The sequence below is a fragment of the Hemibagrus wyckioides genome, linkage group LG06 (genome assembly GCF_019097595.1).
Source record: "Hemibagrus wyckioides isolate EC202008001 linkage group LG06, SWU_Hwy_1.0, whole genome shotgun sequence".
NCBI classification, from domain to species: Eukaryota; Metazoa; Chordata; class Actinopteri; order Siluriformes; family Bagridae; genus Hemibagrus; species Hemibagrus wyckioides.
This window is the reverse complement of record NC_080715.1, coordinates 36,509,728-36,653,906: the sequence shown is the minus strand read 5'-3', so window position 1 is coordinate 36,653,906 and position 144,179 is coordinate 36,509,728. Positions and strand designations below refer to the sequence as shown.

General features: G+C 40.5%; 2 protein-coding genes across 3 annotated transcripts; both read right to left on the bottom strand.

The window, feature by feature from the left end:
* Positions 1 to 4,502: 4,502 nt before the first annotated feature.
* cnr1 (cannabinoid receptor 1) lies at positions 4,503 to 9,560 on the bottom strand. The gene is made up of 2 exons (XM_058393387.1): positions 9,238 to 9,560; positions 4,503 to 8,038 (listed from the first exon to the last, which is right to left on the bottom strand). The coding sequence occupies exon 2, from the start codon at positions 7,988 to 7,990 to the stop codon at positions 6,572 to 6,574; it is 1,419 nt and encodes a 472-aa protein (XP_058249370.1). The 5' UTR covers positions 7,991 to 8,038; positions 9,238 to 9,560; the 3' UTR covers positions 4,503 to 6,571.
* A 28,901-nt stretch (positions 9,561 to 38,461) lies between these two features.
* Positions 38,462 to 143,279, bottom strand: rngtt (RNA guanylyltransferase and 5'-phosphatase). Of its 2 annotated transcripts, XM_058392657.1 has the most exons (16): positions 142,888 to 143,278; positions 141,002 to 141,111; positions 139,228 to 139,331; positions 138,765 to 138,853; positions 132,372 to 132,447; positions 130,883 to 131,132; positions 127,807 to 127,916; positions 125,213 to 125,314; positions 107,501 to 107,636; positions 104,968 to 105,039; positions 90,020 to 90,184; positions 69,775 to 69,843; positions 51,789 to 51,889; positions 46,250 to 46,316; positions 40,408 to 40,531; positions 38,462 to 39,258 (listed from the first exon to the last, which is right to left on the bottom strand). In XM_058392657.1, the coding sequence occupies exons 1-16, from the start codon at positions 142,949 to 142,951 to the stop codon at positions 39,107 to 39,109; spliced, it is 1,791 nt and encodes a 596-aa protein (XP_058248640.1). In that variant the 5' UTR covers positions 142,952 to 143,278; the 3' UTR covers positions 38,462 to 39,106. The 2 variants fall into 2 exon arrangements, with proteins under 2 accessions (XP_058248640.1, XP_058248641.1); XM_058392658.1 differs by lacking the exon at positions 125,213 to 125,314 and having other exon boundaries at positions 142,888 to 143,279.
* Positions 143,280 to 144,179: the final 900 nt, after the last annotated feature.

The window sequence follows — 144,179 nt, the reverse complement described above, 5'->3', positions numbered from 1 at the left end:
TTTCACGGGAACTAAGGGGCCGAGCCCAACCACTAAATTCAATGATTTGGAGGAGTGTCCCAAAACTTTTGGCAATAGTGTATAAAGGTACAAACACAAGGTGTGATGCAGGCACGCGCACACACACCAAGGAGAAGAGTCACCAATCCAGTATGTTTTGGGGCAGATTTAACTCTACAAAAATAAGGTTGTGTGGCTTTCACACACTTACTATCAGTCTATAAAGGTTGTTACTATGGAAACACATTAACACTGCACCCAGCGCTGCTCTCTGAGTCTGATTATGTGCGTGTTAACTACAAACCAACATGCATATTCTGAGCATTACAAAATTGCTCTTATATATTAATTTTTAATTTATTAACTATATCGCTGTATAATAAATAAAACTTATAAAAGTTATTCACCGACATATAGCGATCACACGGAAGGACTCTTATTTTAAAAAAATGTAACCATGGCTGCATCTTTTCCGCCATTATCGGCTTCACCTGATACATAAACAAATACTTTGTTGGAATTAAACAGTATGAAATTATAATCTACGAACTCAGTGCTTCAAATGCATCTTAAGGCATTTCTGGTGTTTTTAGGACATGAGGTAAATTAATCGGTTAATTAAACTTTCCAATTCTAATATGACTGATATGGTGTGACGTCACGAGAAGGGGGTGTGGTCAACGTCAAGACCCCGTTTTGAACCCAAAATTCTGAGTATTTATGAGATTGTAAAAAAATAAACAAATAAATAAATAAATAATAACAATAATAATAGCAACAACAACAACAGTAAATAATAATAACAGAAGTAATAATAATAATAATAATAATAATATTTATAATGTAAATATATTTATAACTTACCATTTTAGTTATTGCTTACTGACCTGCTACTGAATATATTCATACAGAGCTGTATACTTCCCTGTGTTGCTACTGCAAGACAGAAATGATAAAATTGCCAGACTTTATCTTTCAGTGGTGTATTGTTTTAATGTGTTCTTGATTTAATCTAAATATATTGAGGGGAATTCTGTTATACGAATAGCACCATGTTATTGTTGTTATTGCTGTGAGAAATTATAGAATGTTCATTAAAAAAAAAAAGAGATCTTTGCTTTACAGACTTTCAGAAGTACCACAGAGATAGATAGATAGATAGATAGATAGATAGATAGATAGATAGATAGATAGAAGCAGGAAAAATGGACAAGAGTAAGGATTTGAGAGTGTTTGATGAGGGCCAAATTGTGATGGCTAGACCACTGGATCAGAGCATCTCCAAAACTGCAGCTCTTGTGGGGTGTTCCCGGTCTGCAGTGGTCAGTATCTATCAAAAGTGGTCCAGGGAAGGAACAGTGGTGAACCGGAGACAGGGTCATGGGCGGCCAAGGCTCATTTGATGCACGTGGGGAGTGAAGGCTGGCCCGTGTGATTCGATCTAACAGACGAGCTACTGTTGCTCAGATTGCTAAAGAAGTTAATGCTGGTACTGAATACACAGTGCATGATGGGTCAGGGCTGTTTTGGCAGGAAAAGGGGGACCAACACAAATATTAGGCAGATGGTCATAATGTTATGTGTGGTCGGTGTATACATTTTAAAACATAGAGTTTTATGGATGAAGTTCAGTTTTTGTCCACTAGATGGGAGTATAACGCTGTCTATTCGACTTGGATTTCTCGAGCCACGTAGTTTATTAGACTTCTCGTTGTTCTGTGTCAGTAATTTACTTTATTCGATATTTTTATTAGCATAATAAACAACCTTTTTTATTAGTTGTTTAGTCAAAGCGCAATTTATTAGAATTTTTAATTAAACTCTATTAGAATAGAAGATGTTTATTTTCTACATCAAGTCACAAAAACAATTAAGAACTACATCGTATTAGCATTATATTACATGCAGTTTTTAAAAGGGACAATTATATGTAGGGAAAGAGGTTACGTAACATATATATCACCCATGTGAAAAGGTAATTGCCCCCTTAAACCCTGCTTGATGTCTTTCACATCACTGTAGAGGAACATATGGACCACTCTGATTTGCAGAATTTTTTTTCATTCAGTCTTCCCAAAAGTTTCACTTTCAACTTCCACAGAATATTATCCCCAGAAACTTGTTGGTTTTTCAGCGTGTATTGAGTCAGCAGGGGTTTTTTTTTCCCACCTCACAATTCGAGCCAGTCTCTTTTTAAAGGTGGAATCATGAACACTGACCTTATCTGAGACGAGCAAGGTCTGCAGTTTCACAGATGTTCACAGACTTCCTGGTGACTCATCGATGCTCATGGAGGTATTTTCATAGACCAGACACTTCTGTGAGGATTCACCACCATTTCGGGCTGGAAATAATAGCTCTCACTGGGGTTCCCCAGAGTCTCAATGCCTTAGAAATAATTTTGTAAACCTTACCACTTACTCCTGATATAACTAACTTCCTAATCTCTTCCTGAACTTCTTTTGGTTGCTGCTAAACTTTTAGACTAATTCACATCGATTCGATTTAAATAACTGGTTGAACTAAGGGAGAGATTACTTTTTCACACAGCATCATTAAGTGTTGTTAACATGGTTTCCTTTCATGAATATAATAAATATTTAATGTCTTTGACACTGATTATCTCCTCATCATGGCACCTGTTGGTGGGTGGGATATATTAGGCAGCAAGTGAACATGATGTCCTTAGAGCAGGAAAAATGGACAAGTGTAAGGATTTGAGCGAGTTTGATGAAGGGCCAGACTGTGATGGCTAGACCACTGGATCAGAGCATCTCCAAAACTGCAGCTCTTGTGGGGTGTTCCCGGTCTGCAGTGGTCAGTATCTATTAAAAGTATCTGCTGCTAACGTCTTGGTGCCAGATACCACAGCACACCTTCTAGTGGAGTCCATGCCTCGATGGGTCAAGGCTGCGAAAGGGGGACCAACACAATATTAGGCAGGTGGTCATAATGTTATGTCTGATCAGTGTATATAAATTTTGTTTAAAGATCTGAAACAATGTATATGAAGATAGAAAAAAAAGAAGAGGAAATCATGAGGGGGCAAATACTTTTTAATGGCTTGTTGCTATTTTGTGAGTCTGATATTTTCCGATAAATCACGATAAATGTTTATCTGCCACTAAATTTCTGCTGATTCAATACTACAAGCTTTGGCACAACCAAAAGCGAAGCTGCATTTGTAACGCTGCTGATTCATTATGACCGTTTAAATGTTTTCATTTGGATTAAATAGAAGGATTTTGTGTGGGTTTAGCAGACAATTTGATCTGGATCATAATTTCTTTTGACTAGGTGGGCGAAATATGTTTTTTTTTTTTTCCCTAATTGTGCATCCATCCATGTGCATCTGGTCATGTTTCATTAGCACAATATTGAAAAAATAATTGATTGTAGGATATAAATGAATGTTCTTTTCATTGTAAACAGCAGATTTTACACAAATGACTCTTGGATTTCATCCAAACAGGGTCAAATATTTTCCTGAAATAGTTTTTCTTCCTTCCTGTTTTGAAGAATATTTTAAGGAAAACAAATTATTGACATGAACTGGTGGCCTCTTCACTGACAATGGTGTCAAGTTCAATATATTTCATTTTCATTCTCATACGCTGTGTTCGTGGATTGATTTCATTGATATTTTTCCTTCTTTTTTTGCTTTATAACATCTGTATCAGCTCAAGATAACAAAAAACCTCCAAAAGCAGTTGCTTAGTTTAGGCTTAAAGGTTCATATTAGAACACTGAACAGTCCCAAATCCTGGGAATCCATTAACTTCAGAACCAATATATCTGGTTAAACTTAACTTAGTTAGTTTAATTGATCTATTTTGATTAAATAAGTTACTTGCCAAGTTTGATATCCTAAGTCACGAGTAAAAATGGACAGAGAAGCAAAAATGGGCAGAGATTTCACCACTGATTATCTTTATGCAGTGTTTTGATCTATCCAGATGCTCTACCCCTGGTCTCATGGCTTGGTGGTGCTCACTGCTGGGGATGGAGCTGTGTGGACAGCCTGTGACCAGGAGACAGCTATGGACACTTGGAGACTATCACACAGTCACGGATCTGTCAGCTTGCGACAGCAAGAAATTAGTGTCTATAATGAACTCAGAAACTTCACTGACCTAATAGTTCCTCATGACCCCTTGGGAGCTGTTGTAGAAAGGACATTATTTAATTACAGTTACATTATTTACTGTCCAGTGTCACACAGATGAGGATGAGGTTCCCTTCTGAGCCTGGTTCCTCTTAAGGTTTCATCTCAGGGAGTTTTTCCTCACCACCGTCGCCTCAGGCTCACTCATTAGAGATAAAATAGTTATTTAACTTTAAACTGTTTACATGTTTTTCCCTTCTCTGTTTCTATACTTCTGTGAAGCTGCTTTGAATCAACGTCTATTGTTATATACAAATAAAGTGAATTGCAAAAATGTGGGAGAACTGGGTAAAAAGCAGGAATACACCCAGGAGAGTTCTGATGGTCAGTTGCGACTTTATTGAAAATCGTAAAACAGACCACATGGCAAAGCATTAATTACATGTCGTCACAGCGTCAATATTTTCAGATGTACAGGTTTATGTGCCACTTTGGAAACAGAAGCCACTTGAAGGTTTTGTGGTGTTTAATCTCCACTGCACACACAAGGATGGCAGAAAAAAAAAAGCAGAGAGTCAGCAAGGAGGTTAAGGATCATGGTAGACGTCAGCCTTTCAGTTAATAGTAACTGTCAAAAAACGCCACTGAAGTCCTTCGTAAGGTTAATAAAACACGTCCGGATTCAGGTGGCCGGTTCTGAGCCACAGATTTCAAGTGTGGCGCTGCGATTGAGCCTGACGCAGGGCATACATCTGTGCAAATTTAACTGGGGAACGTTTGCTATTCATTAACAAGAGTTTGTGACTAGAATTAATCTACAGGACCTCAGTCTGATCCTAGGAACGCAATTCATCATGCTTCAGGTCATCGATTTCTTAAAACGAAGAAAAAATATGTATATAGTGGAATGCTTAGGTAAAAATAGGTTGGATGTAATTATTATGTATACTTCAGGACTCACGTTTGTCTGAGGTGTAGCCAGCACACCACAATGTTAACCCAACCTTGCAAATGTTTTTTTTAAGAATAAAACGCTATACATAACAGTTTCGGATTGATCTCTTCACTATTATTATTATAATTATTATTAGTAATATTATTATTATCACAATACACGAAACATGGTACAGCTGGATTGTTTTTTGTTTTTTTGTTTTTTTTTTAGTTTTCAGTCTCTGGCTGATGTTTTATTCTTTTACATCTCCACAAGATCTGTATTGGTATTGCCGTTTAAACCTATCAACATCCGAAACGTCCTAAACGCAATCATTAATCCAGAGACTTCTTAATGTTCTGCAGAAAAAGACATAACAGGAACTGGCCTGTTTTTGGCCACATCAGTAACAGAAACCACAAGAAAAACACCACATTACAGGTTAATATTATTACTGAATAGCAAGATTTACACCTTTTTTTTTCTCTTTTTTTTTTTTTGTAACTAGAAGATGTCCAACTAGAAGTCTTTACTTTGCTCCTATTGTTCAGTGTAACCCATGTGGTTGGTTAACCAGATAAAGAAAGTATTCCTTGGTCTGGCTGGGAAATGGTGGTTCGCCATTATCTTCCTCTCGGACTAGTCCTGGGTCCAAAAAAGCAGTACATCATGCACTAAAATGACCATTTTTTGTTAACTAAACAGTCAATCCACCAAAAAAATAAATAAAAAACCCAAACAAACAGAAACAAGAAAAAAAAAAACATCTCTGTCTCAGGAACAGTCAGGATAACGTGAGGAGATCCAAAACCAACAATGGGATAGGAGTCCTAAAGAGCTCAGAACAACACCACATAAATTAAGACTTAACACAATAATGAACAATATTCAAGTCAATATTCACACACTTTTCATGATATTTGTTCTGGAGTCCGCGATCTGTCATTGTTTACAGGGTTTTTTTTTTCTTTTTTGAGCACAATTATACTGAACGGATTATACATATAGTACAGTGTATTACCAGATATTTACAGTATCTACATACAGTACATCTTAAACATTTTCATACTAAAAAGATCAATAGCCCCTTGTCCCAATGAGAGAAGATAGAATTGTTCAAGAACCTGATTTTTCAAAGTATAAAAATATAGTAAGCCTTCATGAGAACATTCACGACATCATCCGCACACAATTGATATGATCGATAAGAATGGCACAACCAAACACAGTAAGAATCCCAATACAAGAACTGATGCCATGATTGAGAATGGTGCTCTCACTTTGGAGAACGATTTTGGCACTTCAATACTAAGATGCCACAGTGGCACACATCATCCAACAATGGAAATGAATGAGCCCCGTTTGTGCTGCATTTGAACCCTTTTGTCTGTTATTGTCTTCAGTTAAATATTGAATTGTCTTGTTTGACAAGCAGTTGAACTTGAAATGGACACACTCTCATGCCAATATTTAGCACATGGCTTTTATCATTCCTTCCCCTTATTCATGCCCCAAGAACTGCCTCTGCCGAGTTAGACGGCTTCCGCCGAGGTTTCGGTAGAGACGGACATGGTCACTTTGGCTATTTTCACAGTGGTCTTGACACAGCTCTCGGCCGCTCGGTTGGCGTGGATCTGCAGGTTACGGTTCTGGCAGTCCGACTCCAAGCTGTTGTCCAACTGCTGCGTGATGCTGCTGCTGCTCCTGCAACCTTGGCAAGTGGCCAGAAAGGCCCGGCGCAGGTCTTTACTCCTCAGTGCGTAAATGATGGGGTTCACGGTGGAGTTAAGCAAGCAGAGCATGCTGCAGAAAGCAAACACTGTCTTGATGTCATCATTCATCTTCCAGAAAAGGTCATACACCATGATGGCCAGCAAGGGGCCCCAGCAGATCACCAGGACCACCAGGATGAGAACAAGCGTCTTGGCAAGGCGAATGTCCATCCGGGCTTGCTCAGGTCGAGTGGTCTGAACCTTGGTGCCATCCGTGTTGTAAACCACCAGGCTTTTCTGCGAGGTCCGGCTAAGCATTCGCACGGCGTGGTGGTGGGCCTTCCACAGGATGTACATGTATGCGTAGATGATGAAAATCAAAAGGATGCTGGTCACGCCAATCCAGAACATCAGGTAGTTTTCATCGATGAGTGGGAAGATGTCCGAACACACCGAGTTTAAGCGAATGCAGTTCCATCCGAGAAGCGGAAGCACTGCGATGATGATGGAAATGGCCCACATCATGCAGAAAGCAATCACTGCCTTGGTTCGTGTCACGATGCGTCGGTAGGCCAGCGGGCGATGGATCGAGATATATCGATCAATGGCTGTGAGAAAGAGACTCCCTACAGAGGCGGTAAAGGACGCTGTGACACCTCCAAGCTTAAACAGAAATATGTTGGGACTATCTTTACGGTGAAAGATGTGGAAGTCCAAGAAACTGTACACAAAAATGACACTGCCCAGCAAATCTGCAATGGCCAGGCTACCAATGAAGTGATAAGAAGGTCTGCAGCGCAGTGTGCGCGAGTGCAAGATCACACACAAGACCACTAGGTTCTCCAGAACCGTGAAGGTTCCCAGAGTCAGAGACATGACTGCCACTGCCAACTGCTGGCTTGGAGTCAGGATCATGAAGCACTCCATGTCCATGAAGTTCTCCCCACACTGCACACTGGCCCCATCGTCCCCCAGACTCTGGTTCCCGAACAGATCTGTGCCATTGGTGGGATAAAAGGGAAGCCCTTTAACAATTAGTTCCTCATCCGGCCCAACCTTATCCGGGAAGGAGCTGCTGCGGAATGCAGATGGTGGCTTCTGAAAGGAGTAGCTGCCTTTGACAAAATCAGCGTCGATAATGGGGTCATCGTAGCTGGCGTCATTGGACCCGAGGTACTGGAGGCCGGAGGTGATGGTCCTGAAGGTGGTGTCTGCCACGCCATCCAGAACAGACTTCATGTCTGCCGCTGAGAAGGGAACGCTGTGGCCAAGGACGTGTCACGAAATCTATTATATGCGGTGGAGAAAATATTGTGGACAATGAATTAGAATTTTTTCAAATCTTATCTCCTACGCACACACACACTGAGCATAACCATAAAATCTCTGGAGAGTTAAATGAAAGTGCTGAAGCATCACCGAGTTCATAACGGAGCCTTGAATGCTTTCAAGGAAAATGCTACCCTAAAGCTTTTAGTAGCTACTTTTTTTTTTACGTTCGAGACGATTAAACCTCAAGTTGCCCTTTTTTTTTTAATTTTAAGGCAACAGTTCTCATCCGAGGGGACCTCTGAGGGGTCTACACACTGGGGAATCACCGTCAACCAGCTGCTACTCAAAGAAATGAGATGCAGTTAGTGTGAATAATGAATCTCTAAGACACAGCAGACAGACGATTCGACTCCTTACTCTGACCGCTCTGATTTATCACCACATCCTTCAATCACTTTAACTGCTGTATTATTACATCAAGAACAACGCGAATCATTTTAGCTGATTGCCTCCCGTTAATTCAAGCGCGTTAACTGTTGATGGACGGCGTTGTTTATTGGGATTTAAGGCCAGATCGTCATGTTTTGGACAACCACTGGAGGGCGCAGTCTGGGCAGATCAAAAAGAGTTGTTTTTCTCACAATTTTGAGGATTTTTTTAAAATTACTATTTATTTATTTATTTATTTATTTATTTATTTATTTATACATACTCGGTGTCTAGAGATTTTGAAGGTTATCACAGTTTATATTTTTATTAAAAAAATACACAACCTGAGATGCTTTGATATACACTGGTGTTAAGACAAGTAAATAAAAATGTAAAAAACAAAAAAAAAGAAAAGAAAAAGAAACTACTACTATTGCTACTACTACTGCTAATAATAACTAACAATTATTATTATTATTATTATTATTATTATTATTATTATTATTATTATTATTATTATAAATGGACATAATATTATTCTATTATTAAATAATAATAATAATAATAATAATAATAATAATAATAATAATAATAATAATAATTATTATTATTATTATTATTATTATTATTAGGAAGCAAAATAAAAATTCAATAATTTAATTAGAACAAATATTTGGCAAGAAAACAAGTAAAAAAATACTTCAAACCTGAAAAAGTGCATTAAATAAACTATGATTTATCCACAAATTACACAATCTATACAGAAAAAAAGTGTTTTTGTGTACCTTCACATAGTTCCCGCAGATTTCAGGTTCTCCGGTTTCTCCGCTCGTCTCCAAAGATTAATCCAATCACATAAAAACACAAAAGCCGAGCAAAAGAAAAGAAAAGAGAAAGTGCACGCTTTACATGGTACGCATCAGCTGAAGGTGTTATAAGACTCTGGCTCTAATGAGACCGCACTCTTTAACGCACCGAGAGCGGAGAGCGCGCGCCTCTGCGTGTGCGGCTCCGGGGCTGTGTATCGCGTGCGCTCTCTGCATATTTATGACGCCTCTTCGGAGCGCAGCGCGGTCACGTGCTCTCCGCGCGGCAACAAGTGCAGGAGTGAGAGGGGATCTGCAGCTGCGCACCAAAGCATCTCGTCTTTCTCTCTCTCTCCATCTCTCTCTCTTTTTTCTCCGTATGTATGGCCTTACACGCTCATGCCTGTTCTCAGTCACATCAATCATATAACGGCGTTAATGTCTTTGCCACTAATCCATCATCTTAATGCCCCCCTGGAAACACTGCTAACTATAAAGTACTACACTAATTCAGATGTCTTTGGAAAAAAAAAAAAAACAGTTTCCAACACTACACCCATCAGGCATAACATTATGATCAGTGAGAGGTGAAGTGAATAAGACTGATGATCTCCTCATCATGGCACCTGTTAGTGGGTGGGATATATTAGGCAGCAAGTGAACAATTTGTCCTCAAAGTTGATGTGTTAGAAGCAGGAAAAATGGACAAGAGTAAGGATTTGAGCGAGTTTGACAAGTTGAATTGTGATGGGTAGATGACTGGATCGGTGCATTTCCAAAACTGCAGCTCTTGTGGGGTGTTCCCGGTCTGCAGTGGTCAGTATCTATCAAAAGTGGTCCAAGGAAGGAACAGTGGTGAACCGGCGACAGGGTCATGGGCAGCCAAGGCTCATTATCCAAGGCTGACCCATGTGATCTGATCTAACAGACGAGCTACTGTTGCTCAGATTGCTGAAGAATTTAATGATGGAAAGGTGTCAGAATACACAGTGCATGATGAGTCAGGGCTGTTCTTGCGGCAAAAGGGGGACCAACACATTATTAGACAGGTAGTCATAATGTTATGCCTGTGTATATACCAACATATACCTCCATACTGTATGTATTCATTCCCCACACTGTCCTGCACAGATCCCTGACCTCATCCCCACTCAACACCTGAGGGATGAAGCAGCACCCCAGACCTCCTACCCATCATCAGTGCCTGATCTCCCTAATGCTCTTGTTCCTGAATGTTCACAGCCACGCTCCAAAATCTGTTGGAAAGCCTTCCCAGAAGAGTAGAGCTTATTACAACAGCAACAGGGGACTAAATCTGGAGTGAGATGTTGAACAAGCACATGACTGTGATGTTCAGGTCCAGAGAGTGCTTGTTTAGAACAGACAGTACCGACAAGGCAGTTTAAAAAAAAAAACAACAACAAAAAAACCACAATCACAAATCTCTAGTTAGATATTTTCTGTGTTGCTCACTGTCTGAACTGCTCATGGTATTCTGCACGAGTGAAAAATTGCATTAGAGGTGAACAGGAAGGGAGAAAGTGATAGTAAGAGGAAAGAGGAAAGGGCAGCACTCTGATCGTACAGGTGAACATTATCCACTGTCGAGCTTTCGAATCTGAATTCTGTGATCCATCTGTGTTTTATTAGCCAGAGAGGATTAATTGGCTGTGTGCATGCACGTGTGTGTGTGTGCGCGCGTACCATTCCAGTCCCTCCTCCTGTGTAAATGACGTTACAACAGTCTGTGGGCGGCTGCTCTTGGACCCACATTAAGCAGGGGTGTACAGATCTCTCTCTCTCTCTCTCTTCTCCTGCTGGATAGATATGAATGTCAATGATTCACACCGTACAGATTTTTGATGTCCCAAAGGCAAGATTAGAATAACAGCAAAAGCTGCAATATGCTTATCTGCCCCTGGGAACAATAGCAAGAAAGTGTGTGTTTAAATAGACAGGGAAACAAAATAAACGTTCATCGACCATGCTGGCAGTAAAAACTGAGGCAGTGCTACCCAAAGACAGTACAAGTCATGTGTGAGATGTAAAACCCAGTTGCTGCAGGCCACCCATTTGATCCAGGCAAGTCTGATACAAGCAGATGAGATGCAATCATAGTCAAGTGTGATTGTTTTGTGCGACCGCGTGGACGCGTTGCCAATCAGATGGCGTACCGTGACGCACACCCAGCCCCCTGCCATCTGGGCATCTCTGGTGGTACAGCTTGTTCTGCGGAGGATCCAAGTGCTCTGAGAATGACTCGTAGATTAGAAACATGAGACAAGGAGCTACTCACTATCACTCTGTCTGTCCTGAATAGCCAGACTGAAAAACATGTCCAGGTTCTGGAGACAAGACCAAGACTGGATTTGAATTCTAGAGAATCGTCCAGATTACATTATATTTTTTTATCAAGTCCTCTTTGAGGTTAATGCTAGATATCAGGAGTGCCAATGTTTTGTTTATTTTTTTTGTAATATTTGGTGAAATTCATCTCACATTATGGTAAAAGTCTAAGAGACTCTGATTTTTAGAATTCCAGAAAAAAATCCAAACTATATGGACAAGCAGCATCCAGCTGGACACTATAGGTCTATTGACCCGTCATTCATCTTGGCCATCAACTCAGAACACTCCACCTCTTGTTCCAGGATCCAATAATTTGAACAGAATCAGTTTGTGTGTTTGTGAATGTGTTTTCTTTCAAAATCACTGATGACTAATTTTTTTTTTAACTAGTTCCTTAAGGATACTCATGATGTTTAAGACATTTTACTTCGAACCATGTGAAACACTCAACGGTTAAGGTTTAAAAACACAATAACCCAAAGATCCACGACTACGTTCTCACCTGAGAAACTTCGTGGGTATGGTTCCTTGGATGGTCAACAGTTGAATTTTTCTACAGAGGTTAATCAGTAATAAGATGGCAGCCAACTGGCAGACACCATGCATGCAATTCATCATATCAGGTCCAATGCTGTTATGTGGTGGGTGGAAGCTGGAGAACCCAAAGCAAATCCACACAGACATGCAAATGCAGGACCAAACTGTAGACCTGTGGAGCCGTGAGGTTAGGAAACACAGCTGGAACAGGTCACCTGTGGGCAAAGATGGATAGCAACACATTACATTCATATCCATTCTCTACACCACATCCTACTGGGTTGCATGGGAACCTGGAGCCTCTCCCAGGAGACTTAGGAGCACACAGTAGATTACACTTTGGATGTCAGGATGAATCGCAGAGCAATCACACACACTCACACACCCATTCACACACTATGGACAATTCAGAGATACCAATACATGTCTTTAGACTGCAGGAGGAAGCTGGAATAGCAAGTAACACTGGGAGAAACTCTTGGCAGACGCAGGAATTGAACCCCTAACCCTGGAGATGTGAGGCAATGTGAGATGTGAGACATGTGACTATCTGAGATTTGGAAGGTGAGGATTAACATACAGTTAAACTACATGGTTACAGTTTGGCTCCGAAAAAAAAATTATAGACTTTAAACAATCCAATAGACAAAAACGGACGGTTAACTCACGAATATTAACCATCTCCAAGTTACCGAGGCTGCAGGAACATCTTCCCCGATCATTCGGGTTCACTCGGATGTTCCACTTTGTTTGTTCACTAAAGATATTGACAATATTTGGCTCTTGTTTGTCACAGGCTCACATACTGTACGTCTGAGATCATTTCACAAAAAGCCAGTGAATTACTGGTGCCAGCTAACTGAAAAAGTATTTCCTTGACAGCTCCACAATGTGCTGCAGAGAACGTTTCCTGAGAAAACGGATGAATAAACATGTTGGACAAAGCTGTCAGTGTGTCAGCGATCATGCTGAATTCTAACGTTCACCCAGTCGCCTAGTGATCAGGTGATGACGACGTCATACTTGATGATAACTTCCTGTTGCAGATAAGATGGCTTAAATGAATGAACAATAAGCCATCGTCCAGGAAACGTTTGGGTGCATCGGTATACATGTTGGAAATGCTGAAATAATAACAGTACCAGAGTGCACTTTTGAATTCGGTGTAAAGCGCAGAAAGCTGACGCACACAGACACTCTCTTGACTTTGAACACATTTAAAGGCACCAAGGAAGATGAAATATTATCAGACGACTAGTCAGTGCTTATTAATGGAGGCATGTCTCCATGATTTCCACTGTGCAGTGCCTGTAATGAGGCACTAAGCAGCCCATCAATTCCCCAGGCCTCCCGCCGGCATCTGATTTCAGATCCCTAATACAAAGCACTGCTAATATCCAGACCATGTTTCTCAACTACAGATGTGTCTTAAAAAACCCGTGCAGGATTGGAAACATCACTACAGACACAATTAACACCACACTCTGTGTTTGTGTTTAACAAAAAAACAAAACAAAAAAACGCATCATGCATCATCTAAACTTTAAAGCTGTGCTGGTCCTTAATTATCCATCATTTTGTAACAATTCTTAAAGAATAAAAATAATTATTATTATCTATCTAATAATACTCCACAGGTAATGTAAAAAATATATATTATGAGGTTTTACAGTTAATATTATATCAATTATAAAAGCTCATTGAGTAAAGAATATTATTATTTTATTGGTTATATTTTGTACCTTTAAATTCTAGTATTTAGTATTTTATCTTTATTTATTTATTACCTTATTACCTATGCTTGTGGATACTGCTGGAAGTTGTATTTCCCATTGGGATGAATAAAGTATCTATCTATCCTTCAAGACTTATCTGTTCCTATACTTTTGCTAGCCTAAAATTTGAATGGCTTTATGCAAGTGCTGTTGTTTAAAACAGGAAACAAACGCTGAAATCCTAATCTCTCGTCTCATATCCATCTTTTGATCGCAAACCCAAATGACTTGCACAAACAAATAAATTGGCCTTGTTCCAATAATTTCGGAGGGGACTGCGACTGTTTTGCTGTTTCTAAATAACAGAATGTATTTGATTAAGTTTATATTACATGGACAGTCCTTCATACACAAACTCCCTAGAACTCGAGTGAGCATATTAATAGAAAACTTTGCTTTGCTTTGTACCAGCATGACTTCTATAACACCTGCTGTTAAAAGAAAATGAAGCAGCACTTTCTGACCTATGAGATGCGAGATATTTACTACTTTGTGTCTAATTAGATCCTGCACTATAATTAAATCCTTGATGACTTATGAAGACAATTTATCACAGTGCCCTGTGGGTATAAATTATGGTGTTTAAATTATGACTGACATCTATTTTTCCTTCACTGATGTGAAAACTGAAAATCAGGTCAGTCTGGCTATCAGGTAAAGCTGATTATTTTCCTAGAACTGCACACACCCAAGTTTTTTATCCTTATTGTACGTCATTTTTGTTATTAATTAATGAACACAGCATTTTTTTATCAGCTGGTTTGCATTCATGTTGTGGAATATTAATGGAACAAGGTAGTTGTATGGTATTTATCAATTACATTAAAGCAACTACAGTGTAAACACTTGTTCTCTAACAAGCTTGTCATGTGGACGAGAAACAAAGTGCTCTATCCTGAAGACTTTCACATGATGGAAAAAACTACTGATGCTGATACTGGAGACTCCTTCCATAGATCCTCCATTCGATCCTAAGCTTGGGAGTTTCACATGTTCTCCTCATGTTCATAAGGCTTTCTTTTGGTGGACTGCTGCTATTAAAATGCCCCAAATAAATGAGATTAGTACAGTGTCTTGTCTATAGACAAGACATAACTTTACTCATTCATAATCTCATTCTGTGAATTGTCCACCCTCGATCCTGGAATAGGTTTCATATCCACCACGATCCTGACCAGGAAACATCAGTGATAAATAAAGAAATACACAGAAGACAGACAGAGAACTTCACCATATCAATGAATACTCCTGATTAAACTTGATTAAATTATGACCTTTTTTATTAAGCCTGATTATTTCTAGGCTTAGACTATTTGGAGCGTCCACCATACCAGTCCCGGTGAATGACAGAAACAGTAATGTATTAGAAAAAGCCTGTTGATATATGTCTACAGCACTGTGGTAAAAAATATTTCACTAGAGCTTTATGAGGCTTTATGAGCTTTATTACTAGAATAAGATATCACGCAAATCATGCAAATCTTTATAGGCTTAAATAAGTAATGATTTCTCAATCCGGCCTTCAAATAAAAATTTCTTCTTTATTATTTCTTTAATAAATTACAAAATCCGAAAGGTAAAGTAACATGAAACCTTAAAAATCTCTTGCAGCATTATTGATTCCTGTCACTAGCTGCAAATGGGCTCCACTTATTTGGAACGTTTATAGATTAGCACAATCATAGCAGAGTTTGATTAGCTGTCAAAAAGCCATAGTGCTATAGAGCTGGAGTAATTTCTCACTGTTAACTCTTTACAGGAGGTACGTTTTCCGAGGTAATGGAGCATGGATCGTGTGTATAAGCAGTCAGCATGACGTTGTCAGGGTTATTTGTGTAGCTCTTTAGCTTCCGGGAGCTAATTCTGCTCCTCGAAAAAAAAAAAAAATTACAACCTATCCTCTATTATTTATCACGTCTCTCGCTAAACTCACCCTGGACTGCAATTACTCAGCATGGCTATTCTTCTTACAGTAGATGCCACCACTAAGACAAAGCCATATTTAGATGCTTATTTATAGTCGCGTGAGAGACGTTGGGGTTTTTCCGGGTCATGGAGCTGATGATTTATTTGTCTGTGTGCATGTTTGGTTTGGTCTCTTTTTCATTTGGTAGACGTGTTTGTCCAAATTGACTTTAGATGATGTTTAGAAAGTGGGAGAACATCTGGTAAAAAGAAAAAAGAAAAAGAAAAAGCTAAGACAGCCACAGCAAAGACAAAAATAAAGCCTTAAACTAATTACAAGGATTAGTGAGAGGGCTAGTACTCTGGAGTGATCCTTTAAGAATCGTTAAAGAATAAATCATATAAAGTAATGAATAAACACGCATAATAATAAAAATAATCAACGATGGGCTGGAGATATCGTTATCACCATGAGGATGATTCATTTCTGCTCTTATTCTACAGCAATTTACCAACACTTGTCTGTTTTTATTAATAAAATAATGTTACGATAAAATGATTGTGGAATTTCCACTAACCAAGTTAGATCTTGTTACTACTAACATTATATCAGCTGGAAACAGTCACTGCCTCAACAGCCTCTCTTTATTCGACTCGGTTGAAGCCGGGGGAAAAAATGCAGCTTGTCAAGTTAACAATAAAATAGAAATAAAACTCCTGAAGTTTCCCAGACCTTTCTCTGGGTCTGGGACTCCTTCTGTGTTCACATAAAAGTGAAAACTTTGCCAGTTTAATGATTCACATAATACATTTATATAGTAGATTATTATTAGACTTCAACTACACTGTATGGTCAAAGGTTTTTGGACAATCACATCCATGTGTTTTTTTTAAACATCCTATTCCAGATTTAGTCTCACTTTCAGTCCTGGCTGTAAGGATTGCATTTATGGCATTTGGAAGACGGCCTTATCCAGAGTGACTTACATTTTATTCTTTATACACATCTGAGCAATTGAGGTTTAAGGGCCTTGCTCAGCCTGGTGGACCTGGGATTTACACTCTAAAGGTTTTCGAGCAGTAGTCCAACAACCACTAAGCTATCACATCCCTTTTGCTCATTCACCCACATAATTATTAGTGAGTTCAGATGCTGGTGTCAGATGAGGAGGTCTGGGGGGCAGTCGGCGTTCCAGTTTATCCCAAATGTGTTCAGTAGGGCTGAATCCGAGTCAGGGCTCTGTGGAGGACAGTCGAGAGTGACTGTCATGCTGGAAAAGGTTTGGGCCTCTTAGTTAAATCTTAATTCTACAGCATGTAGAGTCATGCTTCCAATTCTGTGCATGTCTCCACAAATTTTGGCCATATAGTGTATGTAGAATGTCTGATATACACCAATCAGGCATAACATTATAGTACCACCTACCTAAGCATTGTTGCAGACCATGTACACCCTTTCATGGAACGGTGTTCCCTGATGGCTGTGGTCTCTTTCAGCAGGATAATGCAATAAAGCAAAAATTGGTTCAGGAGTGGTTTGATGAACACAACAACGAGTTTGAGGTGTTGACTTGGCCTCAAAATTCCCCAGATCTCAATCCAATCGATCATCTGTGGGATGTCCTGGACAAACAAGTCGATCCATGGAGACCCCGCCTCGCAACTTACAGGACTTAAAGGATCCGCTACTTACATCTTGGTACCAGATACCACAGCACACCTTCAGGGATCTAGTGGAGTCCATGATTCATGGGTCAGAGCTGTTTTGGCAGCAACAGAGGGACACACAATATGGTCACACAGATGTTCATAATGTTATGCCTGATCTGTGTACATTCGAAACTAGAAGCAAATACAAAATTCTCAGTAGGAGGAAGCACACATCAATGAGCTAATATATATTTATTTGAACAGTTTAGTGAAAAAAGTTGTTTATGCCTAAAGGTTTTATGGCATCCATGCGTGGAAGTGTAGAAGACATAACTGCAAATTCTTCCCTCGGCAAAAAGTAGTTCCTGTCCTTGAAAGGATGTTTCAGAAAACAGTAGTTGAATAACTGCCCTTAGAAATCAATTAAATGTTCTCACCAAGAAATAAAATTCTTGTCCTTGATAATAACACAGTGAAGGTATAGTACTTGTTGACATGTAAATAGAATTCTTTATCTTGCCAGATGAATATAAACACGGCTGCCACGACTCGCCAAAAAATGATTTCTTATTGCATACCGTGATGCTGCTCTGCCTATGAGAAAGTAAAAAAGCTGCCATTTCATCAATCTATGAAATGTATTTAAAGATGTATCGTGTGGTAGCTTCATTTTAAACTTGTAAATCAATTTTTTTTTTCCAAAGACAGAAAAGAAAGCTTTTCCATCTCCAGAGCTGTATGCATTTCAGACATGATCGAGAGTAGAGTGAAGCTCAATCATTTTTACTCCACATGAATATATTGTACAACATCAATCACGCTTTCCAGGTTGTTCTGTCTGGTTGGTTCGAAAAAATAAAATAAAATAAAATAAAATAAAATAAAATAAAATAAAATAAAATAAAAAAAGGCTTTAAAATATTTTTGGCTGAAGCTGCTCTCAGGAATGTAAGACACCATTGCACTGTGGAAATGATTTAAATGTAAACAACTCATCGACAGTACAATAAATAAATACACTCACCACTCACACGCTTCAGGTAATGCTCACATCAGTCATCACAATGGAGGAAAATGTGATCTCAGTGACTTGTGAGCGTGGCACAGTTGATGGTCCCAGACAGGAACATTTTTTTCAGCTCTATTTTCAGTCTCTGGAGTTTACACTGAATGAGATGAGGAACAAAACAAATCATATTGTTGATGAGAGGTCAGAGGAGCATGGCCAGACTGGTTTGAGCTTTACAGGTAACTCAGATAAGCACTCTTTACAACCCTTTAGCAGAAAAGCATCTCAGAATACAGACCAGAGATGAGCAGATGAGCTGAAGGCTGAAGCCAACATCAGGAATCTGCGGCTAATTCAAACACAAAATGAAAACTAGACCTGACCGACATTGATTTCTGGAATGTTCTGTATTTTACATACCTACTTGGCCTGTAATAATATCAGACAGACATCCGAAGCCTTTCTTTTTTTTTTTTTGTGCACTTCCTCTTTCCATTTCTCCTCAAGAGAACCCCTGCTGCCATGATTCAATTACTTTATCAGCTCAACTCACTCAACAGCTATCCTAGAAAGGTCGAGGGATTGAGAAAACATCACTCTAGATTTTTTTTCCCTTCATTTCAGCCAAACTGCAAATAATAACTTGTTAAGAAAAAACGTTAAGAAAAAAATTCATCAGTGTTTAAAATCTACTTAGAGAAATTGTTTAGATCTAAATCAGTGACTCCTAATATTTTCTGCACTATATACACAACCTTCATTTGGTAATGTTACAAACTATAATCTAAGTATTTCTTTATTGCATTATTTAAACACAAAAAATCCTTTTAAGAGGAGCACAACATTTTAGTTATAGAGTTTTTTTTTTTTTTTAAATACTCCAGAAGCTGAAATAGTAGTATCTGTTTGTTTTGCTGTGGTTCAGAGGTGGAAGATCCTTCCTCTCCCAGTGGACACTGTGACCTAAAGGTGTCCGATGAGCTCATGCGCTTCTCCTGCATGCTTTTATTGCTGTAAGCATGGCTTCTTCATCTATCTGCATCTTGTCTCTGGTAGCAGCAAGGCATAATGTTGGCATGGCAACTAAACAACACGAAATCCTCCTGGGTGCGCTTCCTACCTATAGATGATGATGACAATAAGATGAGGCTCCCGTGAATGGAATGCTGAATGCATGCGTCGTGCTGTCTTTAGACATGAACAGTCCTGGTTGTTATCTTGCTATATTATAGAGGGATATTATTATAGCGCACACTCCAACACACACAGAGGGCATGGCGTATGTGAGAATACACGCGAATGAAGCTGATTTTGTTGGTTATATGAAATGTAATGGGTTAAACATAATACACACACGACCCTGACCTGACTCTGTACATGTCCAAGCATTAAGATGCTTCATTAACCCAAGATCCAGTCTTTAAAATCTCTTGATAAACACACAAACATACGACCTTGAGAACTGTGTGCCTCTATTGTTGTTGAACTCTCAATACCGTACAAACCCACTGTTCTCTTTAGATCCACACAAACACCCACTCAGTGTGTAAGAACATTAAGACACAAACACACTGCATGCTCTGCAGTCATAGCAACCAGGCTGCTGCAGATGAATTGTTGACACCCTTCCATCACTTTCCAAGATGTCCGCCTGCCAACAGCCGGGAGACCGGAGCACTTCTGCTCGTCAGCCCGTGAGAACGAACGTCTCACCATCTTATCGTGCTCCACAGGCACCTCAGAGAGACGCTTACTGCTCTGGCAAGCTCAGTTGGAGAAGGCTGCTTAGTATTCAGCGAGAGCGCCAGCTGTCTGGGTGACTGGACGAGAACACGAAGGCCGAGCGGCCGGCACTGCAAAGTGTACGGAACGAGGGATCAGATTGAAAAATACCTTGTATAGTTTTGCACTATTAAAAAAACCCCCACCCACTGCCCTGAAGACGAGTGTGAAATAGGTCTCTTTCAATCTCTACAACACAAGGCACAAAGCCTAGAGGTTTGGTCCTGAAGATAACGAGCCCATAATGTCCTGTTCTTTTTAAAAGCATCCATGGCTGCATTCCAATATTGTTTTTAACACCTGTCTCCCATTTCCGCTAACAGAATCCAAATCACTCAGATTTATGCATTAACCATTATGCATGCTTTTTCCCCTAAACTAAGGGCTGAACATAATCCAAGCCTCTGCTGTCTACTAGATCTTGTCAGACCTGTAAAAATAAACAAGTGACGTTTGTTTGATGACCTGTTGGAGGCCCAAGAGATAGTCCACATATAGGCTTTAGGATCAGAATATCAGACATTAAAGATGTTCAATTTGACACAGTTTGCTTGCATAAAATATTCCTTTAGCTGCTTTAAAATGTAATTAGCGTTTATATAAATATGCTTTTTTTTATTTGGTGGTTATTTTGGATCCTGGAATGTGTTCTGAAAGGGAAATTGCACAAGGAATTTTTAATAGTCTACTGAGAAAGACAAACCGAGGAACCCACAAACTTTCTAAACTCAATTTAAATTTATTTGTTCACAAGGAAGAATATGTCAGAGGAATCAGACTCCAAAGAAAAAAAAACATCCTTATCTAAATCTGTTCTTTAACCGTATGATATGGTCAAAAAGTGACCAGTGTATTCACGTGTATTCTCTGATATGGTCAAAAAGTGACCAGTGTATTCGCCTGTATTCTCTGATATGGTCAAAAAGTGACCAGTGTATTCACGTGTATTCTCTGATATGGTCAAAAAGTGACCAGTGTATTCACGTGTATTCTCTGATATGGTCAAAAAGTGAGCAGTGTATTCACGTGTATTCTCTGATATGGTCAAAAAGTGAGCAGTGTATTCACGTGTATTCTCTGATATGGTCAAAAAGTGACCAGTGTATTCACGTGTATTCTCTGATATGGTCAAAAAGTGAGCAGTGTATTCACGTGTATTCTCTGATATGGTCAAAAAGTGACCAGTGTATTCACATGTATTCTCTGATATGGTCAAAAAGTGACCAGTGTATTCACGTGTATTCTCTGATATGGTCAAAAAGTGAGCAGTGTATTCACGTATATTCTCTGATATGGTCAAAAAGTGAGCAGTGTATTCACGTGTATTCTCTGATATGGTCAAAAAGTGACCAGTGTATTCACGTGTATTCTCTGATATGGTCAAAAAGTGAGCAGTGACCACCAGAAAGAAGTGATATTCTTTCTAGCTATAAAATGGAGCCTGTTCACTGAAGAATTGACTACAAAGCCGATCATCACTGATCAATTTCAGTCCATCTTCATGGAAACTTTATTTCCATTTATAATGTCGCATTTAGTGTTTCCTTCACTGGAACTAAGAGACTCGAACCTCTTCCTGCATGACAATGCCATTCGGTGCAAACCAAGCTTCATGAAATCACGGCTTGTCAAAGATGGATCTCGGGTGTCCTGCACAGAGCCCTGACCTAAACCCCACTAAACTGAACATCTTTTGGATGAACTAGAGCTCCGAGTACGTCGATGCCTCGCCTGCAATAATATTCCAACTTCATATAAATATCCGTGGTTTTGGAACAGGGTCAGCAGTGTTCAACAAACACACAGATGGTCTGATGGTCAGGTGTTCACATACTTGTGATCATGCAGCGTATTTAGGAAGTTACTCTTACAGAAAAGTCACAGAAAGGTTCACCAGATTTATGCTGCATATTAAAGTGAAATATTTTTCACCAAAATACAGCGTTGTATATAGTGTATAACCGAGCGTATGGGAGCCTTCAGAAGATCCACTTTTTTTTTTAACAGTTGATTGTAATTCACACTCGGAACTGGAACACGTTGTACATCCGCCAAGGACACGAGGAAACTAATTCTCACTGATTAACACCGCTGATGTTTTTGCTCCCTTGTTGGTGTTCCATCCTCTATTAGCATTCTCCTTCCACGACTGCACAGAGATGAGAGCAGAGCATTTGTTTACATGGACCTTTCTAATGTTTTGTTCTTCCAGAAACTCTGAGCCAGTAGAAACCTTTAACAATTAATTATTAGAAGAAATATACTAAGGACAGAAATTCTCAGTGTTGGCAAACGGCATCCTGAAGGTTACTCAGCTTTCATTTACTAATAGAGATCAGGCCAGAAGGTTAGGGCTTAGAGCTTCAGTGTTAATCCAAGGTTTAAGGTCTTGATGGACACTTCTTTGAGGTTGCATGCTGATCAACCACTGAGTTTCAACTCTGTTAAAGATGTTTGCTTCAGAGCAGTTAAACCTCTCATCTGAAGCCAGTCACTGCACCACTTTCCGCCTTATTCGCTATAAAGGAACTCCCCTGATTTTTAGTATAGCGATGATTAGAACATTTTGTTTGAAACTAAGTAAAGTAAAGACAAATAAATATCAGTATAAGTAATCATTTCACTTAAACCCAACTGCTGTAAAGATCTAAAGACAACAGCTGGATGATTGTCACTTGATGTGCAGCAAAAACTCAACACTTCCATGAGACTTGAAAATATTAAAGCATTCCAGTACCATGCTCCTTTTCTAAAAATGGCAATAATTAGAGAAAATACTTCTGAACCTCCGAAAATTGATCTGTTCCAAAAGATTGGCAAGATATTTTTTTTCCACCAATCTGGATTTGGCCGACAGTTCTCTTGTTGCCAAGTTAGTATGATAGAAATGAGCTGAAATAAACCTGGATAAGTGAAAACATGCTCAACAATGGTACACATATTGAAGAAAACTTGTTTTGACACTCCCAGAAATCCCAGCCTTGGAATCACAGCCTATAAAGTTGTGGTCAGAGCACAGGGTCAGCCATGATGCTGGAGAAGAGAAGGTTAAGAGCTTTCCTCAAGGGCCCAACAGTGGTAGCTTGTCAGTGCTAGGGCTTGAACTCCTGACCTTCCGAGCATCAACTCAGAACCCTCACTGGGGACAAGCCTACAAGAAAATCCTCAATGAAATTTCTATTTATATACATTTATTTGATTTACACTAATAAGTCTGTGCAAGATCAAGCAGATAAAATAGCCTAGAGATTAGATTCTGTGCCATTCAGATATAACCCACTAACTGCCTGAAACTGCTAATATCTCATAACAGCCTCCACCTCAGCAGATCAATAGCAACAGGCTATTAAAGGTGTCCTATAGACAGCACTAAATCCACCCTCAACGCCTTGCACTTTAGAGCACAGGATGTAGACCATTAGACGGTTTACATTACAACAGTCCTCAGACTCACTGCCTCATCGCAGTATCCATGTTAGCTTTACGTTCGGTTCATTTGCTGAAATCCGAGCAATGATATTTTGTTCATATGTTAGAAAAACGTGGTTTCAATTTACAGGGAATCAATACGCCATTTCATAGCATGAGTGAAGTGAAAAGCGAAGTGTGTCAATAACCTCGGCCGAATAGAAGTGGATTTCAATTCACTTCTTGTTATTACAAATCGAGTAGAGCACTAGGTGACCCCACTAGCACTCTCGAGTAGAGCACTAGGACTTTGTTGTGGCTCTAAGATAGCAGATATGATCAGTTATGGCTGTGGCACGTGTGTTGTGGACGACACGTGCCACGTCACATAGCATACGGGTCAAATTCTACAGCTGACATTATTTCATGCCTGATGTATTTCTTCAACATCTGGATGGATGAGCTTTTCCAAGTAAGATAGTCAGTAGATTGAAAAGATTTCACCAGGTCCTGCATCAAGTTGTTCTTGCTATGGATTCAGTTGTGAATCGTGGGAATGTCGGGATGCATTAGATGAGATGGTATTCCAGCACAGGATGCCATTCATGCACAATTTAGCAAATCCAATCATGTTCTGAGGAGTTGTTCAGGAAAACCAGAAACAGGGAAACCTGTTCACACTCAAAGAATCTGGAAACTGTGAGACGGCAAATCTCTTGCTTAGCCAACATAACATTAAAAGTTTGAAGGAGTAAATGGCCGTCTGAAAGGCTACTTATCGCCAATCAGATGTATTCGAGAGATTATCATCCACTTTAGTGACAACAACATGAACATCTGTTTCAATTTCCAGTCAAAAGTGACCCCAAAAGTTCCATTCAACGTCTATATCATGACTGTGTTCTGGCAGCCAGATTCAGTTCATCATCATAATCCCACAGCAGTATGTGGGCCAGCACTGTAGAATCACCCATTTTTCATGCTTATCACCGGGGTTGTTTGTATTTGCGAATCTCTCATCTTCCTCTGAACTATGTTGCACATGTTTCTGGTCAGTTGGTGAAACCGTAGTCTTGACGCACTTGTAGCACTGCCAGTTCCTGCATCACTTCACTCGCAGTTGGGATAAAAGTGTCTGCCAAATTAATGTAACTCTCACTATGAGTAATGAGAGAAGGATAGAGAGAGAAAGATGAGTGAGGAAAACAGAAAAGAAAACTGAGATCAACATTTCCTTTATCTCTGTGGAGTCCAAAGTGGCAACATATATCTAATACATGATAAAGAAAGAAATCGGAAAATTGTTTACAATGAGGAAGCATTTTTTATTTTCTGGGAGCTTCTTCGTTACTTTCTCCCTCTGCGCCCGGCTAAAATCCCCCAAAGTCGGTCCCTCTGGCGCAGGAAAAAGCATGAACACACACTCGTTCTTTCATCTTCTTTCATCTAGGTTTGGTTCTGTTCAAACTGCACCAAGCCCCGAGGGTCAGTCAGACGTCCTTTTGAATATTAAATGACCCCCCCCCATGATACGGCTTTTGTTGGATAATGTGTTTTTCAGGGTACTGGACTAGAGCGTGCTGTTTGAAGTGGCTGTGGACTGTGCTGCATCTAATTCAAGGTCGCAAGCTTTATTGCGCACACATGAAGGAGGGAAGAAAAAAAAAACAGGCTGTATCTTGAGATACACAATTTAGAACCCTACAATGGCCCAAATAAAGACTCTTTCAGTCCATCACCCTCATAATCATCCTCTTCACCCCGGCAAACCCGGCTGGAAAGTTCCCCCCAGTGCAGGATCTGAATACTGTGTAATTGTGTTCATAATTGAGTCTGTCTGTGAAGCTGCTTTCAAAAGCACGCTACTGCTCTCTCCCATGTTTTCCAACGCGAAGGCAAAATTTGATTTCTTTCGGGAAAACGTATCATTACTTCAAAACAATGGCCCAGCCAAGGCCTGATTCGTGGGTGTTTAATAGAGACGGCAAGGAAAGAGAGGATAGGTAGGGAGTTTGATTTCAATTGCAACACTATTTGTGGCTCGGCAAATGAAAGCGTTAGGCAGCAGCATGCTGGTGGAGTGTAATTTATAAGCAGAGGAGAAGAAAGAAGAGAAGAGATGAGACGGTGTGAGGGATGAAATCAAGTGTAGGCAAGGCATGGGGAAGGGGGGATGAAAAATAATATAAGAAGGAAGGAGAAAAAGAAAGAAAGGGGGTAATAGACAACTGAAGATGGACAAAGAGGTGTGGTTTTTTAAGGAGGAAAAGTGGGGAAAAAATAAGAGAAATGGGGAGAAGAGAAGAGACGAGACAAAGAAGAGACAATGAAGGTAAGAGAAAAGAAAAAAGAGATGAGAAGAGACAATGAAGTGAAGAGAAGAGGCAATGAAGAGACAAGAAGAGAAGAAAAGAGATGAAGAGAAGAAAAGAGATGATGAAGAGATGAGAAGAGATGAAGAGATGAGAAGAGACAATGAAGAGAAGAGAGGAGAGGAGAAGAGAAGAGAAGAGAAGAGAAGAGAAGAGAAGAGAAGAGAAGAGAAGAGAAGAGAAGAGAAGGAGTGGGTTGGGGAGAGAAGACTTATGGAAAGTGGAATGAAATGACATGAAATGGGATGAAGAGAAAGACAGAAAAACGGAATTAAGGATAGGAAGAAGGATAAAGAGAAAGATGATTGATGAGAGGAAAAGCAACACTAAAGAAGAAAGGCAAGAGGAAAAATGAAAAAGTAGAAGAGATGAAGATAAAATCAATGACTGATAGAAGATACAAGTTGAAAAGGTAAAAAAAAAGTAGAAGAAGAGAAGGAGAAAGAGTAGGAAATGGTGGTGAAGATAAGAGAAAGAAGATGGTGTAAAAATGGAGAAGAGTAGAGAAGAGAGAAGACTATGAAGAGAAGAGACAAGAAAAGATGAGAAAAGACAAGAAGAGAAGAGAAGAGAAGAGAAGAGAAGAGAAGAGAAGAGAAGAGAAGAGAAGAGAAGAGAAGAGAAGAGAAGAGAAGAGAAGAGGAAAAGAAAAGAGAGGAACAAGAAGAGAAGAGAAATAAAGGAGAAGATTTCATAATGAAAGGAAGGCAAAGGAACAAAGAAAGAATATAGAAAATATTGAAAAGAAGGAAAGGTGAAGGATGAAGAGAAGTAAGAAAAGAATTTAACGGAGCAGAAAAGAGGGATGATAAAGGAAAAAACAAGAGGAAGAAGATTAATGAGCGTGAGAAAAGAAAAGGACAAACAGAAATGGGTAAAAAGAAGCGAGGAGAGGAAAGTGGAGTGAAGGGATGATGAAGGATAAACGTAGCCAATCATGTACAGCAAAATATCCCGTCAGTGTTTAAATAAGCTTTAGGAAAAGAGACGAGAAAGACAGGAAGGAGAGATCACGTGAGGACATTTCATCCAATCCAGACTGAGCTCCAGATAAAAGACACTTCATGTCCATGCCGGAGGAAAAGCCAGCATGAGGGACAGAGATATGTGTCAGTTTCAGAGATCAGATCAAAGCGGAGTGACGCGTCCGTGATTCACACATCAGATGCCTGGTCATGCACTCTGAGGAGGAGGAATGAGACGTGAGTGTGTTCTCAGGCATAACGTCTACAGACCAGGGGGGACAAACACACACTTGGAACCGTGCGCTCTCTTCTTTGGCAGTTGTGAGATTTTAAAAAGTTGTTTTTGTTTATCTTTTTCTTTCTGTAAGCTTCAGTGATGAATGCAACTTTAAAAGTAATTACTCTTTCTTTCAAAACAAGAAAGATGAATAGATGCAATTTTCTAACAGTTTCATTTCAAAGACTCCATTTAAGATGTCTGTCAAAAACTTCAGACACACAATAAAATCCAACCTGAACATTTATTTACCCATCCCTCCCTCCCTCCATCCGTCTCTCCCTCTCTTCATCCATTCATCACTCCCCTAATCACTTTCCTTTAATCCTATATCCATCCATCCGTCCCTCCCTTTATCCCTTCATCCATCCGTCCCTCCATCCATCCATCCATCCTTCACCATCCATCCACCCACCCACCCATCCATCCATCCCTCCCTCCCTCCCCTAATCACTTTCCTTTAATCCTATATCCATCCATCCGTCCCTCCCTTTATCCCTTCATCCATCCGTCCCTCCATCCATCCATCCATCCATCCATCCATCCATCCATCCATCCATCCTTCACCCATCCACCCCTTACCCATCCATCCACCCACCCACCCATCCATCCATCCCTCCCCTTATCCCTTCATCCATCCCTCCCTTAATCCCTTCATCCCTCCCTCCCTTCCTTCAATCATCCATCCTTTTATCCCTCCCTCGCTCCCTTTATCTATCCATTCTTCTCGGTGAATCCGGATCAGGAATACCTCCTGGATGGGCCACACACATTCACACACTCCTTCACACCTGGGGCAAAATTAGTGTCGCCAACTCACCTACCAACCTACATAAGAAATGAGAGGAAACCCAGACAGGCACTAGGAAAACGTGTGAAATTCCACTCAGATAGCAACCTGAGATCAGGATCAAACCCTGGAGCTGTGAGGTGTCAGTGTTACCTGATCACACCTGATGTTTTTAACTGTAGCTGTTTTTATCTCTCTTAGGCCAGTGGCAAAGTGATTCATTACTCATGTGAACTACTGTACAAAGTGTGTGTGTGTGAATATGTATTAAAGGGTCTTCTGGCTCATGAGAGTGGAATGAGCAAACCGCAGCCCGGATTTTGTGAACTATGATTCATAGCGACCACATTCAAGCAGAGTTCAGGGTCACCAAACGTTCCTAAATGTTTACCGAAGAATGTTGTTTAATAATCTATAATCAAATAAAAGTCCTGGGTCTGACAGTCTATGAAAGCGTTTTGTATTCCTTTGGCTTTGCACAGGAAGCGGGTCGATAAGTTGTGATTGCTTCATGATGTGTGTATTAGCCTTCGACCTTTAAATTGGTAGCTGTCATGAAATAGTGGGTGATTAGGTTAGCAGAAGAAAACCTCGATTAGTATCCAAGAGAAGAAAACCACCGTTATTTTCCTGACATCAAGAAATTAGTAAGTCATCGCACCTGCCATTCAGAGCCTGATACACACAAACACACCACACACACACGCGCTGCATATGATGAAGCTCCTATGGAAAACCTCCCACAAAAGCAACATGTCTCACAACACTCATGCTTTATTCATGTGGGGTTTTTCTTTGTTCCCTTTCTTGTATTTGATCACATTCTGCTTCAGATGCAGTACCTGTAGCTACAGTTCGATCGGGAGGATTTTTATCTTATACAGGAGTCGATTTATAGTGGAGGGGGAAATAAAAAAAAAAAATTATAAGTACAGAATTGTATCTCTGAAATGAGTTTACAGAAAATTATTTAATTTTGAATTTGTGCAAAATAGGTAACTCCAGATTCAGTGAGGAGAAGGATTAAGCCTAGAATGACCATCTGACCACAATGTGTGATGCTAAAATTTAAATACACTGGGGGAAAAAAATATAGAGCTACTATTGGAGACCAATATTAAATATGACATTATTGTTTAATTAAAAATCCACAGATTTATTAAAGGTCCACAGAGGACATCGGAAGCGACGCCATCTTAATCTGATTATGTGTAGGAATGAAATTTTCATGGATAAAATAATAAATAACTTTTAAAGTGAGCTGTAGCAGACCAGTGCTCGGCCAGCTTGTCCTTCAAACTGTGTATGCATCGCATTAACAAAATAAATATACAATAAATTTCCAAAAAATAAATAAATAATAAACAAATACATTTTTCCACACACAATAATGGTAATAATATATTATAAATTTTTCCACACACAATAATGGTAATAATATATTATAAAAATGATATAATATGCTATTTTATAAGCTGATAGTGTTAAAGTAAAACCTAAATCTGATTAATAATGAGATAATCACTGCTAGGAATTATTCATACAGTGAACCATTGGCTCAGTATACACACGTTCCTATTGAAAGTTTTACACACACGTGTCCGTAGAAAATCGTGACAAATATTTTGAACTCAAGTGGTTGACTCATACGTCAATAGAAGGTCAATAACAGCTAGTAAAATCTGGAGCAGAGCTTAAAATGGCTAAATGATGAGTAAAAAAAAAATACAATCTGTTCATATTTTTAATTTAAATAAACTTTAAAAAATATATCTAAATTCAAATCATTGTGTAATCAGTGTGTGTAGTGTGTATAATCATGTGACCAAAAAAAAATTAAATAAATTAAAATTACTAATGCTAATAAGATATTTTCATGGCTCCAACAAGGGAGAAAAATCTGTATAGAATAATCAAAGCAAAACATTGAAAGTGTTTTTTACTTTTCAAGTTCAGGCTAACAACACAAGCTAATCGAATTCAATCCGGAAATGTGATGCAAATGTGTGCACAATGATAAGACTCTCAGCTACACTGAAACTAATCCTTTACTTTTATTTTTTATGCACATACAGAGGTCCACTATCCATCTGCCTGGTCATGTGGGATTCGGAGAAAAAAAAACCCCCCAAAAAAAACATGGACCAGCTTCCAAAATCTGACAAAAAATATGTTCAAGATTTAGATTTACTGTATATTAAACTCCAAGTATAATTTTTAGATTTCAATTTAGTGTGGAAGGACACACACTACCTCTGCAGTGCGTCTTTTCTGACCGCTACATGACAAAGACAAAGCATACAGTAATTTTTCTTCCCATTTTTCTACCATGTTTAACATAAAGCCGTGTGATTACATCCCCGAGTGCCGGAGTCCATCTTAAGCAGGTGGCGAGAAAAAGAAACCGGATCAATACATACGTAAGGACTGAGAACCACCTCGTCTAAATTCCCAGAGTAGACACGAGATGAATAAGGGATGATGCTGTGGGACATATAGCTGTGATGTTTTATTCACTTTTTCTACCACCCCCTTCTGTTTATTCCTTAAATCCCTTCACCAGTACTATTTCTTTTCTTAGGCTATAGAAAGATGCCAGGAGATGCCTTTCAAATATTTACTATGGAGTTTAGTGTAAAACAAATGCAGGCGCTTATAGAATATTATTAAACTGTTAATTAGTTAAGCGTACAACGATCTGGCCAATTTAATAGGAACACCGGCACATCTGTTTATTATCTAATCAGCCAATCATGACCTCTTGACCTGTTTGTGGCTGATTGCACTGCTCACACTTGAGTGGTTGATTGGATAACTGCACACACAAATAAACGGCTGTACAGGTGTTCCTAATAAACTGGTCATTCTGTGTTTTGGTTTAATGTTGCGTGTGACCTCACACATTAAGCATGTCTAATTGAATAATGTTAAGTAGCCTTTATTTGTCACATCTACATTACTGCACAGTGAAATTCTTTCTTCGCATATCCCATCATTGGAGGATTTGGGTCAGAACGCACGGTCAGCCATGCTGCAGTCCCCCTGGAGGAGGGGGGGGGGGTTGTGGAGGTGGGGGGCTGTTTTTTTTAGGGTCAAAACCCAAGGGCCCAAAACAGTGGCAGCTTGGAAGTGCTAGGACTTGAACCCTGATCTTCCAATCAACAACCCAAAGCCATAACCACTTGAGCTCCCACCACCCCCTGTTGAATTATTACAAATAATTTATAGCATAAACAAACATTTTTTATCTGTAAGCCATTCATGATATTAAATTCAAGAAATTATGATATAAATATGCACAGCTTTCGAAATGCAGTCCTTAGTAAAGGATTCAGACTTCTGAAGCTTGCTGTAGATGTGCCTAGAATCCATATGAGCCCCTATCCCTTGTGTACATGTGTGTGTGTGTGTGTGTGAGAGAGAGAGATAGAAATGAATTAGACACATGCATGATTTCATATCACCTCAAACTGTGGCGTCTCTCGACGGAATGTCTCAGTGAGTCGAGCATCAGAGCACTTCCTGCCAGATGAACGGGGAGGGGGCACGTCGGGCAAAGCCATCACGCACCATTACCTTCACATTAAGGCAGTGGGGAACCTGTGTGCTAATGCAGGACTTGGAGGCTTAAGGGGGAAAAAAAAAGCTTATGAGTTAAACCCACAGTCTTTTTTTGTGCATGAAGCTTATCAGCTTGTTTTGAGCTTTCAGAGTTTCATTTCTAATATGCAAACAAATACCATCACATGATGCACAGGATTCTGACATCACTGGCTTCTAAACATTGAGATCATTTCGTTTCAACAGTAAATCTGACACAAATGCAACAATTTTAATGCCACAATATGAAACATACTGCAATAATACAACCAACAGCTTCATCCTCAACTCATAGTCACATTCTATAACATTCTACATATGCTGTATCTCCACCATAGAGCGTTTGTCAGCATGAAGGAGTTGGTGTTGATTCTACACTATATTGCCAAAAGTTTTGGGACGTCTGCCTTTCCATGCACATGAATGTAATATGGAGTTGTCCCGCCCTTTGCAGCTACAACAGCTTCAACTCTTCTGAGTTTTCTCTAGAAGCGCATTTGTGAGGTCAGGCACTGATGTTGGACAAGAAGGTCTGGCTTGCAGTCTCCGCTCTAATTCATCGCAAAGGTGTTCTATCAGGTTGAGGTCAGGACTCTGTGACGTTCCTCCACACCAAACTCACTCATCCATGTCTTTATGGACCTTGCTTTGTGCACTGGTGTACAGTCATGGATCATCCCCAAACTGTTCCCACAAAGGTGGGATCATGAAATTGTCCAAAATGTCTTGGCATGCTGAAGCATTAAGAGTTCCTTTCACTGGAACTAAGGGGCCGAGCCCAACCCCTGAATTCATTGATTTGGAGGGGTGTCCCAAAACTTTTGGCAATATAGTGTGAACTCAGATGTTGAGCTAACTTATGAGTTCCTGGTTACACAACTCCAGCTGACTGTGCATGACTGTAGAAAGGACATTATTCCTAATCACACTCTCTGGTGTTCATAATAATGCGCACATTGTAGTGGCACCCAAATGATGATGAGGTTCCCTTTTGAGTCTGGTTCCTCTCAAGGTTTCTTCCTCATATCATCTAAGGGAGTTTTTCCTGGCCTCAGTAGCCTCAGGCTTGCTCATTAGGGATTAATACAAATAAATTTAAATATAAGTCTAATATTAATCTTGAACTTTTTGTACTATATTTCTTATGTTTTCTAAGGCTGCTTTGAGACAATGTCCATTGTTATCAGCGCTATACAAATAAATCTGAATTGAATAGAATAGTCAGTGTTGCGAACATTGAAACGTTCAATGTTTATTAATGCTTTTGTCAATTTTTATTTTTTGCTTTTATACAGTATATCAGTCATAGAGACTTGAAATGGTGAACAAATTTCTGTAATAAGATTTTTAATTTAGTATTTATTTTAGGAGTCTCCAGGTTCGGGCTTAGTCAGAGCTTTTCTGCTACAGGAGAGTCTCCAGGACAGCAGGTTGTATTTCACAGTTTCTCAATAACAAGCTTCTTTTGTGAGAAAACAAGTGCTAACAGGAACAAACTTTTGTTTTATGGATGTTCCACAAACTATAAAGAGAATAAATGTAAGATGTGTCTTTCTCTAAGAATTTAAAGCACCACACTTATCGCCACTCAGCACGGCACCATGCTCCCTCCTTCCCATCCTTTAGGACTGCTCGACTAATCCCACCATCTCTCAGGGTACAAAGAAATTAAGCATCAAGACTCTTCTCTGTTCTGACTCCTGGGTGGTGAAATAAACTTCCCCTAAATGTCCAAACAGCTGAGTCACTGGCTGTGATCAAACAATGTCTAAAGACCTACTTCTTCCTGAAGTACTTCAATTAGTACTTAACCCCTTTGTGTTATATGTGTGCTTTTCTTGCTATATTTCTTCCCAACAGAGTTTTTAGATCGAGAGTACTCTTAGTCCGTGACCTAGTGAACCAGTATCCAGGGATTTGTTCATTGATAGAGACTTCAAAGCACTTCTGTACTGTAAGTGGCTCTGGATAAGAAAGTCTGCAAAAATGTGGTAAATGTAAACAGAAAATTGTTCATAAAAATTGCAAGTTTCCCCTCCAAACCCCTAGATCCAGTGAAAGGAACGCTTAATGCTTCAGCATACCAAGACATTTTGGACAATTTCATGCTCTTTGTGGGAACAGTTTGGGGATGACCCCTTCCCATTCCAACATGACTGCACACCAGGGCACAAAGCAAGGTCCATAAAGACATGGATGAGTGAGTCTGGTGTGGAGGAACTTGACTGGCCTGCACAGAGTCCTGACCTCAACCCGATAGAACACCTTTGGGATGAATTAGAGTGGACACTGTGACCCAGGCCCTTCTTGACCAACATCAGTGTCTGACCTCACAAATGCACTTCTAGAGGAATGGTCAAAAATACATCTGTGTAAGAGGGCAAACAGCACAACGGCCTCAATGCTCCCTGATTTGATGCTGGATTCTACTAAAAACATGTTAGAAGGTGGACTGTGTGGTAGATCACTGCTGGACCCTTAAGCCAGGTCTTTAACTGCTCAGGTGTATAAATGAGATCAGTGCTGTGCTTGATGAATATAAATGGTCAAGATAAATAGCTCCTGATGAGCTAGTGCTCATGGGACAGGCACTAAGTCCACTGTGAAAATGAAGAAACAATTAAAAACCAACTAAATCAGGTTTACTTTAAACTGTCATGAAATGTACCTTCCTTCTTCAGGCGCCTCAACTTTTCCAAAAAAGGCCAGGGTTTATTGTACCATCCCGCCCTCTCTTTATCCACTCACTGTGCTCCGCAGAGGCAACATGCTCGCTGTAATCAAGGCCTAATCACTTTAGTATGTAGATGATTTCGCTCAGGGGCTTGATCATGGCATCCTCGTATACAGAGAATTCTGTGTGCACATTCTGAATCACCGAGTGCTAATGAACGCTGCTGAAGAGGAGCAGAAATCACAGCAAACAGATGAAGCAAGTGCTAATTTAGGATTAGTTTTCTGTGACTGAGACCACGTTAAATTGGAGAAAATATCAGACTGAAGACGAGCACTCGAGATGTTTCATGAATATAGATGTGTAATTACGCTAAAGCGTATATACTCTGATAGGAGCACTTAATATGGGTCTGTAATTATTAACAATTTATCATGAGGAACTATTTATATAGAAGATATTCTTTTGCAGATGTACGAAAACAGCATCATGCTGTACTGCTGTGGAGTGTTTGGGTGCTGGGAAGATCTTAGGTTATTCAAAAGGTTATTAGACATTGAAAAGTGATATAGACAAAACGACCAAAAAACACTCTTAGTGATATTTACATGCAAGTTTAATAAGTTATAATGTCAAAACAGCTTTTCTCAGTCTAATACTGAAACTGGTGTCTGATTAAGGAGTTTCTGAGCAACATAAGGAAGCTTTCTGAGCCGCAAGATGAGCATGCACAACTCCCGAAGCAGTGCTTTATGGGAATAATAGGAGGAAAATGAGATTTTAGTGCATGTCATTGAACGCAGAATGCGAAAAGGATAAGGTGAGTGAGTGAGCTGGCAAGTTATTACAAATGTGTGCCAACTTGCCATCGCATATTAGTCATGTTGTTTTCTTTCTTCTTTCTCTCCTGGCACGAATGTAAAAAGGATGAGGCTCTGTAGCACTCAGCTCTGCTTTAATACACACACAAACGGCAGCCTGAAATGAAACTGTGCTTTATAGCCCTCAGGACAGGAGACAAAACTCATACAGGTCTTCTCTCTCTCTCTCTCAGTATGTGATTTATCCTGGTCGGGGTCATGGTGGACTCAAGAGCCTATTCTGGGAACACTAGGAGTGAGGTAAAAATGAGGTACTGGATGAGTCCACCATAAGGACACCACACATATACATACACACACTCCTAACGACAATTTATCTTACCAATTCCACATACCAGCATGTCAGGAGGCCAGAGGAATCCAGAGAACCTGGAGAAAACCCATGAGGAATACCTTCAAGCTCCACAAACCCACGGTCCCTGCTGCTCCACCATGCCACTTAGAGTTCTACAGCAAAACACAGGATCTGCTCAATTCAATTTTGTCATCAAGTATACACAGATCAGGTGTAACATTATAACCACCTGCCTAATACTGAGTCGATCCCCCTTTCAGCCATGACGCGTCAAGGCATGGACTCCACTAGATCCCTGAAGGTGTGCTGTGGTATCTGGCACCAAGATGTTAGCAGCAGATACCTTAAGTCCATGGGCCCCACCTCGCAACTTACAGGACTTAAAGGATATTTTTGATAGATACTGACCACTGCAGACCCGGAACACCCCACAAGAGCTGCAGTTTTGGAGATGCTCTGATCCAGTGGTCTAGCCATCACAATTTGGCCCTTCGTCAAACTCGCTCAAATCCTTACACTTGTCCATTTTTCCTGTTTCTAACATCAACTTTGAGGACAAAATGTTCACTTGCTGCCTAATATATCCCACCCACTAACAGGTGCCATGATGAGGAGATCATCAGTCTTATTCACGTCACCTCTCAGTGCTCATAATGTTATGCCTGATCGGTGTACTTTATAATCAATATCATTCTTTATTAAGTAAAATGTTCAATATTAAATTAAAGTATATCTCATCAAGGAAATATTTATATATACATATATATACACATGTATGTATATATATTGTTCATCTGAAGAATGCGGTGATGTGGTGTGTAAGCAGGATGTTTAACTATATTTCCTGATCAGCTGAGGATTTGTCATAAATATTGAAAAATATATCATATATTATCTAAGAAACATTATATGAAACGTATACCTACACAGTCCGAAGTGTATTTCAAAGTGCATATGATCATGCTTTTTAGTTGCTTTTCACTTTGAGGAGTCGTAAATGTAGTTAGTTCCTGTCATCGCTTACATTATAGCAGCTACAAACAGTTGCTCCCTCACCAGTCTCTCCTCTATTCTCTCTCCTGAAGATTAAAAACAAAAACAAAAGAATAATAATGACAGAGACTGAGTCAGAGCTGCTGTTAGAGAAAACTAATCGTACTGATCTAAATCGAGAATTCAGAATTCAGTGGTGTGATCTAAATAATAATAAGCATCAACTGATTGAAATTTAATAACACGTAGTAGTGGACTGTACACACAGTACTGTAATGTGATGCCTCACCATCTCCCATCCTCTCTCTAACACACACACACACACACACACAATAAGTCTGTTGTCCATCTGTCTGCTCATCCGGGCGACTCTGTAGGAGATCTTCCTGGTGTGCGTGAACGTCTGTATGGATGCTTGTGTGTAAGGAGATGGACAGAGCTATAAAAGAAGATATATCCAAGAATGCATGGGTTAGTGACATTTTGAGATGGTATAAGGAGGGGGAAAGAGAGAGAGAGAGAGAGCAAAAGATGCTATCATCACTCAGACACAATATTTATTCTCCACACACCTTTAATCTCTAGTATTTATCAACAAAATGTACAGAATCCAGACAAAACACACTACTGCTGTTTTGATATGCACTGCTTTTAATAAACCCCTGACCAATCAAAACATGAGAAAGCGAGACAGAGAGAGAAAGAGAGAGAGCGGGTTCCAAGCCATCCAAGGGCAATGCAGACAAAACAAGATACAAACAATACAGATAAACACAACTTCTTGTTCAGCCAATCCATCAAGAACCTGTCACACGACAGTAAGAGCAGCTAGTCACTCTTTACTGACCAAACCATGACTTCTATTTGTCCAGAAGATCTTGGCAGTCGTGTAATAGCAGTGAAGCGACTGGACTTCAAGACAGATCGTCACTCAGTGGCGATTTTTATTCAGAGCACTGAGATGAAGCCAATCACAAGGCTTTTTTTCTTTCTTTCGTAAAAAAAAAAGGAAAAGAAAAGGAAAAATCTCCAGCAAGAACTCCCCCAACTTGATCCGCACAGAACCCACAATCCTCTCTGGCACATTCACGACTGTCAGCAGGTGCTCAGTGTTTTTATAGGAAGAGTCTTGTCTGGTGAAGCAATTCTTCGTTGTATGCCACATGATCATGGAAAGAAATCTGGCTGCAGTTCTTTTTACTTCATCTAAAGTGAACGTCAACTCTTTCAGTCGAAAAACACGAGAGTGGGCTCGAGGTGTAAACAGTAAAATAGTCCATCATGAGACTATCATGTATTTATATATATTTTACACCATAAGCTTTGAATTCGCAAATCTGATTGGTTAGAAGGTGTGCATTATTTTTATAACATGACATTCTGCCAGTTTCTTGAGAAAGCGAGATGCTGGTGAAGGAACGATTGGTTGTCTATTATTGCTCAGTGAGAACAGGAACTTCTAACACCCTTAGATGTTCTACAACCTTAACTTTATCTACAAACTGTACAAAAAATATTCAACATGTAACTTTTTAATGCATTAAACACTGCAATCATTGTAGTAGTATAAGCTTCGGGATTCCACCTCGCATCTCTCTTCGCTCTGGTATCTATATTTCTGACCGCCCACTGATGCCTGCAATCATCTCGCACCCACTTTTTTTTTTTTTTTTGCTGACAGGATCTCCTGGACTTTCTGTGACTTCACCTGGAGATCTTGCTCCCCCACAAGCATCCAGGCATCCGATTTCAATCCTGCTGAGTGTTGAAGACAGTTCGCACTGCGCTGCTTTCTAAATTGTCTGACATTTCTGAAGTGACGCCAAGAGGAAGTTCTAAAATCGGAGAACCATCTGGTCCGTTCCTTTCACTAAACTAATAGCTTCTATGTTTGGAGAACCGGGACAATGCCATGATGAGAATCACACTGGAAGCGAAAGGTCATGTCAGCTATCTATAGAATTTATTATACAAGTCTTAGGATAGAAGCACAGCATATTCACAGTATGGTGACAGCAAATCAGTAGAAATGTCTGCCAATCGTCATCATCCTGGCTTAAAGAAAGAAATCTGACATCATTAGTGCAAAAAATCTGGATCTGGATCTTTCGTAACAATTAATACAGCACATTGCTGGTCTCTGTGGATGATAAATACACAAAATAAACCGAAATCAAATCATCCAGTCGCCTGGAGTTGGAGTGGCATTGAAAGTCTCGACAGTAGAACAGCAATACTATAAACCACTAAGCTAAAAAATAAAATAAATACAAAGAGAGGTAAACAAATGTCAATGTAACATTTATTTCATTTTTTTTTCTTTTTTCTTTTAAACAAGACCATGTCTCAGCTCTGACCACCCAGACAAGGTCTCCACACAACGAGGGATTTGAAAGAAATGCAGTGTCTGCTGCCTGGGAGATGTTTGAGTAGGAAGGATAAAGCTGTGAATGTCACTCTGCATCTCAGAAAGTCTCCTTATCAGGGTGTAGAAAGAGCCTTGGTTCCAAAAATTTTTAAAATAAAATAATAATAATAAAAAAAAAAAAACTGCTACACTAGAACAACTTCAAGAAGCAAGAAAAGTTACGGGAAGCCGTGATTGGGTCTTTTCGGAGGGGGAGGGGGCATGAGCTGAGCGTCCGGGTCCGAATGGTGCTTGCGGCTTTGGGCGCAGCGGTCCAGGAACTCCAGCAGGTTTTCCTTTGTGACGGGAAACTGGATGCTGCTACAGACGGCTGTAGAGACAGAGAGAGAGAGAGAGATTACACGTTACCGAACATGTGATGACAAGCCCCTTTCCTGTAGCTGTGGTCAAGCTGGGGCACATTTTTAGCGGACTCGGGATCCCGTTTTAGCGTCATGCCGCTGTTTAGCTTTAATGACTCGACCACCAGCCAAGTGAAAATGAGAATCGAAACGCACCAGATGCTGCTGAGGAAAAAAAGAAAGAAAGAAAGAAAGAAAGAGCAGAAATTTGCTGGCACTGATGGCTGTTATATCTTTACATTTCTAACAAGAAAAAACAAGCCTGGTACCTGAGGAAATATCTGACTCTTGACCTTGTGTTTATTGTTACTCCACTGATAAGAAACAGATTTATTTGGCTTTATCATATCATCATGAAATTTCCACGTGAACGGCATCTTTCCGTCTACCGCACATCAGTACCGTGACTTGACTAAAGCTAAAATAATCAGACGGACAAATGTGGAGAAATCCATCACTACACACACACCTTCTGTTAATGACGCAGTAAAATGCAGATGTTTCCTGAAAACTGTTGTCCATTCCAGCTACATTTTATGTTCAGTCGTCTAACGACCGTCTGTTGAAAATATTTCAGGCCTTGTTATTTGTCTTTTGACACTTTTAAAGGGTAAGTAAAGTAAAGCGCACTACATAGTAACATAATACATAAGGTACATAATCTTCTAGTTTTCTTGTGATCCTGCGCTCACTGCTGTCTCTGATTCCTGCTCTCGTCTTGACTGGAGAGAAACCCTGTCATCTGGTATTGTAGCCGAGCCTCATTTCTCTCTCTCTGACATTGCGAGATGCTTTTCTGCTCATCACGGCTGTAAAAGGTACTTGAGTTACTCTAGCCTTCCTGTCAGCTCAGATGTTTGAACCAAATCTAACTATGTACTGCAGAAGAACCGCAATGTTTTCATGATACTCCTGATTTTATACACTACTATATGATTATCTGCCTGTAGAACCATGAGATCAGATGAGCAGAAGTACAGGTATATTAATCAAATGGATTAAAACACTAAATATACTACGCTGCCCGCTACTGTGAGTATGTGGAAGGCAGAAGGCGATGATTCCCTCATTTACACATGCAGTGCAGTGTGTGTTGTTCCTGTGGTGCTGCCACTCACCCATCGCTGTATCGTACGAATTGGGGAAGCTCTTGTCTATTCTCTGCCTCATGAAGACCCAGGTGTTATTTTTGAACGTGCACTCGATAATCTTGTTATCGTACTGCTTCAGGTCCTTCGTCACCTGCGGAGGAAGAGCAGAGACGAGCGTTACGCACGGAGCAACGTGGCACAAAGGTGCTGAAATAATACGTGTCTTGCCAGCGATGGTTTGGAGAGTCGGCCGTGGTTGTTATTTTAACACCTTTACATCACGGGTATTAGCAAGACCGTGAAATCTGGGGGATTTCTAGGCCTGTGTACGAGGACATGAGCTTCTATGTTATATTCATTCATGTTATAGTTGTTCTATATAAACCTGCATGGATCATAGGTCATACTAGAGCTGCTGGAAGTGATCCATGTGACATGTTGCCAAATCAGTCAGAAGTCCTCATTGTCCGAGTGCACCACATTTGCCTGAAATGTATACCTATACCTAGTGCTGTATGTTTCTAAAACACATAGTACTTGTCTCGAATAAAGTAGTAGTGCTGTTTCTAAAGAACAGAGTAGAAAAAATCATTATATAAAAAATACAAAAACAACAACAACAAAAAAAAAACACGACAAGGCATAAAGTTATAGGTAAGAAATCGATAACAGTGTGGGTGGTGTGATGCGGCCTGATGCTTTTCTACCTTTTTTGGCATATTGTACTTTTTATCTGTTTACATTACATGTTTTAGAAGGGCCACAAAACACCATCTAAGCATGCTTCTTCCCTTTTTTACTGTCTTAAAGTTAAAAAGAAAAGAAAAGAAAATGCTTGTCATGTTACAGAGTAAAGCTGTCTATCCTGAAGACTTTCCACTGACTGCGCTGACACTGGAGACTCCTTCTCTATGTGAACATACTTCACCGAGTCAAGCCATGAGAGAGAGAGAGAGAGAGAACGAGACAGAGTGAGAGAAAAAGAAATAGAAAGACAGACAGAGAGTAAGATAGTGTGAGAGAGAGAGAGAGAAAGAAAAAGAGGGAGAAAGAGAAAGCGAGACAGAAAGAAAGAAAGAAAGAAAGAAAGAAAGAAAGAAAGAAAGAAAGAAAGAAAGAAAGAAAGAAAGAAAGAAAGAAAGAAAGAAAGAGAAAAAAGAGGGAGAAAGAGAAAGCAAGACAGAGAGAGAGAGAGAGAGAGAAAACGAGACAGAGTGAGAGAAAAGGAAATAGAAAGACAGACAGAAAGATAGTGTTTGAGAGAGATGGAGAGAAAGAAAGAAAGAACGAGGGAGAAAGAGAAAGCGAGACAGAGAGAGAGAAAAAGAAATAGAGGAGGGAGAGAGAAAGAAAGAAAGAAAGAAAGAAAGAAAGAAAGAAAGAAAGAAAGAAAGAAAGAAAGAAAGAAAGAAAAAGAAAAAAGAGGGAGAAAGAGAAAGCGAGACAAAGAGAGAGAAAAAGAAATAGAAAGGGAGAGAGAGAGAGAGAGAGAGAGAGAGAGCAGGGACAGTGGGACACTAGAGGAGGAAACAGGACTATGCCAGGCTCAGCAGCAAGCTGGCTAAGTAAAAGCCTGTGCTCTCTGACCGTGAGGGGCATCTGTGAGATCACTATTTGAGGGGTGGATGCTTTAGAAGAGCAACACCTTCACGACACATTCGCAAACACACACACACACACACACACACGAGCGAGCTCAGATTATGGTTCCTCCCTCTGACTGAGCGACAGCAGCTCTCTTTTCCCGGCTCGGCTCCAGCGCGTCCTCACACTCCCAGGTGTAGCCGTGAGATTCTGGATGCCATTTTGGAAACTCCGGCTTGGTGCCTGATCCAATCAAATCCGCTTCATTATATCTGCAGTCTGGAGTGCCGTTTCCTCCAGTTAATCTCAATATCTCTAGCCAATCTGCTCTAATCCTTTCTTTGCACAAATAGTACCGCATTTCTCTACAATGGCCGTTTGTCACTCATCGTTTGAACCAATAGAAAAATAAACAAAACGTTTCTCCGAAATAAAACTTTAACCTGAGATAATTCTACAGAAAGCAGTATTTTGTGCTTTCTGCTTTCTTGCTAACACACAAGCTGACATTAATTTGTCTAATTAACTTGTTTCATAACCGGTTATGACTTTATATAAATAAGTAAATTAAACAAAATAAGCTAACAGCTGGCAAATTGCTGTTGCATCCGAAGAATAAACAGTTCTGTCATAAGAAAATAATTACACGGGGTTGGAACTGTGCTTTATTTTGACCAGCTGTCAAACATTTTCCTAGAAGAGCACGCAAGTGTCATGTTTTATTCTCGACTCTCTACAAAAACAGGTTCGTTAGCAATTACAGGCTACGGTCTCTTCAGGGAAAAAAAAACGTCTCTCTAATCCCTATAACGCGTATAGAGTATAAATAAAATCATGCGGCAGAGGATGCGATGCACTATAACCTGTTCACAAGGCGCATTGCATTACGGGTAGTGAAGAGTTTTGTAGGACAAGGTCTTCACGTTTGTTGAGAGCAGGTGGATTTTTTATTTACTTGGCTCTAAAGGCAGACCTCGTCTACTTAGGACAAGTGGCCAATCAGAAGCTTCGAATTATATCACTTCCTGGAATCCTTGTTCTGGAAGAAATGTATTGTGAAAAACTGATCGACTGAATATCTTCATAAGCTGAGCTCTATACGTTGATGGCTTTTCCCAGAATGCCACATATTTCTGATCCCAGCATCTTTCTACTGGTGCTTGATTGTGTCACACGCTACTTGGATGCAGAGTACCGGGTAAAAGGCAAGCTGTACTCTAAGCTGAAATCGGAGTAGGAGGAGTGAGTGCACTAAGTGGGCTTTCGAATTTTGCCGACGATGCATATACATTTCACGCACACGGCTTTCCAATGCGAAAGTTCAGCTGCCGAAATATGACTCAGAGAGGCGTGACTGACTCAGAACACCCCCTCGCTAGCTCTAACGCCAGCTCAGATATTTCTATCCCCCCCTCCTTAAAGTCTCTCTCTCTCTCTCTCTCTCTGCTAAACCTGCCATGAATTTAAAATGTAAACCAGGCCTTTGGAAAGTCCTAAGAAATATTTCCAATCTCACATATGCCTTTATTTATTAATTAATTAATTTATTTATTTATTTATTTATTCCACCTCTCTCTGAAGAGTATTATACGGAGAATCTTATGCAGGCTGGAGACAAACTGTACAGGTTGATATAGGGTCACTTTAAGAAAGAAATCAGTGAGAGTGAGAAAGTAATGAAGAGAAAAGGGACTCACGGCAGAAGCATCATGTTTCCATGCACGCTGTCTGGACCTAAGAGGATTTGGGAATTTTCTTACGGAATTAATGCCGATGCATTGCATGTAATAAACCTTTAGCATTAAGCACTAGAGATGATCTATGAGCTCGTCGAAGCTGACCTTCGCTTCACGTTCGGGAGTCTGCATGGGAAAAGGCTGATCGATTGCCGTGGTAACGGCAACATCAGGCAAAGCGAGCCATGCGTGTGATACAAATTAGCCGATTATATTTCCGTGTTTCTTGTAGACGGTTAACGACAAGCTATTTGTCGGGTGCAGAACGGCGTTGCGTCTCAGTTTTACTCTGTTAACTGGGTTGCATCTAATGAAGCAAAAACAATGAAGCAGAAACCAAAAAACTCCTTGGACTAGCACCCAGTTCAACCATGTCCCTCCCTGATGGCTGCGTAACTCACCTCCTTCAGTGTCCGCTGTCATTATTTCTTTAGCAAAGGACCAGCTTGAAGTCACTTTATTCATGTATTTATGGAGATCAGAGTGCATCACAGACACATCCAACATGCCCACGAAATTTATTCAGCAGCCAAATAATTATAAGTGGAATAACTGTCAGTTTAATTCCTTTTTAATGCTAATTGGCCAGCACTAATCATACTACCTAATAGGAACTCGAGCTTCCTTCCTGCAAACTAGACTAGCAGACGGCTGCTTAACATTTTTATAAGTTATAACAACTAGAATAACAGGAAATGTCAACACAAGGGTGTAAACTGATGTTTCCGTTAAGACCTGACGGCTGGTGCAGATATTTTCCTTGATGTTTTCCTGACATTGATGTCATATTACTTGAGACTCAGAATGCAAGGCAGCTATACGACAGGGACAGCACTGACTCGGGTTAGTCAGTGAGAGACGACGGCGTTGACGATGGCTTTAGTTTGAAAGGAAGCTGTGAGCTGAACAGACTAAAGGACTAAAGCTCTGCTTCATCACTCCGGAAGCAAGAGTTAAATCCCACCACCATCATCCTTCAGCAGATAGTCAAACGGCATTGTGGGTAATGTAGAAAACTGTTAACCAAAGTCTTTACACTTAAGATGAGCACCTAAGTGGCTTAAAGAAGGATCTCACCAGTCAAAGGCAAGAAACAATATAACTGACTGGTAAATCACTGGTCACTGTACTGTTCAGATGTTTCACTTAACCCAGGCCAGTCTTTCGAAAGACCTCGGGGGTGAATCTGCTCCGAGCCAGTAAGATCGCAAACCTGTTCCCATGTGACGCAGTGCAACAGGATTACAAATCACTTTTTGCTCTGTTTCACCATTCGGGAGAGAGCTTGTTGTGCTTTCTGTGTAAATGCCCGGTACTGGACGCTCTGCTGCATTATACAGACACGTTTTTGGGTGACAAACTGGCCTAGAAGCGTTTTTTTTTTTTTTTTTTGGGGCTGCGCTCTGACAGCAGCGTGATACGTGATCACGGCTATTGTGCTAAAGCTGTGCATCGAGGCTGAGAGGCAGCAGGGAAACTTTAACTCTCACGCAACAGAATGAAGCTCACAGAACAAAGAATTTACATATGAACCCGAGCGGATTTTATGCTATTCCCTTTTTTTGGTGGTATTTCTTTCCATTTCTACTGAATTTTAATGAATATATAGGCTATTAATAATACATTTTCTCTAGCAGGAGCGCTGACAGATGGTGCAGTTTTCTTTAAGAGGTTTATTTAACATTGATGGAAGGAGTCTCCGGTGTCAGTGCTTTTTTAACACTCAGGGCCTTTCCAACACGAGGAACTTTTCAAGACTGTGTGCTCTGGTTTCTTGGTAACTACTTTCTTTTATTACTGACTCAAAAACTAAAGAAATAGAGCGAGTGTTATAGCATAAGCAGTTAAAGGACCTCTTTAATATGAATAAAGGATATAAAGTAAGCGAGACATTTTTAATTGAATGGAAATTGCTGTGGAACAAAAATACCAAACTGTTGATTCGTTTTCTGCGACGTTACATCACCAGACTGCAGACTGCCTCTGAACAGCCGAGAGGACAACACTTTTCTGTTATCCATGGTTCATGATTAATGCACAAGCAGCTTCTGAAGGTTTATTTACAGAACATCAGACACCACAAACACCATTTTCCCCCCGAACATCAAACCCTCCCTTTAGCTAATTACACAAAGCGTCAGATTTGCTGAATGTTAGCTGACTAAAGAACAGGAGGAATAAGAGCCTTTGATCCTAATGGAGATGCTACACGTCACACGCGGGTTAACTTCGGTGCGTCTGCCAGAAGCTTGGATCCACATAGAGTTCGAGCGAGAGAAGATAGAGATTTAACAGCTCCCTTTGACACAGGTTCGAAAATATTCACTAAACCCCTAGGCGCACCCATAAATACTGCACGTCGCTCTTGTATCCTGACATAAGCAGACCCGTTTCGCTTGGGATCCGGTTTAATGAATGCAGGAATAGGATCGTAAATAAATAGATTTAAAAAAAGCTCACTCAAGCTCGTCTGTGGTTTTATACCAGACGCTGCTGCCCGAGGTGAGAGCTTGGCATTAATGTGTTGCCAAATTAAGCACGGATCTCACCTTCATCTGAGCAAAGGGCATGTCATAGCTGCCGACGTACAGCAGACCCACCGTCTGAGGGATCAACCTGCGCAGACAGAGACAGAGTTAAACAGAGTTACACAGAGTCACAGCAATGGAATTAAAACACACACACACGACGGTGATGGAACGGAAACTGACTTTTTCAATAAGTTTAAACAAATGAATGAAGTCTGACATAGCTCATATAGCTTTCGGTGGGTTTTAGACGTGTGTTTTTCCCTCTGTTGGATAACCTTACACTGAATTTTACTGGTTGAAGATGGTAGTTCAAGCACTTGGGGCATCACAGAAAGCAGAAATGGGTTGATATCATATTTCAAAAAATATCTTTAGAGCGAAATGTACTAATTTCTGACATTGGAGACTTAAAAAAAATAAAAAATAAAAAATATATATAAATATATATAAATTTATATATATATAATATATATATAAAATAATTATATATATATTTAATAAATAAATAAATAATATAAAATGTGAAAAAAAAGCAAATTTCAACATAAATATTGACTGAAATCAGAGAACCCCAAAGTAGATTATTATCATCAAATCATTGTCTGTATATTACAAAATCTGCAAATGAATCCAATTTCTTACATTTATTCATCATTTTATTTATATTTATAGTTAGATGTAATGATGGAACTTCTGAAAGAAAGAAAAGACTACGCGAGTCCCAAGATCTGCCCTATATAATAGGATTGTGTGTTTAATTTAATACCGAGAGCAGCTTTCTGGAAACTTCCTACAATGGAAATGATTTAAAAACAAGTGTGCAACCTGCAGCTGTGAAAGGGAACATAGGCTTGAGGTGAGGTGTTGATCCTTTTCCAGCCATCTCTTCCAAATTAGAGGAACGCAACAAAAACAGCTTTCTAGCCTGAGTTCATTTAAAATCACACACACAACCCCTTCCAGTCCATTACACTCAGATTGTCAGGACGTGCTTCCGGAGTGTGTCTGGAGGTTTGCTTAATCGCAGCGAGACCCAGCAGAGGCAATGAGAGGCTTCAGGGATCATCTGACAGCCTAAATACAGAGAAAGCTCACAGCTGGAGGCAGCTCCAACAATTCAGCGGATCGGACAATTACTGGCTAAGGTTAAGGTTAGGGTTTCAATCAGAGAGACTTTGGTAAGCGCCCCCAATTCAACACCACCACCACTAAAAAAGAAAAAAGAGCACCAACAACGGTTCAAGCCCACGGCTGACTCAGCCATGTTACGAGGTTTGAACGGCAAATAAATTTCGCTGTTTAAATCTTCTGAATTTAAGCACGCTATTGCTGTGATGTGCAGAAACGCCTACAAAAAGGTTCGAACTGCGAACACGGGCCACCTCAGAATAAAAAAGGTCTTCTTTTTTCTTTTTTTTTTTAAAAAAAAAAAAGAAGACAAACATCACATCATATGAAGAGGAAGGACGAGAAGCATAATATTTCTATCTCCTTAGGAAACGTCTTGCGTCTGAAGCAGTTAACGTTTGCCGTGTCCGTGTTAACAGAGCCGTATTGACAGTATGTTCCAAATATATCTCATCTGGCCGTGAGGAAGGCTGATGCTGTCTTTCTTTCCTCCGGGTTTAAATCCGTCTGCACTACTGATGCAGCCACTAGATTTCGTTTAAGATCTTCGCTTTCCTTATGGTCATCATTTCCTGTTTTTTATTTATTTTTCTTTACAATGTTGTCATTTAAACATTTGACCGTAAGTCATTTTTTATCTCATTAGTTTCCTCTGTGCTGTTATTAGTCATATCTCTGATCCGGACCGACCTGTATTTTGATCCCTAGCTGAATGAACCGATGATAATTAGTCGATTAACCCCAATGAACACCACGGTCGCTTCCTGTACATTTTCCTTCGGAAAGCATTTTTAAAAATCATAAAAGCCTCCGGCTATCTTTCCTCCATCTCAGCTGCATTATGTCTGTGTGAAACATCAGCACTTTCTCTTTCTCTTGCTTACTCTTGGTATTTCAGTCCAATAAATATGTAATGATCGATATTTTCCTCATCTATTATAGATCACGTTGCGCAAGCTGGTCAATAGCAGGGCTTCAGATCCTGAGTACAACCTTTTCAAGCTATACGCTGCAAAATATGCATTTTTTTCATTGATATCATAACTAATGTGGTGCAAAATGCAGTCTCTTGCCCCTAATGAGCAAGCCAGAGGCGACAACGGAAAGGAAAAACTCCCTGAGACGACGTGAGGAAGAAACCTCGAGACTCAAAAGGGAACTTTCATCCTCATCTGGATGAAATAATATATAACCTGTTCCCATATGAATAAATATAATGCACTCTATAAAGGTGCTGGTCTATAGTTTAGCATCTGTTTAAGTCGAAAAGGCAAAGACGATCTTTGCTTTATTTGTAACTGAATATCTGGTGTTTCAGCATTAAGAGCGGTTTGTTTTTCAGTGAGGAGCTGATGAGATCATGCAGCACCAATGTTCCCTGTGGTTATCAGTCATTTCAGAAGTAAGTTGAAATAAAACCTTTCGCCTAATTAAATGGAGCTGAAGTTACAAAACGAGCCACTTGAATATTACTCGCTGGGAAAAATCGGCTCTATGAGGTCACGCGCCTCGTATCGGTGGCATGGGTCCAATTTAATTGGCTCTCCATTTCAATACCGGATCAAATAGCAATTGATTCTTCTGCTTCTAAACATCAGAGCTCTCAAGTGGACCAAAACAGCATAAACAGTTGGGTCTTGCGTCTCTTCAGGACAACAAGCTCAAGGCCGAACGCATTAGTATTCCAGCAACAGTTTAACACTCGAAGTACTGTTTCCTGTCCGTCTTTATCTCTCTAATGCTGCTAGGGCTCTGTGAAACATCACGTGATACTTCACTTTAAATCCACTAAAGCAAATGATTACATTTAATTTACTGCTTTATTATTTAGTCTTTAAACACATGGCCCCTGGGATAACAGGCTCAACTTCGATTCTCAATTAAACAGCCCCCACAAGTGCCAGAGGGTTGAGCCATGGCTCGGAGGATGAGTATGGTGAAGTTTGGGTGATCCTATTTGATCTGTTCTGTTTGGCGTAAATCTTCTGGCAGAACCAGAGCTGGGAGATCTGGAGCGTGGGCGAGTCCTGCTGCGGTGGCTGCGGTAACTGAATTTAAAGTGCTCTGGGCCGAACACATTTTCAGGACTTCCACGGTTTAATGTGTGGAATAAAGGTAGGCATCTATTCAAGGCAGAAAACAAAAAAGCAAAATCATCGCTGGTATGATATTCTCGGTGCAGAAGAAGTAGCTTCAAAAGAGCAATGCTACACATGTGGTATGATGTGATGTGGTAGCTTAATGGTTGGACTTATGAACGGTAGGATGTAAGCTTGAATCCCAGGTCCACCAAGCTGCACCCCTAAGCAAGGCCCTTCAGCTTTAATTGCTCAGATGTATCTAATGAAATAGAAGCAGTCTGCCAAATGCCGTAAATGTAAATGTATGTATCATGATCAAACAAACATGCATGTTTAATAATTTGGTGAAAAACTGGATCCAGTGCTTGAGCTGAGCAGATGAAGGTTTAGCCATAACCACAGCTGGGTGGTGGTAGCTCAAGTGGTTAAGGCTCTGGGTCATTGACCGGAAGATCAGGGTTCAAGCCCCAGCACCGCCAAGGTGCCACCCTTGAGCAAGGCCCCCAACCCACCCTGCTCCAGGGGCGCTGCATCATGGCTGACCCTGCGCTCTGACCCCAACCCCCCAAGGATGGTATATGCAAAGAAAGAATTTCACTGTGCAGTTATGTATATGTGACAAATAAACACAACTTAAGACATAACCTCCTTACAGGATTTACTAACTGTGGTTGGCTGGTTACTTTATGCACCTTAAAGTACACCAGACTCATCAACAGCTAGAAAAGTCTGGCTCACAAGACCACCAGTTGAGACCTCTGTCCACACTTGACCTTCAAAACGTTGCAGCAATCCTGAAAAATGAGTGATGAAGCATGGATTCTCTCAGCTCAAAGAAAACTCTTCCGCTCTTTTTTTTTTTTTTTAATATAGGACATTATCTCCTTCTTCAGTCCTTCTTGATTTCTTGAAGCGAGCCTTGGGTGTACAGTTTAAATCCCGTACGCAAAAGCGTCCACACTAAACCATAACAAAAAAAAAAGAAACCTTTTCAAATCATTTCAGCCCAACTGGAACAGCTGGAAACCAAAATCTATTCATTTATTCCTCTCTGTGTTGTCTTTGTTTTGTTTGTACGGCAACAGTAGCTCGGGGCGATACATGACCTGGCAGCAGAGGGACTGCAGCTATTCACAGTCCAGGCCTGGAAAGCCAGTGATAAATGGGAAAAAAATAGGTTGGGATATCCGGCGGCCATTTCACACGGACGCTCTTTGAGTTGCGTGGTATTGCGTCAGCAGACTGCGAGAAAAAATAAAAAAAAGTCTTAAGGAATTCAGACTAATCTAACAGTACCTTGAATTGTGGGTAAATAATATTGTGGAAAAATTCTATACAGCATATATAGAGGAACAGACGCATCTAATGAGGTGGATCATGTAGGAAGGTCAGCGTGTTAAAAATTCAAACAATTCGTTTGCTCTTTTCACGAACAGCAGGACGAGTCGACTCGCATAAGCTCCTTTTTTTTTTTGTCTTTGTTGCTGCTTTTTTTCTGTGAACCCCTTGAAAATAATGAGAGGAAGGTGTAGGGTATGAGAGCTTATAAAAGGATGAGACAGAGTAGGAGGAAGTGAGGGATAGCGTGGGTGGGAGCGACAAGTGCTTTACACATTTCTCTGTTGCTTGGCAGGGGCAGACCACAGAGCCGTAACCTCAGTGTCTAACAGCCCTCTTCATCACAAGAGCTTTGTGAGAATCGAACCTGCGAGCGAGCTAAGTTCCCACGTCCTGCTTAACATCAAGCGGCATAAATTTTTCCTTTGGCTTAAATTTTCGTCTGGATTTCTGGCAACCTGCTATGTTGGTTGAGGTCTAATTAAAATGATGAGCATGGAGAAAGCAGGTGGTGAGCCATACTGGTGTTGCTTTGCTGCTAGTAGTATAGCGGAGCTTCTCATGGAGGTTTCTCTGCTTGTATACATGTATATATGTCTGTGTGTGTGTGTCGATTGTAAAGAAAGACCACGTCCAACCACTCGTGTAGGAGGTATTGATCTGTTTACTGGCATTGAACAGAACCTCAAATTCCTCCCACTGTGAAGAATATAGATCATGTAATGTATCATATTTCACCGTGGAGGATTTTTAGGATTTTCTGTTTAGTCCCTAGGGTAGGCTAAGAACGACGTGAAACAAACATCTTAAATGGCAGATAAAACCAGTGAAAAGTTACAGATCGAAACCTGGAAAGAAAAAAAAAAAATCTAGGTCTGAATAAAACTTACTGCATTACAGAGTGAACAGGAGGTGAGGGTGAATTAAACATGATGCTACTTTCTGCATCTTGTACTGTGTAAGATAGATGTGTGTGAGTGTGTTGTGTTTTTTCCACAATGCTGACTCACCCTTCTCCTCCAACTTTGGAGATCTTCAGGCGAAAGTCCACAGAGTTGTGACTGGGAGGTTTCCACTTCAGGATTTCGTCGCAGCGGCCCGGCTTGTACTTCTGCTCGGGGAGAAATAAAAAAGAAGCAAGAAAAGGATGTTTGCAGGATGATTTTTTTGGTTGAATGTATGACTTGATGCTCATACACAGAAGTGTTCTTCCTCCGTCCGGCTCAAAGGATCAAACGGGGGGAAGAAGTGAACGTGATAGAACAAGATGTATAGAACCCTCATGATTTTTTTTTTTCTCTCTCTCTTTTAAATCACTGCTCTCATCTTCAAACCTAAAATATGGAGTGAATAGCTTGGGGAATGAGTGCAAACATACGGCCAAGAGATAGAGAGAGAGAAAGAGAGAGAGAGAGAGAGAGAGAGAGAGAGAGAGAGAGAGAGAGAGAGAGAAAGAAAGGGATGGTGTAGGAGGAAGAGAAGATTTCCCATTTGTTTAGGATTGACTTGCAGGGCTCTTCATCACATGAGCTCTGAGCACATCTAAACACACGTCTGTTTACTGCCTTAACACCTACGAGGATCATCTGCTGAAGTACAGTCCCAGGTTCCCAGGACACCAAGCCAGATGTGCACGGACTATCGGTGGGGAAAAAAAATACTGATTAGCACATTTCTAAGACGCGTTCATCTCCCGTCTTTCCGATTCGCGAGCATGCCAAAATCCTAGAGGCAATAAACTGCCTTCGAACCCATCAATGTGTTGTGCCTCGGCTGGGAAAAGTCTTTCTCGAGATTGAAAGCACTCTGTGTGCTTCGATTCCTTGGGCTACTCTATGTTTTTCCTGACATCTGCGAATCCTCTGTTTCACATATTATTGAAGTTGCTTTTCATAAAACTTCGGGAGGAAAAAAAAAAAAAACATTGACATTTGGCCCGACTTCCGCACCTGGAAGGATTTCTGCGCTCTGTACAGAGTCCCTCTCCGGGCCTGATGTGTGTAACTTAGCAACCGCAGAGGCACTGATTGCTCTTAAAGGAGCCATTACGCCGTTTCTTGCCTGTGTGCCGGAGAGTGGGCGAGACTCGCGGTTTCCAATAAACCCGTTCCGAACGCGCTCAGACGACTGGCAGATTTCCTGAAAGTGAGAATTTAATGCGTTCTGTCGGGTTTATGTGTGAAAAGTTCATTATGATGGAGTCTTTTTGAGTCATTTCCCATTTGATTCGAGGAGCAAGAGTGTGAAAGCACTGTAGAGTTGTAAGCTAATTAACACAGAGTTTATATATTTACTTGGGCCAAAATATGTTTACTTTAATGATCATCGAACCCAAACGAAACATTTGTAGGAGCACTAAAAAGTGATACCAAAACATTTCCTCTACTATCATATTTAAAACAATTTTGTTGTTATTATGATGCAGATAAATCTGCATAAAAAGATGAAGAATCTTATTGATTTGTTTGTTCGTTTCATTCACTGTTTACCAGGAGATAAGAGTTTAACAGACCGAAAGATAGTAATACACCCTATACACATCTCCGAAACACACGTCACCATGTAACAGTTACTGTTCGGAGCTGCTCAACCTTGTTGTACAGAGTGATTAAGTGACAGTTCAGCTATTCTCCTCTGACGTCTCAACAAGACGTACCCACCCTCAGAACTACGTTTACATTACAGGCATTTTGGCAGACTTACATTATCTCATTTTTTTTATGCATGAGGTATAGAGGAGAGTGGACAGCTTCGTGGACCTGGGATTTGAACTCACAACCTTCTGATCTGTAGTCCAGCACCTTAACCACTGAGCTACCAAAGTAAATAAACTGCTGCTCAATGGATGTTTTTCGGATTTGATCTGGCTGTATTAAACCCACCATGTGCGAGACGTGAGCCTGCACGTGTTGTATAGTGTGTTCATTAAACTGCAAAATGAGTAGTAGTAGTGTTGTTGGGCTGAATGAAACGAGGCAGCGGGTCATGTTTGTTCTGTTGACCTTCAGTATCTACAGTCAGACTGAAACATTACCTTACACTAACAAGAAGTTCTGAATGATGGGCTACTGAGACACCGCCCCATGAGGCACTCATTACCTGGATGAAATACGGTGATAAATAAACCCCACCACCACAGATACACAGTCATCCCTTCCTGTAATAGCACACAATGACCGGTAATAAACACACGCTGCTCTGCACCTAACCCTGCCAGTCTCAAATACCCCACAACCTAAATCTAATTGCTAATCCATTTTGGGTCCAAAAACCTCTTCGATAACTGCCTGATAGCGTGATAGTGAAGGACCATTTCCTTTTGGCTGTTTGTGGCAGGCATCCTCAGGGACACCTCGAATCCTGCTGCAGGTCCCCGACGCAGAAAGAGAGCCACCGACCCACACCCAGCCATGACCGTGCCACTCAGGATCTCTAAATAAAGCCACAAGCTGGTGGTGAAACCCAGCATACAGCTAAAGAGAAGCCATCTGGAGTGGAGGCTGGTTTTTTCCCCCCTCTTTAAGTTTCTGTAATCTGGACGTTTCAAATAAAAATGCTGCAGCCGTTCTGTGCCTTTAGCAGGAAAAGAAAAAACCTCACCTTATCGTAATGAGGTGACGGTGTTAGCGCGAAGGACGAAGCTTGTGGTTATAAGGATTTATTGAAAGAGCTCAAAGGAAAGCTTTTTTTTTATATAGAGTTAACTCTGAGGGAGTGCAGGTTAGAGCAGAGAGAGAGAGAGAGAGAGAGAGAGAGAGAGAGAGAGAGATAGACATGCATAAAGACAGATAGGGACAAACGAGTGAGAGAGGATGAAGGCTTTCACACCGTGTCCTTCTTGTTGTATATCTGATGTAGTGTGTGTGTGTGTGTGTGTGTGTGTGTGTGTGGGCAAGGGCTTTGAAAAGAAGCTGTGCAAAATGTCCTACAAAAGGAACAGCAAGGCCACATGTGTTTCGGTCATCTTGTACTCTAAATCTATAAAGGGTTATGGTTTAAATATATCTATTAATCGTATCGTTGATTTGTTGCTGTTTCGTTATGCTAGGTCACGTTGCTCAGTCAATCACTAGCAGCTTATTATTTCGCTGCGTTCTGGCTGTAATCAGACGGAAAGCCTCCTATGAGATAAGTCTCATTACACACCAGCGTCGTGTCTGCATGAGGGACTGAGGGAGGGAGCAGAAAAACGCTTGTGACGCTTTCTCAATGTGATGAAGAGCGAGGAATGAATCAGTCATGTAGTCTTTCGGCATGATGCACCTTCACAGGTGATACGGAAGTCGTTTTTGTGCTGCGAGTCTGCGCTACATGGCGCTGTACGACTCTTGAGCGGTGGTGGCATAAAGACGAAAGATCGCTCTTGATCCTTTGCCGTCAGCGAATAGAGCTCCCATCTGCTTGCATGGGAAAAATGCTGTGCCCTACTGTTCAACCTCGCTGGAAATTCACAGCACATGGGCGACATTCTGGAATAATCTGGGCACTTGTAGGTGCCGTCTGTCTCCTTCCCCTTCTGTAACGCGGACAATTTCATGGGCTGGTCATGCACGAGGAGCAGCTTCCCTTGTATTCAGGGCACGGTAATGCTTATTCCTGTACTTCCAGGTGAGCTGGAAGTGTGTCTCCTCTGAATGCTGTCTAGGGGAAAGACATCGGTCTGAAGTGACTTGGGGAATCTGTTGCTGCCGAAACATCAACAATCTTAATTAATCCATCATCAAGCAAAAAATGATGTGTGTTACAAGATCGTTCAGGGAGCAAATTACACATGCTTTGTTAATCCAGGTAAACAACACAGACATAGATGGATGGATGGATGGATGGATGGATAGATGGATGGATGGGTGGATGGATCGGTGAATGGATGGACCAATAGATGGATGGACGAATGGATAGACAAATGGATGGATGGCTTGTGTTTGCTGCAACTAAAAATGAATAAACAAAAATCATAACACACCATTCTAACACCCAAAGGGCATTTTAAATAAATAAATAAAATGAATAAAAATCACACCACACCATGCTGACATCGAAGGGGCATAAAAAAATTAAATAAAAAAATTATATTAAAAAATAAATCATACCACACCATGCTGACATCCAAAGGGCATAAAAAAAAATCAGATTTAGGCCACACCCATTTCAGAGATACAGGCGCAAACAGTGGCTTAGAACTGTGCGTATTAATACTATTTTTTAAATTTTTATTTTTCCTTGTTCCTCCTTGTCTTTTTCACAGCCTCGTAAACGTCGCAAACTCTCCCATTTCCAGTCTCTCCGGGAGAAAGAAAAACATCCGTTCTACTCCAGACAGAGAGATATGTAAAAATGGGGCGAGCGAAATTAATAATATCTATCTCAGTCTACATCAATTACTTCAGGGCACTTCAAGCGACTACACATTTGGGGCAGACGTGTAATAAATATCGCTCGCTTCTTCTGATGGACGTTCTTCATAAAGCCCGATGACAAAGCTAATTTGGTTTCCGATGTCCTCGTCTCACAGACGCCCGGTTTCGTATTTAAATGGCTGTAGCGTGACTCGTGAAAGCACCTGTAAAGTAAAGCATGTATAGGGAAAGAAAATGACAGTGACAAGTATAATGTATAGGTGTCATCGGGTTTGGTGGAGAAAAAGAAAGAAAGAAAGAAAGGAAAAAATTGAGTTAAGTTTCATACACATGGTGTAAAGACTACCATCTGGAATGTGCATGATTTGCTAACGCGCCATCTGCAGTGATGACATTCTCTTTTGTAATTAACACCCCACCCCTTTCTCCGTCTCGTTCCTTTTTCTCCCTGCGCAATCACTGGCATTCACAAAAAAACGCAAACAGCCCTGCTCGTACGTTTCGCAATACAGTAACCCGCTTTACTCCCAACAGCAAATACGGACGTGAAGAAAATGCGTTTCCCGACTCTCGGTGTGCAGCGTCTGTTGTCTCGGTGCGTCTCTGCCTGCCAAATTCCCAGCTCTCGCTTCACCTCTGAGAGACATCTTTCTTTGATTGAGCCATACCGCCTCCCACTCCCAGATTTCGCTGTCCGCTCTGTTGTGTGTTTTCTAAAGTCTGTGTGATTAAACTCGTTCCTTGAGTAATGGCTTGTATGTTCGTGGATCGACCGGCCTCGTCGTCGGACACCGCTGTCCTTCTTGCGCCTGTATGTCCTGTAGTAAAAGGTCAGTTTGACTATCATTCATTAAAAAAAAAAAAAAAAAAGTGACACGTTTCTGATCAAATGGTGTTCGAGGAAAAAAATCACAATATTTACAAAAATGAATGTGCTGTTTCTAATAAGGTGTAGTAATGATTTTCTACAGGTTACACCACCACCAGCAGCCTGAACTGATAACATGAATCCAGTGCTGATGTAGCGAAATGCTCCGTGAGGTGCTGTTTACTTGGCATTTCGGGAGTGAATGGAACCCGATGTGACCTTCCATTGTGTTTTTTTTTTTCGAGAATTGACATTTATTTATTTATTTAAACTGCAGCCTCTGACCTGAAGTTATGTATATACACTATATTGCCAAAAGTTTTGGGACACCTGCACATGATTGTAACATGGAGTTGTCTCGCCCTTTGCAGCTATAAAAGCTTCAACTCTTCTGGGAAGGCTTTCCACAAGGTTCAGGAGTGTGTTTATGGGAATTTTTGACCATTCCTCTAGAAGTGCATTTGTGAGGTCACTGATATTGGACGAGAAGGCTCTCTGCTCTAATTCATCCCAAAGGTGTTCTATCAGGTTGAGGTCAGGACTCTGTGAAGTTCCTCCACACCAAACTCACTCATCCATGTCTTTATGGACCTTGCTTTGTGCACTGGTGTACAGTCATGTTGGAACAGGAACTGGAACTGTTCCCACAAAGTTGAGCATGAAATTGTCCAAAATGTCTTGGTATGCTGAAGCATTAAGAGTTCCTTTCACTGGTCGAGCCCAACCCCTGAAAAACAACACCTGAATTCAATATGTAGGGGTGTCCCAAAACTTTTGGCAATATCGTGTATTTAATTGACATGTACATTGTTTTTATTTCACATTAATAAACACAAATAAACTATAAACTATTTTAGCTTTTTCATACACAGAGCTCAAAACACCTGTCAATCATTCTGTATTCACAAAATGATCTTTAATTGAAGGGTTTAGGGGAGGGGCTTCTGGGTAAAAGTATTTTTTGGTGTTTCAAAACGGCAGAGCTTCTACACAAAATGAGTAAAAGGTTTGGCAGAGCGGAGGAATTTTCCATTTCACAAACACCCCTGCTGCCCTTTCCAAACTGCCCCACAGTCTAAATTTCAAAACAGGCCACGGTCACTGAGTCCAAAGCAACATATTTGCAGTGTTTGCTGTTGACCTGTATCTGATCTGTCACATGATCGATGAACTAAATAAGTGCATGAATGAGCAGGTGTTCCTATTAAAGTGGTGAAAAGGTCTGTGCAATGATCATGTCTCTTTTATTAATGAGACATTGTGCACTTTTTAACTCTTTATAGTAAGATTTAATTCTGTGGAAATTACTGCTTATTTCCTGTTCTTAACTAAGTGATAAACAATCACTCCCCCCCCCCCTCTCTCTCTCACTCACTCTCCCACACCATCTCTCTCTCTCCATCATTGTCTCTCTCTGTCTGTCCTCCTCTCTCTCATTCATTTCCACACCCCTCTCTCTTTTGTGTCTCTCTGCCTCTCTCAGTCATTCTCGCTCTCATTCACTCTCCCTCACTTTCTCTCTCGTTCACTCTCCCTCACTTTCTCTCTCGTTCACTCTCCCTCTCTCTCATTCACTCTTCCTCACTTTCTCTCTCTCATTCACTCTCCCTTACTTTCTCTCTCTCTCTTTCACTCTCCCTTACTCTCTCTCTTTCGCACCCCCCATTCACTCTCCCTCACTTCTCTCTGTCTCTCTCTCTCTCACCCCCCCCCATTCACTCTCCCTCACTTCTCTCTCTGTCTTCCTCCCTCACCCATTCACTCTCTCTCTCTCTCTTTCACCCCCCCATTCACTCTCCCTCACTTTCAGTGTCTTCCTCCCTCACCCATTCTCTCTCTCTCTCATTCACTCTCCCTTACTTTCTCTCTCTCTCTTCCTCGCCCACCCCATTCCCTCATTCACTCTCCCTCACTTTCTCTGTCTTCCTCCCTCACCCATTCTCTCTCTCTCGCTCTCTCATTCACTCTCCCTTACTTTCTCTCTCTCTCTCTTCCTCGCCCCCCCATTCCCCCATTCATTCTCCCTCACTTTATCTCTGTCTGTCTTCCTCCCTCACCCATTCACTCTCTCTTTCTCTCCAACCCTCTCTCTTTCATGTCTGCCTGCCTCACTCTCTCATTCACTCTCCCTCACTTTCTCTATCTGTCCCTCTCTCTCTCCAACCCTCTCCTCTTTTTCGTGTCTGCCTCTCTCTCTCTCTCTCTCTCTCTCTCTCTCTCTCTCTCTCTCTCTCTCATTCACTCTTTCACTTTCTCTCTCATTCATTCTCCCTCACATTCTCTCTCCATCACTATCTCTCCCTCTCAAAAAAAAATAAAAAAAATAAATAAATAAATAAAATAAATAAAAAGATAAATTTAGGAGGAAAACTCATTTAGAAGAAAAACTCGTCTGTGCTGGAAAACATATAAAATAACTAATATAAACCGAGACTCCTTCCATAAAAGTTAAATAAACATCTCCTTAAAAAATACCAAAAAATATGGCATCAAATTATTACACATTTTACTTTTGTTTATGTGGAGATCTGAGCCCCAGTAACACAGTCGTATTAATATCAACCTATCGTTCAAAATACGTCTGGAATAACTGCTTAGACGGAAATTACGGCCACTTCCTGACCGATGGGATTGGAGCGTTCAGCCATGCTCTGGTATAACAAGTGACAATAAGCGAAGCCTTCTTCCATCAGGCAGCATGTGTGTCATGTTTAAACTGTGCCTCTGTGTGTACGTGTCCTTCATGTCAGCAAACTTTCCATGTGAGCTTTTTCCACCAGCTGGGTCCGGCTTCACTTTACTCAATAAAGTCAAAGGAGTTCAGCAAAAAAAAGACGAAGAAATCGAATATTTTGTTGTGGATTTGATCAAAACGACTGTGCGTATTCATTTTCGCTGGATCAAAGCACATTTTTGAGTCTTCTCTGCTTCTTCTCTACATATAATATGCCCAAATTGGACCATCACATTACTAATATAAACACTATAACTGTGTGCGCGCATATTTTGTCCATCTTTAAGCTACTCTATGTTTTCCTGCAGACGTTTCAGCGGTCCGGTATCCACTGTGAAAGACTGTCAGTCGTCTCAAACTTATATTGCAGAGTCAGAAAAGTTTACTCATCAAGCTAATTCCTCATGCAAGTGACTTAAGGTGAAAGCAGGCTACGGGAAAAACACTGATGAAAGAAAAACTTTCACCTCCCATAATAACAAGGAAGGTTTGATTCAAAAGGGCTTTATACTAAGTGGACCGTGGTAATTAGAGCTTTTTGTGCTCATCACACTGCAAAGCTTAATGAGGTGAGAATGATTAAGAAATGATATACGGGTCTGGTGAAAACGTGCGAGGACTGCTACTGGTTTCCGGTCAAACAGCAGGGGGAGGAACTGCTTTTTCATGTCCATGTCAATGTGCAGGAATTGGCATTTGAATCTTTGAAAAAAGGCATTGTAATTAACCTAATGATTTTAATACAGCAGCAATGTGTGTGTGTGTGTGTGTGTGTGTGTGAGAGAGAAAGCTACCACCAACAGGAAATTCAGACGAGAGTTGTACCCGATACCTAGCGACCTGTTCTTCCTGGATTGTTCAATATCTGACTACGTTATCTGAAGCGTGACACAAAAGGCCCAAGTCCAACCACGTTGCCCTTTCCACTTCCTCTCCCGAGAGAGGGTCTGTCTGTAAGAGGGAGCAAGAAGATTCTTACACCTGCACGCTTCCCTAAGCCAAGATTATTTTTTTTGAAGAAGGAAGGATGAAACCTGACAACTGCAAATCAAGGCAGATGATGATGATGATGTACATGGCCACAATTAGATTATTCAGTCAAAAACATTTATAGCTTAAAAACAAGTGTGGAGAAAATGTTGAAAAAAACCCCCCTCAATTTCCTGAGAAGTCTAATTAAAGGGAAAAACTCAAGGGCAACCTCAGACGGATTAAAGCTGCGCTGCATTTAATCACGCTTAGCAGCAGAATGAATATAGAAATCATTTCTTGGTGAAATGTTTGGGCCGATTATTTTTAAAATGCTTATTTTTAAAGCAAGCGTGAAAAACTTTACATGAGATATCCTCAAACAGGAAGAAATCTACTGTATATAACCACTAAAATATCTCTGGATAGCAATTTCCACTTTATGATATGAATGGATTATTGGTAACATCCAGTTCTGATGGTGGAAATTCTCAGAGGTCTGAGGAGAATGGCCAAACAGGAAGACTGCAGTAACTGAAATAAGTGAGATCGCATCTGGTACTACTTTTGTAAGAAAAGAACGGGCGACTGAGAAGTGGACGGCTGAAGGCCAGAAAAAATCGTGAGTCTTGATTACGGTTAGAATTGGGCATCAATGGAAAGAATCATGAACCTAATCCGCCTTGTGTCACAAGGCATGGGAAGTTTCACACCAATCGAGCAACGTTTGCTCATAAATCTGATCATCACAACCACAATTTAGTCATCTTACAAGCAGGTACACAGATCAGCCATAACATTATGACCACTGAGAGGCGAAGTGAATAACACTGATGATCTCCTCATCATGGCACCTGTTAGTGGGTGGGATATATTAGGCAGCAAGTGAACATTTTATCCTCAAAGTTGATGTTAGAAGCAGAAAAAATGGACAAGCGTAAGGATTTGAGTGAGTTTGATGAAGCGCCAAACTGTTATGGCTAGACCACTGGATCAGAGCATCTCCAAAAATGCAGCTCTTGTGGAGTGTTCCCGGTCTGCAGTGGTCAGTATCTATCAAAAGTGGTCCAAGGAAGGAACAGTGGTGACCCGGCAACAGGGTCATGGGATCCTATAGAGACTTTGGGGATGCAAAGAGTAAGAGCAAGAGATATTCAGCAATTACAGTATGTGCTGCAGCACATGGACATGGACCCGAGTCTCAAAGGAATTTTTCCAACACCATGTGGAATCCATGCCACCTGATAGAAATGTGGAGTTCCATCTTGCACAAGAAAACTGGCAAAGAAAGGAAAGCAAGAAGCCCCTGGGCCTTAAACCTAGTTTTAAAAGCGTAACGTTTGTATGACGGGTTAATTCTCTACAAAAGTCTTTAAGAGCATCCAAGGAATCCAAATCTACAGAGTGTTGGTCGATTAGCAGATCAGGAGAAGAAGAAGAGTTGAAGCCGGAAAGAGTGTGATTGAAAGCTTTCAAAGTGTGGAGGAGAATTTGGAGAGGATGTGTTGTTCTACGCCTGTGCAGCTTGTGAAGTACAGGTGCAATATGCATCAGCCTAACGTGGAGCCATCACGAGAGAGATGGAAGATGTCACCCATCCATGGGATGTGAGTCATAATGCAGGATTCATACACCCACAGGTGCACACAATTCATCCCAAAACAGTCCTGAGCCCACTAATGGTCTGATGCTTCAAGCATGGAGAAAGAGAGGTATGAGTGTACTACCTCTTGCTGTGTAGATATTAGCATGTGATGGTAAAGTTAGCCTCCATGATTTGCGCATGATTCATGGGGCCTCATTGTGTGGATGTCATTTATAGCCTGACACTAACAGGAACATGTCTAAAGACATATCTGAAGCCATGACTCATCCTCACAATGTACGTTTTAGGAGATTTAGGTAGTGTAGATGTCAGAGTTGTACATCATATGCCGCATATATACCCTTACTCAAGCAAATACAGGCTACACAATGCTAAGCTGGAATGTACCGCGTCTGAGAAGGCGGGAGGGGGTAGACGTGCCGAGTGCAGAGTATCTTCGACTGAATCCGAAGTAATGAACTTTCCTTAGCTCTTCCTCTTAAATGTTTTGAACACACAGCCTGAATATTCAAACAAGTGTTAGGGTGTCATCTGCGAAAAACTGTGATTTGAACCGGAGCAGAATGTCAAGTGATTCACGAGGTGCTCAGAACTCGGTGGTGAGCTCATCGAGCTCGGATCCAAAAAGACCAGCCCTCGTCGTCTCTCTTCTGTGTTGAAGGGTCCTGGGGTGCAGGTGTGATCGATCGGACCTCACCGAAAGGACATAAGCGGCTTTAATCTACAGCCTCAAACAGACTTAAGGAGGCAGACTTCAACAAATCTGCCTTGATGACACTTTCGCAGATTCTTGGCACAGACTCGGTTCACCAGCTGCATGCTGCCACGTGGGAGGTTTCCACACATGCTAAGCACTTTTTGAACAGTTCTACCTTACAAGAAAAGTTTCAGTTGTTTAAAAATCTACTTTTTTTATTGTGGAAATGAATCTAGGCATACACTTCAGTTATAATAATAGTTCACAGTAAGATATCTGTTTATCAGTATCGGCTGTTATGCTTGATGCTGATTTTTTTTCAACATTTCTACATCTATAATTCCAGCCCACCAGCTAAACCTCCTCTATCACAGAGGTGAAGGATAACAAACATGTGCTTCCTCCTAGTGAAGCATCAATCCAGCCTAGCTCAGTATCCAAACTGCTGCATCACAGGGCAGTGTAACATACTCAAAGATAAACGTTCTGCCATTTTCCTCATACAAGAGCTCAGAGATGAGCATAATTCACTGATGTTGCTGTGATTTCCAGTATGCCGTCCTTCCCACCATGGCTAATTTCGTCTCCTAGCGTTGTCAGGATTCAAACTCTCCACCAACCGAAGACACAGTACACTGTTATCTGTTGCGCCATTTTGTTGCCAAACAACACATTTTCCGCCCCTGCGGTAATACTTCACTGTTTGGTTCGAAGTGCAGCATCAAATCAGAACCACAGCAAACTGGGAATCAAAAAAAAGTGTCAATTCTGCTCCGAGTCAGACTCTTTAAACTGATTAATAGGTGTGAGAGAGTGTGCTTCCAGACTGCTATAGAAAAAGTGTCTATTATTATTATTTCTATAGTATTTGATCTCGAATGACCAGACCAGTGGTTGGTTACATATTTTAAACATGATGGATTACAAATCCTGCAAATATCTAAACTCTAGATGTAACACAAGATGTGTAGGATTGAATGATCGACACTTACGAATGCAGTTATGCTAACATGTACCACTGAATCTGGCATATATCGGTTTAGAGGCCAGCATCGCTCCTCCTACCTGCCTTACGGCGTACAAATCCGATCTGTTTTACTTCCTGGTTTGGCTGATCTAATGTACTTGGGTGTAGGTGGAGGTAAAGAAGTGTCATCGACACACACACACATCGAAAACACACACACATACACAAAGCAGGATTGAGAAAAAAGGAAATATAAAGTGAGCCAGACTAGGAGAAAGGTGGCAGCAAAGGAAAAAAGACAAAGCGTATGAGTGTGTGTGTAAGGTAAAACGGGTGCATGAAAGCAGTCAACATGCAAGCGTCTGAACCCTTCAGTGGGCGGTGAGGTGAATTCAGCTGTCTGTGTGGTGTTGCCTAGGGGGCTCTGCCAACACAATCCCCGATTCTCACACATACACACACACCATCCTGCTCAGTCAGGCTAACAGGAAATCCTGACGCTATCAGGCTCCTCATATCCTCAGCCATTAAACTCTTAATAATGCAGCTCTGAGCAATCTGCCTCCAGTTCCACACAGAGAATACGACGGCAGATGCGGGCCAGGGCAGTGAGCCAGAGCATGAAACAACCTCCCCGATTCTATTAGAGAATTAAGCTGACTTAATTCTCTCGATTTCAATCATGTATGCTGTTATTTACAAGCCCACATTCACTTAGGCAGCAGTTTCAAACACCGCTCTCACCAGAATTCTACACTACAGAATATCCACTTTATTAGAACCCGACATCAAATCAGTCACCAGCACAACGCATAAAAATCACCCAGATATAGGTCCAGAGCTTCAGGTAATGTTCACGTCATACATCAGAATGAAGAAAAAGTGCGGTGTGGCTGTTGGTGGTTTGAGTATTTCGCATATTGCAGATCGCTTGGGATTTTCACATGCGACAGCTTCTAGAGTTTACACAGAATGGTGTGAAAAATAAGAAAGATTGAGTGACACTTCTGTGTGTGGAAACGACTTGATCAGAAACAAATGGCCAGATCGGTTCGAGCTGCCAGGAGGGATATAGTAACTCATACAGAGTGATCACGGTACAACTGTGGTGAGCTGAAAAGCATTGCAACATCGAGGTGGATCAGCTACAACAGAAGAAGTTAGAACAAATTCATGTCCTCATGTGTGCTTATGTCCTCCTGGAAAGTTTGTATTGATGATCTGGGAAGTCGTAATTGCGTCGTTGGAGTCACTTCAGTCTGAGAAAGATGGATGATGATGTTGTCTTTGTACCCTCTTGTAATTAATGACCAAAAAAAAAAAAAAGACTGGAAAAATTAAACAAATGGAAAAACTTGTCTTCTGTCCAAAACTGGGAGCTCGTAATTACGACTTGGTGGTAGTGTTCAACTTGTAACGTTTAATTTTTTTTTCACTTTGCCTGTATAAGAAAGATGCAATAACTCGTGTATGTGGCTGATAAGAGGGCTGATAGCACTTTCCTCTAAGACTGGTGGTTGGTAAAAAAGTTTGCTTGCCAGTCTACTGTGCTGGAATAACTCTCCTGTGTGCACCTGGGGAAAGTTCGTCTGATGATCTGGGAAGTCGTAATTGCGGCGTTTGGAGTTTCTTTAGTCGAAGAAAGATTCGACTAAATCTAAATGTCTAAATAACTAAATAACCCCCCCCGAATTCATGGAACGATGACGATTACGCTGTCCACACCCGAGGAGCAGTACGACACCAGTGAGTGACACGATTCGTCCATTTTTTGATCAGTCGACTCCGCGTAAAAGATAAACGAAACGCTGGACGCCAGAAGAAAGTAAACATTGGCGAGTTCAAAGACGAATCCGAGCTCACAATCAGAAGGCAGCAGATGACTCACCAGCACTGATAAGTGGGATTTCAAATGAGTGAAGTCTCTCTCGTCCCTGACCAGCTGCATTATTCATTAATATGAACATGATTTTTGAATCATGTATAAATTAGTCCGGAATTAAGAGAAAGAAAAGAGAGAGAGAGAGAGAGAGAGAGAGAGAGAGAGATCGACAATTAAATTTTAGGTGCTAATGCAAAAGAGACAGAGACGGTTTGAGGCGACCTGTAGATTTGTTTGTTTGCTGGAGAGAGACGTGTACCGGCTTGGGGTCAAGCGCTACGATGCTGTCCCACTGAGACCATGAGAGAGAGAGAGAGAGCACAGAAAAAGGACATGTCTCTCTATATGGTTTAAATAAACTGGACTGCACTATAGGAAGTGTGTGTAGCTGGTGCTGTTCTTTCTGTGTCTGACTTTTGCAGTGAAAAATCTGCTAAACATTTTCACAAAAAAATGTGCCTGAAGGGAGAAGTGGAGATTAAAAAAAAAAAAAAAACCCAACCCTGAAGTGTCGGGAAGCCGAATGGAGTCTCGAGCAGCTTTCATCTACAGATATCAGAGATTTACAGACTGCGATGATGTGAGGCATCTTTACGTTTCCATGGTTACTACATGGTCTAGCCAAAAAAATGTGAAATAAGTGAAAAGGCGCATTGTGGTATCAGTGTGAGATGAACAGGGACTACACATGTGTCTGTGATGAGGAGGGCTTCTTTTTTTTTTTTCTTTCAAACGCTTACATCTCGAGGCTCCAGAGTAGTGCAACAGTTTGGAGAATCCTAACAGCTGTTGGTCAACACCCAAGGAAATATAATTGCTCATGCTGTGTGTGTGTGCTCATGTCCTCCTGGGAAGTCTGTATTGATGAAGTCGTAATTGCGCCGTTGGAGTCACTGCAGTCGAAGAAAGATGGATGATGTTATTTGTCCTTGTACCTTTTCTTAATTAATGACATAAAATAGAGCAAGGATGGAAAAATTCAACAAATTGAAACCTGTTTTCTGACTGAAACTGGGAGCTCGTAATTACGACTTTGTTGTAGTGTTCAACTTGTAATTTTTCATTTTTCAATCTGTCTGTATACGAGGGACGGCATAACTGGTGTATGTGGAAGAGGGCTGATAGCGCTTTCCATTTTTGGCTCATGGTTGGGACCTGGGGTAAAAATAAAGGGTAAAAAGTTTGCTTGCCCGTCTACTGTGCCTGATTTTCTCTCCTGTATGCACCTGGGGAAAGTTCGTCTCACTTCACATCTCGTGTCTCTGTCTGACGGAGCTATTGTCAAAACTGCGCCTTCCTGATTGAACGCTTTCTTCATGTCTGAGCAACCTAGTGATCAGGAGCAATTTTTCACTCTCCCCAGGGCTGGTGGTGTCGAGGTATTTTTTCCAGCCTATTAGGAAACACTGAAATGTATCGTTCAATCATCCAAAGAGTTCTGTGACAAAACGCTCGCTCTGTGATGCTGTCAAGGTGCAGACCTCCGGATGTGGGAGTAACTCGTGGTACGAGGGTGAGAAAACAAACATTTGGGAGATTATACTGATTAGATACTGATTAGAGAGAGAGAGAGAGAGAGAGAAAGAGAATGGTTGTGATGCAATAAGCAATAAAAACGTTCAACTTCAAATGAAGTACATGATCGTTCTCTCAAACCGATGCAGCAGTTCCTTCTGAAAACGATTTCCGAGCAATAAACATAAATTGCTTAAATGAGCTCATTTGATTTAATCAATTTAATTGAATTCGACTTAACAAAAAAAAAAAAAAAAAAAAAAAAAAAAGCTGTTACACTAATGCTGCTTCATGGCAAAATAGTAATGAAAGACAAGAAAGAAAGAGTAATGTCACAATAATAACCAAGTTTATGTTTTACTATAGTAACTAGAGGGGAGAGGAGGGGAGAGAAACAAGGAGAAGAAATGAGGAGAAGAAAAAAATAAAAGAAAGAAAGAAAGAAAGAAAGAAAGAAAGAAAGGAATGAGAAGACAAGACAAGAAAAAGAAGAGAAGAAACAATGAAGAGATAATGAAGAGAAATGAGGAAAAGAAAAAAAAAGAAAGAATGAAAGAAAGACACGAAAAAAGGAAAAGAAAAGACACAATGAGACGATGAGAAGAGAAGAGAAACAATTAGAGGAGAGAAGAGAAGAAAAGATAAGAGAAAGGAGGAGAGGAGAGAAACAAGAAGAGAAGAGAAGCGAAATAATTAGAGGACAGAGGAGAAGAGAAGAGAAGCGAAATAATTAGAGGACAGAGGAGAAGAGAAGCGAAGCGAAATAATTAGAGGACAGAGGAGAAGAGAAGCGAAATAATTAGAGGAGAGGAGAGGAGAGAAGAGAAGAGAAGAGAAGAGAAGAGAAGAGAAGAGAAGAGAAGAGAAGAGAAGAGAAGAGAAGAGAAGAGAAGAGAAACAATTAGAGGAGAGAAGAGAAGAGAAACGTGGGAGTATAAACAAAGAGGTAAAAAGAGAACTGGTGAGAAAAGTGTAAACAGGTGAGACACATGGGTAAGGAGAGATGAGTAGTAAGGAGCAGAAAAGAGAGATGAGAAAACTGATTAGAGGTGAAGAGGTGAAACAGAAACAGTGAAGACCTGAAAAAAGGCGAACAGAAGAGAAGATAGAAGAAGTGATACAACAAGAAGAGCTGAGAAAAGGCGAGAAAAGGGCAATGAAGAGATGAGAAGTAACGGGAGAGGAAGAACAGGGAAAAATGCAAGATGAGAAAAGAAGAGCAAAAAGTAGAGACACTAAGAGACGAGACGAGATTGAAGACGAGAGGAAATGCTCTCATCTCTTCTGGATGAGTCTTCTCATTTAGATGAGACAAGAGGAGAAGAAAAGAAAGAATGAGAGCCATAGGCTAAGAATCTGGAGAGCTGGCTGCATTAGAAATTAATAATCAAACTTAAAAACTTTGAAACTTTCTCCAATTCACAGGAATGAAAAATGAGCCTTCACCTCTGCCACCTGCTCGAGCCTCCCACCACTGGCCAAGATTATTCTTCTCACAACAAAAGCAGACTGAAGTTTCAGAGAACAACAACATCATCATCATCATCAAAACCCACTGAGCCCATTCTCTACAAACTCCATTCAGCCCAGAAAATCTGTTTATTCTGATCTCTGCAGATCAAAAACTCTCACACTCTACCTCTCTCTGAGTCATTCCTTATATTCATCAATTCATCAGAGAGAGAGAGAGAGAGAGAGAGAGGGAGGGAGGGAGAGGGAGGGAGAATGAGAGAGACAGAGAATGAGAGAGAAAGAGAGAAAATGAGAGAGAAAGAGAGAAAGTGGGGGAGAGTCAGAGAGAGAATGAGAGAGAGAGAGAGAGAGAGAGAGAGAGAGAGATAATGAGAAAGAGGGAGAGACAGAGAGAGAGAGAGATAATGAGAAAGAGAGCGAGAGAGAGAGAGAGATAATGAGAAAGAGGGAGAGAGAGAGAGAGGTGTAAAGCGGGCACTTCTGCTGTTATCCTCATTCACCTGTCTGCAATCTGTCACTTCATCATCTAGTGAGTGTTGATGAACAGAACGACTGTGTTACCAAACACAGCTGCTACAGGCTACATGTCCTTGACGGTGTGCACCACACCCAGACACACACACACACACATTTATGGGGGATTAAAAGAGCATGAGCCTGGGCATCTGCTGATAATGTAGCACAGAAAATCCAGAGATAGAACAAACGGAAAGAACAGAAAAAAAAGGAGGGAGGCAAAAAAGACAAAGAAAAAGAAACACGACAAGCCTTATTGTGCTTATATCTACTGTTAACAATGCCTCTGTCACATACACTCACTTTAATACACAGTGATTCTGTGTGTGTGTGAGAGAAGAGAGCAAGTGTGTGTGTGTGTGTGTGTGTAAGAGACAAAGAGAGAGTAATGGAGGTGTGTGTCTGTACTCACCCCATTGGGCTGGAAGATCAGGCCGTCCACTTCGTGACTGACCTGAGAGGTGAAACTGCCCCCGAGGAGCTGAGAGAAAGAGAGAGTGAGAGAGAGAGAGAGAGAGAGAATTAATATGCTGATTTACAAAGCAGACAGAAAAAATTGGGGGAAATAGGGGAGAGAGATGAGAGTGATACTGCATTGGAGAGAAAAAGAAGAGGAACAGAGAGAGAGAGAGACAGAGAGGAAAGAGAGAGGAAAAAGAAAGAACAGAGATGACAAGAAAACAGACAGCAGGAAGAAAGAGGAATAAGACAAAAATGCAAAGGAAGGAGAGAGAGAGAGAGAGAGAGAGAGAGAGAGAGATGAGACAGAGAGAGAGAGAGAGAGAGAGAGAGAGAGAGAGAGTGATGAGACAGAGAGAGAGAGAGAGAGAGAGAGAGAGAGAGAGAGAGAGAACTGACAGACATGTCAGGTGAAATAATATGCGACAACACATGATGTCAAAAATTACAGCCGGGTAGAACGAGAACACACACACAAACACACACACACACACACACACACAGCATTTCTGACCACATCACTGGTAGAAATTCTGTATAATTCAATTTGATTCAAAATAAAATAAAATAAATGTTTTAAATTAAATTAAAAATAAAAAAAATTAAAATAAGTCACAACTGTCGTGAAAAATGAGCCATGTTCGGGTGGTAAACATGTGCAAAAAAAATAAATCTAAACTATTTCTTTCTATTTTTTATATTTATTCAATTTAAAATGTGATGATGCCTATGACTATTTCCATTTTCTTGTTAACTTAGACACACTGGTTCCTGACCCAACATGACTACCTGCCAAGGCATAAGATTTTAAAAAGCTGAAACATATTAGGGATTTTTTGATCAACATTAATACCATTTTATTTATATATATATATATATATATATATATATATATATATATATATATAGTTCATAATAATATTTTCCTGAATTCAGCCATAGCATCATCGGCTAAGTTTTCCCAGACCGCCACAGATATCATCTCCATCACTCAGATACACAAGCTATTACTAGATCTTACACACACGGTCACTTTTAAATAAAAAAACTGAAGTAAAACAAGTTCTCATTTCTCTATAGATAAATTAGGCAGATTTGCTCAGTTAAAAGTTCTACTTTAACTTTTGTGCCTTTGTTCCAAAGCACAAACATTGAAGCTGTTGAGTAAAAAGGAGCAGAATGTAAACCAAGAGATGTCTTTGTTGTTAAATTGCCATTGAATCGGCCCACTGCTACTGACCCCGACTCCTTCACAGTAACAGTGAGCACTCGAACTCTCATCTCCAGTCAGATATTTTCTGAACTGAACTGAAGATCGGTGAAAGAATGTTCTGGATCCTTTTTTTTCCCCACCCATTTATGCCGAACAAAATCTCAAAGCGGAGGCTTTCTCTCCATCAAGGCTTTTGAGTCGGAGGGTCGTAAGAGGCTTAGCTGCTTGAGAATACAAATTAACGAGAACATGCACACAATTACACGTTCATGGCCACAGACTACCTGGAGCTACACAATGCCTGTAGCCATTCAACAACTTCAGAAAAAGTCCACCAAGGACACTGTGCAACTTGCTAGGAAAGACATTTTTAGATTTAGTACATACTCTAAAGCTCAGTGAGTGTGTAGCATTCTGCTGAAAACCAATTATGTTTCCTGTAAATCCCAAAACTCCATCTGTCAGCATGATGGTGTGGATAAGATCTTGGAAAGGTCAAGGTTCATAAGACCAGGGCTTGACTCTGTTGGAAATTTCTCTTCCACATGAGGATCTGATGCCAAACTCAATTGGTTTTAAAAAGGAAAAAAAAAAAACTGCTTGGTGCGCAAGTCAAAATGTCAGTGCTGAGTCAAAACTGTCGAAAACTCCATTTCAGACGCAGGAAAGTGTGATGAGGGAGAACGTTTTCTTATCAGCTGCACAGTACCCGAGTAGGAATAGAGATGAATACAATACTTTGGTGAAGCAATTTCATTTTTATGACTTCATCTTATGTTAATATTCAGCAGTGGACAGGAGGAGTAACGGGTAGACTAGCTGACTCCAAAATCGTTTTTTTCCATTCAGCGGCTCTTTGGATCACTGTCTTGTTGAACAACCTACTTCAGAGAACATCACAGACTGATGACTGGGCATTTCTCCTCCAGCATTGTCTGCTTGAGAGCAGAATTCATGGTTCCATCAGATTTGACACATCATCTAGGCCCTGAAGCTGTACTGCCTTCCCACACTATCACACTGCATGCTGTATGATGCTGTGTTAGCTTCAAGGCCACATGTAACAACACGTCTTCTAAAACGCTTCAAGATCACCACAAATTTTTTAGTCATTAAGGTGTTTTTAGGAAAATTTAAGCCAAATGGATTGGTACCTAAGTTGCCACCATCTAACCCTCTAATGTACACCATTTTGGCCCGGTCTTTACCTAATGGCAAAACAATGAGCTTATCTGAGAAGAGCAATGCCTACAATGCTTTAGATGTTCTCCTGCATCCTTTTGGGACTGGCTGGAGTCCCAGTGTCTTAGAAATGGATCTTGTCCAGAATTTCTTTTTCGGCATAGCATGCTACTGGTGAGACCTTTGAGTTCACATTGCTGGAACTGGAAAGAAGCAATGTAGTTTGACAAATATGCAAATACTTTTCCATAACACCGTATATTCATATTATTTGATTTTACTTCACATAAGTGAACTCAAAACATTCTCTTTTTACTGACACCGAAAGTGCCGCATCATTCGAGTAAAAAAATCGAGACCAGAAGACTGCATTACAGAGGATGTCCGTCCTCATTTGTCGGCCTACCGGATAAAACGGTGAGCAAATGAAGGTTTACAAACGAAGCAAATGAAGTGCCACAATGGAGGACCTGATGGGCTTACAGAGCAATTATCATCAAAATCCCAGTAACGCCATGCTGTCAAACAAAATCTGCAAAGAAGTTTATCACAGTGTCCCACCGTGCCGTTTTATTTTATTAGTCTTTTACAAACTGTTTACAGTTGTCCTCTGATTGCTAATCAGTTGCTTCAGTAAACACATTAACTCTGACTTTTTAACTAATGTCATAGTTGATGTTTATTAGGTCAAAGTCCTCATATAAGCATATATATTCAGGGAGCCCTAAAAGTCTCTATAGATGAATACATAACACTAAAAAGTGTTGATTTCCCCTGAGGATGGAGACTTTTGTATGGAGGCCCTGTAGTATGGCGGAAAGAATGCCTTTAAAGGATCGTACGATTCTGCTTGTACTGTGCACTCCTAGACAGAAATCGGACTTGTTAAACAGCCCATTTGGATGTTGGTTATTGACCATGAAGCGTATGCGAGCCACACGTTGATTATCATCAAAGCAAAAAAGTGGAAAAGGGGAGGAAAAAAAAGCTCTTCAGCAATTGCCCATAAGGATGATTAATGATGTCATGATAGTTTCTAGGGAGATTGTGGATTACAGTGAGATAAGAGACAAATGGCTCGCCTGAGCCTCCTTCTAAGACAGATGAGCTGTAATAAAAGCAAAGGAAATGGAAAACAAAAGGTCTTGGTGAGTGTGGAGAACGCCCAAGCTGTCCCACCACTTTGTCACATTTTCAGAGTGATGATGGATCGCGTTCCTGCCGCGAAAAACCAAATTTTTCAAACGCAACCCACATAAAATCCCAAATTCCCATATCTCAGGCTCAGTCGGAAGTATAAAACCTACCATCAAAAATCCTTTTCAGTGGAATTTCCATTCATGTTTCATGAGTCCAAAAGGTTAAAGACACTCCTTCGGTAGTGAGTGTATCATTGTTTTTTTGTGCAATCTGCACAGCTTTGAGTTCAAGTGTGCGTTTGACTCAAATGTCACCGCACCTGATGGCAAAAGTCGGCAATGATTTAATGCTGGCATTTAAGAATCTGTCTGGTCTGCTGCACGCAACCACTTCGTTTTACTGTAGTGACCCATTACAGCAAAGATAATAACCATAAACATAATGCCATAACAAAAAAGGCCTGAATCAACAGAACAGACAGTAACCTACACACGTTTGTGCTTGGTCTTGATGTTCTTATATTAATGGAGTTTCTCGAGTTGGCCCTGCACTCGAGCCATGACTAGCTTTTACAGACTTTATTAAGAAGTCAGTGATTGACACAGTCAGCTCTGGCTGGGATTCCAAGAGGACAAAGCTAGCTGTGGGTGAAAGGGATGGCGCGTTCTGTCTTCACTGTCAATCACAGCCACGCTAGCCAATCATTACCATCTTTAAGTAGAATAAGACAGAGTGAGAATGAATAGTACTTTCTACTAAGTCTTTTATAAAGTGTTTGACACAGTAGTAGAAAAGATACGAAAAGATAAAAGAATTTTTTTGACAATTCCTCTAGAAGCGCATTTGGGAGGTCAGGCACTGATGTTGGACGAGAAAGACAACCCCGCACCATAATCCACCAAACTTTACACTTTGCACAATGCAGTCAGGCAAGTACCATTCTTCTGGCAACTCACACATTGACTTGCCAGAGAAGCGTGATTGGTCACTCCAGAGAACGTCTCCACTGCTTTAGAGTCCACTGCATCCGACGCTTTGCATTGCGCTTGGTGATGTAAGGCTTGGATGAGGCTGCTCGGCCATGAAAACCCTCTAAGCTCTCTACGCACTGTTCTTGAGCTAATCTGAAGGCCAGACGAAGTTTGGAGGTCTGTAGCTACTGACTCTGCAGAAAGTTGGTGACTTCTGCACACTGTGCCCCTCAGCAAGCACTGACCCAGCTCTGTGATTCTACATGGCCTGTAGAAGGTTCTGTTGTTCCTAGTTGCTTTTGGCAATCTAAGTGTATCTCCAATGGAAAATTTGCCTCGCAATCACATGAGCCGAGCCGTTCCCGAGTACCTGTGCTGAATTTAGTCAACCATTGATTGATGACTTGCTTTCACACTGGCAGTTTAGTCTGAAACTGAGAATGAAAAATTGTTCACATGACAAATTGGTAATGTGAACGCTGTCATGTGCGCTGAAGGTCCTATCTCAGACACTACCTTTGTGAGGGTGGTGTGATTTCAGGTTCCACGAACTCGAACTCGGGTGGGGAATGAGTGTCAGAGGAACGTTATAGGATAAGGTCGAGACTTAACAAATGGAAAAAAAAAACTTATATGGTGAGTGTTCTCCATGCAAGATTAGAATGAACTTCAAGTCTCAAATCAGACCAACGCTGCCATCGCACTCAGACTCGACCCTCGTCCAACTTTACCTTATTTTTCTGAGTAATTTAAAAGTTTTCTCAACAACATACAGTTTCAGATTCTTTTTTTTTCTTCCACCCACAGTACTGTTTTGCTTTTTTTTCCCCTCCACTTTAAATCACAATGAAATTTCTGACTCATGTTCCAGGTAAATTCGACCATCTCCAATTCGCAATAGCTTTCAATTCACAATGTCTGCGCCTTGCCTAGGATATATAACACAATCCACCCTCCCTATTGCCCTTCAGAAATATTGTAAAATGACATTTGTGATTCAGCCACAGGAAATAAAATCATGCTCCTTTTTGTTGTTGTTGTTTTTAATAGCTGAAGTGATGTAAGACAACAAAAAAAAACCCACCCAAGATATGAATACTTTAAAAATAAATAAATAGAAAATGTGTCTGGGGCACACAAAAAAAAAAACCACCCCAAAAAATCAGTCTTGTTTGATATTCTACTCATATTTTCTGCATGTGATTTTTGATAAAGGAATGGTTAGGAGTCTGCGTTGACAAATAATGTATGAAATACGTATCAATAAAGACAAGACACGAGACCATATACAAAACACAGCGGTTCACGCTGGTAGAACTAAAAGTGCCCGGCATTTCATTTCTGATTTCCATTAAAAAAAATAAATAAAATAAACAAGCTGCACAAATACCGCTCAATCTATCAACGGTTAGAAAACTTAAACACATCTACAACAGAGGCATATGTCGAAGCACACCTACTGTCTTTTTTTTTTTTTTTTTTTAATAAAGAATCATCCTCTTTATTATTCGCTATTATAAACACATCACCACCTCCCCGCCGCACACCTACACGCAGTCAAAGCTCTGAAACGATGACAGAATGCTAAATAAATAATGCAGCCTGAGCAAACACCTCATTAATGTGACTTCAGATATGACAAGCCCTCCGCTTAGAAAACAAATGCGTTAGACTGGATTGGGAGAAACCTTGATAAAACCTTGAAAGAAAGAAAGAAAGAAAAAAAAACTCTCTCCACTCACTCAAGCGACAACTTAATAACGGTTCCCTGGGCATGGGGACGTTTCAATCAGTCCATCAAGATAATAATGTGTTGGTGTGCAGAGGATGGATGAATTATTAATAAAAAATAAATACTTTTTTTTTTTTTTAAAGTGTGACCTAAGTTGCATTTTTTATGACGATGAAAGAACATTGTAAAAGGTAGATAAAAATGAATTAAGGCATTCAACATTTTTTCCTAGTCATATAGGGAAAAGTTTTCTAATGAGCAGCAGACCATTTGGTGAGACAAGCCTTTGTTTCCGAGATTGTTTTCACAGCTGGTTCGTTTGGAGGCTTTGTTTAGGAACTTCGATTTTGACAGATACGAACACGAGCTCGGGTCCGCACCAAAACAATCGGGTCGAGACCACCTTGTTCAGATTACCAGCTCTTGTGATGAGAAAGCAAAGCACCAACAAACCAACCTGGATAGCGATACATGATGGGAACTGTGTTTCACATGCATCAATCGCTGGTTAGTGTCCATTTTTTTATTTTATTTCTGTGGGTGAGCCCGTCATGGAGGTTTTTCAAAAAAACAAATGTAAAATGATAAAATGGTATATTGGGTCTGAAACAGATGAATTTCCTTAACGAATACTCTGTTTGAAACAAAGCACAGATCTACAGGTCTACATCTTTAGATAGATTTTCTGAGCATCTTCTGGAGAACAGACCCTACCCACTACAACCATATACCCATACACTATATTACCAAAAGTTTTGGGACACCCCATCAAATCATTGAATTCAGGTGTTTTTTTTTTTTTTGTTTGTTTTTTTTTGTATTGTTTTTTTTTTTTTGTTTCAGGGGTTGGACTCGGCCCCTTAGTTCCAGTGAAAGGAACTCTTAATGCTTCAGCATACCAAGACATTTTGGATAATTTCATGCTCCCAACTTTGTGGGAACAGTTTGGGGATGACCCCTTCCTGTTCCAACATGACTGTACACCAGTGAAATATGAAATGAAATAGCCTTTGTTTGTCACATATACATTACTGCACAGTGAAATTCTTTCTTCGCATATCCCATCCTTGGAGGTTGGGGTCAGAACGCAGGGTCAGCCACGATACAGCATCCCTGAAGCAGAGAGGGTTAAGGGCCTTGCTCAAGGGCCCAACAGTGGCAACTTGGCGGTGCTGGGGCTTGAACCCCCGATCTTCTGATCAATGACCCAGAGCCTTAACCACCGCCCAGTGCACAAAGCAAGGTCCATAAAGACATGGATGAGTGAGTTTGGTGTGGAGGAACTGCACTGAGTCCTGACCTCAACCTGATAGAACACCTTTAGGATGAATTAGAGTGGAGACTGTGAGCCAGACCTTCTCGTCCAACATCAGTGCCTGACCTCAGAAATGCGCTTCTAGAGGAATGGTCAAAAATTCCCATAAACACACTCCTATACCTTGTGGAAAGCCTTCCCAGAAATGTTGAAGCTGGTATGTGCACATAAAAGGCAGACGTCCCAGTGGAATGGAAAGGCTCGCAGTCTCCGCTCTAATTCATCAAGGTGTTACGGACCTTGCTTTGTGCACTGGTGCGTGGTCATGTAAAAGTTTAAAGCATGAAATTTCCAAAATGTCTGTGCTGAAGCATTAAGAGTTCCTTTCACTGAAACCAAGGGGCAGAGTCCAACCCTGAATTCAATAATTTGAAGGGGTGTCCCAAAACTTTTGGCAATGTGTATGTATGTGGACACACCCATATGCTCCCATTCCAAAACCTTGGGCATGATTACAGACTTCTGTCCTCCTTTTGCTGTAATTACAGTCTCCACATCTCTGATTAGGCTTTCCACTAGAATTTTCATTCAGTCACAAGGGCATTAGTGAGATCAGGAGATGATGTTATTAGAGTGAGGAGGTCTTGAGTGCAGTCAATGTTCAAGTTCATCCCAAAGGTGTTCAGTGGGGTTGAGGTCAGTGTCAGGGCTCTGGGTCAAACACTCAATTTCCTCCAGTCTAAATTTTTTGTTGGCCCTCTAAGTTCTAATGAAGGGAAATTGTAATGCTTTCAACTATGTTGCAACTGTTTGGAAGATGCCCAAATATGGGGTTATGCTCAGGTGGTCTTTAACTGTGAGAACAAGCAGCCTTTATAACCCTTATGTTACTTTATAACAATACAGTTTTATCTTAGACAAGTAATCAGATCATTGGATCAAATCATGAGCTTTCGCTTGTCCACTCTCATGATGCAAATCAAGACAATTCTTCACCACTGGTAACATCATTCCCAGTAGACACATGCTCCAGCACCCTAAATAGGCAAGCAAACACAGTAAGCTCCAGAAGTACAGCTGACTCAGGTGTGGGATGCGTTTGGGAAAGATGTACAGCTAGAGAATGCATCTCTGGACGAGGGGGTAAAAAAAGTGCTGAATGTTATCAACATCAACAGCTGAATCCTGACGCAAGAGAGTCTCCGAATAATCCCCGGAGAGGGAGATGGAGAAAAAGAACAAGGCAGAACGAGACAAAGAGGGATGATCTAATAAATTCTAGCCGCAGCTGCTGCACCGATCTGCTGAGCGTACACAGAAGACATTTGGGTTGAAAAATTAACACCGCACTTTCGGTGCATAATGGGACAGACAGTACGGCGTGAGCTACAGCACGGCCTCCAGCTGGACATCGCTGTGGAAGCTTCTCTCAGCACTTTGCTAATTCGAGGCACAATTGCCACCTCATTAAATTCTAATACCGGTGAAACACCTGGAGTGAGATCTGGACCAAACGTCAGTCTTTTTGCTCTCTTCGTCCCTTTAGTGTTGCTAATCTTAAAGCTCCGAGGTGTAGAAATAGACAGCGGTGGATTTATATGTTGGCCAGATCCTGAAGCTCTGGAAAACCTTGTCAGTGTTCGATTTAAAAAGTCAAGGTTGAGACACTTGAGACACTTTGTGCAATAAATTCGATAAAATAAATAAATAAAGCGAGGCGTCCTGGTTTAACAAGACCCTGTGCTTCCATCAGAGACTTTAAAACTTTCATATGAACCGAATGACAGATTAGCAAAACAAAGAATGCAGGCACGGTCTTAAACCTGCAGGTTCAAATTGAAGAAGGATTCTGTATTCATGCATGCCTCATCTCTGAGATATGGTGAGAAAAAGAAGAGTGGGGCCAGGGATTAAATATGAAATATTTTACATGAGAGATTTTTTTATTTTTAAATTGCCCAAAGTATGCAGTAGGAAATTAAACTTTCAGGACTAACTACAGATAAAATTTTTTATTTAAAAAAAAAAAAAAATCATCTTGAATGCTACGTGTAACAGTAAGGAAGCTTGCTAAAAAAAATAGAAAATAAAATAAAATAACATTTTTAAATACATTTTCTAGACCAGTCCTCCTTCCGTCCTCTTTCTTTTTAAAAAATAAATAAATAAAAAAAATAAATAAAAATCACTGGCTAGATCACAAATTCCCCCACCCTGGTCTTGATGGACTCCCTGCTCTGCAAATTTTCATGTTGGAAATATTGGTGCATTTCTGATACATTTGTATTTGTCCATCCCTGTAGGAAGTCATCGCCATGAAGAAAAACATGACAACGACACCATATGGGGCTAATGTGGGTTCTAGCTTCCTTTAATGGTCACCGCACCCCGCTGCCAAAATGGTGAAAGGAATCCAAAGTGTTCTCTCCACCCATTGAGGCTGGACAGTTTTCAGATAAACACTGTGTATCATTTCTGCGCCCGGTTGCCAGAACTGTTCCTCTAGTTGACAGCCGTCTGAACAACTAACACAAAAGAAATGACTTTCGATCACAGACGAGATATGAGTTTTAGTTTCGTGTCTGCCAGCTTAATGTCAATACTGAGCTCCCTGGTGGTCGGTGGTATTTATTACTGGATTATTTTTGACTCGCATCGAGCTGTGTGACCTGCCCGATGAGTCATACTGAAGGGATCATCAGGACCTAAAGGAGCAAAGACTTGAGGAAAGGTACAGGGCCTTCTGAAGATAAAAAGCCTCAGCAGGGAGACAGTTGTTCAAATTCGATTTTGGTCTTTATTGGCAACTTTGCAGAGACAACACACACACTTCAATTTTAAGTGTATGAAATGGCATCATTATGCAATCTCTCTGGTGGGGGGTAAAATAAAACATTGTAAAGCCTAGACTCAAGGCAAATACGAGTGAGGTAGACAATTACGATGAGTCAATGCTTATCTTCCAACTGAAGTAATAAGTGAGTGTAAACGAAAGCGAATGGCTGAAAGTGTCATCGTTGCAAACTTGCAAGAAAGTCATTAGCATTTCATAGCAGACATTACACAGATAGAACGAGAGCAGCCAGAACGTCTATGGTGTCTCAGGGTAATGTAATGAAAGGTATTAACCCTGGTTAAGTGCTACACGGCTGACGGGTGTGATCCATTTAAACACTGATTAAACTGGAGGTTAGGATTATGAGGCAATACAATATTTATAATGAAACAAATTATCATACCTTAATGAGTCCAGGGACATGGAACTACAAATATTTGTACCCCACAGATTCTGTGGAGCAATGCAAGGCCAAAAAGAGACACGGTCTCTACTAACACTGTTCTATATTAATATTAAAGGGCAACATCTATGAGAAGGATTTATCCAGGGACTTATAGAGAAAACACTGTCTTTCTTTTAGAAATGTATTTTATTTTATTTTAACTTATCTTTTCGGTTTTGTAGAGTCTCCAGTGTTAGTTTTTTATAATGGTAAACACAACCTGCAATTATTTTTCTTTCAAGAGTAAATTCCAGTGGATAATGTTTTGTTAAATATAATAATAAATAAGATATCTGCTTCTTTTCCTGTCCAATTTTTCACTAAACAACAGTAACACCGAATTAACAATCTGTTTTGTTTTGCTCTTCTGCTCGGAAGGCAGCTTGGTGTTGTGTTGGTGAGAGGTTAACATAAAAAGGACAACCAAAGACAGGCACAGCATGGAGAGGAAGATTATAATAAGCTCCTATGCTTCAACAGAGTCACCTCCCTTGCTGGAAAACCTGTCGTCCATTCTGATAGCGCGAGATTAACCCCGAATGGCCTTGACCTTGAAAGGCAACTGAGAAGAAGTTAGTTGGCAGCACGGACTTTCCCATTAGTCATGAGCTGAAAACACCTGACCAATCAGGCAAGCTATATATATATAGCCTGTTTTTTTATATATATATATATTATATATATATATATATATTGTCTTACGTGTCATATATTATATATATATATATATATATATAAATATATATAAATATATATATATATATATATATATATGTATGTCTTTATATATATATATATATATATATATATATATATATATATATATATATATATATAAAGAGATGCTGCTCTGTGTGGCTTGAAAAACAAATGAGAGGCACAGTGAAGAATGTCACTGCACTGCTTAAGTAAGCGACAAGTTCATTTCCTTCACAGTGTCTTGCACCCCAATTCAGCAGCCGACACGTCGGGTTACCCTTCTATCTTCCAGGGTGCAAGAAAGTGGCAGGAGAATTTGCAAGCATTTGTCTCCAAAAATTCAATTTCATCCTGGATGAAAATCTTGTTCTGTTTCCACAAAATGGGAGACTTTTCTCTTCATCCTTTATTGTCTTTTTTATGAGGGGAAAAATCATGATTCATTGATATGACATAGATTTTGGCAAAACCTTCAATCCATAGTGAACACAGCCAATTGCTGCTTGTTTTATTTCCCCACTTGCTGTTATCATAAGCTCCACTCTTCTGAGAAGGCTTTTGAGAGCCTTAGTGTGGTCAGGTACTGATGACGGATGAGGAGGCCTGAGATGCAGTTCATCCCAAAGCTGTTCAGTAGTGTTGAGGTCAGGACTCTCGAGTTCTTCCACTCCAATCTTAAGACATCACGGAGGCATTGTCATGCTGGAACAGGTTTGGGCCTCTTAGCTCCAGTGAAAGGAAATGCTACAGCACACAAAAACATACAGTAAAACTGTGTGCTTCCACATAGGGGTGCGATAGTCAAACCTTTGGCCACACAAAGTATCTAGCCAATGAGCTTTCATTACAGCCTCCATCAGTGGGGAATTTTGAGACAGACATTTGAGGAGTCAAGGTTTACATCGACAGATTACATATTGGGGCATTAAAAAATTTCCTTGACGGAAGACACTGGGATGAGAGAATGGGATTTATAGCTAATTCCCATGAGTAAAGAAATTCTTAATCTTTAACTGTCACTATTTAATTATATAAAATGAATATCAAGCAGAATTTAATCTTACTCTGTCTTTTGAAAGTTAATAGCAGTTAATCAAAACCAGACAAAGACTTGCCATTCGATGCATGGCTGTAAATATACACAAGGTGTTTCAAATAGATTTATAAAAGACACATGGGTGCCAAAGAAACTGATGAGAACTCATCAGAATAATCAGAAGGCCTAATTAAATGGGTTTCTTCCTAGCCTAATTTCTGAAGATGTCACATTTATCTGAGCTGGATATTGGACTGAAAGGCAAACAGAGATACCTGCAGATCTCCTAATTAAAACGGAGATAAATTTAGATAAAAAGCGGAACATTACGAGCCAAATCTCATTAGCTGTTCAAATCTTCACGCAGAGGGAACGTTATGAGAAAAAGTTTGCAAATGTCAACACCAGGCTATTAGTAACAAGCACTGTTTTTCCACAGCTCTAGAAATTCTGTTTATGAAGTTTAGAAACAAGAGAGGCAAACTCGATTCCTGGGCATACTTAAACACACTCGAGTTGAAGCTGCACCGGGGCTGGAAAAAAAAAATCATATATTTATGAACTGTTCCACAAATGTTTTGGTTTCCAGGAAGCTGAACTGATTAGGCTAAAGGTGGTGTGCTAGCGGTGAATAATTGAATAATGGTAAGCGAGCTAGTTTGCTAGATAAGTGCAATAATGCAGAGGAATAGAAATGAATGAGTACGTGTGGTTATCCGCTGCTAATATATGGAATATTTTTCTAAGCCCTTGGCCAACAGTTCAGCTAGGAGCTTTGGTGTCCTGTCCTCGTAACACACACTGCATATTAATCAAGCAGCTTTATTTTCTCTCGCTAGCTTCAACCATGAGGTTACTGTTACATAAAGGTTTATTTTCCATTTTTTCCCCTATTAAACTATATGACAAAGTCATCGACTCCTGAGCTTTGAACATCCAATGCCAAAACCAATAGGCAATAATGAGTTATTATAACCTCCAGTCATATAAGAAGGCTTTCCACAAGATGTCCGATCATGGTTGTGGGGATTCGTGCATTTAGCCATAAGAGCATTAATGAGGTCAGGTACGGATGTCCTGCAAGAAAGACACAAAGTTCCAATTCGCTGTAAAAGGTGTTCAGTGGGGTAGAGGTCAGTGTTCTGTGAACAGGTTTGGACTACTTAGTTCCAGCAATTCTACAAGATACTTTGTGTCTGGGGAAGACTCTTCATCCTTCTACCGAGCCACCGAGCTTGGGCTAAAAAATAGAACAGACCACCCACGCCACCAATCAGGGCCGAAAAATCACCTAGCTTTTGAAGGTAACGTGGGTTAACTCATATAATTCGTAAATTCGGTTTGCTTTGCTTGGCTTTCCACTGACGCAATCAAGTTTTGAACGGCTCCCGGAAGTTTGGTTTGTTCGTGTGCTTAAAATGCTTCGTATGCTGATGCAAATTTCTTGCAAAGTTTCAACTGTAAGCTTCCACTGTATTTGATTTTGCCACACCTGATGCCCTTCCTGACCCAACCCTCTCATTTTATCCAATAAGTTAACCCCTCAGGGGCTGAGTAGGTTCCCAGTAATCAATCCTGGGTGGCATCAGGGAGAGAGATCCTGCCCCTGGACGACCAAGGAATACTAATTCTAGCTAAGTGTACGTATGTAAAAATCTGCTGTAGGCTGGTTGCTCAATCATTTCAAATGATTTTACAGGATGTAATAGCTATGGTTTGTTTTAGTTCAGCACCGCAAAACTGGTCGGCACTTGTTCCAGGGAATCATCAGCAATCAGGGTTTTTTAATTTAATTTTATCTCACAGCTATTGCAGTCGACAGGATCTCAGATTTACTGCAGTTTCTCTAATCAGATGAGAGTCTCTCTTCAAGTTACTCCAAACCCAAATTTCCTTTTTAATTTCACCATTAACTGCTTCCTTACGTGCCACCAATAAGACTCGGTGTGTATCACCTGTGAGTGCACTTGAGGCACGAGCTCACACGTGTGATCTGCAAGCCTTAATTGACTTCGATGTGCCGTTAAAAAGGCATTTTTTTCCGTACATCACGGCGCGAGGGCATTCGAGGGCCAAGCTTCTACTCTTTGCACCGCTGTTTAACATGACTGTGAGGCTCTCCATCACTTCCATTTTCCTCTCTACATGGCTTGCTAATGGGCTCTTAACACTGGCTCGGGCTGAAGCTAATCCAATCTGAACTCATCTTCCTCTCTTCAGCTGCCGGGCTGCCATCCTATTTTATGATGATGAAGGACGAGAGAAAGCAATATACACAATGGGTTATATTGAGGCGGCATATTTGGTAGTCGTTGTTTTGTTCTCAGAGACTGCGAAGGAGAAGAGATTTCGGCAGATGCGTTTACGATACAAACAAGCGTCTCTGTCGCTAATGGCAAACACAGGAATTCCTGAGACTGATGGAATTATGGGAATATGAACGAGACCAGTGCTGGCCGCGGTGACCCTGTAGGACAGAAGCTCTCAGAGCTTCACTGTTGTCTGGAAAGAAAATAGGACAAGGCGGGAAATTCCCGATTATATTCCTCACAGGAAAGAGAAGCAGATCTATCCATCAGAACAAGAGAAGCAGATTTGTGCACTATTCCTCTCTTGTTTTCTTCCTCTTCATCTCAGACAGAACTCTGCTCTCTGCAGATGGTCACAAAATAAAGCGACTCTTTCAGCCGCTAGTATGACTTCACCCCTTAAAAAGCCGTATGACACAAGGGGTCACAAAAAAGCCCAATAACCAACGAGGGGTAACAGAGTTGCTCATGCAAAAATGGAAAACAAAGTAAAACAGAATGTGGCAATAAAGAGATGAGGGATAAGGCAGCAACTGGCTTGGTATGCGTGAGAAAGATAGATGTAATATGATTTTTTTTTTAACAGACCAGTTCTAAGACACAGATGTTTATTGTATCCTAGGCTCTGTTGAGGCTGGACCTTGTCCTAAACAACAGTGGAAGGAGTGCTTACAGTGACACAAAGCAGACTTCTAAGGAGGCCTCAACGGCCCAAACACTGGAAACTAAATTAAATCAGTCTGAGAATGAGTCTAGTTATGAGATATATTGCCATGTGAACTGTTCACAGATTAAGGTTCTCTTTACTTACTGGATTGGTTTCCATTAACAAATCATGAGCACCGCATTAATAAACCATAAGTACTCATTAAGTAGTAATGTACTGTAGGTAAAAAGTATATTTGTTTAAGTCCTGAATTGACTCGTTTTTTCAATCCAGGACTAAATTAAGGAGAAAATGATCTCGCATCATGTTCCTGAATATTGATAACTTACATAAACATTTTGATTACAGCTTCAACCTCAGTTGTAAATTTTGCTGCTTAACAACCATAAACAATCAATCAGTCGTGGTGGGGATATCTGGTCAATATACACCGATCAGGCATAACATTATGACCAGGGGGATCAACACAATATTAGGCAGCTGGTAATAATGTTATGCCTGGTCGCTGTATATATTATATCTACATCCTTTACCTGGAAGTGTGTATATGAATTCAGCTCTATAAGCTAAATAACTTGATAACCTATATCGTTTATTTATGTTAAAACATCTGCAGTGATATTAATCCCTGTCTTATTGACTTCTTCTTCACTCCGGTCTTAGCTGTAAATAGATGCATGTGAATTCCACACGTTTTTCTGTACCACCAACTGTACCGCCATCATATTTTTTAGTATTAGTTACAAGCGTTTATCAAAACCGTGTTCACATTTTCAAAACTGACACAATTCAGTAAAATACATTTAATAAAAATCTTTAAATTGAATTATATTAAAAAATAATATGAATAAAATTATAGAAAAAGCACAGCTGATTTCTTCTTTAGCCTTACCCAGGAATTCTATTCTTCTCGCCATTCCCATCTCTACAAAAGTGTAAATGTGTGGATCTATGAGCAGTGTGGTGATGCAGTGTGTAGCGTCGTCTCCTCACAGCTCCAGGGTCCCTGCTTCAGTCCTGAGATCAGGTTCCCATCTGTGTGGAGTTTCTGTGTTTGTTCTGTATGTGTCAATGTTCCAGTGAAATCAATTCATATACAGATTAACACACTTATAGTTAGTTAAAGGGTTTGTGACAGTGGTCTTGTTGAGTGTGGAGTATTACACAGTGTTCTTTCTGCATGGTACAATGTTGGTTAACTGAAGCTGTGAGAAAGATGAAGTTGTCATTCTCCCATCAGCCCCCACGTTGCCCTGACCACAGTCATGTGGTCACTCTGACATGCTGGGTGTCTCACATTGGCTCTGCAGAACTATGAGAATGCTAGTTGTTCATGCGACTGTGGTTTTATAAACTGTGAATACTTGTCAGCGTCCTTGTTAAAAAGTCTTCCACCTGCGGTCAATACTCTGTAGACAGTGACCTGGCTGATGCTTGATAATGTCTGTATAGCTGATATTATTGTGTGAAGTTATCTTCATGCTGATGAATTGTACAACCTGCTTCACTGTGAGAACAAGTGCTGAGAACAGACACAGTGCAGGACCGCTGATGTGAACCAGTCCTGTGGTTGTACCTCATGCATTACATCAGACTCTCTTAGTGTTCAGTTTATTAGCACAGAAGGTCTTTTAGGAACCAGTTCAGACCTCTGAAATGTAAAATTAGATAGAAATCTTTTGAACAAGGTAGCACAAAGAGTCAAATCCTTTGTTTTGAGCTTCCAATCATGCTTCATGTTTCAGCTGCAGAAACTAGAACCCTCTCAGAAATATCAAATCTTACCCTGACTTCTACATCTCACTTTGTTTGAAGCACAGTGTCTTCTTTTCTATAAAAAGTATTGAAATCATCCTAGGGTCTATGGCTAGTGTGTGCGCACGTGTGTGTGTGTGAGCGCATGCTAGCGTATGTTAGCAGCAGATCCTTTAAGTCCTGTAAGTTGCGAGGTGGGGGCTCCATGTATCAAACTTGTTTGTCCAGGACATCCCACAGATGATCGATTGTATTGAGATCTGGGGAATTTGGAGGCCAAGTCAACACCTCAAACTCGTTGTTTTGTTCATGAAACCATTCCTGAACCATTTTTGCTTTGTGCCACGGTGCATTATCCTGCTAAGAGGCCACAGCCATCAGGGAATACTGTTTCCATGAACATGGTCTGCAGCAATGCTTAAGTAGGTGGTACGTGTTAAAGTAACATCCACATGGATGGTAGGACCCAAGGTTTCCCAGCAGAACATTGCCCAAAGCATGACACTGCCTCCGCCGGCTTGCCTTCTTCCCATAGTGCATCCTGGTGCCATGTGTTCCCCAGGTAAGAGACACACACACACACAGGGGTCAGCATGGGCACCCTGACTGGTCTGTGGCTATGTAGCCCCATATGCAACAAACTGTGATGCACTGTATATTCTATCAGAACCAGCATTAACTTCTTTAGCAATTTGAGCAACAGTAGCTCACCTATTGGATCAGATCACACGGGCCAGCATTTACTCCCCACGTGCATCAATGACCCTTGGCCGTCCATGACCCTGTTGCCGGTTCAACCACTGATCCTTCCTTGGACCACTTTTGATAGATACTGACCAGGCAGGCCGCAAACACCCCATAAGAGCTGCAGTTTTGGAGATGCTCTGATCCAGTAGTCTAGCCATCACAATTTGGCCCTTATGTATATACACCGATCAGGCATAACATTATGAGCAGTGAGAGGTGAAGTGAATAACACTGATTATCTCATCATGGCACCTGTTAGTGGGTGGGATATATTAGGCAGCAAGTGAACATTTTGTCCTCAAAGTTGATGTGTTAGAAGCAGGAAAAATGGACAAGTGTAAGGATTTGAGCGAGTTTGACGAAGGGACCAACTGTGATGGCTAGACCACTGGATCAGAGCATCTCCAAAACTGCAGCTCTTGTGGGGTGGTCAGTATCTATCAAAGATACAGTGGTCAGTATCTATCAAAAGTTTTTAAGTGACATTTAAGTGAGCCAAGTGTTAGTTACGCTGTTCAGCACTCAGTAGGTACACTCTGTTAATGACAATAATATGACACAGGACTTGCACAAGGGTCAAGAAACGGAAACTTTTCTAACAAATACAGTCATGTTCATGGTCTGCTCCTCTCATGGGTTCTGCTCTGGAAGTCCTTACTATGGGGACATTTCTCAGTATGATGCAAGTTCAGTGCAGTGTGTCATTTCGGTTATACTCCAGCACTGCTCAGCAGGCACTCGGACCCACAGGGTCCCAGCCACACAGCCTTGGGTCTGTCTGAAAGGTAGCCAGTAACCCAAGAGATGGACAAAGTCCACATGCTTCCTTCTCATAATCTCTCACAGCAGGACGAGTCAGATGGTGTTAAATGCCCTCGAGAAATCAAAGAAAGTGATTCTCACTGTGGTGTTGGGGTACTCCAGGTGTGAGTGGGCCTTTTGCAGTAGATACATGACTGAATCGACCACACCTACCTGTGGATGGTAGGTGAACTGTAGAGAAAGCAGGAAAGATCCGACCCGAGGTCTTAGATGTAAAAAGGTGAGACTTTCCACGACCTTCATGACGTATAATGTGACGGCTACAGATCTGTAATCGTTCAGGGAGTTGTCTTGTTTGGCTGCTGAAGATGTTCTGGAGGATCTACAAGCTGGTTGAGGCGAACCTTCAGTACCCTGTGACCTTCAGTACCCTGTGACTGGTCCTGCAGCATTCCAAATTTTCTGATTTTTTCACCCGCATGTTTAGCCATTTTTAAATAAAACAAAATGGGATGTGTCTCAGAATTGGCCGATTGACGGACTCGACCAGTATCGGAAAAGAAAAAGCAAAAGTGCGTCATCGCTAGTTACCGTTTATGTTAGTTTTACCATTCTGGGATACGACCTCGGATAGCTTCCTAGACTGAAAATGTATTAAGAGAGACATACTCTTTATATCTACAGTATTAAGGCATCCGATCATTGTTCAGGATTTAATAATAACGTTTTAATACACTTCTTCCTTTAGATGTAGTCTATTCCGTCACTAAAAAACAGGATATAATGAACTGTACGTGTTTACTATCGATGTGTGTTTATAAAAAAAAAAAAATTAGAAATTAGGGTTATTTTTCCACTCCGAGGCTTGTATTTGGCTTCATCGGTGCGATAGGTGCTGGTTCTCACGGGCTCGTTGGTTGAGATAATTAGTGAGTGCTGAAAGATATGTCTAGCAAATTACTGTGATTGATTTCACTAATTAAAAATAAGCGCTGAACCGTAGCCTTTACTCTTTTCCCGATTTCAGCTGGCTAGAAATGGATATGTGAGAATGTGTGCGCCGTGGAACATAGACAAACAAGACTCCCACAGTGAACCGGCACAATTACCGAAGGTGATGTTTGTCTAAAAACGGAGGTTAGTGGGGAAAAATGTCATAGGAGGGGAATTTTTTTAAATGAAATAATTAATCTAAATTAATTGAGACATTTTGACTTTTATACCGTTTCCCCAACACCATTAAAAAAATTAATTAATTAAAAATAAGAAATAAAAAAAATTTTAAAAAGTAAAAATAAAAAAATTCTCCAACACCATTAAAAAAATAAATAAAATAAATAAAGAAAGAAAGAAAGAAAGTCATCAAAGCAAGCGTACTTGAAACATGACTGCTTGGTTTTAAAAAAAATTTTTTATTAAAAAATAAATTAATAAATTATCCTAGCCTACCTTCCGTGCTGCATGAAGGTCGAAGAAAGGCTTGCTCCTGACGCTGAAAGGCTCCTTGGTCTTGTCGATTTGGCCCATCTTTATTTTCTCGGAGCGAGGGAAGATGATCTCCTTCTCTATACACAGCAGCCGTCTGCTGAAGTCGCACTGACCCACTGGTTGACCCTGGCGAACAACCAAAAGTCTATATTCATTTTCATTTCACATCTAAGTGTTCATTTAAAAATAATCAGCCTATGCTTGAAGGACAAAAATATAATTACACGCATCCACGTGTCTACAAAAAAATATCTTTTAACATGACAACACTGTTACACTTCCCTGTGTCAGACTGCCAAAGCATATAAGTGTGTGTGTGTGTGTAGTAGTGGTTTGGCTGTCTGTTTGTTTACTTTCGAATGTCTCTTTTCAATAACCCCTATATTTATTATTTTCACCTAAATCTGCTTAAAATGCCAAGTGGAGCGTTTTGCCGAGCAAAAAAAAAAGGAAATTCAGACAGCAAGGATTAGCGCTGTTAAAGTTCATACATCCTGCACAGCTCTCGCGGTTTAGATTCATCTTAGACAATGTTTTAAACCTGACATGAGAAACCGTGTTCAATTTTGGTCTCATCAATTCAGAAAAGCGAGTGACGGTAATGGAGCGACTGATTACTGCTGAACTCATTTGTTTTGTAGATTTCACACAACACATTAAACATAACTAGGAAAGATGTTTTTTTTTTATAATAATTATACAGTAATGGGCCATATTTTAATAAATTCCTACAAAGTGCTGTGGTGTATAAGAAGAATAAAACTATTTGGGTCATGTGGTTATTGGGAAATAATGAAATTGTGACTTCCTCATCATTCCTCATTGCAATACCACATCAACACACTGGATAGGGGGAAAAAACAAAACAAAAACAGGATAGACAATATGAAACATGTCTTCTGATGGCAAGATAAATTTCTGCTGGTGTGTAAATAAATAAATAAGAACGTGTGAAGATAGAAAGATATATGTAAGTGATTAATCAGAATAAATAAATAAACAAACAAATAAATAAATAAATATGAATGTAGATAGACAGATAGATAGACAGATAGATAGATAGATAGATAGATAGATAGATAGATAGATAGATAGATAGATAGATAGATAGATAGATAGATAGATAGATAGATAGACAGATAGATAGATTTCAAAAGAGAATATAAAACATGTCTTCTGATGACAGGGTAAGTTTCAGCTTTTGTGTAAATAAATAAATAAATAAATAAATAAATAAATAATTAGATAAATAAATAATAATGAAATAAATGAATAAATAAATATGTATAAGTGAGGAATCGGAATAAATAAATAAATAGACGGACAGACAAAAAAAAAATAGATAAATAAATAAACGTGTACTTAAGTGAGTAATAAGAATAAATAAAGAAATAAAGAAATAAATAAGAATGCACGCAGATAGATAGATAGACAGACAGGCAGACAGACAGAACTAGAGATGACCCTGTAATCTCTCAGTTCATTACCAGACATATAAAGCTGGTCATATTTGCAGTGTGTGTGTGTGTCTGAGGAGCCGAGTTGCTGTTACGACTCCCACGGAGTCGTATTCAATCAATGTCTGTCTCTAATCAGTCACTCTGGCGGCAGCCGTCTCCACGGCAACAGCATCCCTAAGTCATGGCTCTCTCACGTCTGCTCTTCCTTGACCCCGGAGGACGGCTTTTGACCGCTGGCGAAAGGGCGTGCGGTCAGCACTCGACGTGAGACGACAGCTTGCGTGCTCAGCTAAACGGAGAGACGTCTGTGGAGCATTAACATTACACATTCTCTGCTGTGGTGAAATACGAACACGGCCATTTATCACCTTCTCTTCCCAGTCAAGTGCAATTCCTCCGAGACTTTCAATATGCTAATGCTTGTGTCTTCTGCATAATGTTAAATACGCATGTGTTATAATTACTGAAGTGTCACACTGTCTAATCCGTACATGCTGTGGTACTGAATGATAGATTGGATACATCCTGGACTTTTTCCCCCATCTGCTGCCCGCTGTAGCCTGGGATTCCAGGTCCTGGCTCACAGCAGCGGGACCCGGTGTGCTCGTCTAGCCATTCTCCTTTGACCTTTCTCATTATCAACAAGGCATTTCCACCCACAGAACCACTTAGCGCTGGGTTCCTATTTGTTTTTCTGGAAATCCCAGGGGATCAGCAGGTTCTAAAATATGATGAGAACAAACACTTTGATGCTCTTGGCCTGTATCTGCATACATTTTTTATGCATGAGTAATAAAGTGGTTGCTGAACACAGTGCATTTCATGTAGCACACACTGTTTGAGGTTCAGCCCCAGGGGAGGGGAAAACAACAACAACAACAAAAACAACAACTATGGCAAAATACTCTTACTAGTCCAACTATCAGGACAAATCTGTAAGACTTCTTGTAAAGATGGACCACAAAGTTTACAAGAATCTTTTATAAACTTGTTGGATTTTTTTTCATAAGCTGATTTTTTATTTAACAGCCACTGAAGCTGATACGGCAAAACAAACAAACAAACAAACAAACAAACAAACAAACAGGCTTTTACTAACACAATGTATTTTCCTATATTCCTACTGTAGTAACTCATTCTGCTTTTTTTGTTTGCAGAAGCTGACCCCTGGAGCACTCGTCCTTTAGTCAGTCTAATAGCTAATAATTGTGTTTGGCTTGTCATGTGGCTTTTAGCTTTGCGGTGCAAGATTAATAAACTCCTCTGCACTCGCATGAACACAAGCAAGTCAAATGCTGCAATTCTTTTATCACAGTCCTGTGTGATAATACACACACACGTACATGCTCTCTCTCTCTCACACACATACGTTCACATACACACACACGTTAACATACACCCACATACGTATATGTTCTCTCTCACACACACACACATATATAAGTTCACATACACACACATTTTCTCACACACACACACACAAGTATATGTTCACACAAACACACACATATGTTCTCACACAGACACACACACATACACTGATGAGGCATAACATTATGTCCACCTGCCTAATATTGTGTTGGTCCCCCTTTTGCTGCCAAAGCAGCCCTGACCCGTCATGCACTGTGTATTCTGAAACCTTTCTATCAGAACCAGCATTAACTTCTTCAGCAATTTGAGCAACAGTAGCTCATCTGTTAGATCGGATCACACGGGCCAGCCTTCGCTCCCCACGTGCATCAATGAGCCTTGACCGCCCATGACCTTGTCTCCAGTTCATCACTGTTCCTTCCTTGGACCACTTTTGATAGATACTGACCACTGCAGACCGGGAACACCCCACAAGAGCTGCAGTTTTGGAGATGTTCTGATCCAGTGGTCTAGCCATCACAATTTGGCCCTTCGTCAAACTCGCTCAAATCCTTACACTTGTCCATTTTTCCTGCTTCTAACACATCAACTTTGAGGACAAAATGTTCACTTGCTGCCTAATATATCCCACCCACTAACAGGGGCCATGATGAGATCATCAGTGTTATTCACTTCACCTCTCACTGATCATAATGTTATGCCTGATCGGTGCATGTACATGTTCTAACACACACGTATATATATGTATATTAGAATCATATACATATAAAAATATATATATGTTCTCTCCGGTCTCTCAGTGATGAGCTAATAAAGCTCTGAATCCTTCAGCGCTTACGCTGAGGTAAATGATACGTCTGATCAATTCAAAGCTAGGCTCTGAATGTCAAAAGTTACAGCCTTCACAATTGGAAATCAATAAATAAACACTACAATCCCAGAGAGCCTCTGCGTTGCCTTATGTGATGCGGAGAGTTTAATAAAGATTAAAGCAGTGCGAGGCAAGTGGACTGGATCAGAGAGCTCAGAAGTACAGACAGAAAAAACGACTTAAACGTAGTAACAGACTTCATCTTCATGGCGGTTGTGTAGGAAGAGTGTATATATAACCGGCGAGAGATTCTTATTACTTTTATTAGTATTTTCCATCCGAGTCTCAGAGCTTATAAGCTTTTGATTGCTACAGAGCTGGAGCTCAAACCTTTCACATCACACTGTGGTGAATTCAGAGACCAAAATACCTACAGATGATTGAGGAAAATACAAGATCATCTAACATTATGCTAATATGATAGCAGCCAGAATGGAATGTAAATAGAAGATGAATGAGAAGGACAAAAAGACACACACACACTCTGTATTTCTGAATAACGATTTACCAGCATGTTCGTTTAAGCAAACGTTAACCCGAACCCAGGCTTGTAAGGCGAATAACACGATGAAAAAAAACCCCCAAAAAAACGAAAACGTGTGCCAGCCTACTGAAAATTCATGAGGTTCATGTTTAACGATCGGCTGGCATTTTAAATCCGGCGCATTTCAGGCTGTCGAGGCGTCGTCATACTACAGCGTCTGAAGGCACCTACACCCCAGAGGGAAAGGATCGATTCTTCCACACAGGAAGGAAGGAACAAATAGCAGGAGCTTCCTAATAAATGAATAAAAGGGTTCAAAGCTCTCCCACTGCTAGGTTTGTAGTGTTTAGGGAAGAATTCTGAAGATTAGATGTGGAATAAAATGTGGAAAGGTCCAACGTGGCAGAGCCTGGGTTTAAACTAGTAGTATAAGTAGTCTAGTTAGTAGTCTAAAGCTGGAAACCTATAGTTTAATACTAAATGTGTGTATAGAGAAAAGTACAATAAAGCTTGTAGGAACCAACAGAGAGCTACCTCATGTAACTAACATATTACACAACCTTTTTCTTAATAGTTCTTAAAAATTAATTTGTTTATTCGCATGCACAGTGTAGAAGGAGCAGGCCGGATTTGTTTTTTCCCCACTGCAGCTTGATAGACTCAAGATTTCCTTTCTGATCAAAAGTATTGGCACCCCTTAAGGGCACCCGCCTTACTGTAAAGTCCGGCACTGAATAACAAATCAGCAAAACAAATGTTCATGCACGTCACTGGACCTTCCTAGCAGTCTCACCCTGAGACATACGGATGCCAAGAACATTCCGGTTAAAAAAAAAAAAAAAAAAAAAAGGTCAGTAGATTTTCCTCCTGGAATTAAAGTGCAAATGCCTTTAAAATATTAAAAACCGTTCAGATTAGTTCTTTTCTCCCTTCACTACAATTAAGAGAGCTCCTGGTCCGGAGATAAGCAGGGTGCAGCGGGCTGTGTGCAAAGTCACGGCCGTTACTTTCCATTCTAAATGAGCAGAAGTGCACTATAAGCACGGGGAAAGGTTCTTAAATTGCTGGAGATATTTTATAAGAGCGGGGAAATGAAGTGATGTTGAAAATGGAAAGTTCTTCAAAATGTGATGAAGTCCTCCAAACCGAAAGACGGCGAAATGTCTGACAAAGAGAAATGAAAGCAAAAAATTTTGGAGACAATCATTTACCTCTATGATGATACTGAAGAGACAAGCTGGCACCAAATTAGCCAACGAGGGCTAACCGATCAATATCCCGCTAAGCACATGATCAGCTTCCCAGGCAGCTGCGGGCTTTTATATTGATCTTGCTCGTGTGATGATTGCGGCTCTACGGCGGTAAAAGAATCGTTTGGGATCATAATCTTAAAAAGGAGCAATGCGCTATACGGCTATTTAACGTGCGAAATATTAAAACGATAAAAGAAAGTTGATTGGAAATGGCCTCCCACCTCAGGAAAGGGGGGGGGGGGTCCATGGCAAAGAAAAGGACAAAGCTATCGATGGCATGCTAAGCACATGATCAACCTCCCTGGTGGCTGCACGCTCCGTATTGATCGTGTATGTGTGCTGGAGATGACGGCTCGATCTTAAGCCACCTCTCGCGTGGAGTTCACTAGCAAGCTAGAACAGTCAACAGGCCAAGACTGAGTCCCATTTTGAGGCAGTAGGAAAAAGAAATATACAAAAGTATAAAGATGTAGCTAGCTTGTACATGTTGGGTGCTGAGATGAATAAAACCTTTGATAATTTGCATCTCACTGTATTTAAAATTAAAGATGCCTGATAAACTGGGCCAGGGATGCTCATCTGTCTTCACTGTCTCAGACACTGCTGCAGCTGAATACAAATGTAGTGCGTGAAGCACATTTTTCTTCTCTTTTCTGTAATTTTTCAAACTGGGTCTTGAAAAGTAACTATAAAAAACTTCCTGTTACACTGACGTAATGGGAGTAGTTGTAGTTCTTTACCTTCCAAAAATGAACATGCACTGAACGTGTATAAATTAAATGCACCTTTTGTACTGTGCTGGTGATGTTTAATATTTCTCCATGCGGCAAATTTCTAAAATGAAGCCTAATTTACCACAGAAATAAACGTTTGGGCACAATTTCATTACGACTTCAAGAGCTTCCAAAATGAGAGAGCTGCATTATAATGCAATATAATTATAAAGCGTATCAAAATGTGTTCATTCAAGTCGCATGTGAGTAAACTGTCCTCTCCATTGGTCAGAGCACGCCTCTTTATCTTCCTGGGTTCTGCTCATGGACGGACAGTCAAGGATCTCCACGAGCTTATTGTGGCTTTCTTTTTCAGTGTAGAATGATTTATAAATTTGATGGAATCGAGGTTTCATCATTTAAATGTATCTGGTTTAGAGAACAGCCATTTTAAGTGAAAGGCTGGAGATTCATTCGCTCGAGTGAGGTGGTCTGGGCCCGGTTATCTTGGCGGGGATCTGAGAAGGTTTATATACATCTATATGAACCGAACTGAGGGAGAAAATGCACCAGGTTCCGAAACAAACGCTCCAAACGAGTAAAAACATCATTAGTGAATGGTAAAGATTGTATAGTATTTAATAAAAACACGGGTTTAGGCAGATTTAATACCTGTAAGCTGTATGAATATCTCACATGATCTTGATGTTCCTAAAATTGTAGTAAAATCACACAGGGAGTGCATAATCAAGTTATTTCCATTAAAGCCACTGTTTAACTGAAACATCCCAAGACCTGTTATAGTGCTCATCTACCATACACTCAAGGTCCAAATTATTAGGAACCTAGAACATTCTAAATCTAGGTAACATTGTGTGTGTTTAGAGATGCTTTCCTGTTATTAACGGATGTATAGGAGTTACGGTATTCTTCCAGTTAGTTCCAACAATTTTAACAAGGTGTCTCCACTCTCAGAACTACTGCTTCCTGGGTGTTTGTTGTTGCTGTGTTTTCTCAGATGTCTATGAGTCTACAGACAGTTATCTGTGAAAATCCCTGGAGATCAATAGTTTCTGAAAGACTCAAACCAGCCTCTCTGGCACTATATATCACGGTCACGGTCACCGAGATCACTTTGTCTTCCAATCTGATGTTTGATCCTAATATGTACTGATGTTCTTGACTCATGCCTATGAGCATTTATTCAATTCAATTCATTTGTATAGCGCTTTTAACAACGGACACTGTCTCAAAGCAGCTTTACCGAAGTATAGAAACATAGAAAAAAATTATTTATCTTTAATATTTATCCCTAAATGAGAAGCCTGAGGTGACGGTGGTGAGGAAAAACGCTGAGGGATTTGAGGAAGAAACCTTTAGAGGAACCAGGCTCAGAAGGGAACCTTATCCTCATCTGGGTGACATTGAACAGTAAATAATGTAAATGGTGATAATGTCCTTTCTCCAACAGCAACCAAGAGCTCTTGAGGAACTAATAGTTATTATTTATGTACCTTATAATATCCTGATTAGATCAAATGTTTAATCCTAATAAACTGTAGCTCCAGGACCTTAGTATCGTCCCAAACAGTATTACAAACATCAGCAACAGAAACCTTGTACTAATCAAAACACATGTACAGACATGATCCTGGAATGAATCCAACAATGACGATTTGTAAAATATCGCGCACTTCAGACGGCTTTCAGTTATAATCCCTGCTTGAAGCGACCGGCAACCTCTGAGCTTTAAGAAGATCTAATAAAGACAGCAATTAACCGCCACTAGAATCTAAATCACGAAGAATGTAATGAGTTTTCGTCGCTGGTTAATTGGATTAAACGCAAAGGGTAAACACATGCTAATCTAGGAAGGTGTTGATCAATATGGAAATACAGCATTGTACAAGAAAAGCTTGTTTGAATGAATGAAAATGAAATGATGCAGTGCGCGGTGTTACACAAGAAGCTGGCACAGCTAATTTCTTCTCAAGTCTTCACACACACACACCAACCTTCGTACTAAGTAAACACTCGCAAATTAAAGTGTCATAAACACACTGAAGGGTGCAAGGAGGTGTGTGAGACAGCATTTTAAACAGAAAATAACAAACAGTGTAGTGTAATCGTAGAATTTAACAGAAATAACAAGTTTAGAATTTAGCAACACAAAGCTTTAGTCTAGTTGTTACAGGAAATATTTCGCTTGGCCTTCTGTCCACTTTTTAAATGAATGCGTTGCACTTAGGCAGCTGTTTACTTGGAGCCTTTATGCTGCTGATGCTAAATAATTAATAGCCACCCTCATAGATGTGTGTCTTAGTGAAAAGGACACGTTAGTGCAGTGGAAACCTGGCATCTCTGGCTCTAAAGTAAACCGCAGCAGGACGCTCGTACATAAAGGCAGCTGTGTAAATCTTTATCGAGTCCTCGTTCACAAATCCGGTCGCGAGGCAAAAAAAAATTAACTAGCGCTAACAGAGGACCAAAGGGGCAGTAATGCTGCTGCCCCATGCTTGCTGTGTGAACATTTTCAGTAAAGGAGAAGCAGAAGAAAGGACACTGAATGACACCAGTTGGCAGGTGTGTGGTTTTTATGGGGAAAGTACTCCACGGCTGCAAAGATCTCATATTAAAGCAACTAATCAGAATCCAACAGATTTAAGTGAAGACAATGTGAAGATTATCTGTGATAAGATGATGTGGATAATGATTACTGAGTGGATAAGAAATGCGAGTGCGTCATGCTGACCATGCAAAGACCTTTTCCAATGCCCGATGGTTTGGGGTACAGGTATTCTGAGATGTACCCAAAACCTATAAACCCTGGTTAAAGATATATAAGGGAATTCATTTGCTGTATCGAATAAATTTATCTAAAGCAGCTCAAAATGATGCTCCTGGACTGTATGCTAGATGACCACGTTGTGGACCCTCAATATTACATACACTTACAACATACAAGCGTTTAGGTTTCGAGAAACAATGCATCTGGGGTAAAGGTAGCTCAGAACGTGTGTGCCTCAGGATAACTGATCCTGTTAGAGTCCTCATCCGATCCCAAATGATGAAATGTTAAAGAAAGGAAATGTGACGGTTCTGCGCGTATATCTTATCTCAACAAGGAGCATGACACTAAATTCTGCAATCCTGGAATAAGCGAGCTCTGTCAAACCTTTCTGATGCCATCACCACACTGCTGTTGCTTCTCCGAACCGAAAATAAAAAAAAAATAATAATAATCCCAAATGCACACTGACATTTTGCTGCAGCATGGAGACACAGCCACAGGCCAAACAAACAAATGAACACTTTCTTCCCAACATTCAGGCTCTTGGAGTCTAGAAATGCAATTTAATGATTGACTTGTCAGGCTCCATCTGTTACGCAGACATATTTAATAACTTCATTAAGTCTCGCGGACAAGAACAAGAGAGCCCTTTTCCAGGACCTAGTTCTGTTCAAGCGAGAAAATAAATTGCAGTTTAATGTTAATTACCCTTGAAAACAAGACATATTAATTAACGGCGAAAACCAGAACTGACCCGGCGTCTGGTCTTCTTTTAAGAGTCACGTAACGGTTTAAACGGTTCGAAATGCATATGTACAGACAGGACTGCCTTTACAGCTTAAACCCGAGGCGATCAGTCTTGATCTGAAACGACATTAATGCGTTATTTAGATGCAGGGCTAGTTGCTAATCAGCAGTGTTTTTGCTAGTCTGACCTGCCTGATTTTACCCACTAGGGCATTAAATTGTTTGGTAGCCGAGTTTGCATGAATAATCAAGAGTGCCTTCTATAATGAACTCTCGTGAGATTTGCACTACCTATCTCAGCACAGCATTATACAAATGCAGTTTATCCAACTTATAAACTTCAAGGTGATAAAAACAGTTCCATTTGAGTCATTATGTGAATCGACACATTTTACCGACTGCAGTTACACAACATTTCTAGCTCGTGTTCATTCAAACGCAGGAGAAGTGGTCAGGTCAGGCTGTGACATCAGGCAAGAAGACCTCTGTGTTTCAGTTTGTGCCAAAGGAGTTTCCTGTGGGTTGAGGTCAGGGCAGAAGGTCGAGTTCTTCCACTCCAACCTTAGCAAGCCATGTCTCTATGGGCGCTGGTATAACCTGTGAGATACACATTGTTTTGTCTGTCCTGTCCTGCCTGTTGTGCTTATTCCTGATGTTCCAGCTACTTCCACCACAAATCAGTAATGGCAACCGTATAAAGCTGGGATGGAAGCCAGTACTAGCAGCTTCCATGCTCATTTGTTGTTGTGTGATGTTCTGGGTTGTGTTTTGCTTCCGTCAGTCTGGTTTCGATCCTTGCTTGCCTCGTCTCCGAGTCCGATATATTCCCTTTTTCGGTTTTGGCTGTCTAAATTGTATTTAGTCTTTGCCTGTGGTTGTAAATATTGCTATACTGTACATATATCTGGTAATAGGGGTGTGACTACCATTTTTGTTGAGATGTTTGGGTTTTTGTCTCTGTTTTTCTTGGTAAGGGACGTTAGGGAAGGTAACGGTCTTTCCAGAGTGTTTCTGTTTGTTATTTTGACCTTGGTCCACCCTGAAGTCTTCCCCGCTTCACTGTGCTGTATATCCTACAACATTATAATATATCCACCTTATTTCACTGCTGTGTTGTTGTTGTGTGTGTCGTTAATACTATCTCTGGGGCATCGTATTCCCGTCTGTCCATCTCAAATATATAACCCTGTGCCGTTTCTCACACTGTGCCTCCCAACCCTAGACTGGGACGTATCAGCCCAAATTTGTCATGCTGGAACAGGTTTGGATTCAACTCCAGTTAAGGGAAATCATACAAAAGGGTACAATCTTGTGCTTCCAGTATGTGTGCCGAAACAGTTTGGGCAAGAATTACATGCTCATGTCTTCACATTCTCTAATTAAGCCGTCTTTTTGGCATGATACAACAGTATCTGTAAACAACATTAACAAGAGCCAACTTTGTACTGTTAATATTTGTTGTGCTTGGTCTTGAAATCAAATAATATAAGAGTGAAATGCATGAGTGATGTAGATGAATGATTGATTTGTCGTCAGCATACACTCAATTAATACAGATATGGGGATGTATCCTCTGATCCTCTTTTAACGGATGTCCTTTTACTTGTAATGACAGCCATTCTGATGCTAGCTAGCTACATTGCCCGTGAGCTTAGCAAGCTGCGTCGGTTGTACAATCACCTCACGTGTCTTTGCTCCTAAGAGTCGTTTTCGCCGGCTAGCCTGCTAGTATTATCCGTAATCTGTGCGGATCATGGGGAATTTCTGCTCGAATGGCAGACGGGTCAAAACAAAAACAAACAAACAAAAAAAAAAAACCCTATTTTGCTGCAGGTTGGAACTGAGAGCCTGATAACAGCATAGAAACAAAATGAAACCCTAGAGAAAGCCGGCTATACTGTGAGAAGGTCATGTTCTTACTGCTTTAACAGAATTATGTGGATAGTTGGATTTTCTGTACTACTGGAAAGCCTTCCTTAGCACTGTTCGCAATAAAATATGAAATAAATCAGTTTTTCAATTGATTAACTCCTCGATGCAAAAAAAGTCCTCGATAGAAAAAAATTCCTATCTGTTCTTATACTTTTACAATTTCACACTCCACCTGTTTCAAGAGCACTGTGTGTCCGGGTAAACATTTACCCGATATTAGACGAGCAATACTGGCTCCCTGAGGAAGCGGCGCTCTGTGATATTTTGATGAATATATAAAAATAAAAATATATAATAAAAAAAATCACTGTTCCTACCTAGGGGGCTACTGTCTGAGTCGCAGCCTGATGCAAAGGCAACAAAAGGCCATAATAAAGGGGAAGTGATCGATATGTGGCAAGCACAGCGACCGATACGAGCGCCACGCCGAGACACTGACATTTGAGGCTCCGTGTGTCTGAGAGACGGATGGACAAAGAGAAAGATAGCGACGGATGAGAAAGACGGGTTGCTCACAGGGTCTAGGAGGCTCTCTGGTGCTGTAACGAGACTCAGAGATCTTCCTGTAAGAAACCGCTGCAAATATTTATGCAGGTAAATGGCTCCTTGCGAAATGATTCGTTACTAACAATACTGCTAATTTAATTCGCATCATTACTCTTTTGGAATAAAAAAAAAAGGTGGAATGAGTAGAATAGTGTGCTTAGGATATTTGCCAGGATCAGGAGCGATAACAAAGGAGCGAGGATAATTATTCCATGAGAGGACAATTTGATGTGTTCCTTGCGATTAAAACGACCTCCGACTGAACCTGAAATTCTTTAATGACACCATTTTGCTTCTAAGCTGTCAAAAAAACACATAGCGATTATGTCTGAGGTCCAGAAATCTTCTAAGCCGAACTTTCTTTCGAGGTTAATAGAGTGTAAAAGTTCCTGTGTCCATGATGAAAGATCAAAAATCTCACAATGGTGTACAGTGCCAACGCTTGTGGATTAAAACACTGCGATGTTTATATAAAGGGGGAAAAAAAGCGGTAGATTTGCAGACTGAACACGGCGTTCGTTCGATGTGCCTGGATACAGGATTCTAAAGGCATACGTGCTAGAGAACAATACAGCAATCAGCAGTCAAGGCTGCGTTTAATACGCCGTCAGCGCGCTGTATTTATTCGCTCGCTTTCCTCGACTGGAGAATGTCAACCGGCTGGCGTGACATGCAATTCATGCTAACCTTGGATGAAAAATGAAAAGGATTCAATAAACATGCCACAGAGAGACGATTTATAGTCCGATGTTCAGCTGCGTCCCCGAGTTTTTAAAAATAAATAAATAAATAAATAAATATTTTGAAAAAGACCTTTTACGCTCAAAAAAAATGGCAAGAAGTTAGGGTGACCACAATGATTAAGCACTAAATGTGTGCAGATTCTTCAAATATTTCAGGAAATGTCTTATTCACTGGTTCTGAAGTGTGAAAACTAAGTAAGGAAGTTGGAGGGAAAAAATTAATGCCTCTATGCGCTCATATGAGGAGGTACAGACAACATGAGGACATATGGTGCTCCAGCAGGACAGGATAGGCTAATAAACCCTAAAAAAAAAAAAAAAAAAAAGGTACCTGGAGGATTTAGCAGAAGATGTGTTCATCTGTGGCCGGGAGCCTAAGCGGCAAAATGGTCTGTGTTCTCTATATGGGAAAGATGACATAGTGTCTCTCTCTCATGTCAGATACAACCGTGACCCATCGAGTTTGTGTATGTGGAAGACGGTGGATGGCGCTTTTCTTCCAGTGTGCACGAGCAGCAGATTGAAAAGATGTGGTTGTTTGGTTTCATGTGTCTCAGAGGAAACTGCACATTATCTCTCGCCCTGGCTGAGGTGTGGGAATTGTAAGGCGACCGAATAAGGGGTTATTGTGTTGGGGTGTAGCACAGCTCATGAGATGTTTATGCCCATGGTCAGTACTTGTCTCAGAAGGTCACTATATCTACAATCACTGCAGTGATCTTAAAATATTTATTGTGTTTTTAAAAACAGTAAGATGTATTCATTATTCAGTCTTAGGAATATGGAAGTCCTCTAGGCTACCCTTGAGATTTCACGGCTCATGAGATGTGCGAAAATGTTTTGTCGAAGAACTTTCTGAGAAAAAGGCCTCAAATGTTAACACACATTTTAGAAAGCCAGGAGCTACACAATACAGACCACTGCTCAATATCTTGCATTTCTTTGGTGTGGCTTATTAATCTATTCACTGGAACCAACCCTGTTCCAGCACGACAATGCTTCTGGTCCACAAAGCGAGCTCTATGAAGACGCAAGGCTGGAGAGGAAGATCTCGAGTGTTTCCTGCACAGAGCCTGGTCTGGTAGTGTAGACAAACCAGGTCGTAATATATCTTAACTGAAGAGATACTGACCTGCTCTTTGTAAACAAAATGAATTCAACAGACTTGGACAAGAGCATGTAAACACTATCATGTAATACACCCCAAATCATTGAATCCAGGTGTTGTTTTTCAGGGGGCTTGGCCCGAAGGAACTCTTTGGAGTTGTCCCGCCCTTTGCAGTTATAACAGCTTCAATTCTTCAGGGAAGGCTTTCCACAAGGATTAGGAGTGTGTTTATGGGAATTTTTGACCATTCCTCTAGAAGCACATTTGTGAGATCAGGCACTGATGTTGGAAGAGAAGGCCTGGCTCACAACCTGCATTCCTAATTCATCCCAAGGTTGTTCTATCGGGTTGAGGTCAGGACCCTGAGCAGGCCAATTCTGGACATCCATCCAGAGTTGGAGAAAATATTGTCTGGATCCATTGGACAGCATTTATTGATAAGAAGTAAAAACAATTAAAAAAAGAAAAAAAAACAACAGAAAATCTTTTAATACTAATGAAGCCATTCGAGTGCATGTTTTTCAATGGCAATCACAGTGAAACTAGCCAATCAACTGGTGTCTGTGCAACTGACCTCAGCTAGCTAGTTGGTAAAAGGTGACAAATGACTAACGGCACCAAATATTATGACTGTATTGTGAAAGAAAATCAAATTGAACAACTGATTCCCATCTCAACCACTGATGCCAATGTAATCCAGATAAACCTAGACTTGTTTAGCTCACACATTAGGCTACTTAATCGTTCGGCGGCAGAAGAACCGAGGGACAGGCGCGTTTTTACAACCAAATCCGCCGGCAAACAGAACAAAGCCTCTAAATCTCAACAAACAGAGGTTTTTGGTATTCCTCCTGGCGAAGGAAGAAGCGTGTCCTTTGAGAGATACTCACGGTTATTTTGATGATGTCGTAGATGAGATAGCGTGGGATTGGCTGGCCGTTCACTTTGTCAACGATCATCTCCTGTTGGAGAGACAGAAAGAGAAACGGAAATGTGAGAAACAATAAAAGTGTGTGTGTGTGTGTGTGGGGGGGGGGGACAGCTTATGATTCTATGCACATCTTAGGGCATTCTCTTTTATTTGAGTATAGAAAAAAGACTCAGAAGATGGAGAGAGAGGTGAGAAAAAGAGCAAGTGTGTGTGTTTGAAAAGGAGAGATCGAGAGACAAAGAGTGAGAGATAAGGTAGGAGACTACTCAAATTGAGGATATCGCTTTTCAAAACGGTTCAACGAACCACAGCTTAACGTGGCATACAGTGTGAAGTGTCAAGTTCTCCGTTGTGATTGTCACAATTATTTCCCTGCCTTCGCAGTAGGACACTTGTTACTATAGACAGGAAGCAAGTTTCTCTGTCTGGAGGGCAAGAACTGAAACACATGAAATACTGTTGGATCAAGTGCACCAAATCAGTTTCTATTGCTTCTGTAACTCAAAGCTGTTTGGAAAAATAACTAAAAAAAAATAATAAAGCAAATATTTCTGCAATGAATAATTTTGCTGTGGTACACAGCTTCGGGGCAGAAAAGCAGTCTGAGAAAAACAGCGAGGGACAGGAACTGATCAAACACAAATAAATAAATAAACAAACAAAAGATGCACAATCCCCTCCAAAAGTATTGGAGCCCCAAAGCCAATTCCCTTGGGGTTTTTTTGTTGCCGGTTTTCCTTCGGTGACCAAAAATATTGGAACACGTGACTGACAGGTGTTTCTTGTTACCCAGATGTGTCCCGTCAGACTGATTGTTTAAACCACAAATAACTCTTACTGTCTACTTCAGGTTCTCCTGGGAAGACTGACTTGGTTGTTGAAAAGGATAAACCAACATGAAGATCAGAGAGCTGTCTAAGGGAGAAAAGCAAGCCAATTTGGAAGCTGAGAAAAGTGGGAAAGTTAACCAAAGGTATTGGAGATGCAGTCCACTCCACGGCAGTAAGAATCCGAAGATCACTGAAAATACATAGAGGAGCTACAAAAGTTCTGGAACCAAGCTGAACCTCCAAAGCCAAAGGTGATGGAAAGACCAAAGCCAAGCTCATCTGTGAAACATGGTGGTGGTAGCATCATGGGCTTGCATGACTGCTTCGGAACAGAGTCGTAAATCTTTTCGTTTATGATTTAGCTCATGATGGCAACAGAAGTTTACAGAACAATTCTGTCTGCCAGTTTACAGAGAAATGCATCCAAATGAACCGGGCGAAACCTTTTCATGCAGCGAAACAATGATCCAAAGCATACTGCCAACTCGGCACAGAGCTTCATCGGAGAGAAATGTGGAAATTCTGAGACTTGCCAAGTCAATCACCAAACCTGGACTGAGTTCAATAGCATTTCAACCTTCAGACTGAAGGAAGAAACCCACCCAAAACAAAGCTGTGATAAAAAAAAATAAAAATAAACCTGGAAAATGCAAGACAAAAGACAGTTTGATCATGTCATTGAATCGCAGGCTTTGATGCAGTTGTTGCAAAGAGCTGAGAGCTTGGTTATAAGATGAGTGAGCCTATGTCAGGAAATTATGCACTGAAAAATGCAAGTCTGGTGACTTCGAACCAGTGGCAGCAGGAAGCCATTACGCACATAGTGTGGGTCAGCAAAAGCAGCAGCTGGGCTCTGGGTCTTCCAGAACATCTTTGGCTCACACAAGCTGTTATTTGGACTGCTTAATACCGGTAAAATGAGCTCCATTAGTGCTAAGGGGAATATTCAAGCATAGCTCATACACTGGAAAGGAAGGATGTCTATATTTAAAAAGACCTCTGATTACATCAAAATGGCCTGCTTTCTCATCTAATGTGGAGCATGTGACCTCACATCTGAGCCATTTAACTGGGATGTCTGAAGCACTCCACAAATTTCATGTGAATCGAAGCCACCCATAATCCAGCCTTGCCAGCGAACTGAGTCAGATTTCTGATTAGATCACAAATTTTTTAATCAAAAACATATGCAGTTAAGAGAGCACAACTGGCTGCGCTGCCTGGGCTGGAGGGACTTAATACTCGTACTCTCTCTCCCACTGTCAATCACAGCAACTCAGTCCAATCACAGATGTATGAGGAAGAGGGCAGACAGTGATTTCTCTGAGTGTGTTGCAATGCCTAGTGATGCGACAAACAAAAGCATGTGTAGGCACTTAACTATACAGATACACAACACATACACATCCATTCAACTAAAAAGTTTTATGAAAGGATTCGAAAGCTTTTCAGTCCTGTCAAGATTATGGAAATTAACACAAACTGAAAGATATTCTGAGAAGCTTGCAATTTTTCAGATATTCCAAAGAGTCCTGTGTGTAATTTCGCCAATTCAGGCAGCTTTTGAAGTACTTCAATAGGCAAAAGCATTTATGACCACTATGATCACGAAAAAAAAAAAACCTCCTAAAAGGACTGAATCTCACAGGGCTGCACACTCACCCCATCCAGCAGTGTGTTGGAGAGGTGAGTCCTCATGTCCTTCCTGTACGGGAACTCCAGGTTGGAGACGTGGAAGACGGAGTTGTCCCTGTCGATCATATACACCTCGTTTCTTCCATCGATCAGCATCATATACCTGCAGGGCATTGAAGAGATGCTAAGTAAACTACACACCTGAATTTATGGCTGTCTGGATTTGAAAAGGTTTTATATGAAAATATTACAGTTTCATGGCGTCACCGTGTTTATAAAACAAGCTGGAGGTGATAATGCTCTGCGTACAAAAGTCTCCATCACTATCGGTGTGCATTGCAGTGTTCAGCGCTGCAAAACCTATAGGTTTTAATTGATCAAATTTCTCAAAATCCCTAGAGCTCACAGACTTTTAAATGAAAGAAAGAGGAAAGAGGAACGTGTCGATACACTGCTTCCCTTTTTCTCTCTGTGAGCTAGACTTCATAAACCCATAAACATTTAAATAAAGACAAACAGCCTGAGCGAGAGTACAATGTGGGTTCGGTTGTGATGGCAACAGGCCAGAGCTGGGCCAATAAACCTGACACACGACTCCTGACTTTTATCTGTGCTTTGTTGAAATATAACGTCATTATTTTACAAATCGCTGAAGACTAAAGAGATATAAAACTACAGTAAACTTACTGAAAGGAAAAACAACACTCTTGGGACCGTGAGCACAGGCAGAGCTGTGTCCAATCATGAGACACAGGGTACAGTGTGATATTACAGTATGAACCAGTCAATGATGGATTTTAATCCAAATATATATCTGTTCTAGTCCTGTGGTTCAGAAAAGACAAAGAGCCAAGGGCTCCACAATTTTAAAGTCCTAAGCAGAAAAAGTTAAATTCAAGGAACTTGAGGTGTGGTTTGTAATATTGTGGGGATAAAAAACAAGGCAAAATATACATATATAAAGAGTCAGGGTGATGTGTGGAGGAATAATAATAATAATAAAATTTAAAAAAACTAAAGGAAGCATTCATTTCAGAGGGAACAAGATATTTCACACTTTCTCACAATTTCTCTCTGTTCATACTTTAAAATGAATCCTGGTTATTCATGACGTTGGACGCTATACATTCCTAAACCTTGGGTTAACCTTCTTCTTCTGTGCATATTTGCAACCATGATTGGATAAATAACGGCTTCCTTCATGCTTTCACGTCAGTGAGAAACACTGGCTTGACACTCAGTAATCTTTAAGAATTGGGACTAAAATTGGGGGGAATTCTTCTGTTCTTCTGATTTTGAAGTTTGTCATGTAATTGACCACGCGTTCACTGATGTCCAGCTTCTCAGACATTTCCTTAAAATACTCCGAACGTGATCCGGTTTGTCCCGAACATATGCTGCAACCACTGTTTACACAACACGTGGGTTTCTGTGACTGTACAAAGCACGTGATACGAGGTATGTGCGGTTTGATTACAGGATTGTCTGTTGCTAAGCATCTAACAGTATCGCTACATGGTTACAGACTGTATACCTTTTACACAGCAACGGAGGCTTAAAGGCGTCGCTAACAATAATTCAGGGTAGTGCTTCATAACCCCGGGGTAAAAAGCAGTGCTTCTAAACTCACGATCCTGTGTTAAATGCAGGGTTTTGAACGATGATAAACCAGGATTAAGCAAAGTGTGACAAGCCCTTGAAAGAACGTCTTACATTAAACAGGTTGTGTGTTCGTGTGGTCTGGTTATGAAAAGGAGATCGATGATTGACCACTCAGAATTGACCAATCAATCGTCTTAAATAGAATCAACATTTCATGTAAGTGGACTGTATTTTGGAACGAATTAAGGTATCACAAGATATAACTCACAATTTGTCCCGATATACCGATGTTTCACTTTAGATTTTGTCTGTAGCACGGCTCCTTCAGGACCATGGACAATTCCCAGAGCAACCCAGAGTCAGATTGTTACCATTACGTACATTTACATTTGCTAATTAATTACACAGGCACGGTTCTGGCATCTGTTTCGTGTGATTAATGGAAATTTAATCCTATTACACCAGTAATTACCTGGATCATAATAAAGACTGAAGTTCAGCTCGGTACATCTCTATCGTATAAGCACCCGAGCTCTTGCGTCTAGTGACGGACAAAAGCGGGAAAATATAAGCGATCGCCTTAATCAGAGCAATCCACTGCTCATGAGTGAGTCAGCGCTGTTTTCTTTTCCCGTCGCCTCTGAGACCTCCCGAAATGCTGCACTCAATTTTAATAACAGAAGCACGCAAAACTTCAATTTAAAGTATGTCTCCATCTCTCAAACTCACTCCCTCTCTCGCGCTCTCTCTCTCACACACACACACAGACAGCTTAACAATTCCAGGTGATGCATTCTGTTGCTTGTGGTATGGATGCTGGTGCCACAACGAGAAACAATTTCAGCTGATGGAGGTTTAGGTTTGAACTCACAACTTATAAGAGGTGTGTGTTACTATGCTCCATTAACACCAAGATGTGCGCTATAATGACGTCAAATGCAAGGGTGTTTTTTTTTTCTTCTTTCGGCCGAATCTCCATCTCTGTAGACCGTAAGTGATTTTTTATTATCTTGAAAGCTAATGAAAAAAAAAAAAAATCAGTGGTAAGACAACGGCTCTTTTACGTCAACCTGAAGAAAACATATGGCTCAAAGTATCAGGACTTTCCTCTTAGGTCTTGTTAAGGCTCTACTGACGTCACGTTTTAAGATCTGGACCTGTCGTGCTCGTGCTTTGGAGACTCTTGAACGGACAGATGGAGAGACAATCCAGAAAGATGGTGCCTCTGGTGCTGAAGATGAAGAAAAAATGACATGTGGCTGAATTATTTGCTACTAGACAAGACACGAGTTATTACACCATCTCAGATGTATACCATGAGTTGAGATTGGGGTTGGATTATTGGCCGGTTTGGTTTACTTTACAGCGAGAGAGAGAGAGAGAGAGAGAGAGAGAGAGAGAGAGAGAGATGCCTGTCGTTGACGTTTAAAGCCAACTTCCAATTCTGAAAAACGCCAAGACAACCACCAGAAGCTCTATTCCATCTTCCAGCTCACTCACCGAAAGATAAATAGTATAATTAACACATCCTGGACCACTCACAGTAATTAAGGCAGCAATTAGACTCATTACTGCACTTTGTCAAACCATTACAATCAGAAGGCGGACCAGGCCAAAAGGTCACACGTAAACACTGCCAGCTTTATAACAAACTCTTATCAACCTGATGTGGGGGTAAAAAGAGCTGCTTCAAAACTGAGAGATGCAAATGAACGCGAGGCTCTTGTTTCTCCGCCTGTCTGCTAGACTCTACATAAAAATAATTGGACATTTCTCACGCTGAGATTTGAAATGAAAATAGCTTTAAGGTTAATTGAATTATTTTTAACGTCATTAGCCAGGCCAGTGGACAAGCTGAACCTCCCTTGTGCTCCATGTTTTGGTTGCCTGGAAACCTAATTGGCTAGGTTAAAAAACGAAAGCTAATGCCATTAAGTGTGGCAAGCTAGTCAGCTAGCTAAGTCGAAGCTTTCTTTGCATCTTCGCATGCAGCGTCTTTATTTCGGCTCAGCGGCTGTAACGGCACTGCGTCTTGTGCTAGAAGGGGAGGGCTTCGCTGGACTTTAATTTTCTCGGTTTCTTACACAAACGCAGCAACCGAAATCAGCATAAAAGAGATGAACAGCAAATGAACAGGAGTCCGTAGTGTTAATCAAATTCTTGCCTTAATGCAAGAAAAGAAATTTCCTCCTGTTTGGTTGTCCATGTTTTTGTCATGTTCCACTCCACAGTGAAGGTTATCATATGAAGTTCATATGAAAGTAAACACTGTAGCTTTAAGAATTTTTCAGAAGCATTTCTCGATTTCTGGCGCAATATATTAGAAACGTTCCAAAGAACAACATAGAAATGAAGAGATGCCCCAAGTTCATAAGCAGCTAAAAAAGTCATCTTCAACCACTACAATTCTGTGTAAGATTATCCAACAGAGGGAAAAACACAAGTCTCACACTTAAAGCCAACGTAGTCCTGACTCATTTTATATCAGGCTCACGGCCATGAAATAATTTGTTTGTTTATACTGATTAAAAATGTCTCGCGAGTCGATTTCCATTAAGCCGGTGAACTGGTAAAAAGGCTAAAGAATGGACGTTGCATCGTGTGAGTTTCCACATGCCTGCACATTCACGACTCTCAATAAATCATCTGTGCACGGTTACTGAACCGAGGAGAAAGTCACGATATTTAGTGCATCAGATGCTGGGATTCATTCCAAGTAGCCATTTTGTTAAGCATTTTGAATGAAATTAAATTCAAATGAACATAACGCAGCTACGTTGAGCTGCGTTTAAGTCATCCGTATGATCAGTAAAGAAGAAATGAGTTGTTTATCTATCTGCTTCTACAATCAGAATGTCATTTTTGAGAATTAAAGCTTTACATTTAATGACCCAGGATGTTACTCAGTCAGCAAAGTCACCATCGATCTAAAACAGTCTGCTGCTTTTGTGCCAAGAAAAACATTTATGCAGCTTCATTATCCTGCACAAAGGCAGCACAGAGGAACAGACAGACGTTCCTTTTCTGGTTATTTGGGGTGTCGGCTTCCCAGACGTGTTTTTGCAGCATCGATAGAGCCGCTGCAAAGGTTTTTTGGTTCATCTTGTTTTCATCTCTGATTAGTTGAAATTAAAATCATTCGAATTTCCTGGCGGTTGACTGAATCTGAAAAGTCTTGATCGATGAGTATTCATCAGAAACGCCGGTGAGAAGATGAACGTCACATTTAGTCGGAGCCTTAGATTCTATATTTAAAGCTTTACTGGCAGAACCGTGAAGGGAAAACACTGCTCGTTCTGATACATACAAGAATGTGGTGATATTACCAACAGCAAAGACCACAGTGGAGGACTGAGGACAGAATCATATCCAGGTCGATAACACTTTTCAGAATCAAACAGGAGTATAAAATGGGAAAATACTGCAGCATGACCTCAGAGGGTTCACCGCAAAACACGGACCTCAAAGCAGAAAGACCAGGTTATCAAACAGGAGTACACACAATCATCCATAACATTATGAAGTGAATAACACTCCTCATCATGGCACCTGTTAGTGGGTGGGATATATTAGGCAGCAAGTGAACATTTTGTCCTCAAAGTTGATGTGTTAGAAGCAGGAAAAATGGACAAGCGTAAGGATTTGAGCGAGTTTGATGCAGGGCCAAATTGTGATGGATAGACCACTGGATCAGAACATCTCCAAAACTGCAGCTCTTGTGGGGTGTTCCTGGTCTGCAGTGGTCAGTATCTATCAAAAGTGCTCCAAGGAAGGAACAGTGGTGAACCGGTGACAGGGTCATGGGCGGCCAAGGCTCATTGATGATGGGAGCAAAGGCTGGTCCGTGTGATCCGATCCAACAGACGAGCTACTGTTGCTCAAACTGCTGAAGAAGTTAATGCTGGTTCTGATAGAAAGGTGTCAGAATACACAGTGCATGACGGGTCAGGGCTGTTTTAGCAGCAAAACAATATTGACAATATTAGGTAAGTGGTAATGATGTTATGCCTGATCTGTGTATAAAATGAGAAAATACTGCAGCATGACCTAAAAGGGTTCACTGCAAAACATGAACCTTAGAGAAGAAATACCAGGTTATGCTTTGATTAAAACATCATAAAAGAGATCACTAGGGATGATTTTGTCTAACATCTAGGACTTTTTACACTATGTTTTTTTGATTCCTACGTTCTGTAAAGCTGCTTTGAGACGATGTTCATTGTTAAAAGTGCTATACAAATAAAATCAAATTGAATTGGGCAGTTGTATAATAAAGAAAATCCAGCTGGCTGGAAATGTTGGGCTGACCAATTTGAAGAGAATTTTTCTGATTGAAGTTGGATCAGTCATCTTTACGGACGTAATGCCAAGCAGGGCGGATTCCGAAGCGGAAAGATCCACGGGGAACCATCAATCCTCAAGTTTTATTACACAAAGCTTCACCCTGGAGGAGGACACCGATACAAAACAAACGACTGAGATGATCGTGTAGACGTGTGCCAGCTGCGCAGTGATGTGCGGACCAACCCACAGCGAGTTATTTCAAAAGAACTGCTTACATCAGGTCTATACTAGTGATACTAAAGCTCTGTTTAAGATGCAAGCTTTTGTCGAGAGATTTTTTTGTTCTCTGTTGCTTGTAACACATCATTTGTAGACCACCATTTGTTCAGGGGAATTATGAGACTCGCAAGAGCTTCGAGTGACTGACCATATGCATCCCTCGCATGATTATATAATCCAGAATAATCCGTGTCTACTCCCAGGTCTGCTTTTCGTAAGAGTCTGGCTTTACTTCTGCTCCTCTGGCGATATGGGAGAAAGAAAAATGCAGGGGTAGGGTGTTGGTCTAGTCTCCGTAAAACAGTACAATCCATCCTGCAGTTCGGAAATACCATGATATACCATACAGATGTTTGATATCTGGACAGCATTGGTTCTAGATTGGTGCAACAGGATGCTGTTTCAATCGAGACATCATATCCTGACAATTGCTCCGTCAAGCAGCAGGTCAGCTGAGGTATGTGGAAGAAGGTGGATAGATGTGTCAAGTTAGAGCACGAGCAGTTCTTTAGAAAGACATGGTACATGGATTCAGAGGAAGCATGCAAGACCTCACACTAACTAGTGGGTGAGAATTGGAAAATGACCACTAAAGGACAGCGGTATCGCAAGGTACGCGTCCTCCTACGCTTAGGAAGTTCCATCATTTTTCTCAGCATGATGAATATACCAGATTCTGTGCTAGAATCACGGATCTGCTTGCAATCTAGGGATTCCTGAATGATATGGCATCCCAGGAGCTTAGTTTTTTTTAAAAAAATACAATATCATTCCATAATAATTGAAATATTACACAAGTATTAACACTGGCAAGGAAAAAAAAAAAGTTTTCGACATTCTCTCAGCATCTGGCATGAAACCACTCTCAATTTTTTTTTCCTTCTAATCACACACATGGGTTTCTTTCACAGCGTCCCTCTGTGATCTGGTGGAGGAGGGGAAAAAAAAAAGCTGCAGCAGCTGCTCTAAAAGAGGGCTTTTAGAGGGAGTGGAGCTTAGGCCTGTAATCTCATTGCTGCTATTACAGCGAGCACACTGCACTCCACACTTCCACAAAGTTACCCAGAGATCGATAAGAGGCGCCGATGTCTAATCCCATAGTACAGACGACCAAAACGCAAGCAAGCGAGACCAGACAGATGTGCGGGGTCAATGAACGCAGTTCTACTTGTTTGACCTGCGCGTTTGTTTTATTAGCCGAGCGCTAACAGCTGATGTCTTCACCTCATGACCGTGATCTGCACAGTCACTGGGTGAAGGAAGTCAAGAGGTGGAGTCTTTCAGGAAATAATGCTTGACGCAGCAGATTATTATGCGGCACTAAGAGGAGTGTCGAGCGATCCTCACCCTCTCACAAATGATTTGTTAACAAAAGAATACAACAGTAATCTCAAGGTACGTCCCAATCTTCCACCCTACTGTGTAGTATGGATAGTGTGAGTAGTGTGTTTACGCTGTACATTCCAACAAGTACCTGGATGATGCAACTGAAAAATATTGGAATGCTGGACACTTCATGCACTCAACCCTTTGCTTATGTAACTAGAGAGGGGCGGGGCTACCTTTCTGAGATGGCCGACAGCACTCTTTTGGACCAGACATCTTACAAAGGTCTTTTAAATTAGCCCATGTTGTGTGATTTGTTTTTGAACATTCTCTTTATAGAAGAAGAAGCCTAGAAGACATCTTCATTATTGCCACACATACATTACAGCACTCTTTTCTTCACATATCTCAGGTTTGGAGGTTTCTATGATGCAGCGCCCTAGAGCAGGGGTCAAGGACCCACCAGTGGCTTAAAATCCTGACGTTATGATCAACAACCTAGAGGCTTGACCACTTAAGCTACAACTGCGCTCAATAACCAAATCTAGTGGCATTGTTTTACATGCGTTTGACATCATGTCATCGATTGCTACACGGCTTATATAAGCGGTTAGCAAAAAGCGTTAGTGTTCCGTTGGAGACAATGCTATCTTTCTAAAATTCATACACTTTGAGTCATTTGAGACGCAGCTTCATTCTCAATAGAGAGCGGTAACAATGCTTTGAGTGATCCTCATCTTATTCTTATTTAAAAAGAAAGTTTTATGAATCATTTACATACTGCATGGCAAGATGACTTCACAACAAAAGCTGAATTTCTGATGCTTGAGTAGTATCCTACGGAGGTTTTAAAGCAGCATAAACTATAGTTATAATGATATAAAATTAGAGGAAAATGTATCGATGGAGCAAACAGAAGCTGAAGGCCAGGATGATGTCCTGCTGCTTCTCTCTCATGTCCGTGACTTCGTGTTGCTCAATTCGACAGAATTTAACCATGATTACAGATCAACCTCAGTCTCGTCCGTCTGTTACGCGTTTTGTGCAACAAAATAAAAAACCCCAAAAAAAACCCAAAATGTCTGCCTGGGGCTAGAGATCTAAGATCACTGTATTACTACATGACATTGTTTCTACATCAGTTGGTGTGCTAACTGCGTGCCCACAGGGAAACAGTCGGCATTTTGAACGTGATGAGTTCTACTGCTCGGGAAAGGAGCCCGAGCGTTCAGTGTCCCTGCTGGAGGCATAAATAAGCGTACGTGCTCATGTGGCAATAGCGCTATTCAGCAAAGCCGCAATATTGAGTTAAATAGGGGGTGAAACTCGGGACCATTGGGATAATAGTTCTATGAGAAATTATACAGTTGAGAATTTTGCATCTGAAGATAAGAAGAGAGAGACGGGAAAATTTGCCGTGACTGGAATGTCTGTAAATTTATTGGATAGTGCTGTACTTTCTCTATTCCTCAGGGAGCTCAGTGGTTGTGTGCTGCTACAGTAGCAATGGTGTATTAGGTTATAACCATCTAAACATAAGGAATAACAAACAGACATATACAGTCTCAAGGACTTTATCCTAAAAGGTTAAAGCGCTGCTGCATCAGTCTCTAGAGACTAATCCCCAGTGCACTGCAAATCAGCAGGCGGTTAAATAACGCTGGAAGTGATGCAAAAAAAAAAAAAACGTGCTGATGAAAGTAGTTGATTAAAAATATTTTCATTATACATACTAAATTCCAGGTGGAGTGTTTAAATCCCTGAAGAGGAATTGCAGCAGGCTTAAAGACGCTGTCTGATGTGCCAATAGCTTGGAGTCAGGCAGCTGTTGCTTCCCAAACTCCCCGCAGCAAGGTCTATCTACTACTGAGAGTGCAATCAGATCTGAGCGATGCAGCACGAGTGGGACAGAGGAGAACCGAATACTCGCCTGATCATCGTCCTTTCTACAAAGTGCAGGGGAGAGCTCCAATCAAGTGAGACTGGGTAGTGTACCAGTAAGCACGGTTAGCCTCTCAGCGACCTCATTTCCTGCCATCACCTCCTGTCGGTTACAGATTTGTCATTTAGCTAATAGGATATGACGGAAGCTGTCGGCGAGTCAACCCTCACGGTTAAACACATGGTGAGAATATAAAACGATGCTAACCAAACTTTCTAATTTTGTAGTGGATGAAAATAAATTCTCCTTTAATACATCCCGGGAGTTCACAATGATGTGCAATGCTGCAGGACCGTCCAGAGCTCTGTATCGTGATGCTCCCACCACCATGCTTCAATACAGGATCGTAGACGCAAATTCTTCTTTCTCCAAACATGATGAAATGAATTAATGGAGATCATTACTGTGTACACCGATCAGGCATAACATTATGAGCAGTGAGAGGTAAAGTGAAAAATGGACAAGTGTAAGGGTTTGAGCGAGTTTGATGAAGGGCCAAATTGTGATGGCTAGACGACTGGATCAGAGCATCTCCAAAACTGCAGCTCTTGTGGGGTGTTCCCGATCTGCATTGGTCAGAATCTATCAAAAGTGGTCCAAGGAAGGAACAGTGGTGAACCGGCGACAGGGTCGTGGGTGGCGAAGGCTTATTGATGCACGTGTGGAGCAAAGGCTGGCCCGTGTGATCCGATCCAACAGACAAGCTACTGTTGCTCAAATTGCTGAAGAAGTTAATGCTGGTTCTGATAGAAAGGTGTCAGAATACACAGTGCATTACTGATCAGGGCTGTTTTGGCAGTAATGGGGGACCAACACAATATTAGACAGGTGGTCATAATGTTATGCCCGATTGGTGTGGTTCACTGCTTATTGTTCCTTTGCTACTGCTGTGTTGTGGTTCTATGTACTTCTGTTGATAATTCTGTTCACGGTCTATAATATCGAACCGATTGTGCAGCTGAGGGACGTTTAAGGACGTGCTACATCTCTGTAGCTTCTTCCATTCTCAAAGAATCGAATCGCTACTAGTAGTCATGTGAAATCTTCCCAACCGATGGCAATGTGTTTAACAAAATTATATTTTTCCTACAGCATTCGTAACTCGTGTTCATGATGAAACATTTTCACAAGTACAAAAAAAAAAAAAAGGCAAAAGAGGTTGTGTGTACATTTCCTCTCTTACTATACTGCTTTTTTCATTCTTGATTGGTTCTTATACTGTGCATCTCTCTGAGTGGCATTTTGAGTGGCAGGAAACAAACCAGAGGGGAAAAAAAGAAAACCCCTCTAGGGAAAATGCTTCCTCCGGAGACGTTCACATATTTATAAGTAAAAGCACAGTCGCAATTCAAATTCATTCACATGAAAACTAAAACCGACATGGTGCATGAACTATAAATAGCCTTTAATGGTTAAATTATTGCCCAGGTACTTAAAGGCCACGCGGCCTCAAAAGACTTACACTCGTCCAGGCAAAGCTAGCAGTGTATAATTTAACAGCGTTACAGATGACTTAAGAGGTTAGATTTTATTAATCAGTATGATGCATCTGCTCATTAATAGCAAGCAGGGGTGATTAGGAACAGAGCTAATCTCTTCAACAGGAAGCATACGAGTCTCTGCTAGCTGAAATGTGTGACCTGGGGAGGGAAAGCAGGCCCGAAGGCCGCTGGGTCTAATGAAGCTCTGAGTCTCTGATCTGCACCGTGATCTTCCCTCATTTGTGAGTAGAGCAACTGGGGGAGGAAAAAAAGACCGCTAAACATTGGCGTTCGATATAAAATTGAAGAAGCAATCCATGGGAAAAAAGGCATATCTATTCAACGTTTTTGAGACTACAGACACTCAAAAAAACATTACGTCCTCGCTAACAGTTATTCACCACCGCGTCTCGCGCACGCTCTGAATGAAGCCACGCCACGGGTCCATTTCCATAATGCGCGGCATAATGTTCTCAAATAGGCCAATTATTTCTCACAATAAGAAAGCCACTTTCCAAAATGGAATGGAGGCCATCTCTCTCTCGGTGCATTTTCCATCATGTAAGAGAGGCGACATTGTTCTCAGTCCGTGGGGAGGAGGCTACAGCTCATTACAGGCTAATCCCACCGCTCGCGACCTCACATTTCGACAGCACGCGTTACTGCGGCTTCGTCCGCGCTCGGGATATTCCCTGGGAACATGTTTTTCTGCAAACACACGAAAGCTTCGTTGCCCCGATGGCCAAAAACACATTAGCCGTCTTTACACCCCATTCACCGACTCTAAATAGAAAACCTCAAAAAGGGCACGCTGCTTTACCCGCACTGCTTTTATTCTGGTAATACACAGCTGTTTAAAGCTTTCCTCAAAGCACCGGGCTTTAATGCACACTGACGCCTAACCTTTCTGCTCTGCGTTACATCTTCATCTCGATTAAAAGCAACGTAAACAATATCTATTTTTTTTAAAAAGCCTTGATACATCTGGGAATCGTTATAATGCCATGTAGATGTGGACTGAATCGTGCTAATCGACGGTTTTTCGTTGTCAAATAACATGAATATTGTTACCATAGCAACATGTATGATAATTCTGTATTAAATCAGGACAAGCCCATTCCTTATGTGGGCTTGAAAACTTAGGGGTGCGTTTATTTATAGTTATATAGTTAAAACTTATGGATGTTGTACATGGAGAACCTACAACACCTTAGAAACTAATCGGAATATCATAGCAACCACCCAACAACCAAGTGGAGTAGGATGCCAACATTTTACGGCTTTAATCTTATATGACGTTTTTAACCTTTAATCATTTTTTTTTTACCATGAAATTCGGCAAGAATTTATCCAAAGTGGACATTTTCCCCACAGAGAAGACACAGGGGTGCGTTACTTACAGTCGTTCAGACAAACCCATGGGAGCTACAGACCTACAGAAAGGTGATTATTATGGGGTGCACGCAGAATCTAGCAACCCCCTAGCAACCACTTGGAATATCATATCAACCCCCTAGCAACCAAGTGGAAAAGCATGGCAAGATTTTAACGCTTTGAACACGTTTTCCAACTTTTGACTCTTTAAAATTATTCTTTTTTTTCTTTTTTTTTAAGCCACTGGCTTCAAACAGCAGAAAAACACAAAACTTTCTATTTTTCTGAAAGGCAGCAGGTGTGATCAGGAATCCAGACACTGTCTGATTTCTATTGTCTCACTGATGCACAAAGGCGTTTCCCAGCAAACAGGAGAGCTTCCAAAGCCAATCACGGCTGATTGTTTGGCTCGGATCGAGCGGGGCATCTCCGTCATGCTGGGTTGAGGGGGCAAAGGTGACCAGGAGTCAACCAACGTGGGGGACATTGGCTATTGTGATTCAAAAAGACTGGAGCAGCATGTTGTGTTTAGTCCTGTGGCTTTGAAATCGCTGGTCGTTCAGGGTTGGATGCACTGAAAATGTAATGTTAAGCAATACTGAACTGTATTTTGATGCTTTCAGAAAAAAGCAACAGCTAGAAGGAAAATAAATCACATAGTAGAAGTTTCTATATGGAGAGACATTTCTAATAGAAGCATCTACAGCATCTCGCATTGTCTCCTATTTGAAAATGTGAGGAAAGCATGATGTCTTCCCTAATGCCGGAAACATCGAAAATCATTTTAAATCTTTTTAGATTTAAACTCATGATAAGATGCGGAAAGAAATCTTGGAGATCTTTTAAATTCCTTTCTTCTCACATCTCTGTCGTGTCATCATAGCCCAATCGATTGTACTCTACTGCCCATGGTTATTTTTTACCTGTCAAATCAGTGGCAGACACCTTGACATGAGCGTTATCAACTATGACAGATTTCTTTTCCATCTTTTTTGCTATTAATATTATTCTGAAATAATTATACAGGAGGGATGTTTCTGTTTCAGTATGGTCAGATACGCAGATATCAGACAGGTGTCTAGTGGAGGTGAAGCAGCAGCTGCAGCCACGTGAGAGCTTCGTGGAGTCAAAGAGGCCTCGGATCTTTGCGGGGAAGGAGTGGGAGGATGTGAGCTCGGCGTTCTCCGGTGCTAATGAGCAACGCCTCACCGGGAACATATTAAGCACCATTTCAGATCGATCGCAGCGGGGCCGGCGTTATGCTCCCTTTTACCTACGGCTTTGTTCTCCTGCTTCTGCCATTAGAGTAGTGATGCCAGAGGACAGCTTTCCTTGCTGATTTAGAAGAGAATGAGTGTGTGTGTAAAAAGAAAGACAGGGTGGGTTCTGTCTATTTATATAAAAGTTGCACAGTTCAGACAATAACTCAAGGTTACATTTAAAAAGAAAGAAAGAAGAAAGTAATATGATACAACCCAGTATATTTTTCATTTTTTTTTAAATAGACTTTTCCTTTATATTAAATAAATAAATATTTTAGAAATCAGAAAGCTTAAATCGTACTAAAATATTTGTTATTTCTAACTGATTAATTATTGTTATTTTTTTAATTGTTTATTAATTTAATTAATTATTATTGTACTAATTATTGTTATTATTTCTTAACATATATAATGCCAATATATAATACTTAAATAATACTTTAAAAATAATATACTACTACATCTATAATATAATATAATATAATATAATATATAATGTAATAATATACTTAACATTGAGTGTTTAATCCTGCCCACTTTAAACTTGAGCGTTTAATCCTGCCCACTTTAAACGTTGTGATCTACGTTGCTCCTCTATGCATCCAGTTCGAAATGCGTGTTCATTTTTGCTCACGACCGAAGAGACGAACACAGCGTCGTGATTTGTAAATCAGACGCGATCCGTTTTAAAAAAACGGCATTCCGCTGGAACAGGATTTGAGATTTTCTCTCTGCCGGCTGACAGACAGCAGTCTGTGCACGTGTTTCGCTCTCGCCAGTGAACGAGTGCACCTATCTGTAAAATTCTCCAAGAGCTGCACCTCATGAAATATTCAGGCGTGTATTAAGGATGGAGCCGAGGGCCAGAATACTAACGCGGACACGCTGCTGCTGAGACGAGGCCTCCTGCGAATGCAATTTCTCGTTCTTACTTAAAAAGAAAATAAATACATTTAATTAAATTAAAAATCAATGTTAAAATATTTAACATAAAATAAATAACATTTCAAAATATATTTTTACATTTAAAGAAATTTAAATATTTAAATAAAACAAATACATTAAAAAAAAGAATCAAGGAAATATAAGGAGTTTATTTGAATTCATTTTTAGATGTAAAACATTTATTAAATTTATTAAATTTTGGATGTAAAAATATTTAAAATAAATAACATTTAATATATTTTTATTTAAATAAATGCAAATATTTAAATAAAATTAATAAAGGAAATATATGGAATAAATTGTATATATATATATATATATATATATATATATATATATATATATATATATATATATATATATCACCAACACTGTGTGATTGTTTTCAATGTTATATGTGAAACAGTGCTGCATGCAGAGTCACGAGAGAAAAGAGAGAGACTGCAAAAATTATAGCCAAGTGGGAGGAGGGACGTCATATGAACTCTCTCCTGTCAATCACAGGGAGATTAGCCAATCACTGGCGTCCTGTATGAGGAAGAGGGCTGAAAGCTTTATAAAGACGTTTCCATTGTATTATGCAGGCTGAATGTGTACTGTAAAGCTGCACTATAGAGGTGTAGAATTACCTTTCTCGCTCTTTCCATTAGTCACTTTCTGTCCTTCCATCACTTGATTTCTCCCTCCCTCTTTCGCTCACTGTCTTTCCTTCCATTGCTTACTGTCTCTTCTTCTTCCATCACTTGCTTTCTCTCTCTCCATACATCACTCGCTTTCACCACTTTTCCCTCCCTCCATCTCCCACTTTCTTGCTTTCAATCACTCATTTTCTTTCATTCCATCACTTGCTTCTCTCTCCTTCCACTGCTAACTTTCTCTCTTCTTCTATTACTTGCTTTCTCTCTCTCTCTCCTTCCATCATTTGCTTTGACCTCCACCATTCGCTTTCTCTTTCTCTGTACATTACTCCTTCCCTCCATCGCTCACGTTCTCTTCATCCATCCATCACTCATTTTCTCATTCATTCCACTGCTTCTCTCTCATTCTCTCTCCCTCCATCACTCGCTTTCTCTCCCTTAGTGGCTTTTTCTCTCCTATCCCTGGCTTTCTCTTCCCCTCCAGCATTTGCTTTCTCTCTCCTCCCATCACTCTCTCTGCACCACACATATTTGTCTCTCTGTGTCTTTTCTCTCTATCAGTCTCTATGCATCTGTCTGTCTCTTTCCATCTGTGTGTCAGTCTCTGCATGTGTCTGTCTATAAATCTTTTTGCATCTTGCTAAATCTCTTTTCATCACTTTATCTCTCTCTCTCTCAGCCGCTCTTCTCCTCTTTGCTCTGACAACCAGTGGCAGGCTTCAGGTCTCTGATTGTACACATCGACTCTCTCAGAGCTAATGAGTGACCATTAGGCAGTGTGGTCCTGTCTGGACTCTGTGTGTGTGTGTGTGTGTGACAAACAGCTCCCCACCATTAGGAGCAGGGCTGCTTCATAGCCGCCTAATGAAAGTCTATTCGATGTGTGTGACGGACGTCAGAAGAAAGTGAAGGAATCAGTGTGCGAGTGTCAAGCTTTTTGTGCAAGTGCGACTGTCCGAGGTTACAGTCTGAACACGTGTCCCACGCTTCTCTTTATTCTTTAGACAGAGAGAGCAGCAGAGCGAGAGAGAGAGAGAGAGAGAGAGAGAGATAAGACTCCATAAGAGCGAGCAGCGTCTTCAACTCCCGGATAGTTTCATTTAAGCTGAGCATGTCATTAAAGTTAGCAGGCAGTGCAAAGCAGTGTGTCTGGCTGGAAACAGAAGAGGACAATTTTCTTTGCCAGACTGTCATCAGCCCAAACACTCCCTCTGGGTAAAGAACCGCAGGCTGGAGGAGCTGCAGCGACTAAACGCAAAGTCCAACACGGGACACAGGAATAAATTTGCAACCCAAAACATATGCTCGCTCTCAACACTAGAGATATAACAAATGGGCTTAAATTCCCGGGAATGACTTTAGTGCCAAGATGAAATAAAAGCTCAATTTTAATTCTGCATCTGCGTATGCAAGTCAGAGAGAAGAATCATGTGCAAACGTGGTACACAGAGACACAAACTGCGTCTGAAATCATGTACTGTCACAGTAACTACTGCTTTCGATTCAGCACCTACTGTATTCGATTCGGCACTTACTGCATTAGATTCAGAACCTGCTGCATTCAATTCAGTGCCTACTGCATTCTATTCATCAGCTCTTGAATTCGATTCAGTAGCTACTGCATTCAATTCAATAACTACTGCATTCAATTCAGCACCTACAGCATTCGATTCAGCACCTACAGCATTCGATTCAGTTGCGTTTGCTGCATTTGAGTCAATAACTATTGCATTCGATTCAGCACCTACTGCATTTGATTCAGCACTTACTGCATTCAATTCATCACCTACTGTATTAGATTCAGCACTTACATTTGATTCAGTTGCTACTGCATTCGATTCAATTTGCGTTCGCTGCAGTTGATTCAATAGCTATTGCATTTGATTCAGCACCTACTGCATTTGATTCAGCACTTACTGTATTAGATTCAGCACTTACTGCATTAGATTCAACACCTACTGCATTCAATTCAGCACTTACTGCCTTTGATTCAGCACCTACTGCATACAATTCAGCACTTACTGAATACAATTTAGTGCCTACTGCATTTGATTCAGTACTTACTGTTTCCTGCATTCGATTCAGCGCCTACTGAATTCGATTCTGTATCCTCTGCATTTGATTCAGTACTCACTGTTTCCTGCATTCGATTCAGTAGAAACTATGCTCGATTCAGTACCTCCTGCTCAGCCAGTTATACGATACATACTGATTAATACATGTGTGCAGCATGAATAAAATCTACCACCTACAACGTCATAAGTGCAAAAACACTGTCCACACCGACTACATTTGAAACACTGCAGCAAACTAGCTCAAAGAGTGTGGAATGATGGATATTTCATGCACTCAATATTTGCAGCTTAGGTAATGGAAAAGGGGCGGGGCTCCTAGCTATAGACAATGGACGAGGAAAAATTTTGACAACGGTCAGCAACATTCTGGTGGACAAGACATCTTACAAACATCTTTTAATTTAGCCCATGCAGTGCGAATTATTTTTCAACAATTTGCAGCAGGATGTCTTGGAGTCCTGAGTCAGATTGAAAGTTCCATTCACAGTGACTACAAGAGAGAGAGTGTGTGTGTGTGTATGAGCAGCTCACCGTGTTCCATCTGCCTTCCAGCTGACCTTGTAGCCATTCTGCTCCAACAGATGAATGTTGCGCCTGTCCATAGACACAGGCTGAGCCCCGGGGAAGCCAGACCTGACACACACACACACGCACTCTTACTTTTTTGTATTTCCATTCCATTTTAATGAAACACATTAACAGTTTCTTAAGGCTGAGCTGTCAAAATGTACTCCTCAAAGATTTTTTTTTTTCCATTTCATATCTGGCTGCGTATCCTAAATCAGCTAATCGTGCTGCAGCAGAGCAATTCATAAAATCCTGCAGATACGCGTTAACGACAACATCAAACCTCAGGAAGATGGAAAAAATTTCAATCTCGTTCTGTCACTTGTTCTGTGTACGACAGTCCCGGTGCCTGTGTTGAGAATTTTAGAAACAACATCTGAGCTCCTGGGATTTTCACACACAACAGTCTCTAGAGTTTACACAGACTGGTGGGAAAACCCCACCAAAAAAATAAAATAAATATAAAAAATCATGTAAGCAGCAGTTCCACTTGTGTGCCTAGAGAGGTTCAGATCAGTCTGAAGTGTCAAGAAGGATACAGAAACTCAAACAATCACTCTTCACAGCCATGGTGAGCAGAAAAGCATCTCAGATGGCATCAAATTCATTGATTCTATTAGATGCTGATTTTATTCCATTACTGATTTGATATTAATAAAACCCTACCTCTTGATGTGAATTGACCCTTTGCTGCCAAGACGAAAAAAAAGGCTGAATTATAATTCTGCATCAATGTGCGTTTGCAAGTCGGAGAGGGGAATCATGGGTAAACGTGGTACACAAACTGCATCTGAAACATCGCACTGGCACAGTAACTACTGCATTTGATTCAGCGCCCACTGCATTCGACTCAGCGCCTAATGCATTTGATTCAGCACCTACTGCATTCAATTCAGAGCCCACTGCATTCGATTCAAGGCTCCATAGATCCGATTCAGAGCCAAGTGCATTTGATTCAGTGACCACTGGATTTGACTTAGCGTTTACTACATTCTATTTAAAAGCTACTGCATTTGATTCAGCATTTACTGCATTCAATTCAGCAGCTCCTGCATTCGATTCAGTAGCTCCTGCATTTGATTCAGTGCAAAAAGTTAATTAAAAAGTTTTTTTTGTTTTTGTTTTAAAACCACCTCTAATTTCTACCTCTAACCGTGTCGCAACACTTATGCTCTTATTTCCACCAGCAGAAAGTTTTTAAACTGATATTTTTTTGCACTGGGTGGATAATGCTACTTATTTTAACGAGCAGGAGAAACGGACATCTGACCGAGGCATCGTTAGCTCTGGAGTCTGTCCCGAAATGTCGCCTCTAATCACGAGTTTGAGGCACTGCAGAAATATTTGTCCCTATTGTTCACCTCTCTAAATTAATCAACAGGAACTGGAGAGACAGGCTGGGAGACAAGCCGTTCTTATTGCACAAAAGAGCTGTCATTTCTTAAGCCTCCACTAAAACTTTTCGACAGTTCGCGAGACGTTTCTGTGGGACGGAACGAGAAAGGGAGCTATTTGCGGTTCTACAGTGCGTGGCACCGAACTTCACGCTGATGTAAGGCTGCCACAACCCCATCATGCCCTATAGAGATGTGACAGGGAGGCTTTTCCTGTTTAAAACGTGCCACTTAGGAGAGAAAAGTGAAGGTAAAACACAGTGGGTTTGATGGACAGCTTTACACACAGCTATTATCCTGCATGATTTGTGTTTGCGTGATGGGTCAAAATGAATAAATAAATAAATCACAGCCAATGAACTCATGCTTTTTTTTTTAAACCATTTACAGCTACATTTCACGTCCACGAGAATCACTTGTGTTATCAAAAAAGTTTGTTCCAAATTTCCTTGTTCAATAGCTGCTTATTTTTTAATTCACTGACTGCTCACTAACATTTCACTGACCTCTGCACTTATACAACAAACAGCTACAAAACTGGGCAGCAATGCTTTTTTTCCGAAAAGCTGAAACCTAATTAAAAGCAGGGTTTTACGAAGGATGGATGGTCACACAATCGCTACCTGAACTCTGGGTTCTGACTAGAACTTCTGACTCTATTGATTTTCCTGTTCAACAGACCCCTGATTTAGTGGTCTGGGTGTTGGAACTTGGGAAGTCGTTTAGAGTCATCTCTAAAATTTGGCCATTTCTGAACTCATTATTAATAAGGGTGTGTGTGATTTGTCCAATATCCGATCTGGAAAAAAGAATCGGAATCTGATTCATGTTTCGATCCTGAATGGGTAAGAGTATGAAATTCTGGCTTATGTGAATATAAAGTGTTTCTTCTCTTCTAATGAGCTTGAGCAGCAATGAAGCTGAAATGATGTGACACGACTGCTTGGCATATATAGTAAGAGCTGGAGCGACTGTTTAAAAGCATGACATTTTGGGAAAGATGATGCTAGATGCTTCAGAGGCGTAGGGGGATGGGGAAAGAAAGTTTTTGTAGTCTGTTATATTTGTCTTGTGTTCCTTGTAATGCTTTTGTAATTATCTCTGCCAACAGGTTTTGTGTATGAGGAGACAATGTAGACGTGTTGCTGTAATGTGAGCACTCACTTTTCCCACTCAGAGAACTCCTGACATTTCCGCTGAACCTGCCCTAGTTTGGGCTGAGTGGTCAACTGAGTCACTCCTTTCACCGAGACACCTTCCAGAAACACGGCGCCCTGAGAGAGAGAGAGAGAGAGAGAGAGAGAGAGGGAGAAGAGAATGGAAGAGGGGATAGAAAGAAGAGAGGAAAGAGAAAGAGGAGAGAGAGAGAGAAAGAGAAAGAAGAAGAGAAGGAAGAGTAAAAGACAGAGACAGGAGGGGGGGTGAAGAGTGAAAGAGAAAGACAGAGCGGAGTATAGGGACAGTGAGAAGAGACAGCCATTAGGTGGGGGGGGAGAGAGAGAAGAGAGAAGAGATTGGGGGAGAGAGAGAACAGAGGAAAAGGAGGAGAGAGAAAGCGAGAGGAGGAGAGAAAGAAGAGTGAAAGAGAGAAGAGAATGGGGAGAGTGAAAAGAGAGAGCCATGAGGGGGGGGGATTGCGCATTTGGGAGGGCAATGGGGGAACGATGGGGGGTGGAGGTAGGGAGGGAAGAAGAAGAGAATGGGGAGAGATAGAGAGAAGAGAGAAAAAAGAGAAGGAGGAGAGGGAAAGAAAGAGAGGGGGAGAGAATGGGGGAGAGAGAGCCATGGGGGGGAGGAGAGAGAGAGAATGATTTTAGGGGGAGGGATGGGGGAAACAATGGAGGGGGAAATGGGGAGGAGAGGAGAGAGAGAGGAGAGAGAGAGGGAGAGAGAGAGAGAGAGAGAGAGAGAGAGAGAGAGATGAGAGGAGTGAGGGGGTGAGAGAGCAACACTGTCAAGTGGAGGAAATAACTGATTAGAAACACCGTCACAGTCCTGATCGGAGTCTGAAATACCATCGTTTGCGTGTTTGTTTGTTTTTTTTAACAGCTTAAAAATGGTAATTAATCTCCAAATTTAATTTCTTTGGCTTATAAAAAAAAATGTTCTCAATAAAAAAATAAAAAATTCTATACAGCATGCCATGACCTCAGGATGATCCGATCCCTTTCGTCAGAAAAACTGCAAATGACGAGGAGGATAATCCACTTATCTGGGCGAAAAACGCAGGCCAAGAGCTTCACTATCAAAGCGAACCATATGCACAACCAACCAGTACACGGGGGTTAGCTCACACCCACCTCCAGCTCTCTCCTGAAAGCAGAATAAACGCTTTAAAAACAAAAAGACTCAAATTCATCGCTGTTAAAAGTTCAACTTAAGCCTTATTTTGTTTTTATCTTAATTCTGAAGCCATCCGTTCTGAGGCCAGGAGAAAAAAACCTACTCTTCCTCCACCGGTCAATCAAAGCGACACTAGCCAATCATATGCGTCTGTGTGCTTGCGTATGCAGAAGAAGGCAGACAGCTCTCTCTCTCTCTCTCTCTCTCTACAGCGTCTCTATTATTGTATGATTGAGAAAATCCGTAGATATTCAATCAGACTTCAGGTAAAAGTAGACTATCCAAGAATACATAAAGAAATAAAACTTAAAGCAGATCAGAGTTCCGAGCGACATGCCTGTCACAGCCTCCTACACACCATGCTGACATGCCACTTCAACTTCTCCAAGTGTCTCTTGCCAGGCAGGGAGAGGAAATGACTAGCACTAATCACCAGAAAAGAAGAAATAATAAAATAACCTGCGTCATGCTTGATTGGCTGTCTGAAGCCATCGACAGCCAGGGATATATACGGTGTCGTGATTTCAATGCAGGAACTACAGGGGATATCCTCGCTAATTTAACTTGTCTAACAAGACCGCTGCAGGAAGCTGCGGCAATTATCTCACACGGTGAAGTCTTCGTTACAGTCCTGAGGACCTGGATGGGAATAAAAAACCCTCACTTATCTCATCCTGCAGAACATTTTCTTTATTATGGTGCAGGGCTCAGAGCACCACGATGAGTCAAGAAAGGAAAGGAACGCGGTCGAGGGAAAAGGGAAAGTTGGGGGTGAGGTCAATTCTGAATTTTAGAAAGCTTTTAAAGCAACTGGACTTCCAGGTTCGGGAGAATGTGTTGCAGTGGATAGAAAAAGTTTACACACCCTTAACAGGTTTTAGGTTTCTAATGATGGAAATATAAAACCAAGAAAAAACATTCACAGGAGATCATTTTGCAATGAAAAACTTTGAATCCCCTGGCATCATACCCACTATGTCTGCTCTCTCTCCTCTGATTGGCTGCTAGACATCACTCGCTTCCTTTGAGCCTCGTCATGATGACTCAAAACCGATCAGGAACATCATATACACCGATCAGGCATAACATTATGAACAGTGAGAGGTGACGTGAAGAAGACTGATTATCATGGCACCTGTTAGTGGGTGGGATATATTAGGCAGCAAGTGAACATTTAATCCTCAAAGTTGATGTGTTAGAAGCAGGAATAATGGGCAAGTGTAAGGATTTGAGCGAGTTTGACAAAGGGCCAAATTGTGATGGCTAGACCACTGGATCAGAGCATCTCCAAAACTGCAGTTCTTGTGGGGTGTTCCCGGTCTGCAGTGGTCAGTATCTATTAAAAGTGGTCCCATGTGGTGCAGCCCATGTACACCCTTTCATGGAAACGGTATTCCCTGATGGCTGTGGTCTAACCATTCCTGAACCAAGCAAAAATTGGTTCAGGAAGGGTTTGATGAACACAACAACGAGTTTGAGGTGTTGACTTGGCCTCTAAATTCCCCAGATCTCAATCCAATCGATCATCTGTGGGATGTCCTGGACAAATAAGTTTGATACATGGAGCCCCCACCTTCCAACTTTCAGGACTTAAAGGATCTGCTGCTAACATCTTGGTACCAGATACCACAGCACACCTTCAGGGATCTAGTGGAGTCCATGCCTCTTCATATCAGGGCTGGTTTGACAGCAAAAGGGGGATGAACACAATATTAGGCATAATGTTATGCCTGATCGGTGTATATACAGCTGTTTGTCATACTGTTGTATATACACAACAGTGCTAGATCCAGATATAAAGGATCCTTTCGTACCACTTTATTAAAAAAAATCAATCAAAACTGTTATGAAACCCAGACACAATTAATTCATTTGAGAAACAAAATAAAAGTCTCACCAGTTTCAGTTTCTCTCGCTTCTTCTTGCTTGGATTAGAGCCCGATGAGCTCGGCCCGGAGTCCTGACCAATCACGTTGCCGTCGTCATCGACGTCATCGTTGCCGTCTTCGAAGCACCAATCGGGAAGCTCCGGGGCAGGTGGAGCGTCGTCTATGTCGCCGTAGCGACGGAAAAGTTCTTTCAGGTAGTCTTCTTTGTAGATGCCAGGAGAGCGAGCATGTGCGAATGCTGCCGCTGCGGCTTCGACGCTACAACGGGAAACAGTGTGGAGTTACCTCGAGTGCTGTGTTGCAAGATCACGTCTAGATACCTCGGTCAAAACTGCAATCCTATGTCCACAACGTTTCAGTGTGTTACCCGACCCGGGTACTACACGAGTGACAGCAGATGACACTCACGTGCTATATACACGCCTGATCCACAAATTAATCCCATGAAATTTATCCTTCTCATGTAATAGACAAAATACAACTGATATATTTTACATTTTAGATTCTGAAGCAAACGTTAACGTTATGTTCATATTATTGCTTTGATTTGACCGGTGTGTTTTAAGTGATGCATTTCTTGGGTTTCACTTATTTTTAATACCTCCCTTTTATTTCCTAAAGATTCCTGAAGTATAAATTAATCAAAGATTTCAATTTCTGTAATAAACCTCCACTTGAACTCCAAACCCACAGCCACATATCAGACCCGTGTCCAGTCCAGGACCGCAAAGTGTGAAAGATCTGACGTGGCGAAAACAATCGGATCTGCCGCGTTAAGGTAATAAACCCGATTTGTCTCACTTCAACCTGTGGACGTGAACACGAGCCTGGAGAGATTCCCATCAAGCCGTGACCTTCTCCTCAGCTGTCTCTCCGGGCCTAAATACATCAGCCTCTCACGGGTGGCTATGAATAATTCACGATGTGGCGCGAAGGCCTTGGAGAATCTCCCCATTACCTCTTCCTCCACAGAGAGCGGCGCTTCCGTGTGACTGATTTCAGCAGGAGTTTACGAATATGCATTACATCTACAGAATCTCATGCTGAGAAGTGTCTATCAACTAGCACACTCTGAAAGGGGGGGAGGCAAAAACACACGCGACGGGGAACTGATTTTCAACAGGAATATCCTGAACTTCATATTCTGCACTGGTCATACTGTATAAACTTGCTAAGCAAAACAGTGACCTTAGGTGACCTTTAATTGATTTATTCTATTATGTTTAATCATTTGTCTTTTTAAATATTGCTTTTGTTTATACTTAATGTGGAAACGTGAGAGCCGCTGCATAGACGTTAAGGATTTTAAAGCGAACAGCTGCGGCGCGCTGAACACTCTGGGAAAGACTGGACGATGCAATAACGGCGAGGACGGAGAGGACGTATGAATCTTTTAGCGTTTCTATTCCAGGCCTGTTTATGAATTGGTGGGCGAATGATGCAAGCAAACAAGTACTACCCACCCACACATAAACACACACACACACCGCCTCTCACCTCCAGTCCATTTTCTCCACCAGGTAGCTGCAGATCAAAAAGCCTGTCCGGTTAAAGCCGTGAGTGCAGTGGACACCTGTAAGAGGGGGATGGAAAGAGACAGAACACAGAGTGATACAAAGCTCTTCATCTCTCATCCGTCCATCATTGTTTTTTCTGGCCGTTTGCTTTTCATATCAACTGGTGTGTGTGTGAGGTTTCTGTTTAATCAATCAACCCCTCAAAATCTGCCGGGTGTGATGGATGTAGTGCGTTTCAGATCAGGGCTGCATGTTACACTGAATTCTGTTGATCAAAGACTACGCTGCCTGCCACACGATGCCCCTCTAGGGCACCCCTTCAGTCCTCGTTGGTTGCTCTCTAATCCTTTTTCCTCGTTCTTTTCCTCCCCCACCGCTTTACATGAATCGCTAACAAAGCCGTTCCTTTTCGCTTTCACACTCTCAAACGTGACCTCCGTGTCTTTGTCTCTATAGCTCGCACCTCATCTCACCTCTCTCTCTCTCGTTAATTCCCTCTCTACTCGCTCGCCCTCTCAGTCACTGATGAGTTTCTGCCCTCTGAGGGAAACGCACACATTCTCACCTATTCATTAGGAAAGCAAAGCTCGGGCTTCCAGCCTTGTAGTAATGTCACAATGTCACCATGTCACCCTGTTCTCCTCGCGCAAAACCTTTGAACCGAAGCATTTTTATCCGTTTTTCTCCGTAATAACTGTTACCATGACACGGAAGGATGTTTGTGCAAAATATTTACTACGGACTTAACAACTGACCTCCTACCAATCTAACGTTAATTAAATCTAATATTCAGGAAGACAATTTGTGTGTCCTTATAGCTAACGTTAGTTATTTGTTATTAACTAGTACTCCCCGGTCAATCACAGCGACGCTAGCGGATCCATGAGTTCATGTATGCGGAAGAGGGCGGATAGCGCTATCCTCTAGCGTTTTTTCCACTGTCACGTTCGAATTCTTTCGGTCATTAAACTCCTTCTGTAGTCGTTTGAGTGCGAATGCGTGTGGGAGAACGTTAAAGGAGAAAAATTACGAATAAATGCATCAGAGATCTTGGGACTTCCTTTTAACTGGGAGATGAAGAAGGAAAAAAAAAAAAAAAAAAAAACACTCATGGATCGCTTGATTAAGGGCAAAGAGGAAGTGCAGATTTTAATGGCTAATTTTACAGGGAAGGTGGAAGAATCTTTAATAAACGTAACGAATGCCAGCAGACGTTCCTGCGGACGCGGCTTAAAAATATCGCTTCTCTTTAACGATGTGTTGGATGCACAGTCACGTGCTTTGAAACGGTGAAACAATCAAAGTTCGTGACCTGAAAGGGACTGGATTAACGTCGGCGTCTTCATCCACAGCGGTCTCGCAAGCATCCCTCCTCGCCTGTTCGCCAAACAACCCCCTCTACCTCAGAGACGCTGTCCTCGTTAGAGTGACAGACAGTCTCGTCTGGTTCTCAGGTCCTCAGAGATGGGGTTTCAGCCCTTATCATGCCCACTCATGCCCCTCTCTTCCTGCTGATCGCTGCTCCCCTTCCCCGAGCCCCAGGGAGGTCGTTTCCAAGGCAGCATCAATAAGCCTCTCGCTGCAGCTATAACAATAAAATTCATGGATTCCTGCCTCTGGGAGATATGTCGTGAAGGTTTGGCTGAACCACAAGAGCGCCTCTTATAGGACATGTGATAGAATTACACATTTGAGTGGAAACAGAGTTTAACTAGGATCCAATCTTGAACTTGTGGTCAGGACCAGAGTCTTTTATTTATTTCTACAACTTTTCCCAACTTTTTCTACTTAAACCACTGGTGCTGATTCTATAGCTTATGGTTTATATCCTGAAAGGATCATGACACTGGTTAGGGAAAAAAAAAAGCAAAAAGGAACTAACAGACGTGACCATGGTGGCTCCTGACTCCCTGACCCTGGATCTCCTTAGCACTGGACAAGAACACTACACTCCTCGGAAACGACATTTTTGTTTGCTAACACGTCTTTAATGCTATAGCGATAAAATATAAAAACAGCAACAGAAAAATTTTCCCTTTCTGTCCACTACTACAGAGACTGCTGACTCTATAGGTAAGAAGTGCTACTATGTTCATTCTGTGAGCAGCCATTTTGTTTTTAGGTCACTGACCTTTGCCAGTAAGTTCTCTGAATTTTCCCTGAAAAATGTTTCTTTATACGTCAGATACACGTCAATTTCCTTTCTAAACCACACTATGTGTATGAGCGTGACGACATACTAAACTGATATTAACTCCAAATATTTTCTTTCCAAAAGAATCTAGACAAATCCCTAATTTAAAAACTATTACACAAAGAAAATATCTTATTATAAATTTCCATAACAAATTGAAGAAATAATGTTCCCCAAAAAAAAAAAAATCATCATAATAATAATAATAACCATTTGTAAAAATAAATAATTAAATAAAACATTAAAAAGATCTTACAGAAATATAATTTTTAGATCCTAGAAATTTGGTGCAAATATTTTTAATGCATATGTAATTAAGCAATACCTCATTTGCATACAGGTCAAAGCTTGGTCCAAAAATCATGACCATTAATGCTGTTTGAAAAGTGTTCGATTTATCTTAACAGAAAGAGACAGCGCCGTATCAGGGCATGTTTCGAATATGTTTTGCGAGAGCAAACCAAAATATTGAGGGAAAAGGGGCGGAGCTTCAAAAGAACATCACTTAATACCGTGGAGAAAAACAACTACTCATAGGCTAAATGGTAAATGCTGTGGTGTGTATCTCAGAGTGAGTTTCTATGTATTATGGTTATAATGCGATCAGGTAATTCTTTTAAATCTGAATCTACCCCAGAGTTTACATCTTGATACATGATGCCACTTGGACTGAATTACAATTCCGGGCACGGCGTTCCTGCTCCATTATTTGCCTGATGCTTTGTTATTCGCGCAGTTTGGATTGTGGAAACACCAGGGTGATGGGATGGTTTAACAGCATTAGCATAGTGATAAGATAAGCAATTAATAAACTGACGGTCTTATTTAATAAAAAGAGAGATTGCTAATTGTGATGATGATGATGAGGTAAATTCTTATCTAAAGAGATGATTCTCACTCTCTCCACATGGTCAGCCTGGAGATACATCATAATTCTGTGGATGATGCCACTTAGAAACCATGAAGATGGCTTTGGAGTAAAATCATGCACTCATGTCTCCATCACTTAAAAAAACAGTTCAACAAAATTGCCTCCATGTTGAATCTAGAATGAATTTCCTGTGTTTTTTGATCATATAGTACATGGTTATGAAGGGAAATGACTTATAATCACACTATCTAGTGTCAGGTCAGGAAGAAGTTTCGTCTCAGGGGAGTTTCCTCCCTTACCACGCCACTGTCACCTCTGGCTTCCTCATTAGTGACACATTTAAATGAAAAGATCTCATTTTATCCTGAATTTATACATTGCAAAGCTGCTTTGTAACATTGTCCATTGGGGAAAAAAAGCTCTTTTTTTTAAATTTAATTATTTATTTAAAAATATTTGTTTTAAATCATATTTTTTTCGGAACATCATTTCTTTAATTTGTAATTAAAAAAAAAAAATTTATTTTCTTTGTGTAATAGTTTTTTAATTCATCTAGACTCTTTTTTTATGATGTTTTATATCTGCGGAAAAAATAGGAGGCATAAATGTTCAACGATTGTAAAATTAAATTCAATTAAATAAACAAACAGAAAAGAAATTAATTGACAAAGAATTACTTTAGAACATTAAGAATAATATTAAATAACGAATGAAGATAAAATAATTAAATAACATTTTTATAATATTTAAGAAAATGCTTAAATGTAAAAGAATTAATGTAGAAACAATTTTAAATAATATAATTTTATTTTTATTACATTATAAATATAAAAAAATGCATGTATGTGTCAATTATCAAAGCTATATATTCAGGATGGTAGCAGTAGCCCTCACGCCACATGAGCACTGATTAAAATCGATATATTTCCAGATCCTACACAAAGAATGCAATATTTTATCAGCATTAACATTGGAACACGTTCTCTGCAGAGTTATGAATCATCGAATTAGGCAGGAACACTACATCTTTCCGAATACCTTCACATACACCGCCGGAATCGTGTTCCCTACCTACGCAGAAATTATAATCATCTCACTTCATGTCAGTTCAATTACGAAAAAAATGATTCCTTATCAGGAAATATTACGCCTGATGCACAGATCTTAATTTAACGTGACTTCCTTAGCGTGAAATAGAGCTGGAGAGGAGGAGGGGAAAAAAATATAATATGATGTTTTATTCATCTTTAATTCTTATCGGTACCTTAGGTGAAATTTTTTTTTTAATAACTCTCAGGATGGAGGCTCAGCTCTCATGCTTCTCAGTCTACCACGCAGCTAGGAGAGGTGGACAGAGGAATGTCAATCAAATCCACACACGGAAAACCGGAAGAGACATTCAAGCTGTGTGTTCTTCTCGGTTTTGTCATTCAAGCTCTGTGTGGATGTTTGATATGAGATTTGGCATCATTTCTAATATGTTCCTCTACCTGTCCTGGGGCTATGAGAGAAAAGAGGATTTATGATAGTACGCTAGCTCCCTCTAGTGGACGCAGCGACATTTTACCTTTAAGATTTTAGTGCAGTAAAAGCATAAAAAGGCAGTTTAATTGTGGAAACAATTTCCGATGGGTATGGATTTTTATGATTTCTCTCTCATATATATACGATTAACAGGGATTATTTATCGATCATTCAGTAAAGTCGTGTGTAAATATTTGACCTGAAACATTCCACTGGATTTCCAATGGTTTTTTTCCAGCCAAAATTTTGACATGACATTCGGATTATCGCAAAACACAATGATGTCCATTTATAGTGTAATCTATTGAAACTTTACACTCTGGATATTTCACACCTCGTCCATCTTCAACCGTTATAATTACACTTTAGAACTCTAAGAATTTACACAGAATGTATAAAAGTTATAATTAGAATACCTAAAATACTGAGATCAACCATTAAAAAAAAATCTGTTTAGCTCTAAAATGATCAGTGTATTCGTGTTTTAAAAAAAGAAATGCGTCGATGCCTGACCAACTACATGACAAGATCAAAAATAAATAAATAAATAGAGCGGTGGACGATAACGATGCCTTGCCCAAGTGTAGGGTCCCAGTTTTTTTTAAAGATCAGCCAAGTCTTTTCTTTCTCACTGATGTAAAAGCGTGAGACAAGCTGTTATTTGAAGCAATCACATGCTGTATTTATCCAATCAGGGCTGTTGACTCTGAAGAAGGTGGTTAAATCCAGGGTTTAGGAATGTACAGGGTGAAACATCAGATCATGAAGAACCAGGATTAACCGCTAACCCTGGGGTAAAGTGTGAAAGATACCCGGGATTGTTTTAACCCGGAGTTTACAATCACACATGGTTAACTATAAAGAGAGGCATGGTGAGAGAAACTCACACCTCTTTCTTTGCCTCCATTTCCTGTACAAATTCAACTAAATTTTATTTGTATAGTGCTTTTAGCGATGGACTTTGTCGCAACGCGGCTTCACAGGAATATACTAATTCAGGATAGAAATTATGTTTTCATTTGAAATGTATTCCTAATAAGCAAGCAAGACACGACAATGGTGAGGAAAGACTCCCAAAACGACATCAGATATCGGACAACCGGACAAATTAATATTAAAACAATAAAACAGGGATAAAATGTTTAATAACTAAATTTAATAATTTTATTCTTATTTTGAGTTATTTAGTTATTTTTTCCCTCCCCTTTCTCTGTTTTTCTTCTTTTGTAAAGCTGCTTTGAGACAATGTTCATTGTAAAAGGCGCTATACAAAATAAACTGAATTGATCAGATTTTGAATTATTTACAGACAAGCCATGTTTAAATGAACAGACAACGTGTTAGCTGAGCATTTCTGTGTCCCAAATTCCATACATTTGTCATATTCAAATGCTAACAGAGTTTGCTAATACCGCCATATTACTCACCTTTAAACCTACCCTAAGGTCAAAGACAAAGCTGGACAGAGTGTTAATCAGAAACTCGCTTAGCATTTTCAGTCCAAATGCTGAGACGTGCTACCTGTTGAATGTCGTTTATAAATCTTCCTGGTTGTCCATAAGCTACGCAGAGCGTGTGTGACCGATAACACCGCTTCGGTATGAGCCGAGTATCGACACGACCGACTGTTAACTCAATATTCTGCTGATTTGTGAGCGTATAATATAAATCTGAAATCAGAAATAGAAACGTGTGTGTGTGTGCTGAAGGCTTGGAGTGACAGAAATTTCATTCAGTGTCCAATTGGAGTTATTTGCACAAAAATCAAAAAGGCTTTAACTTGCCTATGAGCTCAGTGGGATTCTTCTGTATGAAGTTCTCACATATTCTGATGAACATCTCTGTCGTCTCTACGGCGGGACATTCCCCGTGGCTGCATGAAGAAAGAAAACGCGTTACTGCATGCGACGTCTTATATAAAGTCTTTCTGCTCAAAAGAAAGTAGCAGTGGTTTTGGTGAAAAAATTCTATACTGGCTATAATGTAATGTAACCATGCCTGGGTTTGCCCCCTTCTGATAGTTTGGGGGCATGTTGGGCATGAGTGTTGGAAATCATAACCTACCATTAAAAAACCTTATTATATTTAAATGAATCCAAATCTCTTTAAATCCAAATACCAGGAGTAGAAACAATCTTAGATGTTTGTAGTGATTGTGTTTTATGAGTGGAAAACTCCAAGCAGGCAAATTGTTACTGAACGATTATCCTACGTTTAAATACTTTTACGCTCATTACAAAAACATACCCTTTACACTGAAGTTTGAAGTATTTGATCCCTTCTTTTTCGATATCTGTTCGTTCGTAAAAGCGTGTGGTGTTCGTCAGATCGACCAGCAAGCCCATCTTCACCTGGGGACAAAACAGGAAGCATGGTTTTTACAGCTGTGTAACATTGTCACTTACTTGGAGTATGTAAGACTGTATATTGTAAATAACATGACGTAAGTATAGACTCCCTTCAACGTGTGTGTCGTCTCTTGAAATATGACACAAAACATCCAAAGAGGATTAGAAAGACGTGACGCGAGGTTACCCCAGAGAGCTGAGGAATTCTCAAATCTGATTGGTCAGAAGGTTTCCTCTGTTCTAAGAGCAGTTCTCACAGGTTTACGCTGATGTGCGTGCTCTAATACGTTATTATGTTTCTATGGTAAAAGCTCAGTCAAGAGGAACTTAAACAGTAGATGCATTGCAAAGACATGGATGAGTGAGTTTGGTGTGGAGGAACTTGACTGACCTGCACAGAGTCCTGACCTCAACCTGATAGATCACCTTTGGGATGAATTAGAGTGGAGACTGTGAGCCAAATCAAAACTGGGACATCTGTCTTTACATGCACATGAATGTAACATGGAGTTGGCCCGCCCTTTGCAGCTATAACAGCTTCAACTCTTTCCACAAGGTTTAGGAGTGTGTTTATGGGAATTTCTGACCGTTCCTCTAAAAGCACATTTGTGAGGTCAGACACTGATGTTGGACGAGAAGGTCTGGCTCACAGTCTCCGCTCTAATTCATCCCAAAGGTGTTCTATCAGGTTGAGGTCAGGACTCTGAAGTTCCTCCACACCAAACTCACTCATCCATGTCTTTATGGACCTTGCTTTGTGCACTGGTGTACAGTCATGTTGGAACAGGAAGGGGTCATCCCCAAACTGTTCCCACAAAGTGAGGAGCATGAAATTGTCCACAATGTCTTGGTATGCTGAAGCATTAAGAGTTCCTTTCACTGGAACTAAGAGGCCGAGCCCAACCCCTGAATAACAACCCCTGAATTCACGGATTTGGAGGGGTGTCCCAAAACGATTTGTCAAAATAGTGTATATAAGCAAAAACTATTATTATATTCAAACATGAAAGAAGCTAATGAGGAAAAACAATTTTGGACGTTTGACCTTGCTGCGACTTTGACTCAGTTTGGATCAGTTCATCTGCTGGTTCTGATGATAATTACAGCCTACAAACATTCAAATAGATGTTCTTGAGATGCTGTGCTCACGGAAGTAAAGAAATAGTTGACAAATTGCTATGGCAAAAATCACTTCACTTAGTGCTGATATTGGAAAATAACCATGCTACCTTAGCCTCACGTCACGCAGTATTACTCCATCTAGACACTGATTAATTAAAGGAGGGAAATTATACATACCAGTCACGAATTGATTCATGACACAGGCTTCAAGATTTGATGTAATCTTATTTACGACTGAAGAGAACTGTAAACAATGTGGATTTTTGTCTGGATAAAACTAAATAAAATCATACAGAGGTGTTCTATTGTAAAATCTTCGACATGTTCATTTCAACTCTATAGGAATAACAGATTGGTGTTCAAATGGTGCAACTGCATTTATTAGTAGCATCATTATTAGATTCCCACAATGTGAATCACAAATTTCCACAAGGCACACCGTCACACACTTTTTATTTTCCTAAAACAGCATGTCATATCATGTTTTATCTCTTACTTATAGTGTTTTGTTGCTTAAGTCATCTTAAGCACTCTTTGACATGAGCACATACCTTCAGACTTTTAAGGTAGTTGGACAGCATGCTCGGATGGAACCTGTTCTCCTCTGGGACCATGTCGTCGTATCTGGGACCCAACATGGTCTTCATGGGTAAGAATTTACCTGCATAATAATAAAAGAGTTAGAGAGCAATGTTTCAAGAAAAAAAATTGGAAGTAAATCCAAATATGAAATTTAAATGTCTTTGCCTCTGTATTAGAGATCTCTCTGCATCACTGCTACACTATATTGCCAAAAGTTTTGGGACACCCCTCCAAATCATTGAACTCAGATGTTGTTTTTCAGGGGTTGGACTCAGCCCCTTAGTTCCAGTGAAAGGAACTCTTAATGTTTCAGCATACCAAGACATTTTGGACAATTCCATGCTAACCCTAACCCTGACCCCTTCCTGTTCCAACATGACTGCACACCAGTGCACAAAGCAATGTCCATAAAGACATGGATGAGTGAGTTTGGTGTGGAGGAACTTCACAGAATCCTGAACTCAACCTGATAGAACACCTTTGGGATGAATTAGAGCAGAGACTGTGAGCCAGATCAAAACTGGGACGTCTGCCTTTACATGCACATGAATGTAATATGGAGTTGGCCCATCCTTTATAGCTTTAACTCTTCTGAGAAGGCTTTCCACAAGGTTTAGGAGTGTGTTTATGGGAATTTTTGATCGTTCCTCTAGAAGCGCGTTTGTGAGGTCAAGCACTGATGGTGGACGTGAAGGCCTGGCTCACAGGCACCTGAATTCAATGATTTGGACGGGTGTCCCAAAACAACAATGTTGTTTAACTCAAATATCAGATTTACATCAAACCCAAAATCTTAACACAGTTTTACAAAAAAAAAAAAAAAAAAAGAAGAAGAAGAAGAAGGAAAAATAAAGTTTGGAAATGCTTATTTGCCATTCCGTAGCCACGCCCACACCACCACTTTGACGTGGTCATTAATCATTGTAAGCAGGAAAGCGTGTTTAGAGTTGTAAACTCTCGAGAAAAATATTGTTGTGGTGTTTTTTTATTTTCAACCAACTCGTTTTAGACATTTTAAAACGTCCTGTCTATTTACGAAGTCTATTTTCTGCTCCAGTTCCTCTTAGACTGCTTGGACGCCATTTTGTAAATAAAGCGAACTCACTGAAGTTAACCAAGTCGATGACGCTTAACCACGCCCACACGAGGTTGCGATTGGCTGGAAAAACGGCGGAAGAAAATAAACAAATAAGTAAATAAAACAGAAAAGGCGTTCCTCTTGAATAAGAAATGGAGGAGGAGTTTGCGAAGAGAAGCAGGGCGGAGCTTACGGGCTTAACCGCGACCGCTAACAGTATTCGTTATAAATCTAGACTTTTTATTATTAATAATTATAATTAATGAAGATTTTTTTTAAAAAGACGACTTTACCTTTTTTTTGTTGTTTGTCCTAATGTGACTCCCTCATGCGTCATGTGTTTTTGATTTACTTCTAAAGCCGCGACTCTTACGTTGCCATTATTAGTATTATTATTATTAACAATAATAATAATAATAATAATAATAATGTTACTAATAATAATATGAATGCATTTATAGTAACTTGTGCTTGTTTATATTTTTTTACACGTTGATGCAACATGGCACGTGAATCACTAGCTTAGCCCAGCCTTGTAGTGCACTAAGGCTAAGCTAGACGGCTGTTTAGCTAACATGCTAGCACTGAAACTGTTATTCATTAGCGTTGCTATGGTGTGATACTTTATTTTGACTTTTTTCTTTTTTAAGACAGACAAAAATACGTTTCGTGTGATTTATACAAGCCAGCTAGCTCTAGACAGAGATGTGCTAACATACGAGGTAGCAAGCTAAGTGTGGTGTACTGGGTAGCTAAACTAACAAAACAGCCGCTCACCAGCTACAGGTTGTCCTCTCCTGGGACAGTTTAGCCATCGAGGAGGTGGTCCTGCGTGCGCCATGGTCTCTGAGAGAATAGAAGTTGCTGTGTGTTATCTTTCTGCCTCTTGTGTCTAGCCAAGCACTGACGTTAAGGCTCCTACGGAGATGAGCTCTCCAGCGCGGGGCTGCTGCTCAACTCCGACTCGGCCTCTGAATTACAGCTCACACCGTCCTAACGTCCACCTTTCGGCCACCAGTCCATGCTTTTCTGTACTCATAAACCAATGCTTTCAAACAAATAAACAAACAGCACGCGCACCACTCACTCACTCAAGGACCCATAATTCCAAACTACAGCGAAAGCTTGGACGGAATCGACTCAGCAGGTGATTCGATACCTTTGGGTATCGACACCTAGTGGTTCGAACGACTCGAAAAGGTCACGTGGTTTTTGTTTACGCCAAACAATAAGAGAAAATTGAAGTCACGGAAAAGTAATTTATTTACTTTTACAACTTCGAGTTACATTTTGTTTGGATTGTTCTTTTTTAATAAAATTTTGTATAAAATTTTTTATAAAAGTTTCTTCTGTAATTTTTTTTTTAAATTTTTAGCAAAATATTTTATCCACAAATAAAAGGTATTAAAAGTCACCCCCCCCATTTTTTCTCATTTTAATAAAGATATTAGGATTTATATTAACTCTTTGTCCAATTCCTGTAACAGAAAAGCTGCCAAAACAAAGAATATAGGCTCGCAATGTAACGTTTTTATGTATTTATTTATTTATTTTATTTATTTATTTACTTACTTTTTTAGTTTATTTTTTATTTAATTTCTTACATTTTTAGTTAATTAATTATTTATTTATTTATTTATTTACTTACGTACTTACTTTTTAGTTTTTGTTTTAGTTTTTTTATTTATTTACTTACTCACTTCCATTTTTAATTAATTTTTTATTTATTTATTTTATTTACTTACTTTTTTAGTTTAATTTTAGTTTATTCATTTATTTTATTTATTTATTTATTTACTTAGTTACTTTTTTAGTTTCTTTTTTTATTTTTTTATTTGTTTGTTTTGTTTATTGTCATAGAATGCATTGGACATTTTTGTCTATACCTGTACCCCTGGCTTTTTTTTTCTTGCTTCCTATGTCACGTTAACAAAATAATAAATAAATAATTTAAATTAAAAAAAGAGAGAAGTCACTTATTCTCTTATTATAATACAGAATATTTGTGGGATTATTTAGCAGTAAGGTTGATATAGACATACTCCAGCTTATTTGTGAAGATTTTTCAG

Excerpts from the sequence above, each read along its gene's own strand:
- cnr1 (XM_058393387.1), bottom strand. The coding sequence starts at position 7,990 with ATGAAGTCTGTTCTGGATGGCGTGGCAGACACCACCTTCAGGACCATC.
- rngtt (XM_058392657.1), bottom strand. The coding sequence starts at position 142,951 with ATGGCGCACGCAGGACCACCTCCTCGATGGCTAAACTGTCCCAGGAGA. Across the intron at positions 141,112-142,887 it reads GAGAGGACAACCTGTAGCTG|GTAAATTCTTACCCATGAAG; the intron begins GTGAGCGGCTGT and ends ATTATTATGCAG. Across the intron at positions 125,315-127,806 it reads GAGTTCTCTGAGTGGGAAAA|GTCTGGCTTCCCCGGGGCTC; the intron begins GTGAGTGCTCAC and ends TGTGTGTGTCAG.